At 43.8% G+C, this 144,179-nt stretch overlaps 3 protein-coding genes across 12 annotated transcripts in view; 1 reads left to right on the top strand and 2 right to left on the bottom strand.

The window, feature by feature from the left end:
• Positions 1-30,158: 30,158 nt before the first annotated feature.
• On the bottom strand, positions 30,159-55,756 carry ARL5B (ARF like GTPase 5B). 2 transcript variants are annotated; one of them, XM_075587527.1, is made up of 7 exons: positions 55,221-55,756; positions 54,488-54,874; positions 51,065-51,125; positions 50,751-50,898; positions 37,000-37,083; positions 35,086-35,237; positions 30,159-34,440 (listed from the first exon to the last, which is right to left on the bottom strand). In XM_075587527.1, exons 2-7 carry the CDS (start codon positions 54,858-54,860, stop codon positions 34,392-34,394), a joined length of 867 nt encoding a protein of 288 aa, XP_075443642.1. In that variant the 5' UTR covers positions 54,861-54,874; positions 55,221-55,756; the 3' UTR covers positions 30,159-34,391. The 2 variants fall into 2 exon arrangements, with proteins under 2 accessions (XP_075443642.1, XP_075443643.1); XM_075587528.1 differs by having other exon boundaries at positions 55,270-55,756.
• NSUN6 (NOP2/Sun RNA methyltransferase 6) lies at positions 55,723-100,438 on the top strand. 2 transcript variants are annotated; one of them, XM_075587525.1, is made up of 12 exons: positions 55,723-55,949; positions 65,544-65,654; positions 74,089-74,244; positions 75,208-75,287; positions 76,434-76,543; positions 82,073-82,226; positions 82,999-83,080; positions 85,055-85,174; positions 89,156-89,300; positions 91,583-91,731; positions 95,670-95,795; positions 97,279-100,438. In XM_075587525.1, exons 2-12 carry the CDS (start codon positions 65,580-65,582, stop codon positions 97,480-97,482), a joined length of 1,401 nt encoding a protein of 466 aa, XP_075443640.1. In that variant the 5' UTR covers positions 55,723-55,949; positions 65,544-65,579; the 3' UTR covers positions 97,483-100,438. The 2 variants fall into 2 exon arrangements, with proteins under 2 accessions (XP_075443640.1, XP_075443641.1); XM_075587526.1 differs by lacking the exon at positions 55,723-55,949 and adding an exon at positions 55,957-56,127.
• Positions 100,439-138,523: 38,085 nt separating this feature from the next.
• Positions 138,524-144,179, bottom strand: part of CACNB2 (calcium voltage-gated channel auxiliary subunit beta 2) — a 358,339-nt gene continuing 352,683 nt past the window's right edge. For 7 of the 8 annotated variants that reach the window (XM_075587519.1, XM_075587521.1, XM_075587516.1 and 4 more), the window contains 3 exons: positions 143,169-143,264; positions 141,102-141,287; positions 138,526-140,875 (listed from right to left, as the gene is read on the bottom strand). In XM_075587519.1, the coding sequence (XP_075443634.1) occupies positions 140,390-140,875; positions 141,102-141,287; positions 143,169-143,264 (768 nt within the window). In that variant the 3' untranslated portion in view covers positions 138,526-140,389. Of the gene's footprint in view, positions 140,876-141,101; positions 141,288-143,168; positions 143,265-144,179 lie in introns of all 8 variants that reach the window. The other variant, XM_075587515.1, reaches the window with a different exon arrangement.

Raw genomic sequence — 144,179 nt, 5'->3', positions numbered from 1 at the left:
TGATTTGTGGATCAGGGACCCCCTGCTTCCCGAGTTACAGGCCCATGTGTCTTCAGGTGTGTGACAGGGTAAATAAAAGCCACCAGCTATATGCCTGGCAGACATATGTTTAGTCTGCAGTGCAGCAGTGAATAGGTTAACTTCAGCTGGGAAGCTCAGGCAATTAGTTGGATCCCAGCTGCCTAATCAAGGTGTGTTAAAAATCCTAGGATGTGCACACATGCAGCCTAGCTGGTCAGGAGACAGGAGTGGAATACTGAACTAAATTACTGCTATAAGGTCTGTCTTTTTGTATACTGTCTGAAGCAGGGAAATACCCCGAAACTCTGGAGAGATAACAGCTTGATTTGAGGTCTGTTTTGCAAAGTACATATGTTATGAACTGTTGTGTTTGCCATGCTGAAGAGAAGCTCTTTTGTTTGCCTTGCTGAAGACAAGGAATTTTGTTTTGTCTGCTGAAGAAAAGCTATTTTTGTTTTGTCTGCTGAATATTTTTTAAGGCTAAATAAATAAGCCTTGTCAAGAAACCCGCGTGTGTAGTTGCATGTACGCTGCAACAGGGTGCCAGTGTCGCCGCCATCTTTATAGCGTCCCATACACTACGTCCCCGCTATTAAGATGGCGGCAACACTGGCACCGATGCTACAAACCGGGGCCTGTAACTCGGGAAGCAGGGGGTCCCTGAGCCACAAAAAAATGCGGTTCTGCTCAGGAGACACCCTGCTCCCGCACAATATTATTAAAATACATTAATGCTGCATCATTACCATAGCGGCTATCCGCTAAGGCAATGAAGGGGTTAAGGCATAATAGCATGTTTATTGGGGACAATTGCCCCCAATAAACATTGCAATAAACAACATACACCCCATGTGCCCCCAACAACCCCTATACCCCCAGTACATATATTACATTTTTGGGATGCACAGAAATGATACTATAGGCCGGCGGTGGCCCTCGGGGGTTCCCCGCAGGCCTGCAGTACCAATTGTGTGCCCCCCGCAAAAAATTAAACAACACATAAATACTTTTCAATAAATACACCCCCCCCCTAACACATACAGTATAGTAATGTGCAAAATTACTATTATCCACATATGGATAATAGTGAATTTTCCCATTTAAAATACATAAAGCACAATAAATACAATAAGTACATATAGGACTCACCCATGTCCGGCTGCCATGATGAAGGCCATCCTCATCTTCATTCCCACCAATGCCCCCTGAGATGCTGCAAAACATGAACAAGAATAACAAAAGCCAATGTAATGTCCCCTAACCCCTTTATCACCTTAGCGGTCATTAACCGCTACAGTCATTAAGGGGTTAACCTCCCCCACTAGCCCCCCACCCCGTGAGGCCTAACCACCCTCAACCACTACCCACAGGGAGGCCTACCCCCTGGGGCCAATACCCCCTTCCCCCACCCCCAGTACCCACAATAAAAACAATACACAGCCACACAATAAACATCATTATATTTATTAAATACATAACCCACCCCCTGTGCCCCCCCATAAATACATGATTTATTATTTTACATACAGGTAATACCCCAGGCCCACGGGAGTCCCCGGTGGCCCTGACGGGTGTCCGTAGACCTCACAGTAGCCCAGCACTAGGTTTCAAACAGGGTCTGGAGGCCTACGGGTGGTCCCCGCCAGGCGCTGTGGTCCATCAGGTGGTCTCCGTGGGTCACCGTGGGCCACAATGGGGTCTCCACGGGTAGGCCTGCGGGTTTCTGGGGGGCCCGTGGTCAGACCCACAGGTGTCTGAGGGGCCTGAGGTGGTTCACACGGGGGTCTGGAGGCCCTCGGGTGGTCCCTACGGGTCCGCGGTGCGGTTAATGACTGCTAAGGTGATTAAGGGGTTAGGGGACATTACATTGGCTTTTGCTATTCTTGTTTATGTTTTGCAGCATCGGAGGAGGCCATGTACGGTGATAAAGATGAAGATGAGGATGGCCTTCATCGTGGCAGCTGGACATGGGTGAGTGCTATATGTATTTACAGTATTTATTGTGCTTTATGTATTTTAAATGGGCAAATTCACTATTATCCATACTGCACCGACACACTTTATTCGAGTAAATACCCGGTATGTACCTGGCAGATACCTGGAATGCGCCACTCCTAACCTCTGACAAGCCCCGTTGCATTTGCCTTCCCAGCCTGGGTTCATGCCTGGCTGATGGGCGGCTGATCTGTTAAATGATAATGATTAGGATTTAATAGGCTGCAATGCTTCGCGTGTCTACCAGATGGCATAAATTCATGAATTGTAATGCAGTTTATATATATATACTGTGCAGTATTGCAGCCAGCGGGAATAAAATGCTTCAATCCCTGCTTGGAAAATAACTCAATGTACTCGGGCAGAAAACAGTCACAAACCTCAATACACCCGGGTATACCCGAATTCGTGGGACTAGCCAAGCTCAAATAAAGTGTGTCGCCAGTGTATGTGGATAATAGTAATTTTGCACATTACTATACTGTATGTGTTAGGGGGGGTGTATTTATTGAAAAGTATTTATGTGTTGTTTAATTTTTGGGGGGGGCACACAATTGGTACTGCAGGCCTGCATGGAACACCCGAGGGCCACCGCCGGCCTATAGTATCATTGCTGTTCATATACTGTATGTACTGTATGTTAGGGGGGTATAGGGGTTGTTGGTGTTATATATATATATATATATATATATATATATTTATTGTGGGGCTGTTGTGTGTGTATTTTTTTTATTGTGGGTAGTGGGGGTGGGTGAAGGGACTATTTGGCCCTTGGTGGCTGTTTAGGGCTTGCGGGTGGCTAGCGGGAGGGCTTAACCCCCTCATGACCATAGCGGTATTAACCGCTAAGATAATGAAGGGGTTAAGTCCACCCGCAACCCCCCCGCAAGCCCTAAACATCCACCAAGGGCCAAATAGCCCCTTCACCCACCCCCGCTACCCACAATAAACCTGGCACAGCTGGTTAACCCCTTCGTTGCCTTAGCGGTTAGCCGCTAAGGTAATGAGGTGGGCTGTAAATTTATTTTTCCTGCCTCGGATGTATGCCGGGGGGCTCCGGTGCTGGTATTAATGGTGTCAGCTCCGGAGACCACCGGCATCAATCCCAGGCAGGAAAAAGGCCTGATTTTTTGTAAGTGCCGTTCCGCCTCTCATCCGCAGCCTCTCCCCAGCAACTTGCCAACTTTTTGGAACGAGACGGATTGGCGTGTAAATCTCAATTCTAAAGTGGCAAGTAGCGGCGCAAAGCTACTCACCACTACTAGAATTGAGAGGGGTTCCAAAACATGGCTAGTTGCGGCGCAAAGTGCCTTTTCGCCGCGCCGATGGCGGGAAAAAAAAACCGCCAACAAACCTGGCGTTTTTTTTTGCTTTTTGCCAAGTTTTCGGGGCTTACTGAATCGTGGTATGCATTTTTAGCGCAAAACAGGCGAAAGGTGACTTTGCGCCGTTTACTGCATGAGGCCCATAATATCTATATGAAGAGTTTCATAAAATAGGTTAAAACAGAAAGCCTAAATACTGTACCTTACTACCTATTAGACTCCGCAAGAAGTTGTGAAATTAAAATATGAGAATCCAGGTGCTGTGGACATAAGGTGAATTGTTGTGTTGATACCCCAAATAGAGGGTTTTGATGCCCAAAACTTTGCCTTTGTCACATGGATGGGCCAAACTTTTGTCAGTGTGTCTAAACTTCAACTCATCAATCTCTTGTGACATGTATGGCTGGGAGATGGAATAGGTTTTAACTGAAATGATTCAGAGTATAAAATACCCCATAATGCTCTCCCTGAAACCTCTAGAAGAAAGTTACCTTCACCATTCTTATCTGATTAGAATACATGTGGACACCTATTTTAATCGTTGAGGGAGAAAACACTTATCTGGGATATGCACTTGGGTAATCTGTCATATTTGGTATTTTTACATAAGTCTGACTTCACCAGATTGCAAACCCATATTTCTTGCCCTTGTGAAATGCATCATATTTAAATGTGTTCTTACATTTTGCAAACCTGTGAAGATATGAATAGTGTCCTTTCTGTAACCTCTGGCTCTTGCCAGAGAGGGTCCATAAACTTTTACGATGCCCCTTTAAATATTGGCCGTCAGAGCAGCAATATCTGCTAAATTGCCCCCCCAAGCCCAGCCTCTTTTGAAATCCTAGTTGGCAGAATATGCCTCCCCTTTTCTAAGCCCATCTTGCTTGCTGGCATCTACCGCACTCCTAAAGCCCCTCTACAATCCGTGACTGATATCACCCAGTTTCTTGGCTCCATTTCCTCTCTGAATGAGAAGAGTGAGCTGCTAGTTCTTGGGGATTTTAACTTCAATTGACTTGACCCTAAAAACCACAAAATCCAGACACAAATCAAATCGCTTAACTTATCGCAACTCATTTCCCAACCCACACGGACAAACCTGAAATCGCACGACCATTCCTTGCTTGACTGGATTCTGTCCTCAAATCCCAGCAGAATCCAATCCTCTGGCATCCTTCCTGACATTTTCAGTGACCATACAATAGTGTACTGTGTAAGGAAAATTAAACCGCCCCAATCAAGCCCTAAAGTTCTCCTCACTAGAACATTTAGAAACTTTAACCCACAACAGTTTCTGGATGACCTTACCAACTGCCCTTGGCACAGAATCGATCTAATTCCCGACCCTGATTCTGCGCTCGACTATTTCCAGTCCGAGTTCTTAAAACTCTGTGATACCCATGCTCCACTACGCAGAATAAGGGTACAGGGTGCCCACCTTCCATGGGTTACACCTGACCTTATAGCACTCTACCAGTTCAGGGATGCCTTGTGGAAAAGCTACAAAGTAACTGGCACTACCAAGGATCTCAATCACTGCAGATGCCTGCGGAACATGTGCACAAGGTAAACAAGGCTTGCAAAAGCACAATATTACTCTGACAATCTCCTCCAGAATACATCAAACCCAGCTAACTTCTGGAAGGTTATCAACAACATATTCCAGCCTTCTAACCATCAACAGCCATGTAATATCACTAAGGGGGATATGACTCTGACAAACCCCACCGACATTGCAAATGCATTCAATGATTACTTTGTGGGGTGTGCTACAAACTTATTAGCGAAACGCAACCCAAACCACAAACCTGAATCTAGTCCTGGGAGAACCCATATAGCCCCACCCCCTCCCAACACTGCCCACAATTTTCAATTTGGCCCAGTATCCAAAGAGATTACACAAGCGCTCCTCAAATTAAAACTAAGTAGCCAATGTGGACCTGACCTACTGCAATCTAGGTTCCTAAGACTTGGTGCCCCAGCAATTGCCAAACCAATTGCTTCCATAGTCAACTCTATCCTGTCTGCAGGCCATATCCCTAAGACCTGGAAAACTGACAGAGTTGTCCCAATCTTCAAAAGTGGGGACAAAAACACTGTCTCAAACTACAGGCCAATCTCCCTTCTCCCAATCTTATCCAAAGTCATGGAAAAATGTGTCCACTCCCAATTAAACTATTACTATAACAAGACAAATTTCCCTAGCCAATTCCAATCAGGCTTTTGCCCCAAACACTCCACGGTAACTACCCTGCTAAAAGTTTGCAATGAAATCCAATGTGGAATGGAACGGGGTCAACTCACTGGTGCAATATTCCTAGATTTTGCAAAGGCTTTTGATACTATTGATCATGCTATCCTGCTTAACAAACTCCAGAGCTCTGGAATAGGGAAGCATGCTTTAAACTGGTTTCAGTCCTACCTATCAGGTAGATCCCAACATGTGTCCATCTCGGGCTCTAAATCTAACCCCCTGGATATCACCTGTGGCGTCCCGCAAGGCTCTGTTCTGGGGCCCCTACTCTTCTCAGTGTTCATCAATGATCTTCCCACAGCTTGTAAGGAAGCCTCAATACACATGTATGCAGATGACACAATCCTATATGCACACAGCCATAGCCTCTCTGACCTTCAACACATACTTCAGTCTGACTTTTTGAGACTCGAAAACTGGATTTCCCAAAACAAACTGTTTTTAAACACTGACAAGACTGTGACAATGGTATTTGGGACCAATACTAAAATGTTAAAGCTTCCAGTGACTGAGCTCCAGATCAGAAACAACTCTAACACCACCCTAAATCCTGTCACTAGTTTTAAATACCTGGGCATATGGTTTGACTCCCACTTAACATTCGGAATGCACATTGATACCCTGACATCCAAAACCTATGCCAAACTAGGTGTACTTTACAGGAACAAATCCTCCCTAAGCCTGCTGGTCAGAAAGCGTATTGCACAGCAGATGCTAATGCCAATTATCGACTATGGAGACATAGTATATGGCTCGGCACCCCAAACCCACCTTGGCAAACTTGACACCCTCTACAATTCAATTTGTCGTTTCGTTCTCCAATGCAACTATAACACACATCACTGCGAAATGCTCAAAGAACTAGATTGGTCATCACTCGAGTCTAGGCGCAAAGTTCACCTTTCCTGTCTTGTCTTGTCTTCAAATACTTTCTGGGCACGCTACCCACCTATCTGAACAAGCTCCTCACCCCTACCACACGCAGCACTTATCATCTGAGATCTGACTCCAAAAGACTGTTCATGGTCCCAAGGCTCAACAAAGTATCCGGCCGCTCCTCCTTCTCTTACCGTGCACCCCAAAACTGGAACAACCTACAGGAGACTCTCACATCCACCACCAGTTTAAGTTCTTTCAAAACTAAGGCTGTCTCACATTTTAATCTGGTCTTTAACTGTTACATAAGCCTATAATATACATATTCTCTAACTGTGCATGCAATGTATTGTATATCATGTATACCCTGTTCATTAATGTAACTGTATTTGTAACCATGTATTATTTGTCATAATAACTATGCCCAGGACATACTTGAAAACGAGAGGTAACTCTCAATGTATTACTTCCTGGTAAAACATTTTATAAATAAATAAATAAATCTGTATACTGTCGCTGGCAGCTCACCGTCAACATGGTTCTTTTATTTACCATATTGGTCGAATATAGTGCGACCTAGCACATAATACAACCCCTACAGTTTTGAAGGTGTTATACAGGGAGGAAAAAAGATCTCGAATATACCTCAAGGCTTTTTTTCCCCTTATACTCCTTGCATAGGGGTGTTTTTTTATATTTTTCTGGGGCAATTTTATCACTGTTTTAGCTCTTTTTTCCCTCACCAACACACACTTACCCACACACACACACATTCGATTAATTGGGGGGAATGGGGATGGTGGAACCCTTGCTCTGCACACGTATATGGCAGTAGTAGGTAAGGTGCTGCCCGGGATATATTCATATATATAAACAGTAGGAGAAAAAGAATCCCAGCAGTGAGCCCTCAATGCCTAGTTGTAGTGTATAGATGATTTAATTAAAATGGCTATACACACTACAGGAGAAAGGATGTTTATTTATTTAGAGGGTGATTTATGAGATTATGTGGTCCGTGTCACCACCTCTAGTTAAAGTCAGCATGCATCCGATCCCTGTATAAGTTTATATATTACTTTTTAACTTGTAATTGTCCGTTGCCTGTAGGGTCCGCCGGCGTTGTCTCTTACTAAATTTCCCAGCAGAGACCCCGCTGCATTAGGGAATTCAAACTACGATCCCGCCAATAATGTACAGCATTTCTGAAATGCAAACACTGGCAGTCTGCGACCCATACATGATTCAGACACACCTAAAATAAGTAGTACTCCTGGAAAGGGAAGGAGTACTTCTGGGGGGTTAATCACCTCAGTGAATACTGCTACTAAGTTTCCTGTTGTATATATATAGTGTGTGTATTATATAGTATATGCAAGTGATCCAATGCTAGGTAAAAACCATCTCTAAATCATCATTGAAGCCTTTGCTGTGTGTATTATATAGTATATGCAAGTGATCCAATGCTAGGTAAAAACCATATTTGAATGCTGTTTTCTGTCTACCCCTAATCAAATTAAGTGTTGCCACCTAGGCAGGGAACACCCTGTGTAGAAAACCATTTGTTTGAATGTGCCTCAGATGTGCCAATTAAGCAGACAGAACCACACTGTCAGGTGACTTTTTAGGCCTATATAAACCCAGTCAGAACAGCTAGTCTGCTTGCAGCCCATATCCAAGTGGCCCATTATAAGTGGCATGACTATTGAACAACTGAAGTTTAAAAGGAAGGTCAAAAGAAGTGAGGAAGAAGTGGACACCCCATCTGGCCCTGATTCCTGCATTTGACCTACGCTGGAAAGGAGGATATCATCAATACCAGACTGCATCATTACTGCTGTGATGCTGCCTTTACCATTTATATTTGCTGTGACTTCACTTCTTCTCAAATTATGCACTTCTTTTTACCAGCCTCAGTATGTCTCTAACTCCATTCATATATCTCCATCTCTCCTTCCTTCACCACTTCTCTGTTCACATGAACTCCTTTCTTACCTGCGTCCTCTGACACCACACAGCTATATCCCCTGCACTAAAAAACACCCCTACAAATCATCCTCACACATCCTCTTTCTATCCATGCTTCTCCTTGCTTCTGGGGATATCTTTCCCAATCCTGGTCCCTGTCTTATTCCTACATGCGCTCGTCCTCATCTGCCAACTGCAACCTCTACTCCTGGTGTCAACCCCTCCAATCTCATACCCATCCCCTGCCACCCTCCCTCCTCTCTCCCTTTCTCCTGTGCCCTTTGGAATGCTCGCTCCCTCTCTAACAAGTTCCTCTCTGTGCATGACTTCTTTCTCTCTCACTCCCTGCTTCTCTTTGCTATAACTGAGACCTGGCTCACTCAGTCTGACTCTGCTCTGGAAGCTGCCCTCTCCTACGGTGGCCTTTCCTTCTCCCACACTCCGCGCCCTGATGGCAGGGGTGGAGGCGTGGGGCTCCTGCTCTCCTCTCTCTGCCGTTACCGAACTCTTCCTATTCCTCCCTCTCTTGCTTTTCCCTCCTTTGAGGCTCACACTGTCCAGATTTTCTCTCCTCTCCCTGTTCTTGTGGCGGTCATCTATCGCCCACCTACCTCTACTCATCCCCCTTCTGCCTTTCTCTCTCACTTTGAATCCTGGCTCTCTTTCTTCCTCTCCTCAGACTCCCCTGTTCTTCTCCTTGGGGACTTCAATTGCCACATTGATGACCCCTCTCTCCCTTGGGCTTCCCGCTTTCTTTCTCTAACCTCTTCTTTTGGCCTTCAACAGTGGACTGCAGCCAGCACCCACAAGGATGGCCACTACTTAGACCTGGTTTTCACTAAGAACTTCTCTCTCTCCGATTTCTCCATTTCCCCTTTTCCTCTCTCTGACCATCATCTCATCTCATTTTCTCTATCTCGCTTCTCCCCTTCTCCACCTCCATCTACACCCCGGTTCTGCAGAAACCTGCGCTCTATTCACTTACCTGACTTTGAGTCCACTTTTCGCTCCTCCCTCTCCTCTCTCAGCCAACCTGGTCAGGAACTACAACTCTGTCTTGTCCTCCTCTCTTGATCTACATGCCCCACTTTCTCTCTGCCGCACTCGCCCTTCTAACCCTAGACCCTGGCTAAATTCCCGCACGCGCATGCTGCGTTCCTCCACTCGTTCCTCTGAACGCCTCTGGAGGAAGTCTCACACTCTCGCAGACTTCCTTCACTACAAATTTATGCTATCCTGTTTCAACTCTGCCCTCTCGCAAGCTAAACAAGCCTACTTTTCTGCACTAATCAACATGCACAAGTCTAACCCACGCCGACTGTTCTCTGTCTTTGATACTCTACTCAAACCACCCTCAGCTGCCTCTCCTTCCTCCATCTCCGCTCAGGACTTTGCTGACTATTTTAAGGAAAAGGTGGAATCCATACGTCAGAACATCCCCTCTCTTTCTTCCTCCCATCCTACACCTCTTCCTAACTCTCCTCCTGCCTTCCTTGACTCTTTTTCCACTGTCTCAGAGGAGGATGTGTCGCTGTTGATCGCCACTTCACCCTCTACCACTTGCCCTCTTGACCCCATTACCTCACATCTCCTAAAATCTCTTGCTCCTACTATAATCCCTACGCTCACACACATTTTTAACTCCTACCTCTGCTCTGGAACCTTTCCATCCTCCTTCAAACATGCAACAGTCATACCATTACTCAAAAACAGCAAGCTTGACCCTACCTGTCTTTCTAACTATCGACCTGTCTCCCTCCTGCCTTTTGCCTCTAAACTCCTTGAACGTCTTGTATTCTCTCGCTTGCTCCATTTTCTCAACACCTATTCTCTCCTAGACCCTCTACAATCTGGCTTCCGCACTGCTCACTCCACGGAAACAGCCCTCACTAAAATAACTGACGACCTCCATGCTGCCAAAGACAGAGGTCATTACACTCACCGTGGACCACCCTCTTCTCCTTCACATTCTCCATAATCTTGGTATTCGGAACAAAGCTCTATCCTGGATCTCATCCTACCTCTCCCATCGTACTTTTAGTGTCTCTTCTGCTTACACCTCCTCCTCCTCTATTGATCTCTCTGTGGGGGTACCCCAGGGCTCTGTCCTGGGACCTCTTCTCTTTTCTCTGTACACACTCTCTCTAGGTGACCTAATAACATCTTTTGGGTTTAAATATCACCTCTATGCTGACGACACACAAATATACTTTTCAACACCTGACCTTACACCTGCTATACAGACCCAAGTTTCTGAATGTCTCTCTGCTATATCATCCTGGATGGCCCTCCGTCGCCTTAAACTCAACATGGCTAAAACAGAGCTCCTCATACTTCCTCCCAAACCTGGCCCTACTACCTCCTTCCACATTACTGTTGGAACTACGATCATCCACCCAGTAGCCCAAGCACGCTGCCTAGGGGTCACACTCGACTCCTCTCTCACATTCGCCCCTCACATTCAAAACATTTCTAAAAGTTGTCGCTTTTTCCTCCGCAATATAACAAAGATACGCCCTTTCCTCTGTTGCTCGACTGCTAAAACTCTGACTCAGGCCCTCATTCTCTCCCGTCTTGATTACTGTAACCTCCTGCTGTCCGGCCTTCCTGCCTCTCACCTGTCTCCCCTACAATCTATCCTAAATGCTGCTGCCAGAATCACTCTACTCTTTCCTAGATCTGTCTCAGCGTCTCCCCTCCTGAAATCCCTCTCCTGGCTTCCAATCAAATCCCGCATCTCACACTCCATTCTTCTCCTCACTTTTAAAGCTTTACACTCTTCACCTCCTCCTTACATCTCAGCCCTAATTTCTCGCTATGCACCACCCCGACTCTTGCGTTCTGCTCAAGGATGTCTTCTTTCTACCCCCTTTTTATCTAAAGCCCTCTCCCGCCTTAAACCTTTTTCACTGACTGCCCCACACCTCTGGAATGCCCTTCCCCTCAGTACCTGACTAGCACCCTCTCTATCCACCTTTAAGACCCACCTTAAGACACACTTGCTTAAAGCTGCAGTTCAGTCTTTTTTTTTTTTTTTTTTGTACATTTATTTTTTTACTTCAATAGTTTTATGTGTGCAATCTCTAATTACCTAAAGAACAGTATAGCTGCAGCTCAATTCGTTTTCCATGTATTGATAGGTCGAAATTTGGTGACATATTAAAAGCTCGCATTTGTTTATAATCTGCTTGACTGGCAGTGGAAGCTCATGAATATTCATGAGCATTCCTGCACTGACAAGTGCTAGAGGGAGGGCAGGGCTGACAAAGGGGTGTGCCAGAGCTTGTGACAGGACATGAAGGGGCAGTGCCTTAGCAAATGGCTGTTAAAATAGAATACAAGAAAATGGGTCTTTCAAATTTGTTTTTTTAAAAACAGAAAATGCTAAAAGTATTTTTTCTTACTACAGAACTGATTTATTAAAAAAAACAAACATGCAGGATATTGACTGAACTGCAGCTTTAAAGAAGCATATGAATAGCACTGTGAACATTCTGAACACATGACACATAAAGCTTGGCCCCCTGCAGACGCACTTACCAGAACTCCCTCCTACTGTCTCTGTACGTTCTCCCTACCTACCAATTAGATTGTAAGCTCCTCGAGGCAGGGACTCCTCTTCCTTAATGTTATGTTTGTCTAAAGCACTTATTCCCATGATCTGTTATTTATATTATCTGTTATTTATTCGATTACCACATGTATTACTACTGTGAAGCGCTATGTACATTAATGGCGCTATATAAATAAAGACATACAATACAATACAATACAATACAATATAGACTAAGGATGATATCAATTAACCTAGCTCAACCACAAACCGGGAGGTCAAGCTCAGGGGAGCGCAATCTTTTCTCCCTGCGCCCCCTGCTGGCTCTTCCCCTCTCTTTGCGTGCCCCCCCCCTTACCTTGGCTCTGGCGCAGGTGTGCCGTGGCAACATGACGTCACATGACGTTGCCATGGCGACACGTCTCCAGGAGCAAGGTAAGTGAATTTTAGAGGCCCTCGCCGCTTCCCCGGCACTTCATTTAAGTGCCTTCGGGAAGCGCGCGGGGCCTCTGTAAACCCCGCGCCTCCCGCAGACAATCTCGCGACCCCCAGTTTGTGCACCGCTGGTCTAGCCAACCACAAGTAAAAAGTAACAAGATAAGAACCACACAATTATTCTATCAATTACCTTAACGGTCTAGGAAACAATATGGGTCGTGAAATCACTACTGCAGAGACAGGCAGCACAGCTCCTGACTTTTAAAAGGAGTCAAGTAAGCTAAAACTAGCCAAGCAGCACCAACAAGTATCAGGATATATGATCATTTTTAGTGAAATCTTTGCTTTCTAGAAAATATAAGTACAGTATTTAGCCAATTTCACTGACCTGGACAGTCTAAAGATATAGATGTCAGATTATAGGAAAAAAGTGTGTATCGTGCGCAACCAATAAACCATCCAATAAAATCAATATTGATTGATAACCTACTGTGATAAATAATCACCATATAGTGAATAGCATACCTTGTGAGGTATTAAAAGCAAATGCTGGCGTCTGCTGCTGTTGATATTAGGGTGGCTCAGCACCCCTATACTACAGAGAGAAAAGAAGATAAACAGCGCACAACGCAACAGTGAATTATTTAAAAATAGTGTCAAAACATTTGTAGGTTAATAAATCTGCGTACATCAAAGAATTTAAAACAGGCATTCCATGTACCAAGACACGGGTTACCGCTCGCTGGAACAGAACCCTGTAGGGCGCTCACTCCACCCCTCCGGTGCATGCCATGGTTCCAGAAGCCAGCGACTGCTACACTGAGGGCGTGGATCGAGCGCCCTACAGGGTTCTGTTCCAGCGAGCGGTAACCCGTGTCTTGGTACATGGAATGCCTGTTTTAAATTCTTTGATGTACGCAGATTTATTAACCTACAAATGTTTTGACACTATTTTTACATACTTCACTATTGCGTTATAGATGTCAGATATAGGTCATCATAGAAGACTAAAGAAACTACTGAATTCTATCCTCCAGCACAATATTGTGGGATGGATAAACTGCTGAATACAGCAACCGCAAAACAGTATACATATATTGGCTAGGCTACCTAAACAGTGTCCATAAACAGGGCTCTCCCAGACCCTCTGGACAAAATCAGTGAAATAAGCCAAACAGACCCTGGCAACATTTTAACCTTTCGTCGACTTTACAATTTACTTTATCGTCGTTTAGTTTTAAAAGCCCTACAGTACCAATTTTATTTTTGTACGCTAAATAAATTCAATTTTAATTCAATTATCTATACACTACAACTAGGCATTGAGTGCTCACAACTGGGATTCTTTTTCTCCTACTGTTCACACACACACTTACCCACCCACACACTTACCCAAGCCCACAAAACCTGGAGATCTAGAGAGTAGCAGCTCAGAGCAGGAGTGCTCTGCAGCGCCACCTGCTGCCCAGAAGTGGTTAAGCAGCCAGACTCTTCTCAGCTACAGCTGTTCTCATCTATCTGATCGGCTCAGTAGCATCCTCGTCTGATCTCCTCCGACCTCCGCTCCCCCTCCTACCTGCCCAAACTAATAATCGGGACAGTCCCTGCAAAACCGGGACGTCTGGTCATCGTAGCCCGGCAGCCATCTTGGATATGTTCCCCAGTGTAAATGTAGGCTATGAATACAGTGCGAACACAGGTTTTGGAAGGGCAATTTTGGGGGGAAAAAACTTGCACTATAATCGGGCCAATACGGTATTTGCTCCCACAAACACAGAACAGGTAAATCTTAGATGACTGCACAGGAGACACAGACAAATAGGCATTTTAAAAGGCACATTGACCTCTTGGTTGCTGTATTATAATAGTCACCACCTCCATGACCACTACTCCACAGGTCAGTAGTGAGGTGTACCCTACTTCTCACCAATGCAACAACTTTGCTGTACAGTTTGGGAAGCGGCTTCTTAGAGATATATGAACTGCTTGGGATGGTTCAACATGGCTCCGCACATCCCATAAGCTGTCTCAACCCGAGATACAAGAAAGTTGAACGATAACAAGTCTATAGCAAGCATTTTAGCTACATTACCTTTCAGCACCAGAGCTGGGTCATGGGTGCAGTGGAATTTATTCACCTTTTCAAACTCTTCACAAACTGTGGGCTGCTGCTGTTGCATTGGGTTGCATATCTGGCTGCTTGTACTATTAGGCGCAGTAACACCGACATTGCGTTGTCTGGCTTGCAAACTGCTGCAGCGCAGGCTAGTACTAGCACCCACACCATCCTCAACACCACTGCTATAGATCGTCATCCCTATTACACAAATATAATCTAAATCATCATGAGATAATTGTGACTGTGTTGGTGGTGTATGTGTCTGCAGTATTGACGGTGACCTATTGTCTCCATCTCCATCTCCACCTGTGCCATTACTCTATGTTGTCTTACTGCAGCACCCCTTTTCTTAGGCTGCGTCCATAGTGGAACGCGCTAGCTTCCGTTCTTCCTCATCCTCCCGGCGTCACGCTTCAAATACAATGTAACACCAGGTTTTGCTATGTTATGTTAAATCCCCACGTAAACTATAACAGAGCTCTGTGGATAGGTGTGGTTACAGGGAACACCTCTTATGCATATCATTAGCACAAATGTCTCTTCGTACTGAAAAGAAGCTCAATGGAGCATTAGGCCGCATCCATAGTGGAATGCGCTAGCTTCCGTGCTTCCTTCTCCCGGCGTCGTACTTCAAATACAAACTTGTTTGTGTAGCCTGGAGCTCCCGTGGCTCCTGGAGACCCCCCTCCCCCTGTGTTTCACGGGTGCCGACGGGCCCGACGGCTGCTTCCAAGGGTGGGGGCTGGAGCAGGGAGCAGCGCGGCTTACCCCACATGCGGCCGGTTGCCGTGGACGCGATCGGGCCATTGCTAAGGCCGCGATCGCGTCTCTAAGGTCCCGGCGGCTGGCGGATAGGGCGCCACCATTGCCCCTTAGGTTGTGCATGCGCAGGGGTCGCGCATTCGCAGTACAGCCACCAGAGTCAGGACGGCGTTGCGCGAGGGCTAGATTAGGCAGGGAGATGTTGAGGCAGCCCCATAAAGCTTGCGCAGGCGCAGGAGAGGGAGGAGAAAGCCCGCGAACCCCTAGCCTACCAGGGAAGGCTCTGAGCAGGGACTACGAGTCCCATGAGCCTCTGTATGCCCCATGTGACACCAGGGAGCCAATAGGGCTGAAGATCCACAGGCAGGCAAAGAGATACATTTGGCGGGCTTGGAGCACGCAGGGCAGTGAGAGACCAGAGCAGCCGAGGGAAGGAGGTAGGGTACAGGAGAGAGAGGCTCCCTGTACTAGGCCAGCACCCTCAGGGTCTGAGGTAGCTAATCACCCCAGAGAGAGTGTTGCCAGTGACTGCTCTAGAGAGAGGGACCCTGTCACTCAGGAGTTGCAGTTGTAGCAGGGGAACTGTGAGGGAAGGAAGGGCGCGGGGAGCGAGTGCAGCTCCTGCGGCCCTATAGGTATCCACACCCCAGGTAGGCCCCAAACCCCAACTAGGGTAGTGGGTTAATTGCTGAGGGAGGCCCAAGATAGGGACGCTGCCCTTAGCGTTAGAGTGCTGCTTGTCAGAGTCACGGCGGTCAGTGCTGTGAGGTCTGACAGGCAGGCACCTTGTTGCGCAGCACGTTGGCTGGCAGCATTTAGAGAAGCTGTAAGGGACTTGGATAGTTAGGGGAGCGGGATAGGTCATTAACCCCTGTAGGCCCCGAGGAGTTGCCCAAGCCACTACAGGTTGCTGTACTACAGGGACAGGCCCTAGGTTAGGGTTCCTGTCACGTTAGTACCACTTAGATAGATAGGGACACAGCGGCTGCTGCTGTTCCTGTGGAAGCGGTTGGACCCACGTTGGGGTCCACAGAGACGATTCCAGAGTGGGACCGCCCTGGCGGTCCGCACGTGCCGGAGTTCGGTTGGAGGATCAGATGGATTCATCACACGTCTGACCCTTTGTGAAGATTGCTGACCCGAGCACCGGAGTGCTCGGCAGGTATCTAATACATAAGTGCACCACCGGGCCCTTAGCGTAATTAGTGACTGCGCAGTCACCCATTGACTCTCTGTAGGAGTACGGGACATTGGGTGGGGTTCTTTGGACACTGGGTGGGATCACTTGGTGTTGGGGAATCGTCCTGCGAGACGTCACGGTTAGTGTCTCCTCGTGAGAGGGACACAGGTTATTCATACATGTGAGTAAAGGCATTAGTTATTATACCTTGCTGTCTATGTGATCATTATTGTTTTTCCTGCGAGGAACCACTCCCCCTTATGGTGGGAGCCATCGCAGGTGGAGGCGCTGCATCGTAAGGGAATACCCATAGTATAATTGCCCCAGGTTCCCCGTGGCGGAAGCTCAGCCCTCCTGTGAGCCAACAGGTAACGCACCACACCTGAGTAACAATATATGTTCCTGCACCCACACAGTATAATCTGCGATTGGGGGGGGGAAAACCCGTTACATTTGGAGGCGCTGCTGAGATGAGACCTGGGGTGCCCTGTTCAAATTTTTCCAAATTGTCCCATGCCAATTTTTGTTGTCCACCATGCTTGTGAAGTCCGGACGCGAGGTCCTTGCCTGGGATTTGAGGCAAGATTTTAGCCCCCGTCGTGTGGTGGCCGTAGGTGGCCTTCCCGCACATCTATCAGATATAGAAGTCTGTAAGCATATGCGTAAAATCCCCAGGTGGCCGTACGCATGTGACTTAGCTGCAGAACAAGATCCCACGTCCACCTGGAAAACCATACTTTTTGTGGCAATCCCCTTTAAGGATATATGCCTGGCAGAGGCCCCGTCCGTATTGTTTATGCCTGGGTGCCCCCCTGAGGGCTACCCTTTAGTATACGCTGACCCCGCGCCATGGCAGCTTTCTCCCAGTTGGCAACATGCACGTGGTGCCGCGCTTAAGGCGCAGAATGAGTTTGCAGAAAACAGTCCGGGAATGGCGGGAAAACCTAAGCCCCACCCCCGTCAAGTGAGTGACACAGTGCAGAGCCCGACTTGCTCGCTGATAGAAAGCGCCCCTCCTCTAGAATCCACCAGAGGGAGAGGATGCCTTGAACAGCTATCAGCCATAATTGTTCACCCTATGGGAAGTAACGGATGCAGTATACCACACCCTCCGTGGTATGGCGAGTGGCGACTAAAAGGAATGAATACGATCGCTTTGGTGTGTCCTTGCTTCCAAGATGAATTGGGTATGCCTGCGGGCGCTGAATTGCATCCCCTTAATTTACCAACCGGGGTTGTATCAATAGAAGTGGAAGGGAAGACTTGTCTTAAATGCCCGTGTCCTGACAGTGATTTCCCAGGTTGTGAATGGACCTGGGGACCCCGGTGTACTGACTGCGGGGTACAGTTCCTTCGCCCCGAGTTGCCGCAGTCTACAGAACCATCAGAAGTAGGGGAGAAAGACACTGATGCGGAACCGGATTATCCTTCCTCTGAGGATGAGATGAGGTATGAGGAAGACGAGCTAGACTGTCAGGGGGTACACCCTGGCGTGTATGTGGCCTTGCGCGCGTCCGGAGTAGATGCTCTTCTCTTCCTTTGCCCCTGCCTGCAAGAAGCCCATGCCCAGGGAGCCACCGTGTCTCAGTTACCACTCGACTACAGGACCATCGAGGTGGAAGGAGAAACGGGCACACAGTGTTTTATCCCCACGTGTGGTTGTTCTAGAGAGACATTGACATGGTGGTCCCACTGAGAATGCTGCGGTATGCGGCTATTGAAGCCTATTGTACCCCAGCTTGCTGAACCAGCAGAGGACGAGGAGTCGGTCAGTACAGCTAACCCCTCTACCCCTCTCATAGACATTTTGGAGGGCCCGAGTGCCCTTGTGAACATTCTAGATCCGGTTCCTGAGCAGGACCCACCGAACCCAGATCAGCCAGTTGCGGACGATCCCATCGTAATATCCCCAGCGGACGAGGTTGAAGTTCCACCGGTGGTGATGCGCCTACCGGCGAACCACCCCAGCGGTGATACAGAGGAGACAGAGAGATCACAGGGTAAGGTGTGTATACCCCAACCTTCTTATAGTGAATCCAGTGACCAATCACTCGTGGTGATGCGCCTGCCGGCGGACCACTATAGTGACTCGACGAACACACTGTCTCGGCGGATACAGAGCCTGCTGTGGGCCCGTGGGCCCTACCACGGCCAGTCTGGCCTACAGAGGTACCATCAGTCCTAGAATGGGGACCAGTACCTACCGACAACCAGGGAGAGTTGACTGCCCCAGGGGTGTTGGGGGTGAGCCTCCAGGTGACCGCGGAGCACGATGGCTCCTTAAGTCTGGTCACCCGGGCGAAGGGCTCCCCTCTGCATCGCGTCCTGGCGGAGGTGTCCTCCTTGGAAGATAATTGTCCAGATGAAGAGAAACCCATCGCTAGCCAGTGGAGTGGTAAGGAACTCCCTTGGTCCCCACAAGCTCCGATGGAGGTGGCCGTGAAGAAGGCCAGAGTTGCGGCTTTTGAGCGGAGTATGAGCCCGTGCGCTCCAACCCAAATGGTTCCAGGACTGGGATCCAACGCTCCCGAGTTCCAAGCCAGTGAGTGGACTGTCCCAGAAGTGTTGTGGACAGGTCCCGAGACAGCTGAGGTGGGAACTGACAGCGTTCCCGAGGACCTGTTGGCCACCGGGAATCACCGCAGTGGTAAGGTATCAACCCTTTACCCCCTGCTGGGTGAAACAGAGACATTGTTCATTTCTCGCTTCCCAGTGGAAGCCTCACAAGTCAGTCGGGACAAGGACTGTGTAGAGAAAGATCCAGGGAGACTGGGCTCCTTTAAGCCCACAAAGGAGCGCCCCATTCACCAGGTAGTGGACCGCGGTAAAGGTCCTGGCCTCCTGGTCTACCCCATCCCTGCCGCGGATGACCGGGTAAAGGCCTGCTTCAGAGACATTGTGCTACTCCTTCCACCAGGGGGAGGAAGTAGCGAGGAACCAGTGACTGTTGCCCTCCGGTGTGCTCTTCAGGAAATTTTTCTGGGGGAGGCTCACGGACGCAAAAGTGAGGTACCACCACATGATCAGTTAGGGGCACCCCACAAATGGTCTCAGCTAGCCTCGGGTAGTATTGTGATGTGTTGTATATTCTCTGTACTGCATTTCTATTATGTAATGTTTGTGCATGATTACATCTGCTATCCAAGCGAGGACGTTGGAGTTCCACCAGGGGGAGAGTGTAGCCTGGAGCTCCCGTGGCTCCTGGAGACCCCCCTCCCCATGTGCAGCGCGGTCGCGGGTGCCGACGGGCCCGACGGCTGCTTCCAAGGGTGGGGGCTGGAGCAGGGAGCAGCGCGGCTTACCCCACATGCGGCCGGTTGCCGGGGACGCGATCGGGCCGTTGCTAAGGCCGCGATCGCGTCTCTAAGGTCCCGGCGGCTGGCGGATAGGGCGCCGCCATTGCCCCTTAGGTTGCGCATGGGGTCGCGCATGCGCAGTACAGCCGCCAGAGTCAGGACGGAGTTGTGCGAGGGCTAGATTAGGCAGGGAGATGTTGAGGCAGCCCCATAAAGCTTGCGCAGGTGCAGGAGGAGAAAGCCCGCGAACCCCTAGCCTACCAGGGAAGGCTCTGAGCAGGGACTACGAGTCCCATGAGCCTCTGTATGCCCCATGTGACACCAGGGAGCCAATAGGGCTAAAGATCCACAGGCAGGCAAAGAGATACATTTGGCGGGCTTGGAGCATGCAGGGCAGGTGGAGGCGCTGCATCGTAAGAGAATACCCATAGTATAATTGCCCCAGGTTCCCCGTGGCGGAAGCTCAGCCCTCCTGTGAGCCAACAGGTAACGCACCACACCTGAGTAACAATATATGTTCCTGCACCCACACAGTATAATCTGCGATTGGGGGGGGGAAACCCGTTACATTTGTATTGCGAAGGGCCGCTCTCCCTGTAGCGCTTGTGCACACACTAGCGTGCGCACACACTATGCGCATATGCATTAGCGTCCTAATTTGTTTCAGCGCGAGCTCCTGCACTGTGGACAATGCCTTTCCCTGACTATCTGGTTTGTATCATGTTGGCAGGTAATGTGAAATATTAACGCACAGGCGCCAAGTACAATATAGACACAAAATTCAGAAGAAATTAAAATAGAAAAAATGATCACACACAATATACAAATTTCAAAAATGTTATTTGTAGCTCAAAGATCACAAAACTGCAGCACACCCTAAACCATTAAAGAAGAGGCCTCTGTAATTGTGCATTGTGAATAAAATGTAATCTATCAAATAATTTCTGAACATATGGCGAACAATCTTTCCCTCACTGTTTTATAAGGTAGTCTGGGCAAATATAGGAAACAAAGCAATCAGGCATGATTCTCAAAAGTATCAGCATGTAGGTGCGATACACGCACTGTATATACACGAGTCTGGGTATATGTATATATGTACCTGAGACTTGGGTGTGATATTTCCACCATAATCCCTGACCAGTGTCTGGCGTGGGCTAAAGACAATCACCACTAATGTCATATGTATGGTTTTGTGCTAGTTGGGGATTAGACAAGCTTTCCATATAATAAGAATGTGCCTCATCTTAATAAAGCCGGTGGGGGCAGCGGGGTCACAGAACATCTCCCCTCTCCACTTTACTAATAGTGAGAGTGCAGGGGTGCACCAATGTTAGACTCTGTGAAGGTCACGAAGGTAGAATTACGAAGGTAATTGAATGGCCATACCACAATGCAAAGTGTGAAAAAAAATATATGGCTCATAAATTTTGAAACAGATTTGTGACGTCTGAATTGTATGAAAATTACTAGATTGTAGGGCTTCCAAACAAAACTATTATTATTAAAATATTTTCCAAAAAAATTGTATTCTATTACAAACTTATTCCAACATAAAAACATACAAGAATAACAAAGTGCTTTAAGTGTAACTTTTTGGCTGGAGTATACCACATGTATGTTTTTCTGCCAATATGTATATTATATAGTAGAAAGACTGCCTGTACTTTATGTAAAGGTGCTCGCCACAAATCGGGACCGGACCATGGGGCCAGGTCCAGAGTGCGGTTTCCGTGGTCAGATGTAGCTGGGTCAGGGTTGGAGAAGGCAGGGTAATCCGTAGGCAAGCTGGGGTCAGGGCTGGAGAAGGCAGGGTTCACGATATCCAAGCTGGGGTTCCGCAACAGGAAGACAGGTGCGTAGCGCTTCAGCATAGAAGCTGCCGCGTAGGAAGGGCCTCTGCGTGAGGAGTGGGAGCGGCACATGATGCAGGCCTCTTCAAGGGGAGAATGCAGACCGTCCTAGGAACACTGAAGGTTAGCACTGGGGATCCTCTGCAAGGAGGATATGCAGCAGGATGCAAGAACCAGGAAGCAGGCCTCTGCAAGGAGGATATGCAGCAGGCCACAGGAACCATGAAACAGTCCTCTTCAAGGAGGATATGCAGCAGGCCACTGGAACAAGGCAAGGCTAAGGCAGGAGTGTTTGTGGCAAACACAGTTACATCCAAGTGAATCTTGGTTTATGCTCAGCCATGAGGGAAAGGGCGAGCCCAGCACAAGAAGGGCAGGGAGCCAATCAAATGACAGGGGTGTGAGGGCATTCCTCCAATGACGGAGCACAGAAACAGAGCTGCAGTGATTGCAAGCACAGGTGATACTGATTGCAGAAACAAGGGGGAGTTGTCTAGAAACGGCATAGTTCTATAATGAACAGGTTTCAGCCAAACCCAGGAGCGTATTCCTTACAGTTGTGAAGATCGGTGCTGGTCGAAGGGCAAAGGTTTCAACCAATAGGATTTTGAATTATTGTAATTGTAAAATGTGTTTATATGTATTGCTTGCAGCAGACAATGTTTTAGTTATACTGAGCCTGAAGAGATTTTTTTTATAGACCTTGGTGTCAAACTTTTATTGAATCTGCATGAAATAAATGGACACGTGAAGGGCTAAAAACTCATGCACACTATGATGAACTCTTCCTTTTGCTCTATCAAAATGTCTTAATACTGTAGCTCCTAGTCAGATGTTTTCACATTTAACAAGAGTAAGAACTGTGCCATTGAAATGTGACTTAACAGGATTAGTCTCATGTGTAATAAGATATCTTGAACGTCACTGTAGATGGGCAAGACTCAAGATGTAATCTTTAACCACACTAGAATTTCAAAAGATCTACGAGCTTAACATAAACTGTTCAAATGTGGCCGTCTTTCGCACGGTACACTGAGATTCTAAAAACATCAAGTACGTTATTAGTTCAAATAGAAAAGCATGTGGTTGGACTGCTTTTTCCAACCCTGTTAACATAGAACATGAAAAAATCAAAAAAATGTGTGTGGTGCTCTCAAGACAATACTTGAGCCAATTGAGTGAATAACAGGAAAACAACCCTTGAATGAATATATGTATATAGTGTCTCTAGGAATGTAGCCCGGTAATGACAATCCCACAGACCAGGTAGTAAGGAAATGTCAATGACACCAGCAGGTGACCGGTAGAAGAAACATCCTATGACAAACTATATTGTAATAAGGGCAAAATGGAACGAACTCACTTGGGAATCTTCATCCACCATAAGCAGTAAGTCCAGTTGGGTTCCAGTGTCCAGGGTTGAATGTGCATCCGTAAGTGGTACTCAGAATGTAGAACAGGGAAGAAAAACGAAGCACCAAGTCCAGCTGTAGAATAGCAATAACACCAACAGGGTACCAAAATAAGTTATTTAATAGGATCCAGGCAAAGTAACAAACACACCTACGCGTTTCGGACCTCTACAGTCCTTTATCATAGAACATGGTATGACATTTACAGGTTTACCTCAATCATCAGCAGAAGGCTGAGAGCATATATTTGTGTAAAACTTGAGGCGATACATGAAAGCCTTCATTCAATTCTACCCAATGCAAAAATGTAGCACAGATTTGCACCAGTGTTTTTCTATTTTTTTTTATTCTGTGTAAAATTTCTATGCTCAGGTGCTCCACAAATTGACTCAAACTCGATTCGGGTGCAGAAAAATAAAACAGATGTGTGAATTCTCAAAAAGGATTTTGCTGTATAAGATACATGACCACAACTTGTGCATGCACAGTTGAATTTTTAACTTGGCTTAAAAGTGTAAATCGTTTAACATTTTAAAATGTTTCTGACTGATAATAGTGACTGGTCACCATATCACTATAATAGGTGTAGTTCCACATAACCGGAAAAGAGCAAGCCTAGTACTTCTTCACAAAAACAAAATTAGGGAAGAGGCAGGCAGAGACCAGTGAGTCTGGCATAAATAGTGGGGATTGTAACAGTAGGGGTAAATATGACTGCTTTTAATAAAGGTCAAGCCCTCCATTGCCCCTACATGTCGAGAGAGACAGAGTGTGAGTATCGCTGTATTGTAAGCCTATTTCCAGCACTTCATGGACCTGGGGTTAATGTTATGTTCTGGAGAAATGTTGCAAAGGGGTCTGTGACCTTTCCATGTAACTCATGTTGTTGCATTTCTACCTACCAATCAGGCAGCTGGGTCATATTGAAGACATTTGGCTTCAACTCCTTTTTCATGTAACCATGTTATGCCATGCGTTATAAAAGGTAGTGAGAAGATCCCTAGTTAGCTGGGAGTAGCTGTTAGCTTTAGCTCAGATTGGGGATTTCACCTGGAGTGCCAACTCCAGTGCTGATGCCAGGCCTGGAGTCCTGTTCCAGAGGACGCAGCCAGGAAGAATAGGGGAAATCTCCGTAGGGAGGTCCCTGCACCCAGGTCCATAGGGTAACCCCAGTTGTAAGTGTGTATGTGTTGTTTAACTGTAAATAGTTGTGGATATTTCTTTTTCCAATAAAAAAATTTGATCAACTCTGTGTTTCTGTCTGGCGAATTGATCCCTGGTGTGATAGTCATGGTCTCTCGTGACAGGGATATTCAAGAAAAACAATGCTGAAATAAAGATTGGTTTACTATCAACAGTCCAGCAACTTGCGAAATCCCAAGCACGGTGGATTTACATGTTAAACACACGAAATTGATATTGTTTTCATTAGGTGAAAAGGGGGATAGATCATGGTGGAGCAGCAGATGCAGCTTACCTGCATTTTTGTGGGGCAGTGTCCCGCATAAAAAGGCTAATAAATATGTTAACAAACAAGTGAAAACCCACTACAAGCGCTAACCTACACTTAAAGAAATGTGTATAGATAAGTGGATAAAAATAATTATCAACCATAAAGTGAATTGTGATAGAAAAGCAGCCAAGGGGAACTACAAATAACAGATCATTCCAAATCTGATAAAACAATATACAAAACACAAAATAAGTGTCCCCGGCGCTAATGTGATCAGTCCAAGATACCGTGAGCCAACAAAGACAATCTGAGATACAGGGCTTCTCTTGATGGGTTGATGGACTGGTATTAACAATTTTTCTAGTTTAGAGAACTGAGTATCCAGGCTATCCTTGTCTATATCCATAGGATCATTGGTGTCATTAAAAAAACCTTCTAAATTCTGCACTCTCAGTGCTCTATTAGTGAACAGTGCCATTATGGGGGTGGTCTGCTGCTGTGGGGGTAAAGGAACAAAATTCTAAGCAAACAAACAAGTGAAAACCCACTACAAGCGCTAACCTACACTTAAAGAAATGTGTATAGATAAGGGGATAAAAATAATTATCAACCATAAAGTGAATTGTGATAGAAAATCAGCCAAGGGGAACTACAAATAACAGATCATTCCAAATCTGATAAAACAATATACAAACACAAAATAAGTGTCCCCGGCGCTAATGTGATCAGTCCCGTGAGGAAGTGACACTGAGTCATGAAACGCGTAGGGAGGAGCTTAGTGGTTTGAGCCGATTCAGCATCCGTAGTTCCTGACGCCAGGAGAGCTTCCTGTATCGCTGACGTCACACGATTTGCCGGCAACGGGTGTCGCGTTCATTGAGTCTCTCTGTTGCTGACTGGGTTGCTATCAAGTTGCGGACGGCATCCGTGAGTTTTTTTTACTCACCCCCTTACATTGTAAGTGTGGGATATTTGTGTTTTAACTGTTTTATTAAAGTGGGATACGTATTACACTATTGTGTCCTATTCCCTATTTCCTTACCCATGGGGGTGCTGCATCGGTTACATCTATGACTACCATCGCCAATTGAGGGAAGGATTAACACGCCAGACCACGTGGGGTCCGTGGGATATCGTGTGTAGACGGGAAGCACGTACAGATTCTCTCCCCTGTACTGACAAGTTTATATCTTGTAAGTAGGGTTCTGTAGTTCTAGATAGGGACTTGTGGCTGTTACATACTGCGCAATTGGTGTGCCCTTTGTTTCTGTTATTTCAGAACCAGTGAGGATTTCACCCTAACGACACCCTTTCCCATCTGGAACTTTTATCTACTAGTCCATCAACCCATCCAGAGAAGCCCTGTATCTCAGACTGTCTTTGTTGGCTCACGGTATCTTGGACTGATCACATTAGCGCCGGGGACACTTATTTTGTGTTTGTATACTAATAAATATGTTGCAGCACTTGGGATTGAAATCTAAGGTGTCTGAATAGAGAAGACATTGGTTGAAGGACAGGCACCACTTGTGGTAAATTGAGTACATGCAGATGGAGACATGATCAGTGGAGTACCTCGGGGATCTGTACTATGGAACACCCAAACAGGTCAGGTTTTAAGGATAATCCTGTTGAGCACATGCAGCTCAATCAGTAGCTCGTCATTTTGACTAAACCACCTGTGCTGAAGCAGGGACATCCTTAAAACCTGACCTGTTGGGGGTTCATGAAGACTGGAGTTGGGTTTCACAATTTCAGCGTAAAAGAATTGCTAGAACAAGATGCTCTGAAGCTGGAGGGTGGCAGACGCCAATTCAGCATAGGGAATAAAAAATTGCTTGGGATAGATAAGGATATCTTAAATACGAAATACGTTATGGTGAGTAAAAGTGACAAAAACCCTCACCATATAACAAATAAAATGACCACTTGTGTTGCAAACCTGTCTCAGACATAACACCACTTGTGAGCACATTTATTTGCTGTTGAAAGCAAAAGATCAAATAAGACCAGAGGTTTTACAGCAGATAGGAAATGGGTAGACTAGGTTGGCCAAGTGATTCTATCTGCCGCCAAATTCTGTGTTTCGGTCATTTTCTTTGCAAATGTTGCTAGTGAAATAAAAGAAAATGACACAGAAATCATACTTCTATCAAGAATCCCATTTCAAACTGTTCTTGGTCTGCAAAGCCCTTTTCTGGCACCTCATCTGGGTTGTGAATTTTTAAACTTCTGGTATATGTGTTCTGTCCCAAGTTCACTGTGGAAAGGGAGTAGAAGCAGGACAGCTAACTCACTCCCGGTAGATGCACACAGAGTCCTTCTTTCTTTTGTACTTTTATTGTAAACACAACAAAAAGGGGGGAACAGGGCAGGTGGCAAAAGTAAGGGAGAGGTAAATTACAATGGCTAAACCAAGTGACAGACAAGTTACGACTATCCACAATGGCTGCTGGAACTGAAAGAAGATGCCTAGTCACTTGAGAAAGACCTATTGGTCGAAACATTGTGTGGCACAATAAATTACTTTATTTATAAAACCGTGGAGCGCTGGATCCTTCTTTCCTGAGTATTGCTTTGGAACATACCTGACAGGTACTTCCTAGAACCAGCAGCACCGGTAAACTGTATACTTTATTTATTTATTTTGTGGAGTGCAGCATAAACCCCCTTTACATGGAACTGAAAGAAAGCATGCTAGCCTGCACTAACAGGAAATACAATCAGACTGCGCCAACAACAGGGAAAGGTAGAAACTGTGACGGGAGGGGGTAACCAGGCTATACAATAAAGGTCAAGCCGTTTTGGTTAACCCTGCTCTGTTTATAAGGGTCCAAGAGAGTTAGCTCTTGGACCCAGTAACATTTTACCATTCCAATGTACTGTCTGTAATAAAAGCATTTTTTGTTTTTTTTCCTTTCCAGGCATGCTATCAAGCAGGGATTGCTAGGGTATAAGTATCAGGGGGGAAGAGGGCGTTTGAAGAGGAACCGTTGACAGAATGTACCTAGGAGGTTGGGGTCCGGAGTTATCGGTTCCCCTTTAAATGTATCCGGGAATCATGCCCGATTCTCAGATACATGTAGGCACATTGTCCCGGCAATACCTCCCCTTGAAAACGCAAGTGCGATTCACCACTAGGGTACCCTGCTTCAGCACAGTCCAGAAAGGAGAATGAGGCACAGGGATAAACATGTATTCCTGTAGCTGAGGGAATCCCTAGGTTAAGAGGGGGTACCCCAGCTAGTGCAGAGGTGACCCACAACCAGCATAGGGTGTGTGGATGCCCCAACCTTATAGAAGATCAGGGGGGGGGGGGCTGAGAAAGGAAAGTGTGTGGGGAATAAGGCAGATAGAAATAAAACGACAACATTTTTCCCTTTTCTGTTCCCTGTCTCCCAAGGCTCACAAGTATATTAAAGATACTTTAATATAATATAATATGCTTTTTACATTCAGAAACAATGTCCAAATAGGCTGCCAGAGCTAACCCATAGGCGCCAGTAGGGCTGTGGGACAGCGGAGGTCAAAGCAGCCAGAAGATGCCCAGAGGTGTGAACAGCATTTGGTCAGTGGGGAAAAGAGTCGGAGATCAATGGCAGTCCTGTGGAATGCCACTTGTTCTGCCAGACCTGGTGGAGCCTGCCCAGCAGGTGGCATTGGGATAGCCAGAGACAGAGATGGCAGGCTTACGCATGTCTCTTGGCTATTTCGGATTTCCCACTGACCCAGCTTTTCTAGCCGGCTTGGCTCCGATTGGCTGCTTGGGAAAGTTCCCACGCATTGATTGGCTGCTCGGTTTTGTGAAGAAACTGAAAATACTATAAGAACCTGTGAGCCAATCAGATTCTGAGTCCCCAGTTGTAAGATCGTGGGCGGGCTTTTCAAAGTTGCTTCTGTGTGATTAGCAGAGCAACCGGCTTTGATTTCGAGCCTGAAAAGTCTGCCGGCCAGAGTCCAAGTCCAGCTTTTTGGGACCAAGTTCTCAGAAACTAACGTAGCGTTCGCGACTGGGATTTTATGCCGATTTGGATTCCAGGCTAAGTCCAGGTCAGGGTAAAACTCTCCCATAGAGTTCACAGCACCTAGGAAAGTCTTGTTTTCAACCCCAGTCCCAAAGTAAGTGTGTCTTTTTGTCTGTATTTTGTGTTCCATTATGTGGAAGCGAATTTATGCCGAATAAACTACACTATGGGGTACAATTTTGGGCACCAATCCTAAGAAAAGACATTATGGAACTAGAGAGAGTGCAGAGAAGAGCCACCAAATTAATAAAGGGGATGGACAATCTAACTTATGAGGAGAGGCTAGCTAAATTAGATTTATTTACATTAGAAAAGAGGCGTCTAAGAGGGGATATGATAACTATATACCAATATATTCGGGGACAATACAAGGAGCTTTAAAATGAACTATTCATCCCACGGGTAGTACTAAGGATTCGGGGCCATCCCTTAAGGTTGGAGGAAAGGAAATTTCACCAGCAACAAAGGAAAGGGTTCTTTACAGTAAGGGCAGTTAAAATGTGGAATTCATTACCCATGGAGACTGTGATGGCAGATACAATAGATTTGTTCAAAAAAAAGGTTGGACATCTTTTTAGATGGGAAAGGTATACAGGGATATACCAAATAAGTATACATGGGAAGGATGTTGATCCAGGGATTAATCCGATTGCCAATTCTTGGAGTCAGGAAGGAATTTATTTTTCCCCTTAATGGGGTTTTTTGTTTGCCTTCCTCTGGATCAATAAGTAAGTATAGATATAGGATAAAGTATCTGTTGCCTAAATTTAACATAGGTTGTACTTGATGGACCCATGTCTTTTTTCAACCTCATCTACTATGTAACTATGTAATTTATTTAATTACCTTGTTTTGCACAATGAATGATCCTGGTAAAAAGGTGTAAATAACCTGGTCTCCTGTGACAGGAACATCTTAACTAAGAAATGCAAGGGGGAGTTGCCAGGGCAACAGACTAGAAGCTAAAGGAAAGCTACATTTGTTGCAATCTTACACTGAGGAGTAATGGCTGCCTCAGAACAGGGAAAACAACAGGACAATATGCATCTAGGGTTTCTAGAACTGCACCCCCATGTGCCTTGCCTTTAAATTAAACCTGGTTGTTTGAAAGCAGTGTTCCAAATAATACAACCAATCTTAGAATAGTACAGATATCCACCAGTGAATAACAGAATTGTTTAACTGCTTTGCCATTTAATAAGTGAAAAGGAGAAAACACTATGCATTTCACACAACTTGAGTTCTAATCATAATGTCCTTTAGGCACACATACTGATGTAGTGGAGGAACTCACTAGAATTCCTTGTATCTATGCTAACATTAGGAATGCAACTGTAACATTATTTATTGTCATTCTATTTTCGCCTCCCAGCATATTTATACCCTAAAAAAAAAAAAAAAAAACACCACATCTCTATATGGGGAGAGGGGAAAAATTAGATCCTGGTATCTTTATTTTCTGGTAGCTAAAACATGTATACATTACTGATAAGAACTAATATTCATACAATTGAACCAATAGTTAAATAATGTTCCAAGTCACAAATCAGAAAGGGAAGATAATTCTACAATGACAAGCTTCATCTTGCTTCCATGGCTCATGTGAAATAAGGCTGAAAATAGTGAAAGTGTTCCTTTTTGTACTTTATTTTCTATTAATACTGTATATCAGAACGACATTTTGTTTTCTATTACACAAAACCATAGTAAGACACCGTTTCTTGCTCCGTAAAGCTGCACATTTCTGTGTGCAAGGAGAGACACTTTTTACATACTGTATTAAGTCAATTTGTGCCAAAATCGAAACTTTCAAGCTATATGGAGTTGTAAGTCACAGCCCGCTTTAGAACCAGCTTGCTATATATAACTTGAGAAAATAGTGCAGTGTTTATATTTGGTCATTTTACTATTAGTTATTTTAGCATTTATTTATATTTTCAATAATGGCACTTAATTTTTTAAAAGGAGTGAATCCCAAGCAGACAAGTCTTGTTCACCTTCTGCATCACGATCTGACCTAAAAAGGTCACAGCACGCAATCACTTCAAAAAGGTATTATACTGTATGGTATAAAAGATCATCTCAATGACTGCAGGAACTCTTCTGTGCACTAACCTGGTTTCAACTGTATTTTGCATTAAATCTCAGTTTATAATTTGAACAGGAGTGAATGTGACATTTTTATTACATGGAGGCGGCAAAACTGTAGCTAGCGTTCGAGGAATGGGAGCATACAGTACATACTATTAGAAGTGCAAATTATCCCGTTTGGATTGGCAGCAATGATTAAGATTTGAAACACAAACTTCTACATTAAATTGGCATATCTATAACCCATCAACTTGGTTTGAAGTTAATACAATATGGCTAATGTGTGAAGTTTAGATAACAACTGGTAGAACTAAAACCATTTTGAATAATGGGGAAAGTGCAAAGCCTTAAATCATATCTGTCACAAATACTCTTACATGAGCTCAATTGTGTATAATACTATGGTCACAAATAATTTAAATGTAAAAGAAAAATTATGGTTTGCATAACAAACAATTCCAAATTAAATTAACTTGTGGCACAAAAATGACATTATGTGCGCATAATGTTTTTTCTAACTAATGCAAGTTAATAATAACTTCCCATTACCAGTATAGCTTTTGTCTCGCTCGTTGAATTAAGCCACATCACAGGGAGATTTCTCTAGGCCAGGGGTGGTCAACTCCAGTCTTCAAGGGCCACTAACAGGTCAGGTATTAGGGATATCCCTGCTTCAGCATATCTGGCTCAGTCATTCTGACAGCTGTGTTGAAACAGGGATAGCCTTAAAACCTGACCTTTTGGTGGCCCTTGAGGACTGGAGTTGGCCACTCCTGCTCAAGGCAGACTATGGTTTCTTTGCTACACCAGCACTCTACGTGGTTTCTAAGGCTTGTTATATAGTAGGCGCTGGTGTGCGCGCCCGGCGTTGCACGTGGCGTGCGCGTTTAGTTGTTAGGGTGCAAGCGGTGATATATCGTGGTTAGGGGGCGTGACTGACATCACAGCGTTTGGCCGTGCTGTGATTGGTTTGTGGCACGGCAGCAGCGCGAAAATACAATTTTATTGTAATTTCCCTGGTCTGCCGCGCCACCACTCACGGTCGTGTGCGCGTCCCTAGTATAGAAACGTCTGGCTAACACAGCCAATTCAAACTGACGCGCGCACGCACTATATTACAGGCCTAATCTTTCTATGGCATTCAACTACATTATTTTATCTGCCTCCAAAAGAGTAACAGATACGGCACCTATCAATGTAATTATCTTAAGACTTGCATCTCCTTTATTTGTCTGAAACAAAATGTAAAACAAAAAGTAGTAACTTTTACAATTCAACAATACAGTATATCATGGAGAAAAAAAAAGACATTTGTTATTAACATAAATGGCCAACATAAAAAATAAGGCATATTACATTTAGCATAAATGGCTTACAAGACTTGTTCATGGAAGTCATGAAAAACCCAATTAAAATAATGCTGGTTATTTGATGAGTAAAACGGTATGGATTAAAAAACAAACTCCTTAAGAGTCAATATCAAGAAGGAATAACCTTCAACATATTTCAAGTTATTTTATCATATATTTTGCAAAGCACCTTTTTTCAAATATGATGTACTGATTATATTCTTTTTTTTCCCTACTAAAACATCCTAATATGGCTTTACCGCTGGCCAAAATCATAAGATGTACTCATTAGCTCTAAATTGTTGCTACAGGTTTTTGCTGGTGAGAATTTTTATGAAAACTCAAGTGTTATACGTTTAGCTTATTCAACTCGTCATTAGCATATGGAACATACAAAAGTTCCAAATTCCGTTGTATATCATGTAGTGAAATGTGTTCACATTACCTGATCATACATTTATATATATATATTCATTTATTATGGTGACAACTTCTATTCAATAAAGTCCGAAGCGGCAATTCAGGTCATCATCGTTCAAGGTAAAGGTCACTGAGTTTTCAGCTGCTAAAATCCCTAGCAGGCGCTACGAAGATATATTGAATTGTCCCGTTAATTTCGTAAATGTTAAACTGATCAAGTAATACATTTTATTTTTTTTAACCGGATTTATATTTGTTTCCTTATGCTCATGACATTTAATGGCTGCCATGTGTTTCTTACCTCTATAAAGTGTGTGTGAAATGTAAAATGATTGAATACTTTTACATATTTTAATGAAAACACATATAACACATTGAAGTAAAGCCCATACTTACTACACAGTGCCAAGTCTTAAATCATGTCGGAGATCAGTACTAAGGCTCTGAAGCCCTTCATAAAAATGGCCCTAAATCTTCGACTTGACCAGTTATATTTAACACATTTGTGGTTTTCGGCATTTCAAAGGATTTTTTCCCTGTAAGTTACCAAGCTGAAAGGCATTTATATAATTAAAATTATCTTGATTTCGATTTTAAAAAAATAAAAAATTCCCTCCATGCTTCCGAAGACCTCTAACAAATTTCCCTGGACCATTCTATGGCCAGATCCACAAAAGGGTGCCAAAGCTTTACTACACCTTTACTCTAATGCAAATGAATGGGAGTAAAGAAGTGCTAAAACTTAGCACCCTTTGTGGATCTGGGCCTAAGTAGGAAAGCCTAGTTAAGACACATGTGTTACACTGAAACTTTCATATATGAGGTTGCTGGTTTACAGAGAACATTTGCTTTATTTGACAAAATGGTGTATTGTCTGGAGTTTTTACCAAGAAATAAAATCTGTAAAAAAACAAAAAAAATGTAAAAAGCAAAACCCTTCCATCTGGCTTGAAAGGAGTCAAGCTGAACCATGGAGAATGAAGGAAGACACTGATATTGTACAGCTTTAACATTAAAAAAAAAAACTGTATGACGCTGTGGATGAATATTAATCTGTACTAAAGGCTAAAATGTTTCATACCCAGCATCCCAAACACTTAAAAAAGCCCGGAGACAACTAAAACATGAATAAACCCTGTTTGCATTACATATATACCTAGTGTCCCCATGCTGATAAAATCTAAATTGTACATACAACAAAACACAAATTATTGACCTGTGTCCCCCCCATGAAGAAAGCACATCCTTGCACAATGTTAGACTTGGGGGGAATAATATTTAAAAAAAATTAAAGTATAAAGTTTCAGTTTCATTAAGATCACCACACCAAATATCATGTGGCTTGTTCGCGGCAAGAATTTAAATTGCACTTCCAGGAATAGAAACCTCAAGTTTAAAAATAGGACGCTATACCATCATCCCTGTTACTGCCTTGTAAAAAAAAAAGCTACATGCAGAATTCTTTGAAAGCATCAAGTACAGTAGTAAAACTATGGAGTGTTTCAAAGATTTCCTTTTCCTTCTGTACAATGACATGCTTCATAATATTTTAAAATAATGTAAAAAAAGTTCAACTGTTCAAAAGAAAACATTTGGTTTTGCGTGTGGATGCTCAGTATCTTGCCCTCTCTCTCTGCGGAACCCATGGGACACAGCACAAACAAAAATTGACCTATTAAGTAAAGTAGGTTGAAAGCTCAGGTGAAATACGATCAATGTTAGGTAAGACTACATGTGTGTCAGAGTCTAAAATAATGGTGGTGTATGTATTATTTAGATGCTCTGGCTGTAAGGATGCAATCGAAGAAATACACTTGATGAGGTTATTTGCGGTAAATTCAAAAATATTACAAAGTTATTTTCCAGTAAAGCTACACTTGATTCAAGTGTGGCTTAGAGAGAGGTTGTTTTGTTATACATCAAGCACGGTGATGCTTTAATGTAAGGTACTTGAAATATTGTTCAAGTTCACAGAATAAATAGAAGTCCTTTGTGTGGAAAAGGTTATCTCACTCCAGTTCGGGAAGTCATCCACTCGAGGCCTTGGCATAATCTGAAACGGGAAATAGGTTGGCATCATTCCTTATCTAAAAAAGTAGAACTGTGAAAATGAGTAAAACGTAAAAATAGCATATTTCAGGTTACATTTCAGTTACAAAACTAAGATGTTCTATGCAATATGTAACCATTAAAAAGAAAAGTTCAAAAACCTGCAAAATTATACAAAAACCCCAATAGTTTAACAGCCAGGAAATACAGTTACCACTGTATTTAAGTAGGAAAGTGTTCTCCTTAACCGGATCCCACCCTGTCCATGTCAGAGAACCAGTACAGATTAGGGGAGGGGAGAGACGAGGCTCTGGCTGTGCAAACTCTTGTTGAATACGCAGCGGCATTAGGAAAGGCGGAGAAGCCAGATGAAAGCGAGCCCAGGTCTTTGCTCACCATCTTTATTCTCAAGTCATTTTTTAGTTACGTTTCTACTTAAGGGTGTAAGATTTTAGCACAGAAAGCAAACTTTAGATGCAACGTTGAACATGTCACGGCCACCAGTTCACTTTATGTATTAAATGGGCAAACCCTTCTAAATCCAGAATGGGAGGTCACAAACATAAGAGACACACACGTTATCTGAGATGAACTAGAAATGTACATAAAATAGAGCGACATATATACACACACAAAACTTTATACATACCCTTCTCCTGTCAGAGCACAACAGGACTGGATATGCCATGGATGATCTTTTATGGAGCTAAGGGTGAGGTATTTAGAAATATCAGCTGCTGTCATACACCCCTTCATGTCTTGCTTGTTTGCAAAGATGAGAACTGCTGCCTTCCGCAAGTCCTAAAAAGAGTTTGAGAAAAGTGCTGTATTTAATCACTATCCAACCATACACATAAAAAACAAACAAAATGTTCACAGCTTAAAAAAAAAAGAAAAACAAAAAAAGTTGTGGCCTGTATTCATACAATGTATTGAAGTTGCAATAAATGTAATGAGCTCCATGGTGATCTGCTCTTCAATTTATATTAATATATACACAAATGTAAGCTTAAAAGCATAATATCAATCACATAATTACGTAAAATTGTAGAATTTCAGTGAGGGCTTTTATAAAGTAGTTTTAAATAAAAAAAAAACACAAGGGCAGCTATAGCCTTTCAAGAAATTAGTGTATACCAATATTAAATCAATGTCTCCATTAAAAAAAAAAAAAAAAAAAAGAGAGAGAGAATATCACATTCAAGTATGATTCAAGGATGAAAAGGGAAAACTGGAATATGTATGGAAAAAATATGCAATAGAATAAAAAATATGGCCAGTTAAGTGTGACTGCAGTCTACAAGTTATTCCTCTATTACTGTACATTAAAGGGTTATACTGAAATATAAGCTCAGACCTTTTCTAGCGCTTTCACATGTGATATGTAACAGATGAGACCATTTAACAGCAAATAGGCTGAACTGCCGCTTTAAATAGTTGTTCCAATATCAGCACTTTCAGGTTTCCTTCAGCTTAGCCACCATGATAAACCTACTGTACGACATGGTCCGTACCAAAGAAGTTAATAATCTCCATCATAATGTAATGCAACATTTTTAGTTGCTTACCCAGTTCTCTTACCCTGCACTATTTACATTAATGGTGAAATAAAGGTCAAATACAACTACCATTGTTTGTTTGTAACCGGTTATGTGATCTCACATATTAATACTTATTTTTTGTGCGACTGCAAACTCCCTTTATGTTACTGCCCTAAATTGATGTCTTATTCTGCCGACAGAAATTTCTTTGTGTACCATTTAAATTACAGTAATTTTACATTTCCAGTGCTTGTTATTTCAGTGCCACAAAAGCCTCTTGTAATGCTGTAAAGTTAAATTATAGTGTATAGTTACTTGGGTCATTTTAAAAAGAACCATTGAAGGTGGTTTCTATTAAACATCTTTAGTACGCAATAAGCACAAGGCTTTCTCTGCATCCAAGGTTTTAAGAGGGATAAACAAGCTATTTGCAGAGAAATAAAAAGAACCTTTAATACCTCATACTGATCTTTGCTAATCTACAAAACATCTTATGCGCATACGTTGATTGTTTTTGTGGCAAAGATAAAAGTATGTATCTTCGTATCACTGCTGTATTGACAGCAAAGCAAACCCACTGGCTAAGATTTAATTACATCGATTATCAAGGTACTTTAAACATGAGTTTTGCATACCAGTCAGTTTTTTTCAAGGTAGCATCTGCCACCACATGGAGACATCAATGTCTAGACATGCTTTCTTACATCTCACAGTAAGCAAGATGTAAGGGCATCTTTAGTGTTCTTCTCCTGCCTCTCCAGCAATCAGGCCATCAGCAATGTATGAAAAGCTTTTCCAGCTCTCAGGTGGCAATTGGAGACATCATGCCTTAAAAGAGCCGTCTTATCTGGTGCTAAGATCAAATAATCATTCTCTAGGTTATCAAGGTCAGAAGAAACTAACTTGTGTGTGGTTAAATAGATTACTTTTAAAACAGATGACTCGACATGATCCAGCAGTATAGAAATGAGCTGTTCATTAAAGTGGATATGAAAAACCTATATGCCGCCGCCAGTACCAACCTCATGAGCGAGCATTCTGCAGAGTTCTTCTTTTGTGATAGATAGTCTCTCTCTGTCCGTGCTATCTACAACCAGGATAATAAACTGAGGAGACACAAGCAAGTTTAATGTTCAAATGATGCATTTAGACAATTCTACATTAATTTGTTCAAGGGCATATGGATATCAAAGTCATAAGCGAATGGAACATGTAAAAAGAAACCTTAAAATGTCCTGCTTGCAGAACACCAACACCACCTCAGTTAAGAAATAACTAATTAAAAAGTGTTTAGTTACAGGCCTGCACAACTCCAGTCCTCGAGGGCCGCAAACAGGCCAGGAATTCAGGATATCCCTACTTCAGCACAGCTGAGTATGACTAAACCACTAACTGAGCCAGCTGTACTGAAGTAGGGATATCTTGAAATCCTGGCCTGTTTGCGGCCCTCGAGGACTGGAGTTGTGCAGGCCTTGTTTAGTGCATAATCCAGAGCGAGTTTAGAGTCATGGTGTAATTTTACTATACATTTTCTTAACCTAAAAACAGATAATTTGTACTCTATTTGTATGTAATCTACATCTAAATAAATGCTACTTGACAAGAAAAGGGGGGGGGGGGTGGGATTTTATAATTCACCAGAATCAGACCATATGAAGAACCAAATGTTGCCCTTTGTTATGGAGCATGCAAAGCAAAAACATGGCTTTTCATCAGGTGAGCGATCATGTATCCTACGTACATTCTTAAATCTTGTTGATCTACGAAACATCATGTTCTTTGACACACACACACACACCTTATTGCAAATAGCGAAGACCATTTGATATTTTGTTTTTAAATCTCTATCTTGTACAGCTTAAGCATTTTGATCGTGTGCATCACATAGAACATTTTATTAGTTAGCATCTGCCACTGTAGATGTACTATGTAGCCAGGTCTCCTTGGGCTACTAATTCTCTGGCCCCTCTAGCACAGTAAGTCCCAGTAAAAATTGGGCAATGTTGGGGGCCAATGTTGCAGAGCCTGGCTATGCTGGTGTGTGTGTTACCTAATAAAAACGAGTGCGGTGGCGCAGCCATGACGTGAAGGGGCGGACCGCCCCACAGCGCAGCACTGCAGTCGCCCCTCAGCCCCATGGCGCACACACAGGCACCCTCACACAGGCACCCTCACACTCACACAGGCACACAAATACACACGGGGGGGGTGAATCGGAGGGGGATCAGAGCAGGAGGGGAATCGGAGGGGGATCAGAGCAGGAGGGGAATCGGAAGGGGGATAGGAGCAGAGGGGGAAATCGGAGCAGGGGGGTTGAGCGGAGCAGTGGGGAGAATCGGAAGGAGGGGTCGGATTGGCTGCCTTGTGTGTCACGGCACTCGTCGAAACCACAAGCTCCTTGTAGCTCCGGCTGGCTGACGCGTCACAGCACACAGTCAGCCACACCGGAAGGAGCCAGCGGGGACATCTAGACCGGAAGCAGACAGCTGGTGGACCGCGGCCGCGCGCGCTGCCGGTCGCAGCGGGACCAAAGCCTTAGTTCTGTGGTGCCCTCCCTATGAGGACGCAGTAGTAAGTCTCTCCTGGATAGGAGTGGGTTGAGGCCTTGCCCTGTTAGGGGGTAAGGTATGCTGAGGAGGGGTGCTCAGGGCCCCAAGCCCGGAGAACTGCCTTCAGGGACTGTAACATCTATGATGTACCCAATAAACTCCAGTTATACCCTCTTTGGTGTGATGTTTGGAGTGTGAGACCATAAGAAGAGTTGCCCATGAGGTTCATCCTGGCTGCATCAGGATCTTCCTGGGCTGGAGGCGCTGCGCTGACCGAAGAACAATTTCTGAGAGCCTGTCCTGATGCCTCCCTATACCACTGTGGAGATCTCAGGCCTTCTGTTCTACCTGAGCAAGTGTAGTTTTGATGAGCGCATACAAAAGAGAGTGAAACGTACAGTCTATACAAGTGACTACTTGCAATGTGATGGAAAGTAGGGGATACTAGGACACTGTGTGTACTCACACGGGCATGTACGAGTACATCCCAGATGTCAACATCCAGTGACTGAAAGAACCTGTGTTTAAAGACAACGCTGAGGGATTTTACTCACACATGCCTGTGTGATTACACAGTGTCCCCTACTTTCCATCACATTGCAAGTAGTCACTTGTATACACTGTACGTTTCTCTTTTGTATGCGCTCATCAAAACTACACTTGCACTCTTACCAAGGATCAGGGGACAATCCTTCTGATTAAGCAGCAGCAGTATCGGGGCCAGTATCATTTGTCTTATCTCCTATTATTTACTATCCTTAATTGAGCCCTATCCTATTTAAGGGATTATACCACATCCAGCTATTCTGAGGGAGCGCCATTGTTGCCCTTTCTTGCACTTCTGTTCTACCTAACAGGTATGCACCAGCACTAGAAGACACCGGTAGCTATATGATCTCACTTAGCCCGCGCTTACAGTGCCAGCGACGCGACCGATGACGTCCCCCGTCACCATTGCCACTAGCAAAAGTTATAATTTAACTTTCAGCAACATCACTGGCGACAGGGTCATTGATTGGTTTACAGACAGTCACATGTGGCAAGTCTGTCAAAAAAAAAAAAAAATCAAATTTACCCCGCTTCCAAATTTTGTTGCTCCGTCGCGCTTACTATAATTGTACCGTTTTGCAGTGATGTTGCAGGCACTGTAAGCGCAGCCTTAGGGTGGGGGGAAAAGGTGCTACATACGTATATCTTTATTTATATTGTGCCCATAGCTGTACTTAGAGCTTTACAAGAGAAACTATACAGTACAGGGAATTATTTTACTATAAGTCCAAAAACAAGGACAATAGGAAAGGAAAGAGCTTACAATCCAAGTGGTATGATGGGAAACTAACAGACAGCAGGTGAGAGGATAAGTGCAGTGGATTGCAGCCATTGGTAGGAGTGACAGTGGGTGGGGAATAGTAGCCATGAGTCTGGAAAACAAAATTAACCAACAGCATAGAAGAGACAGAAAGTAATTTCTACTAATATTAAATTCTGACACCTGAATATTTTAAATTAGTTTATAAGCATGGAAAACAGACTTGGAAGAAGTTTACTCTCTTTTGCGTCAAGTCGCTGTATGTTTAACATGAAGTTTGCATTGTCATAGAATCGCTCACTTACAGATAGAGGTGACCCATGGGCTTTGCATTTTTGTGTACTTTCACTTTAGGGGCTGACACTATAAAAAGACAAAATGGCAAATGTATCAATTTATGCCATTTGGGTGCCAACATTTAATCTCTGATCTTTCAACTTTTAAAAAGTTTGATCGTAACTGCAGCGAAGCCAGGTTTGCACATCTCTACTAGAGGGAACAAATGTGTTCTACTGCTACTTTGCAAAAAGTGCCATGAATCTGTTCTGTACTATGCACTTTGCGGTCACCCTCTAAAAATAAGGTTTCTAAGAAATTGCAGGTTAGGCACACCTCATATAATATATAATATTGGTAAGTTTTGTGGATGCACGTTTGGGTATAGTTAATAAACAAGTATAACACCCAGCTCAGCAACCGTGCGTGATGTTCATGGCGGAGTTGAGCAGGACAAAGAAATACAGCACCAGGCAGGTAAGTTCCAAAACATGTGTATTACACGTTTGGATTTCCTTAGGGTCTTAATGAAAATCTGCATGTTTCTACTTTCACATTTCTGTTTCACATTTTTAGAACAAATTTTTTTTTTTTTTTTTTTTTCAACTTTATTTTTATTGGTTTTTAGTGCATACAATCAATAGGTTACATGACGATGGTAATTATTCCAAGTATACACGTCCCTTGCGAGGACAAACTACATATGACGGACGTACGTTGGGGAGACCCACAGGACAAGACCTTGACAGACAAACCACAAATTATGGGAAAGTAGGGTGGGAGGGGAGGGGAAGGGGGGGGAGGGGACGGCGTAGACGAAACCCAGACTACTTGTCGAGCCGACGACCTGCGCCGGTTCTATTGTCAGCTCGCTCTAGAACTCCTCGTTTGGATCTCTGCGCTCTAACTGCTTTCTCCACTCAACCTTGTTCTGAATGGGGTAGAACCATCGCCCTGGGGGCGCCCTACTGTCCTTCCGTCCTGTGTAGCTCCCTGTCCATCATCCAAGGAGAACCCATTTCCGTCTATCAAAGCCATATGGTGGCCTCACTCATTCCCTGAATATCGGTCTGTGCCAACCACAATGACCAAACTTTTTCGAATTTATCGGCCGAGTCGTTAACTAAGCTCGTTAACTTCTCCATTCGGCAAATGAAGCAAATTCTGTTCCTAATTTTGTCTATAGAGGGAATCGCGTTCTGATTCCACAGTGCTGCGGTCTCGCACCGCATAGCGGTAGCAAAGTGTGCGATCAGCTTGTTGCCCGACCGAGAAACCTCGTTTGTAGGTTTACCTAATAGAAACAGCCACGGGTCCAGCCGGATTTTGAGCCCTAAAAAGATCCTCTGTAGCCAATCTCGGATCTGGGTCCAGATCGGCACTATTTTCGGGCAAGACCACAGCATGTGTACCAGATCTCCTAGTTCCCCGCACCGCCTGGGGCAGAGCGGGGACGATCCCTGTTTGAATTTGGCCAGTCTAACTGGTGTGAGGTACCACCGAAGTAATACCTTATACGAGTTCTCCTTCAATGTTGTACAGATGGAGCTAGTGGCCGCGGCTTTGAATACCTCGGCCCAGTCCTCGTCCTCTAAAATACCCTGGAGATCCTCTTCCCATTGCGTCATGAACCGGGGTTTAACTGTCCTGTCTCCGTCCGTATTCACCACCTCTCTGTATAGGGCAGAGATCAGTCCCCGTGTGCTTGTCCCTCTCGCACAGAGCTTCTCAAAATTCGTTAGCGGTGGTCTCACCGGGTGTGCGTTGTAGTATGCCCTGACCTGGAGGTATTTCATAAAATCCGTGTTAGGAATGTCTGTTTCTGACTGTAATTCTGCGAATGATTTGATCTTACCTTTAACCTCCAGGTCCTTCAGCCGTCTAACCCCCGCTCTACCCCAGCGCCGGAAGCCCCTGTCTGTCAGCCCCGGAGCAAAGTCTGGATTGCCATGTAAAGGTGCCATCAGAGTATGTTTGGAGGTTAACGAGCTGTTAACTTTGGCGGCCTCCCAGACCGAGAGTGAGTTGAGCACAGAGGTCAATGGAATGAGAACCTCCTTCACCCGTTTCCTCGGGTACCAGATCAGGTCCGTGAGTTCCAGCGGGGTGCACACCTCCCTCTCCAGTGCCACCCACCGCCGCAACTCAGGGTCCCCGTGCCATTGTGTAATTTGGCACAATTGTGCCGCTTTGTAGTAGGAAATAACACTCGGCACCGCTAGGCCACCAGCTTCCTTACCCTTCTGCATCGTCTTTACTCTAATCCGTGGTTTTCTACCGTTCCAAATAAATTGAGATATAGATTTTTGGAGCCCTGTAATATCCGCTCTTACCACGGGAATTGGGAGAGTTTGAAACAAGTATAGAATGCGGGGAAGGACGTTCATCTTGACGCTATAGATCCTCCCTAGCCAGGAAACACCATATGCCTTCCAGTCCTGCAGCTCTTTCTTTAGAGTCCTCAGCAGTTTGGGATAGTTAGCCGAATATAAGGAGCTTGTCTGTTTTGTGATCTGCACTCCTAGGTATTTCATGGAGGAAGGGCACCATCTGAACCCAAAATTGAGTTCTACTAGCTTCTCCATCTCTCTCGGCATGTTGAGGCTTAGGGCCTCTGATTTGGACTGATTTATTTTGAAGCCTGAGATCTGGGCGAACCGCTCTAGAAGCTCAAACAGGTTAGGTAGTGAGACGAGCGGTTTAGACAGGGTTAGGATGATGTCATCTGCATACAAAGCCACTTTATGCTCCTGGGAGTGGATTTGTATCCCAGAGATATCGGCGTTGTTCCGAATTTGCGCTGCTAGCGGCTCGATGCATAGGGCGAAGAGCAGGGGCGAAAGCGGGCACCCCTGTCTCGTGCCGCTTTTAATCGGGAAAAGATCAGACGGGTATCCTTGGTGGACCACCCTAGCTGTTGGGGCCCTGTACAAAGCCTTGACTGCCTGTTGGAATATGTCTCCGAACCCAAATGCTCCAAGCGTGGACTCCAGATATGGCCAGTCAATCCTGTCAAAAGCTTTTTCCGCATCTAGGCTTAGGGCCACACTTCGGATCCCCTTGGCTCCTATAAATTCTATGATATCAATGATCCTTCTGGTGTTATCGGCCGCTTGTCTATTTCTAATGAAGCCAACTTGATCCGGGTGAATAAGCCTCGGCAGGATGACATTTAATCTGTTGGCCAGCAATTTAGAGTAGATTTTAACATCTGTATTTATTAATGATATCGGCCTATAACTCTGGCAACTATTGGGATCTTTGTCCTCTTTATGGATTACTGAGATTGACGCCTGGAGCATCTGTCCCGGAAAGGGCTCTCCTGCTAGCACTCCATTGAATAACTGGAGCATATGCGGGGCCAAAACTCCGATAAATTTTTTGTAGTACAGGTTGGAGAACCCGTCCGGGCCCGGGGCTTTTGACGCTTTTAAGTTTTTTACTACCGCCTCTAATTCCTCCCTCGTAAAGTCGCTCTGTAGTGCCTCACTCTCTGCCCTGGTTAATTGTGGTAGGGCCGCGTCTGCCAGGAATTTCCGTAGCTTACTACTTGTTCTGGCATTGTGAACTAAATTTTTTTTTTTTTTTTTTTTTAAATAAACATTTATATTTTGAAAGCAGTAGCTGAATTCCAAGGCTCAAATATAAATAAATAAAAAAGTAAATGTGTGTACACATACACACAATACCTTTTTTGATATGCAGATGTGTATACTTTACAGATTTATTCTATGATATTTCCTCTTTTTAGATACAAGAGACTATTCTAAATATCAAAAAGGTGTATTTTTTTTATATTGTTGTATACATACTAATGGAAGCATGTTTGTACATATGACAATGTCTCATCGGGATTTTTAATATTTGGGCTATATACACGAAAAAAAGATGTGCATCTATATCTAGGTATATTGATGCATTGTTCATTTGGTAGACCTTAAAATACATTTTTCAAATAGTTTTTACAGAAGAGAGAAAATGTAACCAACATGCTGTAATTTTCTTTTCCTGAAACCATGGCAGTGGGCACTGTAGGGTTAAGCCCATCTCCAGCTCTGTAGGACAGGAAATTGAATTCTTGCAGGTAGTCCATAAAAGGCCCCTCCCACTACCTGCAGATAGTCTTTGGATTCTCCCATAGCTGAAAAATACAATAGGCATACATAGGGAGTGTAACTGTGTGTCCACTGATATGGTTCCAGGAAAAGAAAATGACGATAACTTGGTTAAATTTTCTCTTTTCCTGTTCACCATGGCAGTGGGCATCATAGGGACATACCGAAGCCATACTATTTAGGGAGGGAAAGAAAAAACAACAATGCCAATATCATTTAACACCTTTATTCCATCAAACACAGTAGTGCTTATCGGTCAAAGCTTGCGTCTGCGGAAGCCTGAATGTCCAGTCTATAATATTTCATAAACATGTTAAACGATGCCCACACGGCTGCCTTGCAGATTTGTGCAAGTGATGACTGTGCCTTAAATGCCCACGAAGTGGCTATGTCTCTTGTTGAATGTGCCTTTAAGGTTAAAGGCGGATTTTGTATTTTGCGTTCGTATGGCTCTCTTATACACGATACAATCCATTAAGATATTGTTGCTTTCGACGTCGTTTGCCCAGTCCTTGAAAGATAAACAGTCTATCCGACTTTCTAATGTCTTGTACCCGACTGATATAGGTTTTCAAGCACCTCACCACGTCGAGATTTATACAATATTTCTTCCTTATTTCCTGGTTTGGGGCAAAAATGAGGGAATTACAATTTCTTGATTGATATGAAATCGAGATATCACCTTTGGTAAAAATGGTACACTGGTCGCATCACTGCTTTATCCTGGTGGATGACCAGGAACGGTTCTTCATGAGAGGGGTTGGAACTCTCACTCTCCTTGTTGATGTAATGGCTATAAAGAATGTAATTTTCCATGGCACCAACTTCAAATATATTTGCTCTATATGTTCAAAAGGGTGCCTTCTGAGGGCATCCAGTACCAGTGATAGATCCCATGCTGGAACTCTATTCCTGATTTTCGGTCTTAACTTTTTGACTTGTAGAAAAACGAATAATGAGTATTTCAGCTGCTAGATTTATTTATTTATTGCTTCCCTAGCAGTGCTGACAATGCAGAAACGTGCACTTTTAATGAACTGAGGCTGAATCCTATTTCAAAACCCTCTTGCAGAAACTCTACCACGGTTACGGTAGTTGGTGGAAAAAAAAAAAAAAAACACTTGTTTTTGTTTTACACACCAGTCCCTGAAACATAGCCAAATTCTGGATGTATTTATTATTATCTATTATTGTTATCTTTCCAATGTTATATGGAGTGCCTGGTGTTTAACACGTGTATATATCCTTATGGATACATATATTTAGTTATGTGATAATCTCCCCCTGGTTACATGCATAAACATCTCTGATGGTTTATTTCCTGGTCCATGTTACATGGATCTTTTATTGTCTTCTTGTTTTTTTGTTTAATAAAGTTTTTCTATTCAATGTATGTTATTTCAGCCAACTTCATTGCCCTACACGGATGACGCTTCGCTGACGCGACTCACTTCCGGGTCGCGCAGTGATGACGTCACTACGGGCCGATTTTGGAGCGAAATTTCGGTATTAAAAGTATGTCTGTATTAGTGTTCCCGTTTGGGATGGGAAGGGAGCGATCAGGTCAGGAACACATCATGTGAATAAAAAACATAAAAACAATAATTGTGCAGTATGTTAGTGCAGTGAAGACTGGATGCAAATCTTGGCTCTTAAAGATTTCCTACTTACAGCAAAGCTAAAAATATAGCGCAGTGGTCTGACTCAGTCAGGAAGTGTGGAGATGATAGACAATTCTCTTGTTATATAGTGGCCCAGATAGATTCTCATATAAAGCAACTGGTTCAGCAGTGTTGGTACTCCAATCCCAATGCAGTTCATGCAATGAAAAGGCAAAAACAGCCCAATGGTCTAGGTTGCAAAACAAATGGTTTATCTCTGGTAAAGAAATAGGAGATGTACTCACAATAAGTACAAATGAATTGTACACATATTGGTTTCTTTCGGCAAAACAATGTTCATTCAGGCAGTAGAACTTATCAGGATCCTCCTGTATCCCCAGCCTCGCCGCCGGCGGTGGCGTCTGACGTCACTTCCGACTCGCGGGTGACCGCATCCGGTGGAACTGGATGGCGACGCGCTGGGAGAGGGTCTGTATTGGAACTCTGGCGTCCGGCGTCTTCTTCTATAAGCAGCTGCAGCAACTATGTCGGCTCTACGCGTTAATCTTTATGCTCCTGAGGAAGCTGTATGTTCAACAGCGAAACGCGTAGAGCTGACATAGTTGCTGCAGCTGCTTATAGAAGAAGACGCCGGACGCCAGAGTTCCAATACAGACCCTCTCCCAGCGCGTCGCCATCCAGTTCCACCGGATGCGGTCACCCGCGAGTCGGAAGTGACGTCAGACGCCACCGCCGGCGGCGAGGCTGGGGATACAAGAGGATCCTGATAAGTTCTACTGCCTGAATGAACATTGTTTTGCCGAAAGAAACCAATATGTGTACAATTCATTTGTACTTATTGTGAGTACATCTCCTATTTCTTTACCAGAGATAAACCATTTGTTTTGCAACCTAGACCATTGGGCTGTTTTTGCCTTTTCATTGCATGAACTGCATTGGGATTGGAGTACCAACACTGCTGAACCAGTTGCTTTATATGAGAATCTATCTGGGCCACTATATAACAAGAGAATTGTCTATCATCTCCACACTTCCTGACTGAGTCAGACCACTGCGCTATATTTTTAGCTTTGCTGTAAGTAGGAAATCTTTAAGAGCCAAGATTTGCATCCAGTCTTCACTGCACTAACATACTGCACAATTATTGTTTTTATGTTTTTTATTCACATGATGTGTTCCTGACCTGATCGCTCCCTTCCCATCCCAAACCAAGACTGTTTCTGTAGGAAATCTCTGCATATTTCCTGGAAAGGTTGAGAAGTATCTTTTTGGGTAACATCTCATGGTTTATTTTGTTTAAACAATTGTTTTGATATTTATGGAATTTGTGGCGCCTATTCAAATCATTTGAGTACACTGTATTAGTGTTCCCTACACCTTGAGAAAGTCCTGCGGGATGAAACGGGTTGGTGCGTTTTCCTACTCCATTGCCCTGCTGATTTAATAAATCAAGATTTGATTTTCACTTGGAGTTGCCCATACTTATTTCCTTCATCCTGGGTGTGGGTAGCTGTGCTCCTCTACTTCTATACATGCAAATACGGTAGTTGAACTGATAATGTGTTTCGTCAATCATGCCAGTGTAGTCACATTAACATGGACACTCCTATAGTGACTACATCATATGAAGTAGAGCAAAGAAATTCTACTTCATCACAAAGAATGAAGCATGCAGTGGAAATATTATAGCTTAATGAAACAAATTCCATGGATTCCTCATAACAATAAGGCTGCTAGGTCAGCATCAGACTTGCAAGCCAGGAGAAAGCCACAGCACTGTCATGATCTAGTGGCTGAAACCCAAGGAGCCATCATGCTTTTTTTTTTTTTGAGACTGCAAAAAAAAAAAAAAAAAAGAGAGAAGGAATTGATGGTGGTTTCCAGAGCTCACAAATCCCTCTTGGTGACCTCGAGGAGATAACGATCAGTGGTACAGCAGCAATCCCACCTGGGTTGTTGTTGTTTTTCTCTTTAAACCTTACCTGAACTAGAGGGTCTTCCGATGCTGTTTTGAAACACAACATAAACCACAAATAAGGGAGGGGGGGGGGGTTATAAACATGGTCACCAAACAAGAGCAGAGCCCAGTGGCCATTGCGTTTCTTCCTTGCTCGCTGGACCTTCACTGTCCATGGGTTTGCTGCTGCGGAGCCAGGGGGTCTGCGAATGCCAAGGGACCATAAAGGAATTACGGGGTACACACCAGTTTAGGAAGGAAAGCTTCAAGCCGTTTAAAAATTTTTTTATTGTGCTTTAGTTTGACTGTCATTTTCACGTTGAATCTTCAATTACTTGTCTGAAAATATCTCCACGTAGAGATCTATCCTCAGATTAAACAGCGGTAAGTCTTGCAACACAAACTACTGTGGCATCGACACTGAAAGAATATTTTTAGAAAACCCACGTGAAGCAGAACATCTCTCTGGGCTCCCATTAATACATCTACATCAATATATCTCAAAAAGTTCAGATTCTTTTAAAAAAAGCAAATTCTTTTTAAAGCAGGTATCAAGAGGTCCTGCAAGCATGGTCCCCAGGTGTTGATATTAGCTTCCTTTAATGGATATCAATTCTGTCCTCCACTATACTCTACGTGAACTTCGTTACTGGTTTTTCACTGAAAAGCAGGTTGCAAACCAAAAGCCATTTGGTTGCGATACAGAAAGTGTAAAAACTCCTCCGCTGTACCAAAAAATGAAATTAAAAAAAAATATATAAAAATGTTTTGTTCTGTGGCTCTGTAGATATCGTCTAACATTTTGTATACAGGTCATCTGGCAGTGTCCATTACTTTTGCAACAGAAAGGTAAGCGTATGTCAATTGTAAACTTTGTGCTAGAGGTGTCTGTTTTGCTACTATGGCAACCAATAACATTGTCCTATAGACAAAGGAACCAGATGATGAGCTGCTAGAAGTGATCAGCTTGAATGGCTGAATGCCATTCATTATCTGTTAGTGTTTTCACGTCACCTGATGACAATTGGAAATGTCAATAAACGCATTTCAAATGACTGCAAGACATGCAATGCTACAGTTTAAAGCAGCAAGCAATGCTTTTTTTTTATCCTTTCCTGGAAGCAGGGGGTCTTGGGAAATGAATCCCATTAATTCAGCTCTGGGGAACTCCGTAGTAGGTGCCGATAGCCACTCTGCTCAGTTACCAGAGTTCATGTTATGGCGACGTTCCAAAGCTCCTGCGGGCCAATAGGAAGCCATCATCAGGTTCGGCTTCCTATCTTCCCGTGTGACGCGGAAGCTTTAAACTTTAAAGCTCAGCCAGAGTGGCTAGCAGCACCTACTACGAAGATAAGTATCTCCGGAAGCAGGGTGTCCCCGGAGCTGAAATTAATGTGGTTCAGCCCCAGAGACCCCCTGCTTCAATCCCGGGTGGGAAGAAAAGAAAAAAAAAGTGCTTGGATTTCTCTTTTAAATATACGAAAAATAAAAAAGTGCAGGTATTTGTAATCATGGGGGGAAAAAAAACCCTTCCCCCAAAATGCAATTATGCATTAAGCGATACAACAATGGCTATATATGTTGAAGCTTGTTACTGGACACCTTTAGAACAACAAAAATCATAGCCCTATGTTTGAAAAATATATTTAGTACTTATGTTATATTTAATGCCGCAAGTAGGGAGCTTAATCAACCATGCAAACAGTGCTGCCAGATGCTTCCCTGTTGACCAAGAAGAACTATGTATGCTACCACCCCAAGGTCACCTGTGTGTGCTTCATATCAGCTCCTGAACAAGAGTATGTGTGTGTGTGTATGTGTATGTGTATGTGTATGTGTGTGTGTGTGTGTGTGTGTGTGTGTGTGTGTATGTGTGTGTGTGTGTGTGTGTGTGTGTGTGTGTGTGTGTGTGTGTGTGTGTGTGTGTGTGTGTGTGTGTGTGTGTGTGTGTGTGTGTGTGTGTGTGTGTGTGTGTGTGTGTGTGTGTGTGTATGTGTATGTGTATGTGTATGTGTATGTGTATGTGTATGTGTATGTGTATATGTATATATATATATATATATATATATATATATATATATATATATATATATATATATATGTGTGTGTGATGGCACCACTCCAAATGTCACCTGCGTTTGCTTCTCATCAACTATGACCTTAGGGAGGAGGATTTAAAAAAAAATATATCTCTTCAAAAATAAGAATATTTGAAGGTAAATAGAAGGTAGTGCTCATTGCTTTAAGCAGCTTTCAATGTGTGTGGTATAGGAGTGAATCATGGAAAAACAAACAGAAACTAGCAAGCACACAAATGATCAACTGAAGGGGGGGGGAAGAAAAAACACTACAAGATAAGATATATATGCAACTAGCTGATATACCTGGCGTTGCCCGGGATTTAATTTTCCCGCTCCCCCTCTGTCTCCGCTCCCCTTACCCGTTCACAGCTCCATCACCCCCCCATTCCCAGCTCCGCCCCCCCCCCTTAAGCTCCATTCCCCCCCTTCACAGTACCACACATCACTGCCTCCCCTGCACCTCACATCACTCACACCCCACCCCCCCGCACCCCACATCACTCTCCCCCCTCTGCAGCTCTCATGACTCTCCCCCCCTGCAGCCCTCATATCACTCTCTCCCGTCCCCGGCACTCCCCCCCTCCCCCCCCGGTCCTCGTCCTCGTCTCCCCCGGCACTCATTGCCCCTCCCCGCCCTCGTTCCCCTCCCCCCCCAGCGGTCCCCGCTGAGGGGAGATAGTAAGGGGCCCGCGGGGTGGTGAGGAGAAGCGTCCAGGCGCTTGTTAACAAACGCAGGGATTCACTACCTTCCTGCATTAACTACCATTGAGTTGAACTGCAGCAAACGCAGGATCGTGGAGGTAATACAGTTTAGTAAATACTCCTATATTCCTACGGTAGTTTGTAAAGGATGAAGGTGCATACCTCTGTGTTGGAATAGTAGGTGTTCCATGATGATCGCAATGATTCTTGTCCTCCAATGTCCCACATCAGGAAATGAGTATTCTTAACAACTATTTCTTCTACATTGCTTCCTATTGTTGGAGATGTATGGACTACTTCATTCATTAAACTGTTAAATAAAAATATAAAGTCAGTAAAATGTAAGCTATTTATCTTTGGGGGAAGAAGTACAGGACAAAAAAAAACTCCTTTTATAACAGTAAGAATGATGTGACCAACATCTGGGCTGTGAGAGGAATACCAGCCAGGGGAAAAACAAACAAACAAATACTTACAACTGATAAAGTAGGGTGGTTTTTCCTGCGTTGTCGAGTCCCACTATGATCACCTTGTGCTCTGAAAATAAGTAAAATACCACACGTTCTCATAATGAAGTCAAAGCTATTTGTTTCAGATAATTATCATAGTTATGCAATGGGAGAGGCCCCAGCACTAAACAGTGAACATTTTACTAAACCTGTGCCCAGCATATCCCGATAACAGCACAGACTGATAAAGTTATTCAACAATTAACACAGCACCTACCCCATTTTTGGTGAAATCTGTAACAAAGACAAACTAACACAATGTTTACCACCTACAACAAAATTGAAACCATTGCATACTAGAGTCTATTTTCCCAGGCTAAAAAAAAATGGCAAATGCAGGTTAGCCACTTTGGATGTGTAGTTTAGTAGCTGATCAGCATATCAGGAGTGACCATGCACTGAAGGAGATAACGTCTGAACACCTGGGACACAGCGAATGCGAAATATTAAAAAAGTCTTTCCGGTTGCCAACAGATATTATATTGTATGTGGTCAAGTACTTACTATGAAATACTTGCTCATGCAACTTTAGTTTTTATATTACACTAAAAAATGTAATCTGTAAATTATTGGCCATTAATACCTTGTACGGGCCCTATAAATACTGACATTTTGTGACAATCTCATGAAATATTTTCTTTTATTTCTGAAGCATGTCACGGCATGCTATTTCAATGCAGCGTCAGCACAGAAGCCCTTATTAAAAAGAACACACATCAGCACTTAAAGTACTAGTGTAAAAACACCACAAAATGTACATTAAGGCATTTTTTTCTTCTGCGGCGAGTAGATCCTGAACCCTACACCGGGGTAACCTAGCTTTGGGACAACCACTATTTAAGAATCGTTTTGTTTTTGTAAAAAAAAAAAAAAAAAGGGACATTGCGGCTTTATTATGGGTTGCATAGTTCATTCAGAACATACAGTCCCACTAAGCAGTTATATGCTATAAAAGACACCTTCAATTGCCATAAGGTGTGATGGTATACCAGAGCTTTTAGTACATATGACCAATCATCCATACAGCCTTCAGGGGTTAAAGACTAATATATGACAATACAGTACTGCAGCAATTCAAAGCTGCACTCATCAGAGCTTACTAATACAAGTTTGATATAGGACAAAGCATAATAAAAAGTTTCAGAGTTTGATCATCAAAATCTAAAAAGAAAATATATATGTGGAAAGCAAGCATATTAACCACGGGTTTGTATGAAAGGAAAGACATTAAAAAAAATGTCTTTTTTTTGTGTGAGTGCTACGTAACCGTCAGAGGGCAGGACTTGCAAATATATCCCCTGGGACAGCATCACACGATGCCGTCAACAGAAGAGAATTATTTACAACAACTATACGTTAACATTGGTAATTTCCTCAATGGCTGTGAAGAACCATTATAGTGTGACTCACATCAAGAAACAATGTATCACAGTAACCATGGCAGTTATTTTTTATTGTACGGTGCGCATGTATCCGAGAGGCTGAATACTAGTGACCAGCAATGATAAAGAGCTCTGGTTTATACCGAAGGCTGATGATAGAAGGAACACAGGGCACAACGGATTTAGAATATCCAAACTCATTTATTGATCCGTTGTGCCCCTGTGTTCCTTCTATCATCTACCCAGGACTGATTACAGGCTTTCGTACAAGCACTGGAGCACCGGTAACTGTATCATTTTTTGTTTATTTTGAGGTGTGCAGCATTTCTCTTATTTGTCTGGACTACTATACCAAAGGCTGCCAGTTAAATCATTTATTGGATGGTAAAAGGTGTATTCTAGCAGCTGACACACAAGTTGCATCCCCCCTCAAGTAATCTTGACCCCTGTAAGCAAAGCGGTCAGAGGGGTGTCTGTACTAAACAACGTCTGCTCTTAACACTTATGGGGGTTATGTGAGGCCAACTGGTCAGGTGTTTACTGAAGAACCCCCTGGAAAGTGACCAACAAAAAAAAAATAATTGATGCGAGCATATGACAAGGCCACAAGAAGCACGAAAGAACAGGGTTAGTGACGGGCAAACACCTACCCTCCAAAAACCAGGGCAAGATTATGTGACAAGGGAGAAGACAGGATGAATTGTTACGAAGGCTAAAATTAAATACACATAAAAGTATAAATGTAACTGGCAAGAATAAGTATAACGGATAAAAGTAAAGCGGATGCTGCATATTGTAATCACGCATACCGCGAAGGAGCAGAAAGCATAATACAGTGGTATTGCTGCCATGTTAAGAGTGAATTTGCTTGCCAGCTGACAAATCATAGCGGTACCAGGGAGAGTTCAACGTAAGGTCATTCAAGGCAAAGAGATTTCATTAAATGCTTGTTTTGTTTGCTTTTCAATACTTGCATAATAAACAAAAATGCCATACACAATACTTTTCCCAGTCTTATGTCTATAACACAGGGCTGGACAACTCCAGTCCTCAAGGGCCACCAACAGGTCAGATTTTCAAGATATCCCTGCTTCAGCACAGGTGGCTCAATCAGAGGCTCAGTCAACGACTGAAGCAGGGATATCCTGAAAACCTGACCTGTTCGTGGCCCTTGAGGACAGGAGTTGCCCACCCCTGCCATAAAGCATTGTAATGTCATTATCATACAACATGATGGCTATCCGTTACAGACAGAACAGAATATGTGCCTCCCATTTAGGTTTATTTCAGTGCACGCACACAAATTAAAAACTATTAAAAAAAATGTTTTCACAAATAGCTACCATTGCTAATTGTGCTGAGGGTGCAGAATACTGAGCTGAGTATTTTGAATCCACCATATCCCCCATACAAACATCATCAGTTGTACAGGGAAGGTCAGTGTGACTTACATGACCTAAATGAATGCGTTTTTAGGGTGACAATGTGACAGGTGTGACTTAGTCTGTAGCCTTGCAGGGGAATAAAGCTGGTAGTGCACAGCAAGCACATCCCCGTCGGAGTCAACTAGAGAAGTATGGCATGCAGGGGAGCAATTGCGGCAATGGATGGGAGTGAATGCAATCCCGAGGTAGATGCAGCCCCCTTTGGTGGCAGGGAGAAGCTGCCTGGGAGTGAAGGGGCATGATGCTATTGTACTGGATAGGAGGTGTGCAGTTAAAGTAGATACTGGGTGAAAGGAGACAGGAATAGGCTGCACATCTCATATTGGATAAGAGATCAAAAGGTTACAGCCACCCTGATAGAGAGGAGAGTATAACCAACATAGAGGAGGGGTGGCAAAGCCAGTCTGGCCCTGAGGATGATACATTCCTCGGGAAAACAGTAAAAGGGGGGCATCTGAAAGTGAGGGTTTGGCGGGTAAGGGACAAACACTGGCAGCTTTATGGGCTGCCCATGCAGCAGCGCCGTGGAGGAGCTTGCGCTGCCTTTGTTCCTCAGCACTTGCCTTGGTTGCAGAAGAAGTTCCACAGCTTGGCAAAGATGAGGCCCATGTCCGCGGGCGGACACGTTGCACTTGCGGGAAGCGTCCGTTTCTCGTTCCCCAGCCACTGGGTGAGGCTCCGTCTGCTCTCCGGGTCAGGTCTCCATCCAGGCGCGCGGAGCCTCGGGGGACTGTTTGCAGAGAGCCGCAACAGCAGAACAGCTGGATCCACCACAGCGATCTGGCTGCGCGCGCAACTGGCGGGTGGGCGGAGTTTGCATACGCATCTTACGTCTGGAACGTTACCCCGGCGAGTGCCCTTACGTGCCTGTGACGCGGAAAGCCATGTCATTGTCTGCCCCTCTTCACAATCTTGAGTTGAAAAGTCACATAACATGTTTGCGCTGACTCCTATGTATGATAAAGAGGCAACATTTGAAAGTATCAATGGTCTATGTTGACAAACGAAAGAAGTGTGACAAAGGTTTACAAATACTATGTTGGCTTTCTAAATGCAACACTTGCCAGGATTTCCCTTATAATTGATCTACTTTGGTCTTACATGCGGCTGCACTTGTAAATAGAAACCTGTACAAAGCAAGTGTCAGTGTTAAAAAAAACACGATGCAATGTTTAATAAAATAAATATATATATAGATATATATATAGTTTGCTGTGGAGGATTGCTGTCACTTTTTTCCCCCACCATAACTGTTTTTGGATACAAGCTAAAGTATCAACAATTGGAAATACATACTTTATATCAACTTTTTTGTTATTTGGTTTAATTCTGTGTTCACCATTACTTTGCGTTTCTCTCCAGAGATGTTGCTAATACTTCCATCCGCAGGTGGACATTAATTGCCCTATTATATGACATTGACGTCGTGTGTTGTCTGATGTTTCACATATTCTCGCTGCCAGGGTTCAAGGACGCAAATGAGTGAACCATTGAGGGTTCTTCACCAACATAATGTAAGCGAGTGACGCATTTCTCAGTAAGCGGGACATTACTCCGACTTCTATGAACAACCTAGGGACGCTGACGTAATGACACGCCATTAAACAGGCGCTGCTCGGCGGCCATGTTTCATTTGGGTAAAACCGCCTTTATCTGCGGCGTGGACAGAAATCCGTTTTCTGTGGTGAGAGTGTGGAGGCTACGTGTGTAACACGTCAGTATTGTAAACATGAGCGGACACTTAAATACCATTCCCACCGTGCCCACCCACTCCCTCATCAGCTTTAACGTCCAGGAGCTGTGGATATTGAGGGAACTGTGCGTTTGGGTTCCCCAGGTAGTGGAGGTAATTCGGCATGTTGCCCAAATCAAATATGGCTACCAAGTGTTTGAGTGACGTGTTGGTCCCCCTCGCGTTAGCTAAGTGAGTCTGGCACGTGATTTGATGACACGTCCTTCGGGAGGTGGGGTCTCTTGCTGAAGATCTGGTCGCTGCCGTGACGAGTTTTGTGCCTCCATACTCAGGTACTAACAGGATGCACAGGGGGTGGGTGCAGCGCGAGCCGGGGCTGTGCAGCGCAGGTCACAGGCTCAGTGAGTTGTACGGCAGGCGGGTGCCTCAAGAATCCCTGCTGCAAAACTGCTGTCAACAATGAAAAGCCAATGGGATGCTACGCTTTAGCTACATCTAGTTCCGGATTTGGTAGCTGTCAGATTTATATTTAGTAGTTATCCTTATCTTCATTCTTTTCAACATTGTGTTGTAATTTACTTTAACTGTTAGGTCCATGCATCCAAGTGATAAAGATGGTCTATTGACAAGTCTTGGTTTCTATACACAGTTTCCTTGCATCATACTGACCAATTTGAGGGAGACCCTCTGATTTTCAGCTAAAAAAATCAATCGTTTTTCTGCTTTCTTTCTGAAAATAATAATTTTTCATGCAAGTCAAGGTGGCTATGTATTTTGTTATCCCAAATCTCACTGAAAGCGACTTTCAAATATTGCCCAGTATGCTTTATGTGAGATTTGCCTGGCAATTAAGGGGATCCCCGTCCATTCGACTTGACCGTTGGCTTTGTCCGTTCTTCATTGACTAAATAAAACATGTCTTGCCAAAACGATGCCCTTTCTTGTAAAAAATACCTCCACTCATAGGAAGAAACTATCACCATTATTTTATGGAGACTATTAAAAACCTTTTGTCCCATTTTTGTGCATCTCTGCTCATGTTTTGTCTGTGACTAATTGGTTAATCCAAAGAAAATGAGCCATGTTAAGTAAAAAGAAGAAAGGAAAAAAAATACCAAGACCCCAAAACGACTTGATAAAGGGCAATTTTTAGCCTGAAACATCTAGTCTCGTACAGTAGGGCAGGTAGGGCATTTTTTAAAGATCTTTCTAGGCCCTAGGCACTCTTGCATTCGTAGGCCCCACGTCATACCACACGCACAGTGCAGACGCGTGATCTAGTGCGTATTTTGATCTACCCGTTTATATGACGTATATGCAGTACAGATATATTCTAATTTTCTTACAAGATTGCTAGACGCTACCTTAAATAGAATTTAAAGTGTTAAACTACACAAGTTATTGATAACCGGAAATACAGTGCACATTTATACAAGTGTTACTCTATGTTAACCGCTGACATCATTAAGTATTGTTAAATTATAACGAACGCATAATTCCAATATTCACTCATAACTGCCCTATGCATAAAAGTGATATACCTACCACTTAGTTTAATTTTAGTATTGTTTGCATCATATTTTTGTATTTTAAGCAAACTTTATTTCTCTATATAGTTCTATAATGTAATTTTAAGATAGCTTTTATCTTTATTTTTGGGCCGGTAAATATTTTTTTCTGATCGCAATGTTTTTCATAGGCCCCAGGCACTGTGCCTAAAATGGATAAAATGGCCCTGAGCCGTGGTGGCTAACTCCAGTCTTCCAAGCCTCATACCCATCCATACCCTCCAACCTCATACCCATCCCCTGCCACCCTCCCTCCTCTCACCCTTTCTCCTGTGCCCTTTGGAATGATCGCTCCCTCTCTAACAAGTTCCTCTCTGTGCATGACTTCTTTCTCTCTCACTCCCTGCTTCTCTTTGCTATAACTGAGACCTGGCTCACTCAGTCTGACTCTGCTCTGGCAGCTGCCCTCTCTTATGGTGGCCTTTCCTTCTCCCACACTCCGCGCCCTGATGGCAGGGGTGGAGGTGTGGGACTCCTGCTCTCCTCTCTCTGCCGTTACCGAACTCTTCCTATTCCCCCCTCTCTTGAGGTTCACACTGTCCAGATCTTCTCTCCTCTCCCTGTTCATGTGGCGGTCATCTATCGCCCACCTACCTCTACTCACCCCCCTTCTGCCTTTCTCTCTCACTTTGAATCCTGGCTCTCTTTCTTCCTCTCCTCAGACTCCCCTGTTCTTCTCCTTGGGGACATCAATTGCCACATTGATGACCCCTCTCTCCCCTGGGCTTCCCACTTTCTTTCTCTAACCTCTTCTTTTGGCCTTCAACAGTGGACTGCAGCCAGCACCCACAAGGATGGCCACTACTTAGACCTGGTTTTCACTAAAAACTTCTCTCTCTCTGATTTCTCCATTTCCCCTTTTCCTCTCTCTGACCATCACCTCATCTCATTCTCTCTATATTACTTCTCCCCTTCTCCACCTCCATCTACCCCCCGGTTCTGCAGAAACCTGCGCTCTATTCACTTACCTGACTTTGAGTCCACGTTACACTCCTCCCTCTCCTCTCTAAGCTCTGCTACAGACCCTGACAAACTGATCAGAACTACAACTCTGCCTTGTCCTCCTCTCTTGATCTACATGCCCCGCTTTCTCTCTGCCGCACTCGCCCTTTTAACCCTAGACCCTGGTTAAATTCTCATACGCGCATGCTGCGTTCCTCCACTCGTTCCTCTGAACGCCTCTGGAGGAAATCTCATACTCTCGCAGACTTCCTTCACTACAAATTTATGCTATCCTGTTTCAACTCTGCCCTCTCGCAAGCTAAACAAGCCTACTTTTCTTCACTAATCAACATGCACAAGTCTAACCCACGCCGACTGTTCTCTGTCTTTGATACTCTACTCAAACCACCCTCAGCTGCCTCTCCTTCCTCCATCTCCGCTCAGGACTTTGCTGACTATTTTAAGGAAAAGGTGGAATCCATACGTCAGAACATCCCCTCTGTTTCTTCCTCCCATCCTACACCTCTTCCTAACTCTCCTCCTGCCTTCCTTGACTCTTTTTCCACTGTCTCAGAGGAGGATGTGTCGCTGTTGATCGCCTCTTCTCCCTCTACCACTTGCCCTCTTGACCCCATTCCCTACCATCTCCTAAAACCTCTTGCTCCTACTATAATCCCTACGCTCACGCACATTTTTAACTCCTCCCTCTGCTCTGGAACCTTTCCATCCTCCTTCAAACATGCAACAGTCATACCATTACTCAAAAACAGCAAGCTTGACCCTACCTGTCTTTCTAACTATCGGCCTGTCTCCCTCCTGCCTTTTGCCTCTAAACTCCTTGAACGTCTTGTATTCGCTCGCTTGCTCCATTTTCTCAACATATATGTAATTAAAGCCAGCCCTCTCGTATGACTAGGCTAATACGGGTTAAACCATACTAACCGCAGTAGAGAAATCACTCTCTGGCACCATATAGGAGCTGTACTTACGGGTATTGAGGATTACTATAGTGAATTATATTATATTACCTTATAACCACGGAGTATCCTCTAATTGCGTGTATCTAACTGCATGACATTGGTTCAATATATTGAACCATAATACACAGCACTGTTTTTGTTGGGAGAACCTGAGGGCCCATTACACAAACGGAGTATAGCAGAGATATATGTACAATTTCTGCCTTGATATATATGCACCATCTGTATATTATGACATCAGCTTTGGTATATATCTACATGGCTGCATTCTCTGTTTGATGTACTATCTGTCCCACATTACACCAGTATATGCTCCTTGCATTAACCCTGTAGTACACACTTGGTCTATGCTTCACCTCCGAGTGGTCATGCTGTGATTGAAACATGTGTACACACCTACAATATCCATTGGTTGTGGTCAAGAGACCGTATATATAGCTGTGATTCAGAAAGTATTGTTTTACATATTGATTGATTTAGATATTGTTTTACATATGGTAATATACCGATTGATTTATGACAAAACACTATCACCACTCTACATAATAGGGATTTTTAATAATGTATATGTGTTTTTAATATCTATGTAGATTTAATAAAATTTTATTATTTTTTGATTTCCCCTGTGAATCTGGGCACTACTCAGACATACAGTATCTAACTGTTGGACCAATTAAGTCCATTAAATATGACACTACACACATGACAAGAGATTGCTACCTAGAAGGGTTTCTTTCTTGATCAAACTCTTTGATCACCACCGATACTATTCCATTTTCAACAACACCTATTCTCTCCTAGACCCTCTACAATCTGGCTTCCGCACTGCTCACTCCACGGAAACAGCCCTCACTAAAATAACTGACGACCTCCATGCTGCCAAAGACAGAGGTCATTACACTCTGCTCATATTACTCGACCTCTCTGCAGCATTTGACACCGTGGACCACCCTCTTCTCCTTCACATTCTCCATACTCTTGGTATTCGAAAAAAAGCTCTATCCTGGATCTCATCCTACCTCTCCCATCGTACTTTCAGTGTCTCTTCTGCTAATACCTCCTCTATTGATCTCTCTGTGGGGGTACCCCAGGGCTCTGTCCTGGGACCTCTTCTCTTTTCTCTGTATACACTCTCTAGGTGACCTAATAACATCTTTTGGGTTTAATTATCACCTCTATGCTGACGACACAAAAATATATTTCTCAACACCCGACCTTACACCTGCTGTACAAACCAAAGTTTCTGAATGTCTCTCTGCTATATCATCCTGGATGGCCCTCCGCCGCTTTAAACTCAACATGGCTAAAACAGAGCTCCTCATACTTCCTCCCAAACCTGGCCCTACTACCTCCTTCCACATTACTGTTGGAACTACGATCATTCACCCAGTAGCCCAAGCACGCTGCCTTGGGGTCACACTCGACTCCTCTCTCACATTCAAAACATTTCTAAAACCTGTCGCTTTTTTCTCCGCAATATAACAAAGATACGCCCTTTCCTCTGTTGCTCGACTGCTAAAACTCTGACTCAGGCCCTCATTCTCTCCCGTCTTGATTACTGTAACCTCCTGCTGTCCGGCCTTCCTGCCTCTCACCTGTCTCCCCTACAATCTATCCTTAACGCTGCCGCCAGAATCACTCTACTCTTTCCTAGATCTGTCTCAGCATCTCCCCTCCTGAAATCCCTCTCCTGGCTTCCGATCAAATCCCGCATCTCACACTCCATTCTTCTCCTCACTTTTAAAGCTTTACACTCTTCTGCCCCTCCTTACATCTCAGCCCTAATTTCTCGTTATGCACCATCCAGACTCTTGCGTTCTTCTCAAGGATGTCTTCTTTCTACCCCCTTTGTATCTAAAGCCCTCTCCCGCCTTAAACATTTTTCATTGACTGCCCCTCACCTCTGGAATGCCCTTCCCCTCAGTACCCGACTAGCACCATCTCTATCCACCTTTAAGACCCACCTTAAGACACACTTGCTTAAAGAAGCATATGAATAGCACTGTGAATATTCTGAACACATGGCACATAAAGCTTGGCCCCCTGCAGATGCACTTACCAGAACTCCCTCCTACTGTCTCTGTACGTTCTCCCTACCTACCAATTAGACTGTAAGCTCCTCGGAGCAGGGACTCCTCTTCCTTAATGTCTAAAGCACTTATTCCCATGATCTGTTATTTATATTATCTGTTATTTATTGGATTACCACATGTATTACTGCTGTGAAGCGCTATGTACATTAATGGCGCTATATAAATAAAGACATACAATACAATACAATACAAGGGCCACCAACAGGTCAGGTTTTCAGGATTTCCCTACTTCAGTCATTGTATTGTATGTCTTTATTTATATAGCGCCATTAATGTACATAGCGCTTAACAGTAGTAATACATGTGGTAATCAAATAAATAACAGATAATATAAATAACAGATCATGGGAATAAGTGCTTTAGACATTAAAGTAACATTAAGGAAGAGGAGTCCCTGCCCCGAGGAGCTTACAGTCTAATTGGTAGGTAGGGAGAACGTACAGAGACAGTAGGAGGGAGTTCTGGTAAGTGCGTCTGCAGGGGGCCAAGCTATATGTATCATGTGTTCAGAATATCTACATATGCTTCTTTAAGCAAGTGTGTCTTAAGGTGGGTCTTAAAGGTGGATAGAGAGGGTGCTAGTCGGGTACTGAGGGGAAGGGCATTCCAGAGGTGTGGGGCAGTCAGTGAAAAAGGTTTAAGGCGGGAGAGGGCTTTAGATACAAAGGGGGTAGAAAGAAGACATCCTTGAGCAGAACGCAAGAGTCGGGATGGTGCATTGCGAGAAATTAGGGCTGAGATGTAAGGAGGGGCAGAAGAGTGTAAAGCTTTAAAAGTGAGGAGAAGAATGGAGTGTGAGATGCGGGATTTGATCGGAAGCCAGGAGACGGATTTCATGAGGGGAGATGCTGAGACAGATCTAGGAAAGAGTAGAGTGATTCTGGCAGCAGACTGAGCCACTGATTGTGCCACCTGTGCTAAAGCAGTGAGATCCTGAAAACCTGACCTGTTGGTGGCCCTTGAGGACTGGAGCTGGCCACTCCTCCACCAGGGTGTCTGCACGTTATTGGTAAGGTCATTGTTGTAATGTCACTTTCTTCTACACATTGTACATGCATACCCCGCATTAACGTACGCAATGGGACCGGAGCATGTATGTAAAGCGAAAATGTACTTAAAGTGAAGCACTACCGTTTCCCCACTTATCGATGCATGTACTGTACTGCAATCGTCATATACGTGCACAACTGATGTAAATGACGCATGTGTAACAGGCTCTATAGTCTCCCCGCTTGCGCACAGCTTCGGTACAGGTAGGGAGCCGGTATTGCTGTTCAGGATGTGCTGACTGGCGCATGCATGAGCTGCTGTTTGCCTATTGAGAGATATGTACTTACTCGCGAGTATACTTAAAGTGAGTGTCCTTAAACCGGGGTATGCCTGTATATAACTTTGTGTGATCGTTTGATGCGTTTTTTTAACAGTGATTCTATTACAATGTGTATTAGAATCAATGTACCTTTTTGAACATCCTTTTTGGTGTCTTGGTATTTCTTTTTGACTTAGCATTGCTCATTTTCTTTAATTGACCATATACTAATGATAGTTTTGAGCTATACTATTTTCAAGACCAATTGTCATTCCATATATATTCTAAGGCTGCGTCCAGGCGCTGACCCGTGCTGAGGCGCGCTGACGCTTCTCGGTGAGCTCCTGCAGCCGCAATGAGAGCGGCTTTAGCAGGGGCTCGCGCACGCTTCCGCAAGCGTGCGGAAGCCTGTGTCTTTGAAAAATTTTAGATTTTCGTGCTCATGGGAGCGCAGGGCCGGTCACGTGAGCGGTTCGCCCAATGAGGGCAAACCAGCTCCGTGACGTCACAGGCCCTCACCTCCTCCCACCCCCCAACCGACACGCCCCCGGACGGCGCGCGGTCCAAGGCCAGGGAAAGCACCCGCTTTCCCTCAGCCTCCGCACGGCTGCAGTCTTATGGATGCAGCCTAATGTAATTGGGAACTTAGTGATGTTATATTTTATTTGTTGAATTAGTTGACTGAGTAATATCGCAAGTATGACCACATAAAATAGTAGCAGGTAAATAGATATGAATGTAGTCTTCCTCAAATGTGTTGGTCCTAGTGTATATGGCATTGTAAACCATGTGATGATGTATAATTCTACATGCTTAACCTAAGCTGGCAATCGTTTGGTGCTCCTGTTTTAATTTGTTAAAATCCTTAAGGTGTTACTAACATAATGGCTGTTTCGGTTAGTGTAACACAGCAGTTACAATGTATCCTTACATTGGCAACAAATTATCCCAAACAGGAAAGGGTTGCAAAGATCTTGCACTGCCTGGAAGGTATAAGTTGGAAAAATATCTAACCTATATTATGTCCTGGAACAGGATTGTTTATTTTCTGTGTACTTTATCTGCTCTCGGGCTGCCAGCTCTCCCCAGGGAAAGTTGCATGTTTTCCCTGTTCCAAGCAACCAGTGCTGCTGTGTAAATTGCAACATAATTGTTACAATATCACTTTTTCCACTTGTCGGTTGCCCTGGCAACCTCCCAATGCTCATAGTCGAGATTAGTTTATCCCTCTCCCCCTGCCCTTCTATGTACAGCTCAACTCCATTATAGCGCGGTCCTCGGGGGCCACCCGATCTGACCGCGCTAAAAAAAAAAATTCAATGGCCGCCGCCCGCCCAATAGGGGGGAGGAGAGAGGTGGAGTGAGGCGCCGGCAGCCCTACATGGCCCCTAGCAGCCACTGTAGTTCTCCCAGCATTCCCTGCACTCCCCTCAGCAGCTCCGCACCAGCCAACCATCCTCCAGCCTCGCACCGATCCCCACCTATTCCCCCCCCCAGCCTTGCGCCAATCCCCGCGCCGAACCCCCAGCCTCGCGCCGATCCCCCAGCCTTGCACCGTGCAGTGGGCTGGTGCTGTGTGTGCTGTGAGTGTGTGCTGTGAGTGTGTGCAGTGTGCTGGTGCTGTGATTGTGTGCAGTGGGCTGGTGCTGTGTGTGCTGTGAGTGTATGCAGTGTGCGTGTGCTGTGAGTGTGTGCAGTGTGTGCTGGTGCTGTGAGTGTATGCAGTGTGCAGTGAGTGTATGCAGTGTGCTGTCCATGCTCAACCTGCCTTATAGCGGATCGCGCTATAACGGGTTGAGCTGTATATTGTTATGCCCCTTGGCTTGTTCCTGTCTGGAAAGGAAAGTGTGCTCTCTCTTAACACCAGCAGCCAAAGTGAGTAGACACATCTTCCACTGCTCCCTTAGAAAGGGATTCCTTTTTACCTTCCCCTGATAAAAAAGCCACTTCAAATATGATACTTCTCCTCGCGAGACATTTCCTACCACAAACTATATGCAAGTACTTTTATATTTCTGTTAACCCCACTCAATAAAGTTGAAGAAAATATGACTTTGTGTGCTTTCAAAAGGGGATGAGTTAAGATACATGGATCTTCTCACATGCTACAAGCGAGCCTGGATCCAGAATATATTGTAATAACTATAATTTAATTATAATTGTGCTCCTCTGTGCTGCTCAACGAAAACAGTTTATAGAAACTGTGTGCGTACATAGAAGTGGAATAATCAAGCGCAATAGAGTAAAAACAATAACATAAATAAACCAAAATCAAGTGCAGTGGTGGAAAGTGAATGAAGCACTCACATAAGTATTGAAGATAAAAGTCTCTGCAAACTCCTCTCTTGAAAAATTGTATAGAGAAGACATAGCATAATACAGTTTAATTGAACATTAAAACAAAAGCTGCACCGCTCTTGATCACCCGAATCGTCCAGCCAACTTGTCCTTGGATGTATACTCCACTCTGGCAGCCTTGATCCTCCGATCCTCGTGGCTGTCGGCGTCGGCACTTCCGCGTTTGCCCGCGCTGCAGTACGGCGGCTCGCTGGAGTCAAAAGGCTTAGTTGCTGACTACGAGATCCTCAGAGGGTCAGAAAACCCTACACTTTTCAACTTTTGCTTGTTCCGGCTTCCTCAGGGGTTGTAAATCACTGGCCCTCCATAGTTTTTATTTATAGGCGCAAAAGTCCAATGATATAAAAAGTCCAATTACGGAAAGAGCACCAAAATGTCCCTGCGCTCTGCTTGGAAGGTGGGCTAAAACCTACTATAGAAATTAAAGGATGCTTTAAAACTCATTAAAAAATGGCATTATGAGTTTAATAATAATAACAAATACAGTATTATATAATACAGCAGAACTGAATTATTTAAAAAAAAACAAAAAAACCTAACATTTCACTTTTTGTTGCTTTAAACATATTCCTTGATAACCTAAATTAGTAGTTGCCTGGCTGTGTTAATGCAGTGACAAAGAAAATACCTATGCAGCAATGCAAATAATTTGTTCCTTTTGTATGCTTTGTTTCAGTTGCCTTCTACAAGATTACAGCATCCCTAGAGTGAAATGTCATTTTTCCCTAAAATCGTATTAAGAAGTGAAGTAGAACAATATGTCAGGAATGTTTATAACAATAAAGAGGTGAGTTTTATCAGGGTGCTAAAAACTGTTTGATGTTGATAGTACACAATTTGCTGAAGCAAATAATTATAATGCTTGTTCTGTTTTTGCACTTATGCTGTATTTTAAAGCAGCAGTCTGCACTACTCAAAAAAAAACTTGTATATATATTCAGAATAAACGAGTACTTCAGTATTAGGTGATACTTTTTTATTTGGACTAACAATTTATATCATAGGACAAGCTTTTCAGAGTTCTCTCTTCCTCAGGTCGGCAATACCGATTAACAAAGGAATCTATGGCTAAAACAGTGTTTGGGGCAGGAAAAAAACAGATGTAGTTAAGGTAGGCTGAGAAAGTGTCTGAAGATGTGGAAGGGTAATAAAACGGTGACCAGGGACAGCATGGAGGGGGAAGGTGATTCTGTGGGGGGGAGGAAATGTGTGGATAAGAACATTGGCTGAGAGGCAGGCAGGATAATTACAAACAATTGTGATAGAGTGTGAGAAACCCCATATCCGCATTAAGTCTTCTTGTTTTGGTGTCAAAGAGTTTTATCATTCTGAGTTCAAACTACAGCAAAACGGAAATTGTATTTCTGGATACTGTGGATTTCAAACAAAACAGCAGACTCTGTACTCTGATTCAAAACAAAGGGACAGACAAGAATACACGTCTGGGCGCAAACTGCCATCATCCCTTACTGCTGAAGAAGGGACTCCCTTACTCCCAGATGTACTCCCTTACTCTTCAGGTGTATCTGATCCGACAAGACCGTAGCGAGTTAATTTCAGATTACCTCTGTCACAACATAGCCTATTTGCCACAGTGCGCATGCGTACTCTGGTCACCATGGTTACCAAAGACGCTTTGCTGAGCCAGCTGATGTTGCTCATATCATTTTAAAATGGAGTTGGACTCGTGTCCACATGATACAGGAATACCCGGCAGAACTTTTTCAAAATGGCCACTAATTACTTGTGCAGATCACCTGAACTTTCATGTGCTCTCTTGATTGGTTTATTGTTTGGTGTTTTCTTGCACTTGGGTGCTGGTATTTAAGTTACTCACCGTCACTGTTTCATTGTACCCTCCCTGAAGAAGATCCCCCTGTGTGAATCGAAATGTCGGGTCTGTGTGTCATATCAAATATATCTTTTATTTGATTACTTACCGAGTGCTGTCTCCTTCTTGCCATCTTCATTGCTGGTAACTTTATATATATTAATATTCCATGATCTCCCCGCCTCTGGGGATACCTCGATTCCCAAGATACTGGCACCGGCAGGATCAGGTTTCTTCAAGTGGTGAATAAAAAGTTGCAGTCAACATTCAGAAAAAGAAGAAGCCAGCACATCTTGAACACAATGCTTTTAGTGTCCCAGTGATCCGACGTTTCGGCTGTGCAATACAGCCTTTTACAAGGTGAGGGCTCATCTCGACTGAATAAAAAGTTGCAACATCATCACTAAAACGATGTTGCAAATTTCTATTAGTGACCCCATACCATATTTCTAGTTTGACAAAAAAAAATTGAAATATTTTGAGATCAGGGAGTTTCTCACAGGTCAGGGATCACAGACCCGCTCCACAAGTTTCTCAGGATCAGGAAAGTAAAACAAAATCCCTGTATACACTTAGTTCAAAATAACTCAGGTATTACTGATTTTGTCCTGCATTCATTACCATGTTAAATACACCATTAATATGTAGGTTATAGGATCTTTAAGTGAAATGTTAGTGTGCAGCTTAATGTACACACGTTATGCAGAGTGAACATACACTATGCTCATATTACTCGACCTCTCCGCAGCATTTGACACTGTGGACCACCCTCTTCTCCTTCACATTCTCCATACTCTTGGTATTCGGAACAAAGCTCTATCCTGGATCTCCTCTTACCGGTCCCATCGTACTTTCAGTGTCTCTTCTGCTAACACCACCACCTCCTCCTCTATTGATCTCTCTGTGGGGGTACCCCAGGGCTCTGTCCGGGGACCTCTTCTCTTTTCTCTGTACACACTCTCTCTAGGTGACCTAATCACATCTCTTGGGTTTAAATATCACCTCTACGCTGACGACACACAAATTTACTTTTCAACACCCGACCTTACACCTGCTGTAGAAACCAAAGTTTCTGAATGTCTCTCTGCTATATCATCCTGGATGTCCGCCTTAAACTCAACATGGCAAAAACAGAACTCCTCATACTTCCTCCCAAATCTGGCCCTACTACCTCCTTCCACATTACTGTTGGAAGTACGATCATTCACCAAGTAGCCCAAGCACGCTGCTTAGGGGTCACACTGGACTCCTCTCTCACATTCTCCTCTCACATTCAAAAAGTTTCTAAAACCTGTCGCTTTTTCCTCCGCAATATCACTAAGATATGCCCGTTCCTCTGTTGCTCGACTGCTAAAACTCTGACTCAGGCCCTCATTCTCTCCCGTCTTGATGTCCTGCTGTCCGGCCTTCCTGCCTCTCACCTGTCTCCCCTACATTCTATCCTAAACGCTGCTGCCAGAATCGCTCTGCTCTTTCCTTAATCTGTCTCCGTGTCTCACCTCCTGAAATCCCTCTCCTGGCTTCCGATCAAGTCCCGCATCTCACACTAAATTCTCCTTCTCACTTTTAAAGCTTTACACTCTTCTGCCCCGCCTTACATCTCAGTCTTAATTTCCCGTTATGCACCATCCCGACTCTTGCGTTCTTCTCAAGGATGTCTTCTTTCTACCCCCTTTGTATCTAAAGCCCTGTCCCACCTTAAACCTTTTTCACTGACTGGCCCGCAACTCTGGAATGCCCTTCCCCTCAATACCTGACTAGCACCCACTCTATCCACCTTTAAGACACACTTGATTAAACAAGCATATGAATAGCACTGTGGATAATACTGGACACATGATATAAAGCTTAGCCCCCTGCAGACGCACTTACCAGAACTCCCTCCTACTGTGTCTGTACGTTCTCCCTACCTACAAATTAGACTGTAAGCTCCTCGGAACAGGGACTCCTCTTCCTTAATGTTACTTTTATGTCTGAAGCACTTATTCCCATGATCTGTTATTTATATTATCTGTTATTTATTTGATTACCACGTGTATTACTACTGTGAAGCGCTATGTACATTAATGACGCTATATAAATAAAGACATACAATAGCCTAATAAAGATGTCATTTATTTGTTTCATGAATTATACAGTATATCTAAAGCCCTTTCCCACCTTAACCCTTTCTCACTCTGCCCCACACCTCTGGAATTCCCTCCCCCCCAAATATCCATCCAGCACCCTCTCTATCCACTTTTAAGACCGATTTTTAAAATACACCTCCTTAACGAAGCATATGGGCAGCTCTGTGGCTGATACTATACACTTCATAAATCGACCTTGCAGACTCACTTACCAGGACACCTTCCAACTGTCTCTGTTCTTCCTACTTACCAATTAGATTGTAAGCTCTTCGGGGTAGTGACTCCTTTTCCTAATGTTACTTTTATGTCTGAAGCGCTTTTCCCATTATGTGTGTAGCCGTGCCCCCTATTACCTCTTGGGTGGGGGGGAGGCGGCTGTAGGCTGGATCGGAGCTCCGCACTGTCGGAGTGCAGTGCGATGGCCATCTTATTTCTTGCGCATGCGCAATACGTGTCGCACATGCGCAGAAGCTAGTGAGTGCGGTGGCCATCTTAGGCAGAGCAAGGGACTACATGTCCCATAGTGCTTAGGGAGGTAGGCACCACATGGGATTAGTCAGCCAATAGGGCTCGAGCTGGAGGAGGAAGGCAGAGAGAGGTTTAGCGCGAATGGTGACCGTGCGCCAGTCGGAAGGAGGAGGGCAACAGAGAAGGTAGTCTCCAGGGAGCAGTGCTTCCCTGGACTAGGCCTAGACTTGCCCCATAGGCCCCAGCTAGGCCCTGAATCACCCCAGCTCAGTGTTGTAGGGAAGACCCAAGATAGGCACGCTTCCCTATTATTACTTAGTGTGTTCCTGCACTGGTGACCAGGCAGCCACGTGTGCCTTGCGGCCTGGGACCAGGCCCCTAGAGATATTGTGGAAGACCCTCCAGCTGGAGCTCTCACTTCACAAGGCGGATCGGACACGAAAGCAGTGAGGGGATTCTTGGAGGCCCCACGTCGTGGGACCTCACTGACCCTTTTGAGCCGACGGCAACACCTGGGTACAGAAGTGCCCAGGCAGGTATCCTAAGTGCACCAAAGGCTCATAACACTTGAGGGTTGCGCTACCTCACACTTTGGGTGGGATTTTTCTGCGGACTCCGAGTGTTTAGGTGCCTAGAGCACACTCAGTACTTTTGGGGGGGAACCACGCCGGGTGTTGGGCATTGTGTGTGGGGATATTGTTTTGTGGGTGTGCTTATTATAATAGTGTTAGTAAAGAAGTTATATTATACCCAGTTGTGACGGTGAAGGGGTTAACCAGGCTTTATAATAAAGGTCAAGCCCACTTGGTTAACCCTGGCCCATGTGTTAGGGTCTTAGAGTGTCAGCTCTGGGACCCAGATGTCAAGAATGTGTCTTACTGCAACTGTATACTAATTTTGCGACAATAAAGAATGATGTGATTTTTTTCCTTTACTGGGATGCTGGGATCGGGAGATTTCTAGGCTGTAAGTTTCAGGGTGGGTTTGTCGGAGAAAGTCTTTACAGAACGTGTCTATGTAGCGGGGTTCCGGAGTTATGGGATACCCTAAAAGTTATATCCGGAGCTTGAGTGATATCTTCGGATTCAGTTAAGCACCTTACTCCGCCAAACTCGGACTCTGAAAACGTTCTTACGACTCACCGCCAGGATCCCTGTTGCAGCATCTTACAGACATAGTAAATGGGTATGAAAAGGTTAAAAATTGTCTGCAGGTATACATGGAGTTCTTAGGTTAGCAGGGGCTCCCCAGTATAGCAGAGGTACCCACATACATGACCAGGTATCCTGAACCTAGTTTAGGGGTTATGGGGCTGCTCCTGCTAGGTTATAAAGTTGAGCAGGTTTTAAAGTGTCTAAAAGTTTTTTAAGTATTTTTCTTATGTGTGCCAGGAATGAGGCTAGTGAATGTAGGGAATATACACTCACTCCATCCCTGACACCAGGATAGGGACTCATAATTTTTAGCACACAGAAAACAGGACACAATATATTTTATTAAATGGGTATAGTTTAATGTGTATATACATTGATTGATAACCTGTATATGAACTGAGGGCTTTCTAAGTCATGGATTCCGGAAAATCCAGCTGGAGACCAAGCTTGGTGCCTCTGTGTCTGTCCGGAGTCCTTACTTGAAAGGCTCAGGGATGCCAAGGTGTTAGAACAGGAGGGGCACTGCAGTTATACTTGAGTACCCATGTCCTGGCCTAACACAAGGCTATCCGATGACCATTTGCCAAAATCCAGACTCTGTGGAGCCTGAGCAGAGGGTGGGCTCAGTATGCAAAGAGGCAGAGGGGCCAGGTTAGCCCATGCCCCCTTGATACTTGAGAAATGGTGCCCGCCCTGCTTTACAATACCGGCAAATCGGTGATTGGCTGGCAGGAGAATTCCCACGCTCTGATAGGCTGTTCGGGTTAGTGAATGAAAGCCTGAAAGCTTTAGAGAGCCTGCAGCCAATGGTGTGCACAGATTCCAAGCGCAAAAGGAACAGCGGCAAATTCAAAGATGCTCAGAACTGAATAGACGCGAGCCGGCTTCAAAGATTTTCAAGGCAGAAAAGTTTCTAAGTCCAGCTTTTTAGAACGTAGCGGTCGCAGCAGGCATTGCATGCCAGAAACAGTTCCAGGACTTTTGGGAGTAACTACCAGTCATTGGAAAGTGCTCTAAAAAGGTGATCTTAAGGCATTTGGTTCCGGAAACAGATTTATTCGTTAGCCCCATTCCCAGTAAGTGTGTTACTCTTGAATTGTGTAACTTTGTGTGTCTGTCTTATACGAGAAATATATTACCATTTATTTTACCGTCTTGTTTTGCTCAATCAGATGATCCCGGTTATAAAAAGGTGTTGTAGAACCTGGTCTCCAGTGACACCAGTGTATAGTGTTTATTGAGTCCTATGTGGAATAATCCTGCACTGCTGGGATCCCCCTAGGTGGAGGTGCTGCACCGAACAGAGAGAGAGAGAGATTACCCCAGGCTCCCAGAAGCGGATTTTTAGGCCTTCTGTACGCCAACAGGCATACCGGCAGGCGTAGTTCCCTTAGTCATAGGAAAAGGGGGCTACATGTGTTATTTGTTATTTATATGCTTGTCACATCTATTACTGCTTTTGAAGCGCTATGTACATTAATGGCGTTACATAAAAATAACGCTATACATACATACAGTCTTTTGTGCAAAACCTGCACAATATTTTTGTGTACACGAATTCCAAGTGTACTCCAATTCAAAGGTCCTGTAATCCCAAAACTTATTCACTCTTGCATTGCTGTCTCCTAGCCACCTCTCCATAATTATGTAAGATACGTTCATGAGGATTCAGCAAAAAAAGTTATTAAAAATAAATAAAAACTAGATTCCACAGTGGTAACTTATTGACGTTCTATCCACTACTTTGTTTTGAAACGAGCCACTTCTTCTATTATAGAACATGTACATACATACAGACCCCATTTTAAAAAATGCAGTAAATGTAAAATGGAAGGTTTTGAAGTATTTTTGTTTTACTCAGCTCCGCCTTTTTTCTGTATCAACGATGGCTCACATGTTTGATGCCAGAATATATAAACCTCTTTTAACCATTCTTTATATTTTTGGTGTGTATGTAAAATAAAGTTTAAAGAAAAAAATAAACTTGTTGGATTTGCTAAAATATGCATTCAAGGCATTGTCCTACAGTACATCGTCCAGGTAAATAAGTTGATTGTTTTGGGGTTGTCTACACCACTTTGTGGACCAAACACTTTATGATCCTGTTATTGTCATTATTTTTGTATATACTTATTATTTATTTTCTGTTCCTTCACTCTATCTGAACATTCACAGTCGGCCATAACATTTTATTGTTTGTATCTTAATATTTTTCTCAGCTCTTTCATCCAGCTCTCTTTCTCTCCAAGCTTTAATTAACATTCTTTTCTCCTTTCTCTCCACTACTTCCCCGCTGTTTTTGGCCCTCCAACCCCATCTGTACATTTTTCTCACAATCAGCTTTGTTTACTAAAATGTTAAAGCTGTGTTACTTGCACTATTGTTGTTCAGTAAAGGCAAAGATCCGGCATATGCAGACATATTCACTAAAGGATGTTAAGCTTTAGCCCATTTAACTCCCAATCATAGCACCTTTTAGTGAATGTGGGCCCAAGCTGCTTAATATGTACTATCTCATATCCTCTATATCTCTGAAAATGTAAAGCCGTCTCGTTTGCCATCTTCTGAACATGCTCTTGATTCTCTCCTTACTATTGCATTTTCCTAGTGTAAATGTTACTTACTAGGAGCAAAGAGGAGAAGTTGACGGGGATCTAGAGCAGCGGTGGCCAACTCCAGTCCTCAACAGTTACTAACAGGTCAGGTTTTCAGGACAGCCTTGCTTCAGCACAGGTGAGTCAGTCGAAGACTGAGCCACTGATTGAGCCCCCGCTACGGAAGCAGGGATTTCCTGAAACCCTGACCTGTTTGGTGACCTTTGAGGACTAAAGTTGGCCACCCCTGCTCTAGAGGGTCAACATCAGCGTTTTGTTTTGTTTTTTAGTATTATGAGTGGAAGCACAGTTTTGTATAAATGTGCATAATCCTTTTCCAGGGAGACTTTGTATACTTTTTGTTAATGTTATCCATGATGCTGATAAAGTTCTTCTCATTTCAACCAACATTTATAAAACTGATAATAGATAATGTAGGTAGAATATATGCACACATAAAACTGCACCAGATTTATCATTGTTTTCAGTGGGAATCCTTTTGTTTGACATATAAGGGGCTATTTTTTTCTATCAGTTCTGCCCTAGGTTTGTAGCCTGTGAGAATATTACATACCTCCCACACCCCCCCTTCCTCCAAAGTTTAGTATACCACATAAAATAATATGAAATCACAGCTGCATTCATTCAGAACCCCTTCAGTCTACATCTGCGTCGCCCCAAAGGCGCACAGCTTGCTGATGTTTGTTGGTGTTAAAATTGCTGTATTTCAATCTGAATCCAACCCTTTTATCCCCTGCACCCAATTTTCCAAATCTAACTGTCCATGAAATGTCTGTGAGTTGACTGTGTAACCTCTGTTCTTTTAATGTAACCATTTATTGTTATAACTCTATGCCCAGGACATACTTCAAAACAAGAGGTAACTCTCAATGTATTACTTCCTGGTAAAACATTTTTATAAATAACGTATGTAGTCATGTTGTAAACAGCCTGTGATACATTGTATTTGTCAACATTTTGCATGTAGCATTTCCCCAATTAAAATACTGAATTGTGTACATTGTGCAATCTTGTTATTTTTCAGCTAGTGACAATATTAGGTGACGTTGAAGCTGAAAGAAGGTTTGAGAGTTTGCGGTGTCATCTGGCCCATCCGCCTTCTTTCACAACTGTTCGAGTTAACACGCTTTTCACCTCGGTAGAAACCGTGAAACAGCTTCTGAATGAAGAAATACTCAAGGTTTGCAACTTTATACATTTTATGCTACTCTTATTTTATATCCTAACAAAAAGTGTAATATAGCAGGTTTGCTCTGCTTCATTCACATTCTACTTGCTGTTCTTAATTTTTTCTCTGGCGTAGTTTATTTTTGCCTTTATTCTTCATTTAAGAGTTGCATATTACTTGCAACCTCACATTATATGATTGAGCACACCCGTGGTGCAGGTCCTTGCGCAGCTACGGAGGGAGCCCATCCATGTGGTGATTGCGGAAGTTGGGCCCGACTCAGGTGGGGTCTAACTTCTGTGTTAGGACCACCTGGGAGGGCTCTCGTTAGCTGGTAAAGCCAGCACCATAGGTAGGACCCAGGTAGCTGGTGTGGAGAGAGGGGGACTATATTTTGCCCATCCCTTGTTTAATCACTAATATGTAGTCATAGCCGCAAATTATACAGTATAAGCTTCAGCACTTGAACTTTAAAAAAAAATGTACTAATGAAAATGTATACAGTCGGCGACGTCTTAGACCCCAGCAGGACCATTCTCGGGAGAATGCATGGTACGTATTTTCTTTATTAAATGAGCTTACTTTTAATCTCACTATCATTTCTGGATTTGAATATGTTCTGTAACACGTAATTCATATTATTTTAATAAATATTTCTCACATGACACCCATGTTTCATTTTCATGATATTAGCAATTGAAGATTTATGGTAGAGATTTATTGAAAAGCTCCTTAAAGTATTGTAAGGGTTAAAACAGTTTTTGAGTATTTTGTTTTCTGCCTACATTTAACAGGTAAAAGCTGTTTTGCAATACAACTGTGATTTTATATGGTCTGTGCACAGGCTTTAATGCAATTAGCCAGTGTGCTTTTACATACATTTCCGTTCATTTTTTTTGTTCTCTCTTTTATTGCTTTCTAAAAATAAGGATGTGTAGTAAGTATTGAAATTCGTGTCTTTTTCTATTTTAACAGCAATTCAATGGTGTCCGAGTCCCAATTTTGCAGCATCCTAAACTTCACGACCTTTTATTGATTCCAGTTATTGGGCCGAGGTTTGTAACATTTTATCTGGTGGTGTGTGTGTGTGTGTGTGTGTGTGCAGCCACAAAAATGTTTCTGTGATCTTCTCTTACCACAATTCGTAGTCTGCTGAGCATTACACTACGATAGTGCCAACCGGGGCACTTTTACATGGCAACTCCCATTGATGTCAGTTGCTGTGCAATAATAGTGCCTTGATTGACACTATCACAGTTTAATGAATAACTCCCTATGTCCCTAGATGCTTTGTTATACACAGTCATCTGCTATTTTATGCATTACAGTTATTTCATCAATTAAAGTTGCTCCTGAGTGTCTTATTACGTTAATACATTTAAAGCTAGGTATGCAGTTTTGTTTTTGGGCACTAAGAAGTTTCATAGCAAAGTGTGGGGCTTTCTTAAAGTGTAATGCACTGTTTACTCTGAAAATAATTGGTAAATGACATGGCTAACCTCCCTGGTTGGTTTAATTTATCTACATGTACTTTATACGTTCTGAAGGATCTGGAGCATGATTGTCTAATGGAAACAAATCTATAACACAATATTAGAACACGTGTTTTCAATATCTAACCTGACACTTGGACGAGCTAGAAAATATGATGTGAATTCTGGGGCATATTGAAAAAACATATATATGAAATATACATCAGTGAGTTGCTGTTAACTTTTTATTGGGTCATTGTGGATTAGTGATGTCATTACTTACAGAGGAAGGAAAAGGGACTGCAGCATGTTGTTTGGAAATAGCTGAAACCTATTGTTCTATTGTTGTAGGAGAATGAAACACATGGAAACGGAAGTGAGGCGGCTGAGATCTGTACCAATATAAAATAGTAGAACCCGTGGGATTAGTGAGACATTTCAGTACATCATTGTCTGGTGCAGCCTCAATTAACTTTCATGTCAAAATGAATATGGCATCTTTCTGTCACTTGGGACAAACTTATTCATTTTTAATGTAATTGTTTAATATTGTGTAAGTCGTGAAGTATACTTAAAAACTGCCTAGCATTTTGAAGTGGATTTTAAAAATGATGTAATTTTTCTTTAACTCCTACTGTGCTTGACTTCCCTTCAGTCTGCTGTCCATTGCAACACTTAAGGACTTTTTGTTGTTTGACAAATGTGTGCTTCTGTTCCTTGGGTGGCTAGGAGGACACTAGAGCAACATTCCTCACAAGTCATCGTTGGAGCCCAGTGTGGAAATGCTGTTCTGAGGGGAGCTCATGTCTATTCTGCTGGAATTGTATCTGCCTCAAAATGTAAGTGGTGAACGCCTTGCAGAGCCGATGCTTAAAAGGCTGGTGCCAGTATGTAAACATCTAAACAATGTAATTATCTTCCTTGGACAAACATGATACTTTTTAAAGCAAATATTTCTTCACTAACACTAGCGTAATTGGAAATTACATTTTAGTACTGAGCCTGTCCTGAGAGAATTTCTTGTGTTCTATAGTGTACAGTATGTGAGCTGTACTCGGCTATTCGCGTTCCATCTCACTCCACCCCTTTGGATAGCATTTTTGGACCACTATTGGCATATAATTCTTATCTTTGAGATTCACACACTTTATTCATTTTAGAGTTCATACTCTACAACTATATTATTTTGTTTAAAATCCCTAGAGTAGATTTAGATTCCTTTAGAGTAGAACTATGAAAAGAACAAAGAAATGGGAAGCGCAAATAAATGGGAAAAAGGCAAACAAGCCACTTTATAATTGTAAAAAACACACAATAAATATTGTTACACCAATAATAATGTTAAAAGTCCCTGCAGATTAATGTCCAGGTTGTATGCAATGCATATGTGTAGAACAATCAGGGCCCCTGTGTGTCAAAACAGACTCGGGCCAAAGTTATAATGCAGAAGTATGGTTCCAAATGAAAAGTGGGAGCCTCAGAGGGTGTAACGTCCACAAGTTATGCAGACAATTAATGGGACAAGAGTGGTGAAGGGCCGTCAGCGAGCCCCTGTATACTCTGCTCACCCAAGCTTCAGGCCGTTTAGTAGGGATGGCTCTTGATCCTCTTCTTCCAAAATCTCACAAGCTCCACGCTTCTTCAAGGCTCGGACACGGAGCGGAACAACTCCCAGCCTGCCGGGTTTCCGGGTATGACGTCACGGCCGGACGTGACGCACCAACCCTTCCCGGCTTGCAGCAGGAACCGCTCGGTAGTTCTCCAGGCAACGAGCAGGCCCACACGTGGCTGATACAGCGTCAATTCCTCGGGTACTCCACACACAACAGGAGCACTGCAGCAGACAACCGGACAGCAGGACAGCACGAAAATAGAAGCGTCAGACCCCTTATGCTCCTCCTGCTTTATTTCTCTATATCCCAGCAAGGACTTTGGTCCCTTGCATTGGAAGCTGCACATTTATTTGGGTCTTTGGCATCACATGCCGTTTTGTATATATTATTTACATCATAGTTAGAGCCAGACCCTGTAGGTTCCTGAATGGTTCATGTCACACTACTATTTATTGTTTTAAAGTGTTTTTATGTGTAAGGTTTAATTTATATACCCCTTCAATTGCACTTTCAATTTATTTTTCAGTTAGTTGAGTGTTTCACGGACCAATTGATAGGCGCACGTATTTTCCTTTCTTTTTGTTAGCACTATGAAAACCCTTTCTTAGATAAACATAGTGAGCTGAGACGTGGGAGGGGTTTGATTTCCTTTGGTATCTCACTTTTGTCTGGTTACACTGTGTGTTTTGCACATGCTGTACAGCCAGTCTCCCCTCCTCTTACCATTTTTGGCTCCAATAAAGAAAGAGTGGTGTGTGTGTGTGTGTGTGTGTGTGTGTGTGTGTGTGTGTGTGTGTGTGTGTGTGTGTGTGTGTGTGTGTGTGTGTGTGTGTGTGTATATGTTCAAATAAAGGGGGGAAAAGGGGAAGGTAGGGAAAAACCTCGCATCTACTTTTACAATATTAATGCCACCATAAGCCAATAAATAACTTTACAAAAGTAAGGATTGGCGGTGCTCACGGGTTGTAAATAGTATGAGTAAAAAGAGAAAAAAGTAACCCGTATGGGAGCACTCAGGTATGCAGAATAACATATAGCATTTTATTAATTGACACAGTGCAAAAAAAGAGAGATAATAAACAGTACATGATTAAAAACACTTAATAAAGGCTAGGACCCCTGTCACGGGTACTACCCATAAAAACATCTCAAACCAGTGGCCACTCCAAGTCTAAGTCTCTGGACGAAACGCGTCGGAGTGGGGGTGCTAGGCAGGACCCCTGACAGATGTTCACGTAACTATGCTACCCAGCATTGGTGCAATCAATTTTTGGACTGTGACACTCTATTTTTACATCATAGATACTGACAATACACACAAGGTTATTAGGTGTTCATTATAAGGGTATTTTCCATACATGCTATTTACACACTACATTGTTCTAAACATCCAGTGACTTCATCCCATCATGTCACCTTTTTCCTTCAAGTGATTAATTTGTGCTGTTGGTATTGGTTTACATATTTGTATGCTCAAGCAGATTTATGATGGTTTGAGATTGTCAGCTATATTTTGACTAGTCACTTTATTGGTGCTTAGTACGTATTATCTTTAGCATTGTATAGGTGCCTGTGAACCCATTAACCTGTTGTGATTTATTTGGTCAATCAATGTGTCTCTTGAGTCACTATCCATTTTCATGTTGAGGGTTGACATTATTGAGTCATTCCCTAGCTTTGCCCACATGTTTTTATGGGTAGTACCCGTGACAGGGGTCCTAGCCTTTATTAAGTGTTTTTAATCATGTACTGTTTATTATCTCTCTTTTTTTGCACTGTGTCAATTAATAAAATGCTATATGTTATTCTGCATACCTGAGTGCTCCCATACGGGTTACTTTTTTCTCTTTTTACTCGTATATATATATATATATATATTTTTTTTTCAAAAACGAATAGACGATACCGTTCTGTGGCTAACGAAATGCTTTTATTTGTGCCAGCTTTCGAGATACGCTGATATCTTCTTCTGGCGGTATTACAATGGATAAAACAATGAAGGGTTTACTTAAAAACAGTGCATCTTGGAATGTATCTGTGACTAGAGCCTATCCCTCCACCCCTGTGCAATATGCAATTTATGACTTAAGGTCTTAAATGGTCCATGAATGTTAGTGATATAAGAGTGTGTGTATTTAAATATACATTTAGAAAGCGTCCACAATGTATACAGCGCTTTACAAAAGGTGTGTGTTGAGTGGGAGTGTATACCAATGGTGTGGGTAGGTGTAGAAATGTAAGAGGGTGTTGCATTACTATTAGTGTGTGTAGATAATATGTGGTCCCTATTGGTATGTAGGGATGGAATTACATTGTGTATTTGTAAGAGAGCTGTGTGCGCATTCATATAGCGCAGTATGTATAGACATAGCCTTTGGCACTCATGGGAAGGGAGTTCTCTTGTGTCGGTGTGACTCATAAAACTGTGGTCTCGGTTTAGGCCACCGCCAAGTGTCCCGAACAGTTGCATAAATTTGTATTCATGCAACCGTCTCTCTGTCAGTGTTCTAAGATTACCTTTGAGTATGGCCACATTCAGATCGTTCATCTTATGGCCAGAGTCAGAGAAATGTGCGCCGCAGGACTGTCTCTTGTTCCGTGTGTGATGCTGTGGCGATGCATATTCATTCTCTTGTTTAGCTCCTGTCCCGTCTCACCTATGTAGTAGCTGCCCCCTGGGCATTTCATGCACATGATGAGATGCACGACATTGCTGGAGGAACAGTTGAACCTTCCTCTGATTTTGTACTTCATATTCCTGTGTGGTATTTGTATTGTGCCCACTGTGTGGAGCATTGAGCAGGTTTTGCATCTTGCGTCCTGGCATGGTCTTGTCCCACATTCAGTTGTACTGTTGAATACTTTACTCCCCACCACAATTTTCTTGTGATTATGAGGTTGTCTGTATGATAATAAGGGTGTTTCAGGGAAGACCTGTTGTAGTTCCCTGGCGATCTTGCATAGGGCTTCTAGGTTTGGGTTATATCTGACCACCAAAGGGTACCCTGTCGCTTATCTCTTTCTGTATTCAAGGAGATCACTTCTTGGTATTCTGGTGGCTTTGTGGATTTGATGGTCTACAATTCTGTGTTTATAGCCACGATTTATAAAATCCGATATCAAGGCTGTAATCCGCTGGCCTCTGTCTGCTGTGTCAGAGCATATCCGGTTGTATCATACTGTATGACTTGACTGTAGATGGTTGCATGCTTAGTGGGTGTTGGGTGGAAGCTGTTATCCCTCAAATAGCTGGCTCTGTCTGTAGGTTTGCGGTATACAGAAGTTTGTAGTTGGTTGTTCTTTATAGTAATGGTGGTGTCTAGGAAATATATTTCGACCGGAGAATTGGTGAGTTTGAGGTTGATGGTCAGGTGGAACGCATTGAAGTTCTCATGGAACTGTATGAGGTCCTATTCACAAGTGGTCCAAATCAGGAGGATGTCATCGATGTACCGAAGGTGTGTAAGGGGTTTCAAGTGACAGGTGGAAAGAAACTCACTTTCCAGTTTTGTGCGGAACAGATTGGCATACTGTGGCGCCATCCGAGTGCACATAGCAGTCCCGGTTGTCTGGAGGTATGTGTCATTTCCAAAGGAGAAGTAGTTATGGGTCAGACTAAATTCGATGCATTCAGTTACTGTCTCTGTGAGTGGCTCCTGCGGTCCCAGAAAGTATCTGCATTTTGAAATCCCATCTTTGTGGGGGATGTTTGTGTAATGTGATTCTACATCCATGGTTGCTAGTAGTGTTCCTATTTGGAGGGGACCCATGGCATTAAGTTTGTTTAGCAGGTCTGTGGTGTCCTGGATATAGCTGGGTGTGTTCCTGACAAGTGGTTTTAGAATGCCTTCCATCCAGCCAGAAATATTCTCAGTCAGTGTCCAGATCCAGAGATAATAGGGCACCCAGGGTTACCCTCTTTGTAAATTTTAGGGAGCATGTAGAATGTGCAAGGTTTTGGGTTAGCTGGTATAAGGTCCAGAATTTGTTCTCTTGTGTGGATCGGGAGTGTTTTAATGATCCTGTTGAGTTCTCTCATGCATTTTTTTTGTTGGATCCTCCTGCAGTTTGGTGTAATGCTTTGCATCAGAGAGTTGTCTGTGGTGTTCATTATGACCACCGCTCCTCCCTTATCTGCAGGTTTGATTGTTATGTTGTGGTTAACCTTTAGCAATTCTATGGCTCTCCTATCGATCAGTGTCAGATTATACGTTCTCCTTCTGCATTGTTGGCAAAATCTTGGTCGTGTCTGTCATGGAAGAACTCCTTAAGACGCAGTCTTCTGAAGAACTCTTCCAGGTCACTGCACAGCTCAATTTTGTCCATGTGCTTGGTAGGGAAGAATGTGAGACCCTTTGATAATACCGAGGACTCTGCTTGATGTGGTGTGTAGTTTGAGATGTTAACAGTGCAGTCCTGCTGTTGGATATATACACAAACACGTTTATTGACAAATACTTCCCTATTTAGAGGGCCCTAAGAAATTGTAATTTATAATTAATTTTCAAATAATAAAAGGAGACGACTGCTATTTGCATGGTCAGATTTGTTTAGGGAAGCCAATAAGACTGTTAAGTTTTTTAAAAGTCATACATGCATTCTAATATTAAGAGGGACTTCATCTTTAAAAGGCAATATTAATGATATTTGATCATCTAGAACACCTCACACAACTTCACCATATTTATTACAACACAGACTTGAGACGCTTGCATTAAATACTGATGTTAAACAAATGTTGTATTTTCTCTTTAGGGATGAAGGCTGGAGATGAAGTATCGGTGTACTCAGACATTGAAGGGAAATGCAAAAGAGGAGCCAAAGAGTTTCTTGAAACAAAAGTTTTTTTAGGGAATGGAATTTCCGAGTTGAGTCGGAGTGAAATCTTCTGTTCCAGCCACCCAGTGAAGTAGGTTTTAGTAAAAGCTTCAGAAATTGCAATATTGTGTTACAAATCAGGTCACTGAGAAATAGGAGGCACTCCTATTGACTAAATGTCCTTAAAAAAGAGTGTTGGGAAAGTTCGCCAAGCTTACGATTGCATTTTTATTCAACTATTTTGGGGGCCTTTATGTGCATCACAAATGACCCCAACAATAACAGGTCATCTGAGTTTTTTGTTTTCTCTATATTTTGTTGTATAAAATGTGTTTTTTTCTTTTAAATTGTTACCCTTTTTAGATGTAATTTAGATGAATTCTTGGTAGAGAGGGCCCATAAAAACAGCAGATTCCTGCTTGGGAATGGGAAGGAAGATCTCCTAAAGTTTGGCACCAGTTAGTAAATCTTGACTCAGGCTTCAAAAACAGCGTTTCAAATAAAATGTGAAATGACAGGGACAGAGAAAGCCAAGCTTCTCACACGGCTGCTCTTCCTTTCCATTCCTCTCACAGATGCATATTTTCCTATGTAGTTGTAACATCGCTGGTCTTTGCATTAACTTTTCGTACGACTGCTCAGAACTTAGCTGACGTGAACCAAGTTCTGAGCACCGCCCCTGCAAGAGTGTTCTGCCCTATAGCGTCTAATCTATTATAGTACGTGGATACTCTGCTGTAGGGCATTTGCCTTTTTTCCATGAGGTTTATTGACCATCTTAAACATGGAAAATACACAATAACCAGGCTTATGCTTGGGTAAAAACCTTTCCTCTTGAATGAACCTTTTGTTCTGTTTTGTAGAGGAAAAGGGATCAGAATGACAGAACCTGTATACCTAAGCCCATCATTTGACAATGTGCTTTCCGGTTATATCTTTTTGCAGGTAAATATCTCTTGTTATATATATGTATGTATGTGCGTCAGCGCTATACAAGAAAAACGTGTGTGTATACATACATACATTATACAGTGATTTGCAGAAGTATTCACCCCCTACCAATAATGTCACATGTATTACAAATAATGTATGCATAGTTTTTCAAACAAACTTTTTATACAAAGCTTTATTGGTTAAACTGAACACTATGGTATGACGAGGAGGTTAAACCTCAGCAAAGGAAATGTAGAAACTGGCATTTAATGGTTGCATAAGTATTCAGCTCCTTCAGTCAGCAGGGACGCCGACAGGGGGGACTGGTGTCCCGGGCCCAGTGTCGGCGGGGGGGCCTGGCCGGCACTGCAAGTTGGGCCCAACCTCTGGCCAGGCCTGGCTGCCGGTTCTCTCATGGCCGGGCCTCAGCTGCAGGCCTCTTCCTTCTCTATGCCACGCTGAGCTTCCAACGCCTGCACGCGACGGGCCTCTCAGACATCTGTGCGCCGGTAGTAAGCTTGGCCCATCTTCCAGCGCACATCAGCAGAGGGAGGCTTGGCGCATGCGCCAGCGTTGGAAGCACGTGGGACAGAGCAAGGAAGAGGCCTGCAGCTAAAGGAGAACCAGGGCCCGGCCGCAGGTCGGGCCCAACTTGCAGCGCCGGCCGGGCCCCCCGCAGACACGGGGCCCGGCCTGACCATCCACAAGGTAAGTCTGTTTTTTTTAAGTATTGGGGGGGGGGGGGTGGGTTTTATATGCATTGGGGCTTTTTTTTTATATGTATTGGGTTTTTTTTTTATATATGCATTGTGGTCTTTTTTTACATGCATTGAGATCTTTTTTTATATGCATTGGGGCTTTTTTTTACACATTTATTGGGGGGTTTTTGTGGTCTTTTTTTACATGCATTGAGATCTTTTTTTATATGCATTGGGGCTTTTTTTACATATTTATTGGGGGTTTTTTGTGGTCTTTTTTTACATGCATTGAGATATTTTTTTTTTATATGCATTGGTGTCTTTTTTCATGTGTATTGGGTGGTGGGTTTTTTTTGTATGTATTTGGGGGGGTTGTATATATTTGGGGAGGTGAGGGGGGTCGTATATATTTGGGGGGTGGGGATATTTTGTATGTATTTGGGGGTGGGAAGTCTTTTGCATTGGGGGGTGGGTTTTTTTGGTATATAATTTGGGGGGGAGGGAATGAGTGAGGAGGGGGATTGAGTGAGTAGGGTAATTGACGGAGGGGGGTAGAAGCACCTTTTGAAGCAATTACTGCTATGATTGTTTTTGGATAGGTCCCAACGAGATTTGCACAGTATGGTGGTAACATTCTTGCACTTTCTTCACTCGAATATTGATCCAGTTCTGATAAATATGTTGGGGGATCGTGGATGGACTGAAATCTTCAAGTCTTGCCATAAAGGTTTGATTGGATTCAAGTCAGGACTTTGACTTGGCTACTCAAGGACATTTATTCTCTTGGAGACCGATCCAAAAAGACTCATAGCAGTAATTCGTGCAAACGGTGCTTCTGCCAAGTACTGACTTAAGGGGCTCAATACTTATGCAAGAAGTACATTTCGCTTTTCTACTTTTTCTTTTCTGACATTTAACCTCCTCATATAAGTGTTCAGTTTAACTACTACAGCTTTGTATATAAAAAACAGTTTGTTTGAAAAACTGTGGATATATTATTTGTAATTCAACATGTGACATTATTGGTAGGGGGTGAATACTTCTGCAAACGTGTGTGTGTGTGTGTGTGTGTGTGTGTGTGTGTGTGTGTGTGTGTGTGTGTGTGTGTGTGTGTGTGTGTGTGTGTGTGTGTGTATTGCAACCACAGTACCTTCCCCACATGTCCATCTCTTACAAACCCAAAGACTTGCCTATTTGTTCTGAATGCAATGTTCTGAAACTAGTTTGCTTGAATACCTTCAAATTAAAGTCTTCTTTTTGATACATTGTCTCTCTGCACCTTTTATAGAATTTGCCGTCTGCTGTTGCGAGTCATGTTTTGAATCCTCAGCCAGGGGAGCGGGTTTTAGATATGTGTGCAGCTCCTGGTGGGAAAACGACACACATTGCTACACTCATGAATGACCAGGTAAGAAGGCGATGATTAGAACGTACAAATATTGATCATTGTTTTATTGGGTCACCTTTTTGGAACACTTTAGATATTGAGACATAATTGTCGCAGTCTCCAAGTTACAGCACTTACTCCCTCACCTACTGTCTCTGTAAGTTTCCCATTAAACCTCTTAGATTGTAAGCTCTTCGGGGCAGGGATTTCCCATCCTATTGTCTGATTTTGCTGCACTTATTGTATAATTATAATTCCCATTACTGTATTCTTTATGAAGCGCTGAGTACACTTTTGGCACTAGATAAATAAAGACATACATACATACATACATACATATAATAGAATAATATTCTTTAACCCTTTATACTGTTAACTCCGTTCCAATGCCATCTTGGACTTTAGTACATACAGTATGATATAGCTAGAGAGAGATATAGATAATATTATAGTAGGACCTGATGGCAAAACTAAAAGGAAAAAACAAAATAGCGTAGATAGTTTGAGGAAAGCCAATTAAATTCTGGTTTTGCAAACCGAACTCACACAGCATCCACTTGAGTCATCAGGTGGTAGACAACAATCAGGGTAGGAGTGGATATGCGTGTAGAAAGTATGAAAAGACTCCGTCGATGGTAACGGAATCTCCTAGAATAAGGCGTAGGATGTAGTGTAATACTGTCGTAAAAAAATATATATTGCACATAACAGGAGTAAAAACGCCTGCTACATTGGTAACTCCTCACTCATCCATCCTATTGACAAATCACAAGCTGACTCGCATGAAGACAAAATTGGGAGCATAAGCCCTGATACATTGACTTTCCTTTTTTTTTTTTTCAGTTGAGACTAGAAGATATTAAAAAAAATAAATGTAGCTTACTGGTAGTTTTATTTATTGCAGAAAGTATGAAATATGAAAACTCGACAGCAGTGTTGGCATTGGGGGGGGGGGGGGAAATACACGACCTCAGCTTTGAGAAATGTGCTTATCTGTAGTTGTAATGCTGTGGAAATTGCACTTAGCCCTGAAGTAATCCCTGACTGTAGTAATATATATATATATATATTTTATATAGTGAAGATTAAATACTATACATGATGCTCTACTTTTCTAACACAGAGCAGTGATTTTCAACAGGGGTGGGTTCCCCGGACAATCTTAAAGGGTTCCCTGTAATTTTCAGGTCATTTGAAAATTGTACCTAATAATAAAGATGCATTTACAATGCATCTGATTTCACACCCCATTAGAGATGGTTGGAGTTGTCACGAGAGACCAGGACAAATACACCAGGGATTAGTACAATAGACAGAACTGCAGAGTTGAAAAAGTTTCCAGAAACTTGCAGTAAATAAAACACACAAACGCACCCAACTGGGGGAACATCCTGAAGTTCTAGGTGCGGGGATCTCCGTCCGGAAGCTTACCCCGATACGCGTTCCTAACTTGCGCCGCTGTCTACGGTAGTATGGGCAGCATTGCCTTGCTATCCACTAGCTAGCAGTTTTAAATTCCCCGCCGTTGCTTCACTCCAAACAGCTCCGGCCAACACTACACACACAGACCGCAGCTCCACTGGATGCTCCAGACCCTTGCACTGGGTCTATTCAGTTCCCCACTGCTGACTCCCTGTCAGCTCTTCCTTTAAAGGGGCTCTGCCAGTCCCCTGTCAGCACACAGCCTTCACAAAGAATATCAAGTCCAGAATGACTCTGTTGAGGCTAGGCGAGAAAGAGTATGTATACCCCTGTCCCAGTCATGGAGATGCCAGCTAGTCTGAGTAAGAAAATATTCCTGGTCTCTGCACACGGCCCTAGACCCGTTTGATTAGATTACTGGGGTTGAAGGTGGGCCAGGAAGCCCAAAAGGGTATGCACCAATTAGCTTATTCCTATCCTTAACATAGTTCACAGGATACAGGCAGGCACAGGACAATGCCCATACAATCCCCTTTCACAGACAAACAATACAGATACAGACCCAGGGTTTACAGCTTTCTTGCAGGGCAAGTCCACTCAGCAGGTGGTCGACCTCTCCCTGGTTCCTCAACAATGGGCCTAATCCCATCGCAGTGTCCAGGCCTACAATTCCAAACTGGTGTGATTACAGCTCCTTTTGCAAGAGAGCGTTAACCCCATACTGGTCCCCAATCTTGAACAGAGTTGTACATCACTGTTTTACATTCTTTAAGAGGAACATATATGGGAGTGTACAGTAAACTGTACATATATGGAACATATATGGGAGTGGTACAGTAAACTGTACATATATAAATAACTACATTATATCATTGACAGGTAGGGGTAAGGCGGGCTTAACCTTTATTTAAAAGCAGCCAAATCTACCCCTACCATCATAGGAGTCTGATCTCAGATGTGCTATTAGTGAGGATCGGGGTTCCGCAGAATATCACAAGGGTTCTTTATCCAAGAAAACATTGGAAGCCACTACAGTAGATCTTGAAGTCCTTACAATGTTGGTGTTTTGAGGTACAGGGAGACATACTGTAGTGCTTCTCCATAGGTAACTGTGTTCCTCCCTCCTCTTCATAAGCAGTGCCCTTCATATTGCGTCACTTCTCCATAGTTGAGGGTCTGTGTTTTGAACCCTTACAAAAGCTTTCAAATGTTTATTATGTTATACATTGAATAAATACTTGCATGCATATAGCGATCCCAAGTATTTCTGTGAATGTACCACACTGTGTTGAAGGGGGTGCGATTATTTTTTTTCCCCACCTCTACAATGAGCTGGCAATTTATGATTTTGTTTAAAATTTAATATATTGTATATTTTTGTTTGCAAACTCCAATGTCTAACAATAGGCTTTCTTCACTCTGCTTTCGTCTTGTAGCTCTGAGAACCAGAGTTACAAAATGGAGCAAAGGCAAAATACCCCTTAGGCACAGTTCTTTGCATAAAGAAGTGGTAGAAACTGTCCTGTAAGTTTGCATGTGAAAATATCAGTTAGACAAAACTGGATATCACGATTTCCTAGGAACCCTTAACTAACTGCATTCTTTTTTTGGCTGAATAACCTCTTGCTTATTATTACTGACCTAAAACATTATTATTATTATTTTTTAATACTTAACTATGATGCCCCATAAGTTTATAAGAGTGAATAAGGAAGAAGTCATTATGACACGCCAAGTTTCGCTTGGGCATAGGCAGATGAACCAAACTTCTCACACATTCCAGCACACAATACAGGCATACCCCGCATTAACGTACGCAATGGGACCGGAGCATGTATATAAAGCGAATATGTACTTAAAGTGAAGCAATACCTTTTTTCCACTTATCGATGCATGTACTGTACTTCAATCGTCATACACATGCATAACTGATGTAAATAACGCATGTGTAACAGGCTCTATAATCTCCCCGCTTGCGCACAGCTTCGGTACAGGTAGGGAGCTGGTATTGCTGTTCAGGACGTGCTGACAGGCGCATGCGTGAGCTGCCGTTTGCCTATTGGGCGATATGTATTTACTCGCGAGTGTACTTAAAGTGAGTGTCCTTAAACCGGGGTATGCCTGTAGTTAAATATCTGCTGAACCAGAGATACTACTAAGATTCTTTCTCCAGAGATTCCCTCAGTTCAAATGCGTGTGATATGCGAGCTGATATCTCCCTGTTTTTTTTTCTGTCCAGATCTTTTTAAGCGGTTTAAGAATGCCCTTTTTTTTTTTACATTGGTAAAAAAATTAATTTAAAACAATATATAGCGATACTTCTCAGTGGGCAACACTACTTGGTTTATAATTATTGCAATATTTTCAGGTTCTAATGTATTTTTGTAATAGATTATTGGCTTCATGATCTATTATATAATAAATAGTTATAGTTTTATTCTAATCACAATGACCAGCGCTAAATCTTCACACCACAAGTTATTTGATAAATGTCCCGCATAACTAAATTTTCAAATGTGCATTTTTACCCAGTTTATGTTTAATTAATTTTAAGACCAACAAACAATATTTATTTTCCAGGGAGAAGTCATAGCCATGGATAAAATAGCCAACAAAGTGGAAAAAATTAAGTGCAATGCTTCTGTGCTAAAGCTTAGCTGCATAAAGGCGTTCTGCTTCAATAGCACCAAGGCAGTGGCCGATGATAAAACTACACATGGTCAAGGTAAAAAAAAAGCCACATTTGTTCACGTGATACAGATTATTAGTAGCACCTGTTATCTTTTACCATTAGCTGCTCCAAGTTCCACAACTAGTGACAATATTTCAATTATTTTCTGTTTTAGATGCAGCATTTCCTCTGTAATTGCAGTACTCCTTTGTGCTGACGCGAACTGATCGCTTACTTTTCTATGGTTCCCCTTTCAATCTTTTATCTGGCAAATTTACAATCCTTGTATCTAACAGCCTAAACCTGTCACTTAGCTGGAATAAAAACAAAGTAATAGGAATACACACCTTCTGAATTACACGTGTAGGATGTACTTGGAATATAGCTACATTTACAGATGCAGTAGTGGCATCGATCTTCTACTTATCTACTACATTTACAGATGCAGACGCTGTTTTTTCGAACCTTTCTCTAAATGGATTTCGAGATTTGACCGAGATTCTCTCAAAATTTGCTGCGGCAGACTAATGGCCCATCAGATTAATACAGCAGGGGTCCCTGCTGTGTGAGTCCTACTGGGGTCTGCCTGTCTGTAAGAGACGCACAGTAAGAGGGCAGAATCAGTCACTCTAACTGCGCGCCTCTCACAGGCGATTGCGGGGGTTTTATTTAATTTATTCCATTACAGTAATGTAGCAGGGGGTATCCGGAGCTGAACCGCATTGATTGCAGGTCCAGGGACCCCCTACTTCCCGAGATACAGGCCCCGTTATTGGGTGCCTGTATCCCCGCCATGTAAAAATCCTGTGGGTCACGTAACCGGGGGATCTAAAGAAAGCAGAGGGATGCCGGCACCCCATAACCGGACCTGTATCTCGGGAAGTAGCGGGTCCCCGAGGCTGAAATAAACTTTGTTCATCTCAGGAGACCCCCTGCTCCCGCACACTAGTATCAAACACCACCCCCCACCTCCCCCACCCCTCACCCCCCAATAAAAAATCATTACCTTAGCGGATATCTGCTAAGGTAATGAAGCTGCTTACATTTTATTTTTATTCATAGTGTGCGGGAGCATGGGGTCTCCTGAGCTGAACAAAGTTGATTTCAGCCTTGGGGACCCCCTACTTCTCCAGATACAGGCCCCGGTACGGGGTGCCGGTATCCCTCTGCTTTGTTTAGATCCCACATGGAATTTAACATGGCGGGGATACGGGCACCCCGTACCGGGGCCTGTATCTTGGGAAGTAGGGGGTCCCTGACGCTAAAATCAACTTTGTTCAGCTCCGGAGACGCCCTGCTACATTACTGTAATGTTGAAAATGAAAATCCCCGCGATTGCCTGTGAGAGGCGCGCAGTTAGAGTGACTGATTCAGCCTCTTACTGCGCGTCTCTTAGGCTGCGGCCAGGGTGAGCACCATGACGTCAGGCGCTGGGCATTTCATGGCCAGCCAGTTGCGTGCTTGAGGGGGTGTGTCAGGGGACGCGGCCTGCACGTCACGGAGCTGGTTCGCCTTCATTGGGCGAACCGCTCACGTGACGCATCAGCGAGCAGCCAAATCAAATTTGGTTGTCCCGCCAACCAGGTAAGTGCCGTGCAGACGCTTGCTCACGCTGGCCACACACATTGCATCAATGTGTTTCATCGCGGCCAGCGTGAGTGCGCCCGCCCAGCGGCACCCTGGCCGAGGCAGGCAGACCCCGGTAGGATTAACACAGCAGGGACCCCTGCTGTGTTAATCCGATGGGCCATTATGTATGCAGCGGACGATCTCGCACCCTCCACACGGCGTAACGCAGGATTTAACCAGGTAAATGTTCGAATGCATCTGTAACTGCAAAAGCTTAAGTTTACTTTTGTTCACCCCCTGCTGTAATGAATTAAATTGCACCAGTACTCAGATGAGGTCCTGCTAAACCTGCTTGGTTACATTTTCTTTGTGCTGCATGTATTTGATGAATGTTATGACAGAATATGCAAAGCAAACACAGTGCTGATCTTGAGAGGAAAACGAGTGCCCTTCCCAACTGATGTCATTGTTTATCTATTGTTCTATGGCTTCTATTGTCCAGTAGGTGGTATCATAATTAAAACTCTTACGGTTTGACTCCGAACTGCAGACCTGATTCATTGCTGAGATTCTAGTGGTGTCTAACCGTTTTGTCCTGACAGCTCTGTTTTATAGATCCCATAAAGTTGAATTCAATATTTATTTATTTTTTACTAGTGTTCATGTATATTAACTACTAACTCTGTGGGGTAATATTACTGAAAAGAGAATTTATGCTTTAATTCTGAAAATACACACTATGTAACTGGACGATTGTCTCTTTGCAGGTGGGCCTCCATTCTTGCCCGAGTCTTTTAACCGCGTTCTTTTAGACGCCCCTTGCAGTGGAATGGGACAGAGGCCAAATATGGTTTGCGCTTTATCCTTCAAAGAGGTGACATCTTACAAACCTCTACAGCGCAAACTCATTAGTGTGGTAAGTGCACTTTTGATATTTTACCTGGGTATTTCAGAGTAAAACTGTTGATCAGTGATTTCTCACAAATGTTCTAAGTATTGGGCAAAGCAGGTACATTTCTGTGATATGGGTATAAGACTATAATGTTGTTCTCTCAGATTAGGGTTGCCAGGTGGCTTGTCCAAAAATACTGGACACCCACGCCCCCTGCCCCCCCGAACACACACAAAAAATACCCCCACACTCCCCAAATACATTTTAAAAATACCCCACGCCCCCCAAATACATTTTAAAAATACCCCACGCCCCCGAATACATTTAAAAATACCCCCACCTCCCCCCAAATAAATTTAAAAATACCCCCACCTCCCCCTAAATACATTTAAAAAATACCCCCACCGCCCCCAAATACATTTAAAATATACTCCCACCTCCACAATACATATCAAATATACCCCCACCTCCAAAATACATATAAAAATACACCCCCACCGCCACAATACATATCAAATATACCCCTACCTCCACAATACATATCAAATATACCCCTACCTCCACAATACATATCAAATATACCCCTACCTCCACAATACATATCAAATATACCCCCACCTCCACAATACATATCAAATATACCCCTACCTCCACAATACATATCAAATATACCCCTACCTCCACAATACATATCAAATATACCCCTACCTCCACAATACATATAAAAATATGAAGACACTCCCCCCGTGGGAGGCAGGAACGGCGCGCAGCCCAAAATGAAACCGCAGCAGGCAATGGTGATGAAGCACACGATTTATTCAAACATCAGGGTAAAAAAGTCTGGCAGATCCTCTTACGCGTTTCAGCCCGTGGGGCCTTTTTCAAGGGGGCTTTTTCCACGGGCTGAAACGCGTAAGAGGATCCGCCAGACTCTTTTACCCTGATGTTTGAATAAATCGTGTGCTTCATCACCATTGCCTGCTGCGGTTTCTTTTTGGGCTGCGCGCCGTTCCTGCCTCCCACGGGGGGAGTGTCTTCATGCTGCAGATCTTCACTGGCTGCGCGCCGGACGGCTGCTGTTCCTGTCATTCCAGGACATAGAGGGATACATCTGATGCGAGCAGAGCCAACTTTGCAACCGGTTCTCAGATTGCCGGTGCTGCTGTTTATTCTTACTACTGGCCTCCCATCTATTTTCAGAACCGTGAGTCTACAATTACAATTTCACTGGTGCTCTAAGGAGAGCTATTTGTTTATTGCTAAGACTGTGTTAATCGGTTGTTTTGGGATCTGGTCAGCATTACATTTACCTATTATCAGGATGCAGCTGTCTTCTATAGACTCTTGGAAGCGCCTGGATAGTTAACCTCTTGGTTACCTGGTTTCATATACATATAAAAATACATCCCCACCTCCACAATACATATCAAATATACCCCCGCCTCCACAATACATATCAAATATACCCCCGCCTCCACAATACATATCAAATATACCCCTACCGCCACAATACATTTAAAATATACCCCATCATCATGATCTCATCTCCCCAGGCTGGCTCCCATCACCATCTCATCCCCCCTACCCCATTATCATCTTATTCCCCTCATCATCATCTTCTCCTCACCCTGGCCCCCCATCCCTCTCACCCTGTCCCCCCATCCTCTCACCACCTCACCCCATCCTGTCACCATCTCACCCTGGCCCCCCCATCCTGTCACCATCTCACCCTGGCCCCACATCCTCTCACCCAGGCCCCCCCATCCTCTCACCCTGGCTCCCCCATCCCCCAATCTGTGTCCCTACCTTAATGCCAGGAAGGATACACTTCTCTGAGCTGCCGGGGTGTGGGCTCCGCCCCCACTGTCCTCTGATTGGCTCTCCGCTCCTCCAATCAGGGACAGGCTGCACAGACTCACGAGTGCTCCTGCCCGCCCCCGCCTGCAGTCTTAGCACTGCCTGCCACACCTGCCCTCGCGCTTGCGCTGCCCTCTCCGCACAAATGGTAATACCGGACACATATGTGTCCGGTATTACCTCCGATTTTATACCGGACAGACAACGGAATTACCGGCCTGTCCGGGTGAAAACCGGACACCTGGCAACCCTATCTCAGATGGAACAAGCTACTGTACAAGATCATAGTTATGTAAAAAAGGCTTATTTCATATTATCTTTGTTTTCTAATTGTATTTGGATTCTGGTCAGGGTTTTAAATTCAAATGCTGATGGTTTACGGACAGTCTAATTTTCTGTTCGTGTCATGCTTTTTTGTGTATCAAGAAGAAGATACTGCTACATATTTGGCATATGCTGTAGAACGCTTCACCAGGCTGGGTTGCCCTTATTGGCTGGACCGCTCACGTGACGCGTCCATTGCGCGAAAAAACAAAAATGTTTGTCGGCTCAAAATTCTGCCGTGCGGTCGCTCTAAATCGCTCGCGCGCCCTTTGGCTGCTGCTATAGAGCTGCTGCTCGCACTATGGACGCGGCCTAAGGGAGTGATTTCATGCTTTAAAGTTTGTACCCTACTTATTGGCTAGGGAATGTTGATAGATGGATAAGGGGAGCGAGCGCAGGATCATGAAAAAGATAAAATATTCATATAGTGCAATATTGCAATAATCAAAAAAGTCTTGAAGATCAGTAATATTTATGTAAGTGGTCAGTACCACTACTCACACGGCCCAGATAATGTGTAGACACATAAAGGTTTCTTTAAATGAATGGTCCTCGTCTATCACAGTCGCTGGATGCCTTGGAACTGGCGTTTATAGGGGGAGCATCTACCCATTAGTAGAACCGGAACAGAGATCCCTTCTTGGGATGTGGTGCCTTCCCCTCGCGTGGATTTCACTACATAGAGAGAATATACGTGTAAAAAAAGATGTATTTGCATGAAAGTAATGTACAGCCCTCTGTACTCACATATACATAAAATCAGAGGCCTGGATCGGAGCATAGCAGCAGCCTGGCTGGCGTGTCGCCTGGTTCCCTCAGATCGTGGGATTCTTCCTTTCTGCGCTCTTTGCGGAGTGCTGATTGGCCCTGGGACTCCGTCAGCATCCTACGGTGGCTGTGGTGGCTCCAAAAATGTCACCGTGTTTCTAAGAAACACTTATTTCACTCCGATCCAGGCCGCTGATGTTATGTATATGTGAGTACAGAGGGCTGTACATTACTTTCATGCAAATACATCTTTTTTTACACGTATATTCTCTCTGTGTACTGAAATCCACGCGAGGGGAAGGCACCATATCCCAAGAAGGGATCTCTGTTCCGGTTCTACTAATGGGTAGATGCTCCCCCTATAAACGCCAGTTCCAAGGCATCCAGCGACTGTGATAGACGAGGACCATTCATTTAAAGAAACCTTTATGTGTCTACACATTATCTGGGCCATGTGAGTAGTGGTACTGACCACTTACATAAATATTACTGATCTTCAAGACTTTTTTGATTATTGCAATATTGCACTATATGCATATTTTATCTTTTTCATGATCCTGCGCTCGCTCCCCTTATCCATCTATCAACATTCCCTAATGATTGAAGGAGGATCCTCACATCGGTCAAGCAGCGTATCATAAATGAATTTATTATTTATTCCACTAATTTAGATATCGCTACATTTATTTATTTATTCACTATCTTTCACCAATTATTCACTTCAATATTTGATATATTACAAGAGAGCGCTTCTTTTTTCTTCTTTATTGGCCAGGGAGTATATATAGTATATCATAATCCAGAGAGGATGTTCTTCATGGGAGAATCATAGGAAAATATGAAAGCTCAAAAAGCAAGTTGAAAGGTTATAATATTTATTTATAACATAGCCGAAATATTGTCTATAAACAGTCCCCCCCCCCCAACCCCCTGAAAAACATTACTTAAGATATATGAACTGCAAACTTGCTTATGGTTACAAATGCTCAAAGAAGTAATTTTATTTTCTTCAGGCTGTAAAATTACTAAAACCTGGAGGAGTGCTAGTGTACAGTACATGCACTATAACATTGTCTGAGAATGAAGAACAGGTAGCTTGGGCACTGCAAACATTTCCATGTCTTCAGCTTCAATCACAGGTAAAAAAGCAAGAGCAATGTATTTTCTGTATTTTGCTCCACTTTTATCATATTTTTTTTAATCAGTTCTGAAGAAGGAATTCATATTATTGTGTGCTGCCGCAATCTATTGCTAAATGTTCTAAAACAAGCTGTTATTTATACAGCAAATAAAAATACCATTTGTGAGCATATTCACGTCTCAGACAGGTCTGCAACCCTGCTTTTCACCATTTTCTTAGCATACAGTGCTTCCTCTGTATCCATGGATTCTGGGAACTAATTTTTACTTCATGTCCATTTTAACATGGACCTCTTTAAGCATGTGTCTGCTGTATTGCAGACCTGTCAGAGACATGTGAATGTGCTCACAAGTGATATTTGTATTTGCTGTACACTGTACTTTGGAGGTTTTTTTACCCACCATAACTTGTATAATGTGTTATTTATAAGATGTTCTACATTGTGTTACCGCTCTTTTTCAAGTGTCCTGGGCACAGAGTTATGGTTACATTAAATGAACAGAGCTTATACATTCAATTTACAGATATTTCATGGACAGTTGGAGATAATATGATTATGGGCATATGTAACAGTCACAGACAAGATTAAAATGAGAGACAGCTGATGTCTTGAAATTACTTCTACTAGAGATGGTTTTGAGAGTCCCTGGTAGGTTGTTCCAGTCATTAGGTGCACAGTAAGAGGAGGAGCGACCGGATTCCTTGATCCTTGGTACCGTGAACAGTCTTTTGGAGTCAGATCTCAGATGATAAGTGCTGCATGTGATAGGGGTGAGGAGCTTGTTCAGATAGGCGGGTAGCTTGCCCAGAAAGTATTTGAAGGCAAGACAGGAAAAATGTACTTTGCATCTGGACTCGAGGGATAGAAAATCCAGTTCTTGGAGTATTTTGCAGTGATGTGTGTTGTAATTAGATTGTAGTACAAAGCAACATATTGACTTGTAGAGGTGTCCGGTTCGTTAAGGTGAGTTTGGGGTGCTCTATCATATATTATGTCCCCATAGTCTATAATTGGCATTAGCATTGTGTGATACGCTTTCTGACCAGTGGGTGTTTGTAGGTGTCAAGTTTGTAAACACTATTCAGAAGCTGCTAGGAGTGAGCACCAGTAGGACTTTTCCTGAAAGCCTTGATTCTAGATTAGTCAAAACATGGTCTTCTACCGAAATAACTTTTAGTTTCCCTGACTGTGTCCTCCAAGTATTAATGTTTTAATTGCTGCAATGATGTTATAATAACACTCTCTCACGAGACTGCATCTTATTTCACATATTGTTGAGATATTGAAACAAATGTGGTTATATATAAATCTAATGGCTAAGGTACCCCTGAAATAAGTATACTAGTGGTATTGTAAATGAAAACCAGAATGTATTTCACCTTAGTTAAAGATCACCACTCTTCCCAGTACCAAAATGCAAAGTGTTATTCATTCTGTACCATGCTATCATTCATTAATCTTGTTTTCCTATCGCACATAGGAGCCTCATATTGGAGGTGAAGGTATGATGGGTGCCGCATTGTCCTCTGACCACTTGAAGCTACTGCAGAGGTTTGACCCATCCTTGGCTGAGTTACGTGATGTTGATCTAAATAATTTGACTTCAAGTGTTGAAGACATGATCGTTTTAGCAAATAAGGACACTATTGGTTTTTTTATTGCCAGATTTATCAAAAAAGGATAGCAGCAGTGGTTTTTAAACATTTTAATGTGAGTGAAAATCTGCTTTCAGAATGAAGGAGGACTGGAGTTGCCCACCCCTGCTATAGAAGCAGACAGGGAAGAAAAATAAAGTGCAACAAATCACTAATTATGATCGCAACAGGCCATATGATTAGATAAAGCAGAAAACATTCCTGATCTGTCCCTGCAGCTCAGGTTCACTCTGTCACCCAGAGAGAGAGACACATTTCCAGGACAAATAACCTAGAGCGCTGGGAAGAAGAAAAAAAAACAAGCAAACGGATTCTAGTGAAATCATCTGTGGAGGAAAGAGGATAGGACCCCCTCCAATGAAGGAACTCACAAAATTGAAGTCCTTTTGCGCAGAACACTGTGATGGGACAGGTAATCAGATGGGTGTAGACGTCTTGATGGTATGTTCAGACTGCCACGAAAATAGCAGATGCATTTTCATCTGTCTTTTTAATATTATGCTTGATTTTAAAATAATTTAGATGTTTTATGCATGTCGCCATATACTTTATCACTCGTGCATGTTAACTGTGGTGTTCAACTCCCTCTGCCCTTCAATTAGTGGATACTGTCACTTTAAAGCTCAATTACGAATAGAGGGTATATAATAGGGATAGGAAGAAGCAGCTCATCATTCGAAGCCTTAGCGAAACGCATAGGGTTAACGCGTGAGTTGGAGAGACTAAACAGTTGAGTATCGTGTTGCACAGACTATCTTGAGGTCTGTACTGTGGACTTGGCTAACATCTGACGAGAGGCAAAAACTACGACGTGGTGCGGAAGCATTTTGTTCCGTGCAAGTTGTGCACGAAGAAGCATAACATATGGACAAGCACTGGTATCAAAAGAGCCGTGGCATTCATCTCTCAGACTCTCTCTCCACCGCGCTTTGACTTCTCTGTTTGTGAGTGTAATGGGTAATTTTAATGTTGTCGTTTTTTTTTTGTTTTTTTTAATTAAATGTGGATTCACGCTATGTATTGCTCACGAGACACTTTCCTACATATTGGGCTATTTTCGTGGCAGTCTCAACATACCATCAAGACAACTACCGTCTACACCCATCTGATTACCAGTCCCAGTATCATACCAGTGTTCTGTGCAAAAATACTTCAATCTGTGCATTCCTTCATTGAAGGGGGTCTTATCCTCTTTCCCCCATAGATTTCACTATCATCTATTTTCTTGTTTTTTTTCTTCCCAGCGCTCTAGGTTCTTTTTCATAGAAGAAGACAGTCTGCCAGCTGTTCAAATCATAATCAGCAACTTCAGCCACAGATTAACGTCATTCATTCTGGAAGGCTACATATTATACCCTGCATTTTCTGTGTACATTAGTAATAAAGTAATGCTTCAGCATTGGTTAAGACTATTCTTTCATTCTTCAACTCTTCGTTCTCAACATATACATTCAGTTGGAATTGCTACTAAAAAATGCTGTCTTATCTCTTCATGGGAAAAGAGATTTGGCCCCATTCTTATTGTCTGAGTAAATGGAGCTTTAGCATAGTACGTTACAATATACAATGAACACTCCCAGTTGCTTTCTAGACATTTTTGTTGTCTTTTTCCTAACATTGTTGAGTGTAAGGGATAGTTGTTTTTTTTCTCCAGAGGGCCCAGCCCAACATCTTATTAACATGTCTTTTTTCTAAAGCATTAGTTCCGAAGTTCCCATGTCCTGGTAACAGTTTGGGTTTTAAGGATATAATTGCACGATCACAGGTGCCTCAATCATTTTGACTAAACCATGGATGTCCTCAAACCCTGGCCTACTAGGGGTCCGTAAAACGGCACCTAGAAACAAACCAGCACCCCCCAAAAGTCAACACATTTTCTAAGGTTTGGACCAGCTTTACTAATCACATTTAATTAGGTCCAGATTTACTTAGCAGAGTGTTTGCCGGTTACAGTTTTGGTTACCAGTGTTATTGTTTTTTTTTTTAATTAATTTTCACCGAGTTACCTTCATATTCACTAAGCTAATTGTGTGCAGAAATAACTCCTGGAAAAAAAAACAGTTAGATTATGGTTTACACATCTGATATGTGTCCTTATTAAACAAATATCCAAATATTTTAGAAAGCTCCACTTGTACTCTTCCCCTTTTGATATTAGTAATATTGTTATTTTTCTGATAACTACTGAAAGCAGCACTTGCAATTATGGAGGTTTATTTATTTATTTTTTTAATCTGGCGTGGTTTTTTTCTGTATGCAAATACAAAGTAGCAGCCTGACCGGATTGGTGTTTAAAATACTCAAATTGCTATATTTATTTATTATTTCACATATTCAATGTGTAGAGAATAAAACACAACATTTCAGGGGGATAAACCTCCCTTCATCAGGTACATAAAACCTTGTGACCTAAAGTGTTCTTTATATACACAGGTACCCAACCCATATACCAGGTCATGAACTCGGAAGTGATCATATATTATTTGCATATCAAAGCAATACAATCATTTGTGTCCACAACAAACCGGTATGAAATTAATAATACCCCAATGTCACTACACTTCTAAACAAAAATACAACACTAACTGCAACATGTTAATTTACATGCTAACTAATTGTATCATAAAGCAGATGGACATAATTCTATTTTCACGTGTATTTCTAAAGTTAATACAAACTAGTTCTAAGTGAAAAACATGTTGTATGATCTTTCTATACAGTATGCTGACTAAGGCCTTCACATAGGGTACAACAAGAAGAGAACATATTCCTGTAGTTGCATTGCCTAAAGATACAATGGTTCTAGAAAGAGGGAAAATCCATACATGTAAAAAGCATGTATATTCAATCTCCTCATTAAGACTTTTAGAATACAATGTTTCTACCCAATATGTTTCTCTGTTTAGTAACACATTGGTTATGTTGCCTCCTCTTGCAGGCAATTTTACTTGCTCCAGGATTTGCCATTTCATCTGTGAGGCATTGTGCTTCTATGAATAAAAATGTGTTCCCACATATGTGTCTCGGATTTGTGTATTATTTGGGTCGTAGTTGCTGATATTTTGATTTTATGTTTAGAAAGTCTTATTTTTATGGGCTGTGAGATTTGCACAATATACCCAAATGCTCAAAGACATTTCAGTATATCTATCATAGATTTGCCATCACGTGTAGTAAAACTTCTACATGGTATTTGTACTTTTTGTATAATGGATGTGTGATACCATTCCAATTATCAGATAAGAAAACCCTAAAACTCATGTAGCCAGGTCCCCCTTGTCATATCTGACCCTCCCCTCCTTCCTCAGCGCATAGCCGCCACGCGCGAGGGAGTGAGAGGGCAGGTGTGCGAGCAGCGCATTATCTTAGAGTTGCGGCCGGTTGCCAGGGACGCGAGCGGGCCGGTTGCCGGGGACGCGAGCGGGCCGGTTGCCGGGGACGCGAGCGGGCCGGTTGCTGCGTCGCTAGGGTCCCGGCGGCTCGGGAAGAGGGGGCGACGCCATGAGTAGTGCTGATGCGCAGGAGCCAGCTAGCGCGGGAGGCCCCCAAACAGCTCTCGCATGCGCAGTGCAGGACTGTCAGCCCCCAGGGTGCATAGGGGCAGAGCCACATGACCCCAGGGAGCCAATAGGGCTGGAGAATGACTCTGCAGAAGTAAGCAGATACATTGTTGGGTTAGGGACTACGCAGTTAGTCAGAGCCAGGAGCAGCTAGGGGAAGGAGGTAGGGTGCAGAAGTCAGTGACTTCCTGCACTAGGCCAGCAGTCCCCTAGGCCCCAGATAGCCCTGAGTCACAGTAGCTGAGTTTTGTAGGGACAGGCCCTAGGTTAGGGATCCTGCCCCATTAGCTATTTGTTAGTTAGGGACACAGCGGACGCTGCGTTCCTGCTGAGAGACTTGGGCTCAAGTCTCTGTCATTAAAGAGAGCTGGACTATCTTCAGGGTGGGATCGCCCCTGACGGATCACCCCGCGGGTGGATCCGGGATATCGTGTAGGATCCTTTTCGAAGCAGTGGCAGATCCGAGCACTGGAGTGCTCGGCAGGTACTCTAACTCTACAAGTGCACCAACAATCCTATTAGCTTAAATAGTGACTGCGCATATTCTCTAAATAGAGCGGGACATTGTGTGAGGTTACTGGACACGGGGTGGGATCACCCGGTGGCGGGTTAGAGTAAGTGTTGGCGTTCGCAGTGGCGCAAGATAGTGATAGCATCCTGCGAGACGCAGTAGTTAGTGTCTCCTCTAGAGAGGGACACCTGTTATTCTATATGGTTCTTGTGTTCTTAAGTAAAGTCTATGGTTATACTATATGCTGTTGTGTGATATATATACATATTGTCCTGCGAGGATCACTCCCCCTCTGGTGGGAGCCATCGCAGGTGGAGGCGCTGCACCGAGTACGAGGTTACTCTTATTACTACTATAATTGCCCCAGGTTCCCCGTGGTGGAAGCTCAGCCCTCCTGTGAGCCAACAGGTAACGCACCACACCTGGTAACATTGTATGTTCTCCGCACCCACACTATATCTGCGATTGGGTGGGGTGGAATACCCGTTACATTTGGAGGCGCTGCTGAGAGTCAGACTGGGATGCCCTATTCAAACCAGTATCCTAAAAGATCAGCACCATGGTGATTCCCTCACGTCAAGAGGTCCATGCGTGGGTCATCTCCGTCCTGGAGCCCCCTAGTTACGTCGTGGCTGTAGGGAACGTTCCAGCATTAGTAGCAGAGACTGACATCCGGGACTCGCTGAGGGAGCTCATAGGGTCAAATAAAGTATGGTACCGGGGCAGGGTGTTCGACACTAATTTTTATTGGAGCGCCCTACTATTCACTGTGGGGCGGGACATATGCCAAGAGACGGTTCCGAACACTCTAATAGCCCCCGAGGACCCGCCAGAAGGCTACCCCCTTATATACTCGGACTTGCCAGTAATACGGGAAATGTTTTCACCAAGGGCCCCTCCTCAGGCTTCAGATGAACCGTCCACCAGTACTTGGACCCCTCTTGCACCAGTGTCAAGTACCCCAAACCAGGTTGACCGTCCCCAACCCAAAGTCTCCTTTACCCCAAGCGCCCTCACGAGAGCCACTAGTTGGGCTGACAGTCCGTCCTCTCCACCAGACACCGCAACCCGCGAGGCGAACTCCCGGCCTATCAGAGAGAGGGTAACGAACGAAGGTTCCATAATGGGGGTGACGCTACCCCAATTCGTAGAAGCCATCACCATGGCCTCCCAGTCTCAAGGCTACCGGAAACTCAAGGCTTTCTCGGGAGTACTTCCAATACCCCACGGGGAGGAAGGGATAGACCTCTGGAGGGAGAACGCATTAAAAGTCGTAGAGGAATGGTCGTGCACTAACACAGTAAAACGGCAGCGTATCATGGAATGTCTCAGGCCTCCCGCTTCTACCATTGTAACCATCCACAGGGACCAACACCCAGAGTTGACGGCGTTGGAAATGGTGGCGTTCCTGTTGGAAGCGTACGGACTAGCAGAAGATGAAGGATTGATCTGGACGAAGTACTTCAATCTTTATCAGAAGGAGGGAGAGGACTTGTCGGCCTTTATTCACCGCCTGCAGCTGGTCTTGGGAATCCTACTCAATCGTAAGCTGATTCCTGCCTCTGGGATGGATGAAGCGCTCCATAAGCAGTTCCTGTGGGGATCAAGCCCCACTCACCCCATAGCCAATATGCTCCGCAGAAAAATAATGGACGGGGTCCCTCTACGTTCACCGAGTTGCTGCGCCATGTGAAAATGCAGGAGGCACATGTTATGCTACACTCTACCGCAAAACCTAAGAGCCCCTCCGTCTCAAAGGGAAAGGGCTCTATGGAAAAGAAGGAAGAGTCTGCTGCCTCGTCCAAGGGGTACAAGCCAAGACCCACCGACAGACCATCTTCCCCGTCCAAGGTTCGTCCGGAACGACACGATGTGTGCTATAACTGCGGTAAGAAGGGCCACTTCACCAGTAACTGTCCAGAGAGAGAAGGCCATCCGGAGGAACACCCTCCCGATAGAGGGAAATCAGCCCGGTCAATGGTCTGCAGTGTACCCGTGGCAGAGTCTGACCCAGAACTCCCTCATTTTGGAACCGAAGATGCCCCTTCTGACTCCAGCCCCAGTGATGACGCCTCACCCAAGAGAGCTTACAGTCAAGTAGGCCCCACGGCCATCATGCCCGTTGTACTGGAAGGGATCTACGCATCGGCCCTACTGGACACGGGGTCACAAGTGACAATAATATACCGCAAGTTCTATGACCAGCACCTCCAACGCTGCCCCCTGAGGCCGGCCGAACATATGAAGGTTAGGGGGTTAAGTAATGAAGACTACCCCATCGATGGGATTGTAAGGGTTCAACTGGAAATACTCCAACTGCAAGAAACATCCCATGCATGTAGCGGCGATGGTATGCCTGGAACCCCAAGACCAATGCAAGTATCCGATCATCTTGGGAACCAATACTGATATAGTACAAGCTGTAATCAGAGCGTAACTGAAAGAGATTAACGAGTTGCCGCTAGCCAATTCGCTTCTAGATCCCGTCTTACGAGAAGAGTGCCACCGGGTGTATGCCTTGGAGCGTCATGGGGATCTCTACAATCGTCAACGCGGACTGACGACCAGGACTGACGCACCAGGGGGGGTGCGAAGAATGGCCGTCTGGTGCTGTTACCCTGAACGAGAGGAGGGCGATCAGCTCTTCTCTCTGGAGAGTACCCCCGAGGAAGAAGTTCAGAGAGGGTATAGGGTACTACCTGAAGTGAGGGAATGGTCGACTAAGATCCCTCTACGAACCCACGTGTATGTGCAGAACCTCTCCCCCTTCCCGATTGAATTTGATGACGGACAGAATATGGGTTGCATATATCCGGTCAGCCCGGTGGAACAAACGCCCCAGGTGAATGCGGCAACGGTGAGTGAGCGGCTAGTCGATCTGGACTTCAACTTCGGCGAGTCGACATTGCCCCCTGAGTGGAAAGAACGGCTGAGAACCCAGTTGAATAAACGATGGACTGTGTTCTCCACGAGTGAGATGGATGTGGGGTGCAGTCGCAGCGCCCAACATACTGTACCATTCAACTGAGTGATGCCACCCCGTTCCTGGAACGCTCTTGTCGCATTGCCCCGCGGGATGTGGATGATGTGAGGAACGTCATACAGGAAATGGGGACCGCTGGGATTTTGACAGAGTCTCGGGGCCCCTACGCATCACCCATAGTGGTGGTGAGGAAAAAGAACGGATCTGTACGACTGTGTGTCGACTATCGAACCCTGAACAATCGTACGATACCGGACCAGTACAACCTTCCTTGCATTGAAGAGATCCTGAATGCTCTGAACGGAAGCCAATGGTTCAGCGTGCTCGATCTGCGGTCCGAGTACTATCAGGTACCTATGAATGCAGAGGATCAGGAGAAAACAGCCTTCGTCTGTCCCCTGGGGTTCTACCAATTTACCCGTATGCGCCAAGGTATATGTGGGGCCCCGGCTAAATTCCAGCGGCTGATGGAGAAGGCTATCTGGGACATGAACCCGCTGGAGTGTCTTGCATACCTGGACGACATAATTGTCTTCGGAAGAACTCTGGAGGAGTATGAAGAAAGTCTGCTTAAAGTGATAGACCGTCTTGGGAAGGAAGGGTTGAAATTGTCCCTAGACAAGTGCAGGTTTTGTCACACCTCGTGACCTATGTGGGGCACATCGTGTCTGCTCAAGGGATCGCCACCGACCCAGCCAAAGTAGAAGCGGTCGTGAACTGGCCACGTCCCGAGAATGTCACAGAACTACGATCCTTCCTGGGGTTCTGCGGGTATTACCGTCGCTTCGTGGAAGGGTACTCTAGTAGAGCTAAACCCCTGAATAATCTGTTGAAGATATACCCTGACGATACCGGAAGGAAGGCTGTATCGGCCCGCCAACCATTTGGGGATAAATGGACGCCTGAGTGTGAATAGGCCTTCCTGCGATTGAAGAAATGCCTGACCGAAGCGCCGGTGCTTGCGCATGTGGATCCCGAACAACCATACGTTCTGCACGTGGATGCCAGTCTCAATGGACTGGGCGCCGTTTTGCACCAGAAGCACCCTGAAGGGCTTCGGCCTGTAGCCTACATCAGCCGCAGTCTGACACCCAGTGAACAGAAATACCCTGTCCACAAGTTAGAATTTCTGGCTCTCAAATGGGCCATCACAGAAAAACTCCACGACTACCTATGTTTGAGGTAAGGACGGATAACAATCCCCTCACGTACATCAATACCTCGGCCAAATTGGATGCAGCCGGACACCGATGGCTGGCCGCTCTGAACAATTACCGCTTCTCCCTGAAGTATAAGCCGGGACCCTTGAATGTCGGGGCTGACGCCCTCTCCCGACGGCCAGGGCTAAGTGCTACTCAAGATGATGAGGAATGGGAAGAACTCCCAGGACCCGGGGTGCGAGCTATGTGTAGCACTGCCGCCATTGTCAACGATCAAGTGGCCTTCTCAGAATTAAGGGTTGCAGATTCTTTGGGATGCCAGTCGCAGGCTGTCCCAGCCGCCTACTGTGATCCAAAGGGGATGAACATCACGCATGACAAAGTGCTACGGTGGAAAGATCTGGTAGACTACCAAATACGAGATCCTGTCGTTAGTATCATTAGGCAAGCCGTCGAAAGGAAGAACCCAGCCCTTCTTAAGCGTGCCCCCAACGACTTGGTGGCCTTGCTCATGCAGGAAGTGGATAAATTCGAAATAGACAACTGTTTACTCTATCGGGTGGTACAATACCACAACCACCCGGATAGGCGACAACTAGTCCTTCCTACGAACTTGCAATACATGGTGTTGAAGTCCCTACATGATGAGCATGGACATCTCGGTATAGAGAAGACCTTTGGGTTAGTCAGAGACCGCTTTTTCTGGCCCAAAATGCGAGAGGCCATAGAACGCCACTGTCGCCGTTGTACTAGGTGTATCCAGCGCAAGACCCTGCCCACTAGAGCAGCTCCTATGGGCCATCTGAAAAGTTCTGGCCCCATGGACCTTGTGTGTATGGACTTTCTGTGCATTGAGCCTGATAGCCGAGGAATATCCAACGTGCTGGTCATCACGGACCATTACACCCGGTATGCTCAGGCCTTCCCCACTAAAGACCAGAACGCTATCACAGTGGCGAAAATATTATGGGAGAAGTACTTCGTTCACTACGGTCTTCCAAACCGCCTCCACTCAGACCAAGGTCGGGATTTTGAGAGTAATCTGATCCGAGAATTGCTCAAAATGCTGAACATTGCTAAATCACGAACAACCCCATACCATCCTGAGGGAGACGCGTTGCCAGAACGGTTTAATAGAACTCTACTGGACATGCTCGGAACTCTACAGGGTGCCCAGAAGACTGAATGGAGTCGACATGTAGAGGCCTTAGTTCACGCATACAACTGTACCAGACACGAGTCCACTGGATTCTCTCCATACTTCCTCATGTTCGGACGAGAGGCGAGACTACCAGTAGATGTACGTCTTCGTGTAACAACGGATGGGATACACAATGCTATCCATTTCAAATATGTGCAACGACTCAAAGACAGCTTGCAACAGGCATACCAACAGGCTGAGAAATCCACAGCTAAACTGAACGCTAGCAATAAATGGCGATACGACCATAAGGTCAAATATCGGGAACTTCGTCCTGGAGACGCTGTGCTGCTTCACAATTTGGGAGTCCCGGGAAAACATAAATTGGCTGACCGATGGAGAGACGGTGTATATGAAATAGAATCTCAAATGCCTGGCCTCCCGGTCTACCGCATCAAAGACACCGATGGCCGGGTAAAGGTATGGCACCGAAATCCAGCAAAATAGAGAAAGTGCAGCGCACCACGATCCAAAGAAGAAGCAGGTCTGGCAAAAATCTATCTTTATTAGAAAGTCATAAAAACAAGGGATGGCACTGAAATCACCTTCTCCCCATTCCACAAGTGGGAGATGAGAATACAGAAATACTGGCCACACCGCTCAACGGTGAGTCCGATTCCTCAGAGATTGGACAAGAGACTGTACCTGATCATACCCATCTTGAGACTCTGGAAGATCCCATGGAAGGACCCTCTCAAAGGGATTCTCCCAATGGAGGGGCATCTCCCGGAGGAGCTACGGGTAAAGGGCCCCGTAGGCCAACGCCTACTAAGGTGGCACCAACAGGCCTGCCTTTGGATCCACAGAGCCCGTGCTTTGTGCCAAACAGAGACTATCCCGAGACATTTCTCCCCTCAAGGGAAGAGGCTGAGCCTCAGGACTATACTTATTACTCCCCAGAGGGAGTTGCAGAAGAACAGCTCCACAGGAGCCAAAGAGTCAGGTACCCTCCAACTCGGGTAACCTATGATCAAATTGGGGCACCCCATTATGAGGCTCAGCAGTGGTCTCGCAGCAGAATGCAGTCCGTCATTGTGATGTTCACTGAAATGTGCAATCTGATATAGGAATGATAAATTAAGATCGCATTGATTGTTGCATTTTATTATATAATGCTGTTGTACATTTTCATTATATAACTTTTGTTTATAGTTTTGAAGTTATATGTTCCAAGCGAGGATATTGGGATTTTTCACCAGGGGGAGGATGTAGCCAGGTCCCCCTTGTCATATCTGACCCCCCCTCCTTCCTCAGTGCATAGCCGCCGCGCGCGAGGGAGTGAGAGGGCAGGTGCGCGAGCAGCGCATTACCTTAGAGTTGCGGCCGGTTGCCGGGGACGCGAGCGGGCCGGGTGATGGGGACGCGAGTGGGCCGTTGCTAAGGCCACGGTCGCGTCGCTAGGGTCCCGGCGGCTCGGGAAGCAGGGCGCCGCCATGAGTAGAGCAGCTACGCATGCGCAGGAGCCAGCTAGCGCGGGAGGCCCCCAAACAGCTCGCGCATGCGCAGTGCAGGACTGTCAGCCCCCAGTGTGCATAGGGGCAGAGCCATATGACCCCAGGGAGCCAATAGGGCTGAAGAATGACTCTGCAGAAGTAAGCAGATACATTGTTGGGTTAGGGACTACGCAGTTAGTCAGAGCCAGGAGCAGCTAGGGGAAGGAGGTAGGGTGCAGAAGTCAGTGACTTCCTGCACTAGGCCAGCAGTCCCCTAGGCCCCAGATAGCCCTGAGTCACAGTAGCTGAGTTTTGTAGGGACAGGCCCTAGGTTAGGGATCCTGCCCCATTAGCTATTTGTTAGTTAGGGACACAGTGGACACTGCGTTCCTGCTGAGAGACTTGGGCTCAAGTCTCTGTCATTAAAGAGAGCTGGACTATCTTCAGGGTGGGATCGCCCTTGACGGATCACCACGCGGGTGGATCCGGGATATCGTGTAGGAGCTCGTCTGATCCTTTTCGAAGCAGTGGCAGATCCGAGCACTGGAGTGCTCGGCAGGTACTCTAACTCTACAAGTGCACCAACAATCCTATTAGCTTAAATAGTGACTGCGCAGTCACACATATCCTTTCTCTAAATAGAGCGGGACATTGTGTGAGGTTACTGGACACGGGGTGGGATCACCCGGTGGCGGGTTAGAGTAAGTGTTGGCGTTCGCAGTGGCGCAAGATAGTGATAGCGTCCTGCGAGATGCAGTAGTTAGTGTCTCCTCTAGAGAGGGACGCCTGTTATTCTATATGGTTCATGTGTTCTTAAGTAAAGTCTATGGTTATACTATATGCTGTTGTGTGATATATATACATATTGTCCTGCGAGGATCACTCCCCCTCTGGTGGGAGCCATCGCAGGTGGAGGCGCTGCACCGAGTATGAGGTTACTCTTATTACTACTATAATTGCCCCAGATTGCCCCAGGTTCCCCAGCTCAGCCCTCCTGTGAGCCAACAGGTAACGCACCACACCTGGTAACATTGTATGTTCTCCGCACCCATACTATATCTGCGATTGGGTGGGGTGGAATACCCGTTACACTCAGTTTTTGAGTACACCTCAATGTGGAACTTTCCCTTTTCATGCCTGCCCTAACCAACCATTTAACAATATTTTTACTCCTTTTATATGATGAGGGCCAGTCTTTGAAAACTTTACCATAGATAGGGTTTATTTTAAAACAGTGTGTTTTATGTTCCTTATGTTTTGCAATTGTATCATACAGTGGTAGAAAAAAAGCTTGGAACCCCAATGATAATTACAGAAATTCTATAGTTTTTCCATGTTAACCTTCTTGAATGAAAACCATTTTTTTCTTAAATAGGAAAGAAACAAAAGCAGAAAAAGCGCACTGAGTATTGTATTGTATGTCTTTATTTATATAGCGCCATTAATGTACATAGCGCTTCACAGTAGTAGTACACGTGACAATCATATAAATAACAAATAATATAAATAGCGGGTCATGGGAATAAGTGCTTCAGACATAAACGTAACATTTAGGATGAGGAGTCCCTGCTCCGAGGAGCTTACAATCTAATTGAGTATTTAAAACCAGAGACATAACATAAAACACAGACAAAGCTCAGTGCACATCCAGAAAAACTTATATACGGTACAGTGCCTAAATATACATGTATAAATAACTAATAAATAAAATGGTCTTTTAGTTTGGCATCTCCCACTCTCAGGGGAACTTGCTTGCTTACAGTGTGATTGTGACAAATCTATTACAAAGTGCTTTTCCTGGTAATGTACAGGTTAATAAAAGCTTCAATCAGACTTAGAACTTTTGCAACTAATATTGACAGATTTATTATAAATCATTCTTCCTGGCAATGCACAGGTTATTAAGAATCTATATTAGTGTAGGGACCCTTGAAACGTGGTCTGCCTTGCAGTTGGCTCAAGGGCTTACAACAATTTGGCCAAAATGTTAAACTAAAAGACCATTTTATTTATTAGTTATAATATATAACTTATATGCTTATATATATGTTGTGGGTATTTTGGGGGTTCAATATGAACTTGTAGGTGTTCTGTAGGTAATCTAATTGAGTAACCAGAAATATAAATGTATATGGATTAAAAAAAAGTCCCTCTGTGGACTACTATGGTAACAATACACAAAATAGTCATACATATTGTTCACCATTTTGAAGGCTTCCCAAAATGTAGGCTGTTGTTGTTGCATCCGGGTGCATATCTGGCTGCTTGTGCTACTATTGTCAAAGCCAGGTGCATTATTTCCGACTTGCACACTGCTAGCACTTTGAGCACCCATATCATCATCACTGCTATTCATCATCCCTAATACACCGTAATCATAAAAATCATTGTGGGCCAATTGTGACTGTGTCATGACCCTTGAACCCTCAACTTCCGCTATTCCGCTTCTCACCTACCCAAATACAAACAGATCCCTTAGTTGGGTGCAAATGGCCCAAACCTTTTATTAATCATATCCTAATATTCCTGGGCCTGGTCAGAAAGTTGCCCACCAGCTGAACCATGATTCTATGTCCACTGCGGTGATATGACCGAGTTACACCCTTAGGCCCGCCGCACTTGGCCCTGACCGTAGGGCAACTCCTGTTGGAAGCCTCACACATTTCCCCAATACACCACCTGGAAAGAAATGACCTGTCCACAATGCCAAGGCTATTTGACCTCTCAAACGTGCCTCACCACCGCCAAACGCAAGACATCTTGCAACCCAATTCTGAAGATATCCAAAACTACCTTGTTGAGGTGAAATCCATGCCCCAATAACACTGTCAATTTCCTTTCTAAATCCTTGTCCCCTAGTGATCTAACAAATTCTGCCACCCCTCTATTGTGTTTCATCCTGCATCTATCCACAGCCTTCCTGTCCTGAGCCCCCCTTCAACCAACCTAGGCACAGTCTCGGACCACACCAGCAATCCCGTCGGAAATGCTACCATTAACTGGACCACATCCCAACGCATTGCATTCATTAACCCCTTTGACTTTATTAGGCCCCGTTTGTTTCCAATCCCCCCACACACACACATTTAGAATGGTCATAACTGGGGCCTGGCTCCTACTCATGGAGCATTGGGAGTGTTTTGCCCCAATCTAAGCCCCACTTCCTTAACCACCATATAATGATTTCTTCCCCATGCTAACCTATACCACTGGATACCCCCTCCCATTTGTTTGGCTTACATCTGCCTAGCCAACCAGACACCGCCAATTCGCCACTGGCTCCGCTGTTCCATGTGCCTCAACTGATTGTTGTATCGCATCAAAACAGACTTCCAGGCCAGCCACTCTGAGGGTTCTCCACCTGTTGCCTACTGGTGCCTCCTCTACCCAAGGCAATCTGGGGCCTCTCCACCTGGGGCATGCCAAGGCCTCTCTGCCTGGTGCATGCCACAGCTCCTCAGCCCAAGGCATGCTGGGGCCCTCCTGTGCCTGCGGCATGCTGGACCTCTTCACCTGAGGTATGTTGGTAACAAACAGCAACACTCCTCAACTTCTCCAATGCGGAGGCCATTTAACACCTCACATTTGCCTCTCCACCATCAACAGCACTGCAGCTTCTTATTCTTCTCGACCCACTTGACATACTGAATAAGCCTCTACAAACACCTATGTCGTATACGTCAATGACTCTTACTACCAAACCTACACTGACGAGAACACCGGTAGTGCACCGACTCCGGCACACCCCAAGCCCATAGCTGTGCCTTTACATGTTGTTATCAGTTACACGCATAAAAAGTAGAAATAATTGTAGTGTCATCAATTGTACCTTAATCTGGTGCTGATATAATAAGTAATCCCCACATCCAGAAATCCTTCATTAAACTGAATAAAAGAAGGGGCATTCCCAGGACATTCTGAGACCAGCAACCAGCTTGCATTTTTCAAGAAATTGCCTCAATTTGCTTAAAGCTTCAACATTTTAAAGCACGGCCCTTAATTTATGAGCAGTGTCCTAACCTGCTTCGGTAACTTTAAGTGTACAACATTGTAACCACCTGTCAAGTTGAAGTGTATTGTAGCAGCAGAGAAAGGCTGATTAGATAGCAGCTGCATTCTGAGCAGTAATCAGTCTTGTCTCTCACTTATCCTCTTATCTGAAAATCACAAGAGTGCTCCTAAAATATGCCCAATTTTCCTCTATAAATGCCTTCAGTTTTTCCCAACTGCATTGGAGGAATTTTCATGTATGAATAATGCTGCCAGCCAGAACATGCAATGACCACAAGTGCCCCACTGCATGCAATCTGAAACTATTGTTACCGCCAGATTATCTGGGGCCCAGGACTAAAGCTTCGCCCGTCTCCTCCCCCCTCCCTGTGTCGGTGGCTTTGCAAGCCCTCCCCTTTAACACATGTATTTCTCTCCCCCCTCTGTCTCTCACGCTTCCTCCCTATTCCTCGCTCACTCTCCCCCTCTCTCTCTTACACTTCCCTCTCCCGCTATCACTCAATTACCCCCTCTCACTCAATCCCCCTTTTCCTCATGCTCATTTCCCGCCCCCCCCTCCCTTGGGTACACAAACAATTCCCCCTGAATACCATACAATTCCCCCTCCCACACCGCCCACACAACCCCCTCCCCAATACACACACAATACCCCCTCCCAATGCAAAACTGCACCCCCAAATACAGACACCACTACCCCCCCCAGATACAGACACACTACACCCCCCCAGATAAACACCACTACTACCCCCGCCCCCAGATACAAATCCCACAATTCAATTAACACCACCCCACAAATACAATTCTCCCCCCCCACACACAAATACAATTACCCCCTCACACAAATACAATTACTCCCACACACACAATTGCCCCGCTACACAAATACAATTACCCCCAACAAATACACTTACCACCACCCGCCAAAAATACTTACCACCCCTCCGAATACACTTACCATGCCTCCAAATACACTTATCACTTACCTCTGGTTGATGCCATCGGGCCCAAGCTCTCTCCAGCTGCTGCTGCTGCCTCGTCCCACGCCGAGCCTTTCTCTCCCGCCGGTGCACGACGGAAGCAGAGTCTCACTTCTGGGTGAAACCAGATTGGAGAGAGCAGATGGCGTGGGAAGGGGAAGCAGCACCTGAGGAGAGCTGGGAGTTGTGCCCTGGCCTACAGCTCTCCATAGCTGCTGTCTCAGACCACGCTGTCCTCTCTCTCCAACCGGTGCAACCAGAAGTCAGGGTCAGGGTCTGGCGCGCACCGGTAGGAGAGAGGCCTGGCGTTGGACAAGGCAGCAGCAGCTGGAGAGAGCCGGGAGCTGGTGCCTGGTGGTGGCAACCAGAGGCCCGGAAGCTGGATGCACAAAGGCCAGGCCCAACTTCTAGCACCAGCCGGCCAGGCCTCCCGTAGCTACTTGTTCCGGCTCTCCCCCCTGTCAACGGCCCTGGGTACCGCTCACAACCTCAAATCAGATTGCGTGTTCTGATCTATGTTACTAGTTGATTTCAAGTGCTGGTTGTATTAAGTGTGCAGTTAGAACCAGAAGGGAATGGACGTGCTGTGTATACTAGTGTATATTACCAGGGGTGGCTAAGTTTGGGGAGTGTAAAGTGGGTTAATTTGTTTTCATGGTGTGTGGTATTTGAAAGCCTGTAACTTTTTTTTCTCCTGTTTGATTGAGCCAGCTGTGGTTGTGGTTAGTTGATTGCTAACCTAACACACCTGGTGGTGGGTGTGTCCCTATTTAAAAAGAATTTCTAACGAATCCTGAGCTTGCATGTTCTGATCTATGTGATTGGATGATTTAAAGCGCTGATTGTATTAAGTGTGCAGTTAGAACCAGAAGGAGTTTGAACAAGGAAGAGGTTAAACAAGGTATAGTGTATTGAAGTACAGTTTATTGTTGGTACTTATAACTTCATAGTTGAAATAATGAGCAGGATTGAGAATGCCACTCAATGTCCATCTTTCCATATGTATGTACACTTGGAGCAGCTGTTCCAAGGAGCATAACGCTGTGAGAAGTGTGAGCAGGGGGTCTCTTTAGAGTCAGAGATTGCTTATCTGAAGAGGTAACTTGCATTAGTGAGGGTCATTGACAATCTTGAAAGGAGTTTAGTGCTCACTGAGCAGGCCCTTGCTGGGACTAGTAGTGCAGATGGTGGCGCTGTGAGTAAGGAGCAGGTAGGTAGCTGGGTAACAGTTAGAAGGGGAAGCAAGGGCAAGAGGAAAAGATAGACCAGTTCTGAACTGACCCATCCCAATAGATTTGTCATATTGAGTGAAGATATTGGGAGTGTCAGGGCAGAAATGGCTAGGCTGGGGGAGACTGATTCCTCTAGCAGCCAGGGGAATAGTCCCTCCAGCACAGAGGGGACTCAGGATGCTCAGATACCAAGAAAGATTGTGGTGACAATGACCGCATGAACCAAACAGCTTTTTGTCTCCCGGGTGCTCGGGTTCGGCACATTGCGGATCGGGTAGACAGATTTTTGGGAGCGGCTGGAACTGACTGGGCGGCCTTGGAAAATGTTGGCCCAAAACAAAGCTAGAGTAAAATGGAGGGTCTTAATGAATGATTTTATGGATCTAGGCCAAAAGCTTAAAGCAAGGACCTCCAAGGTAGTATTTTCTGAAATACTACCAGTATACTACCAGAATGCGCTACCCCAGGTAGACAGTCGGAGATTAAGGAGGTTAATGCATGGCTAATAAAATGGTGTAGGAAGGAGGGCTTTGGGTTTTTAGAGCACTGGGACTCCTTTTCTGAGAGGTGTAATCTTTATGCTAGGGACGGATTGCACCTCAATGAAGAGGGATCTTCTGAGCTAGGGGGAGAATGTTAAAAAGGTTGGAGGAGATTTTAAACTAGGATGGAGGGGGGAGGGGAAAGAGACAGATAAACTAAATAGAATAGATGAGGAAATAGCAATGGGTTATGGAGGTAGAATGGGGCAAGTTTGAGTTTGGCAAGCAGCGAGACACCATAGTAAATACAGATAATACTAGAAAACTTCTAAAGACTAAACTCAATTGGCACAGAAAGGAAAGAGCAGATAAGAAAATAGTACTGGCTGAAAAAAATCCTTGGGTAATAAGTATAAAATAAACAAGTCATAACCAATGTGGCTAAATAAATAGGTTGGGGAGGAAATGGAAAAGAAGAAGCAGGCGTTTAGATATTAGAAGTCAGAAGGGACTTTGGCATCGTATCAGAATTACATTATAAGGAATGTAACAAAAATTGCAAAAGGGCAATCAAATTAGCAAAAATGGATACTGAAAAAAAGGATTGCAATAGAAAGTAAGATCAACCCTAAAAAGTTATTTCAGTTCCTTAATAACAAAAAAATGAGAAAAGAAAATATAGGACCCTTTCAGTGTGAGATGGCAGGTAGATTATTGGAGATAAGGAAAAAGCAGAGGTATTAAACAAATTCTTTGCCTCTGTGTTTACCAGGGAAGAATTTCAATAGTAGTGCCGCAGGAGGAAGCCACAACCTCTATATTAACAAACAATTGGTTAATTGAAGAAGAATTTCATGGGCGGCTTGATAAAATTAAAGTAAATAAGGCACCTGGCCCTAATGGCATACGAGTTCTTATGGAGGTAAGTTCAGTAATAGCCAAACCATTACATCTATTATTCAAGGACTCAATTTCTACAGGCTCAGTACCACAAGATTGGCGTAAAGGAGATGTAGTGCCTATATTTCAAAAAGGGAGCTTGATCACAACCAGGGAATTACAGACCTGTAAGCCTGTCTTCAATAGGCGGGAAGCTACTTTAATACAGGATAATATTCAGGAATACCTCATGGAAAACAAAATTATTAGTAATAGTCAGCATGGATTTATGAAGGATAAATCATGCCAAACTAACCTTATTTGTTTCTTTGAGGAGGTAAGTAGGAATTTAGACCAGGGTAATGCAGTTGATGTGGTCTACTTAGATTTTGCAAAGGCTTTGGATACGGTTCCACACAAGAGGTTAGTGAACAAAATAAAGCAAATTGGACTCAGTAAAAATATATGCACCTGGATTGAAAACTGGTTAAAGGATAGACAACAGAGGGTTGTCATAAATGGAACTTTTTCATGTTGGGCTAAAGTCGTGAGTGGAGTACCTCAAGGATCGGTACTGGAACCCCTGCTTTTTAACTTGTTTATAAATTACCTTGAGGTCGACATAGAGAGCAAAGTCTCCATCTTTGCTGATGACACTAAATTGTGGTAGTAGAATCAGAGCAGGATGTAATTTCTCTCCAGAAGGACTTGGGGAGACTGGAAACTTGGGCAGGTAAATGGCAGATGAAGTTTAATACAAATAAATGTAAGGTTATGCATTTGAGAAGCAAGAATAAAAAGAAGCTGTGTGTGCTGTGCACGCGCATAGTAAGTGAAACTTCTTTGACTTTTGTCACAGAAATTGTGTTTGTGATGTTTTAATTAAAAATAAAAATACAATTTCATTGACAAAACGCAAATAAATTTGGACTCTGAAGGTGCGTGCTCGGCACACATCCCCTGTATTAGCTATTTGCACTAGGTGTTAATTCCTCGTGTGTGTGACTGTGTGACTGTGTGTGTGCGCGTGTGACTGTGTGTGTGTGCGTGTGACTCTGTGTGTGTGCGCGTGTGACTGTGTGTGCGCGTGTGACTGTGTGTGTGCGTGTGACTGTGTGTGTGTGCGTGTGACTGTGTGTGTGCGTGTGACTCTGTGTGTGTGCATGTGTGACTCTGTGTGCATGCATGTGTGATGTATGCGCACCCCCCCTGCACCTCGCATATGCCCCTGCACCTCACATATCCCCCTGCACCTCACATCACCTGCACCTCACATCACCCACATCACCCCCCTACACCACACGTCACCCCCCTGCACCTCACGTCACCCCATGCACCTCACGTCACCCCCCTGCACCTCACGTCACCCCCCTGCACCTCACGTCACCCCCCTGCACCTCACATCACCCACCCCCCTGCACCTCACATCACCCCCCTGCACCTCACATTACCCCCCTACACCTCACATCACCCCCCAGCACCTCACATCACCCCCCAGCACCTCACATCACCCCCCTTCACTCCCTCACATCACCCCCCTCACATCACCCCCCTTCACCCCCTCACATCACCCCCCTTCACCTCCTCACCTCCCCTCACCCCCCCTCACCTCCTGCACCTCCGATCACCCCCTGCACCTCCGATCACCCCCCTGCACCTCACATCACCCCCTGCACCTCACATCACCCCCCTGCACCTCACATCACCCCCTGCACCTCACATCACCCCCCTGCACCTCACATCACCCCCTGCACCTCATATCACCCCCCTGCACCTCACATCACCCCCCTGCACCTCACATCACCCGCCTGCACCTCACATCACCCCCCTGCACCTCACATCACCCCCCTGCACCTCACATCACCCCCCCTGCACCTCACAGCACCCCCCTGCACCTCACATTACCCCCCGGCACCTCCTCACCTCACATCACCCCCCGGCACCTCACATCACCCCTTCACCTCCTCACATCACCCCCCTTCACATCACCCCCCTTCACCTCCTCACATCACCCCCTTCACCCCCTCACATCACCCCCTTCCGCCTCCTCACATCACCCCCCTTCACCTCACCTCCCCTCACCCCCTACACCTCCGATCACCCCCTGCACCTCCGATCACCCCCTGCACCTCCGATCACCCCCTGCACCTCCGATCACAGCGGCAGAGCAGACAGGACTGCGTGCTGTCTATAGCTCCTTCAGTGTGGTAGGAGGAGGGATGGACAAATGTTGTGTTGCCCTGCAGTGCTGGGGATCAGGGCAGGGAGGACGGCGAGGAGACCCATATGTGACTGTAGCTGGGAGTTCCCATTCGGGTTAGGAAAGGGGGGGGCTGTCCCGGTCGGGCGGTTTCTGCTGTCCTGGGCAGCAGACGGGGCACGGGCAGCAGACGGGGCACGGGCAGCAGACGGGGCAGCAGACGGGGAACGGCAGCACAGATGTCAACAGCCGCGGCAGCGGGCGGGGAACGGCGCCGCTGCCAACCGCTTCTGCGCATGCGTGGCTTTCCTCTGCGTCCCCATGACTACTGCGCATGCGCGGCATGGCAGCGGATATGCGGGGGGAATGGCTATTGCCGCCTCCGCCGCATATGTCATCGGCCATGTGGGGGGAGCAGCGGCCGTTAGGAGCGGCGCCGGCGGCTATCGCCGCCGCCGCTGCATCTGATTTTTTGAGCGGGTGTGATGTCAGTGTTGGGGTTGGGCTGAGCCAGAACACAGCCCAGCCTCAACTGCCAGCACTGACGTCACATCCGTTTCATTTCTGTCTCCACAATCCATTTTTGCCCCAGTTCGAATGAGGTGCCACTAAGGAAGTTTCACTTCAACAAGTGACTTACAAATTAAATGGGGATAAATTAGGGGAATCCTTGATGGAGAAGGATTTAGGAGTGCTTGTAGACAGCATGCTTAGCAATAGTGCCCAAAGTCATGCAGTAGATGCAAAGGCAAACAAGATCTTATCTTGCATTAAACGGGCAATGGATGGAAGGGAAGTAAACATAATTATGCACCATTTGGGCACCACTCCTTAGAAAAGACATTATGGAACTAGAGAGAGTGCAGAGAAGAGCCACCAAATTAATAAAGGGGATGGACAATCTAATTTATGAGGAGAGGCTAGCTAAATTAGATTTATTTACATTAGAAAAGAGGCGTCTAAGAGGGGATATGATAACTATATACAAATATATTCGGGGACAGTACAAGGAGCTTTCAAAAGAACTTCATCCCAAGGGCAGTACAAAGGACTCGGGGCCATCCCTTAAGATTGGAGGAAAGGAGATTTCACCAGCAACAAAGGAAAGGGTTATTTACAGTAAGAGCAGTTAAAATGTGGAATTCATTACACATGGAGACTGTGAAGGCAGATACAATAGATTTGTTAAAAAAAAGGTTTAACATCTTTTTAGAAAGGAAAGGTATACAAGCATACAGTATACCAAATAAGTAAACATGGGAAGAATGTTGATCCAGGGAGTAATCTGATTGCCAATTCTTGGAGTCAGGAAATAATTTATTTTTCACGTTATGAAATATCATTGGATGATATGTCACTGGGGTTTTTATTTGCCTTCCTCTGGATCAATATACTGTAGTACGGATATAGGATAAAGTATCTGTCGCCTAAATGTAGCATAGGTTTAACTTGATGGACGTACAGATGCAGCGGACGTTATTCAAACATTTCACACGTTGTATACCTCGGAATACCGATGTTATGGCGCGTGATTTCTTCCAACCTTTCCGCCTTAAGAGGCGAGTGCAGAAAATGGCATTTTAGTGTTCTGTTTTTTAAACACCTGAAATTGACACAGTAGCACAGTACTGTACACATTACAATTCATTCATTTCATTGCACCCAAAGAAACAGAATCCATGAAATTCAAAGAAAGCAACCGCGATAAACACGTGTTCCTGGGGTGATTGGCCGCACACGAAAACGGCTCTGTGATTTGTTCGAATAACGGCCGGTGCATCTGTATGTTTGTTTTCAACCTTATCTACTATGTAACTATGTAAATCAGCCTTTACCATATATCTAGAGACAAAACAGAGTAGGGGGAGCGAGGGATAAGTAAAAGTACAGATGGAACAGATATGGACGAGCAGTATACCTCAGTTTGTATACCACAGTTAAAACCCAATGGGGGGGATATTAATAACAATAAATATCAATAAGTAGTCACACGGCCCAGTGTGAGTAAAGGTGCAGGGCAGATGTCTTTAGGGTAAACACCTATGTCCCCCGTCAGGGGTATTTCCAGGTGTGCTGCGCACACTCCTGCTGGCAGGCAGGAAGTTCAATGCGGGTCTTTTTCTTAATTCTCCCGTTCTGGGTTCCTTCCCCTCCCCGTTTCAGTAAGGGGCGTGGGTGAGGCAAAATGATATAGAGCAGCGTTTCCCATATGGTGGGTCGCGACCCGGCACCGGGCCACGGCACCAAAATTGCCGGGTCGCAGCGAGGCTGGCCGCGCGGTGTCCCCCCTGCTCAATTTTAAAAAAATGGCGGCGATTCCCCCCGCGGTCCCGCGCACTTGCTACGTGGGACGGAGGAGGAAGTACCAGCTCCTCTGCGGCCCGCACGTTACGTGGGACGGAGGGGGAAGTACAAGCTTCTACTGTGGCCCGTAATTCACTGTTTGTGTCTGTGTGCATATAGGGGAGAGCGAGTGTGTGTGTGTGTGTATCTGTATCAGTGTGTGTGTATCAGTGTGTGTGTGTATCAGTGTGTGTGTGTGTGTGTAGCAATGTCTCTGTGTGGCTGCGTGTGTGTCAGTGGCTGCGTGTGTGTGTCAGTGGCTGCGTGTGTGTGTCAGTGGCTGCGTGTGTGTGTATCAGAGGCTGTGTGTATGTATCAGTGTGTGTGTCAGTGGCTGCGTGTGTCAGTGGCTGCGTGTCTGTCAGTGGCTGTGTGTGTGTGTATCAGTGGCTGTGTGTGTCTGTGTGTGTATCAGTGGCTGTGTGTGTGTGTGTGTGTGTGTGTATCAGTGGCTTTGTGTGTCTCTGTGCAGGCCCTATAGGCCAGTATAGGCGATAAAATTTTTAGTGGGTCACGAAGGAGAAGTTCAAAAATAACCGGGTCACGGAAAAAAAAGTTTGGGAAACCCTGATATAGAGGGATCAATATTGCTTTTAAAAAACATCAAAGTTTATTATACATAAAATGGGATCCGCAAAAATGCACTCACATAGTTTAAACAATTTTCTGGTGCGCTCCCGTGGCTGTGGTTGGCAGTGGTCCCGGCCGCTCTCTACTCCGCGTCCTGAGTCGGAATAGATGGCTGTTCCTGGCGCGGCTGTGACTACAAACTGACTCCTTCAGCTACGGAAGCCCCAAAGTTCCAAACTTGATCACCGAATTAGAGCAACGCGTTTCGCCGATTGGACGGCTTCCTCAGGCTCATTCAATGACGTACAGAGGGTCAGATGAGCTTATATAGACCCTCAGTTTGCTAATTAATTAACTAGCATAATGTGTTTGTTGCCAGTGCTTGTAATCAGTGCATTTAGTCTATACACAAGTGTTAAACTCCCTGTTGTACTCAATAATACATTGCAATTATAACAATAAAATTACTATACTCATTTTTGATCTTATGCATTTTATTAGCAGGTGTATTTGCTATTCTAGAGTGCTTTGTATTTGTAATAGATTCAAACATGGCGCTATCACCTGGTGGCAGTCTTTAACACCTAACATATGTATTCACGATGTGCAATATTTTTGTTTCCATACTGGGCTCTAAAAACAAATGTTCTTAGACCAATCGTGGCAGTGATATATAGTAAAACAATCAACTTGCTGATATTATTTTTGGACTTATGCACCCTTTTTGAGTGTGTGTCTTAGCTATGCTAAGATAACTTTAGGGTCTAGATTGATGATAAGTAACTTTTGGTATCTGAATGGTTAATAAGTATAGTTGTGGTGCTGACACCTATCTAGCACTCCATAACGTATAGCATATTTCGGCTTAGTATGAGGGCATTTTGCTTGATATACAATGGGTTAAAAATAAATCGCTCTAAAAACATAGTTTACACACTGAAGTATAAAAACAACTAATTTCAGGTTAAACGTTACCAAGCCATTTAATAAAACAATCAAATTTCTGATAATCAATTTGGTCTTACGCATTCCATTGTTAGTGGGGATTTTAGTTATACTAGGGAAACCTTAGGGTCTAGGTTGGTAGTGGGTTAAAAAGTGGTAATAACATCTAAATGACAGGTTATATCAACTGACATCCTTAGTCACTTGGTTTATACACTGAAATTTAAAAACACTGTGGTTTAAAAAACATTGAAGTTTAAATAACAACAATTTTCATTCAAATCGCTATAAAACATACTTATCTATAGTAACAACACCATAGTGGTATTTAAGGCAATAGTCAAGATACACTTGCTGTCACTCTCTGTGTGTCTAGCTGATAATTGTGGTTCCTTTAGAGGTACTCTTGTTAATAAAAATGACCAGGAATTACATGCAACATGGTAAAGCAGAGTAGGATCTCAATACAAATAAGGAGAAAATGTAGAGGGGGATTAAGTTGGGGAGAAGAAGGGGGGGGGGGAGAGGGAGGGGGGGTTGGAGAGACAGGAAAGAAGGGATAAACAAGTATTAATGATTTGCCCAATCGAATTTTATACAGAGTTTAAGTAGGGCTCTAATAGTTCTAAACAAGCTCATAAAAATGCAGGGATGTCTAGATCTGCATTCAGGCCGTGTGGTGCTAGAGTCTTGAGTTGGTAAATCCAGAATGTATCTCTCTGTCTTAAACGCCTGACTCTATCACCACCACGCCAATTCTCAGCTACCAGTTCTATTCCACTATAATGTAGGCCCGATGGGTCCCCCCCATGGGCCAAACTGAAGTGGACTGGTACGCTGTGGGTTGTAAGGCCTCTCCTGATGTTGCCTATGTGTTCCAGTATGCGGACCCTAAGACTTCTTGTGGTCCGGCCCACATACTGGAGTCCACACGGGCATTCGAGCAGATACACCACGAAGGAAGTCCTACAATTTATAAAATGTTTGGTTTTAAAAACCTCCTTCGTGACTTTGGAACTAAAATTCGATGTTTCTTTCTCCGCATGTTTGCACGCTTTGCAATCAAAGCATTTAAAAAAACCTACGGGTTTCGGTAGCCGACATTCTGTCTGAATTTGTTCCTCCTTTCTGAATGTGCTGGGCACTAGTTGGTTCTTAATGTTATTGGCTCTCTTGAAAATGACTCTAGGTGTCTCCGGTAAGTATTCTCCTAAGACTATGTCTTTGCGTAAAACATGCCAGTGTCTTTTAAGAATCTTTTTAATGTTCTCGGCTTCATTGTTGTACCTGGTGACAAATGGCACTACAAAGTCCATATTGTCTTTCTTTTGTTTAGGTACCAGCAGTTGATCATCACTAAGTTGTGAAGCTCTGGTTAGAGCGTTTTCAATAATCTCTGGCCTGTAGTGTCTCTCCTCAAACTTGGTTTTCAGAATACTGGCCTGCTCTTTAAATACCTCCATGTCGGAGCAATTCCGTCTAATGCGTCGGAATTGCCCATAGGGTATATTATTAAGCCATTTCTGATGATGACAACTGCTGTTTAGGAGAAAATTACTAGCATCAACTTCCTTGAAATAAGTTTTTGTTTTGATGTGGTTATCCTCTATATATATTGTTAAATCAAGGAAGTTGATGCTATCAGGACTCCTCTCAGATGTAAAGACAAGGTTGACCTGGTTGTTATTTATGTGGTTCAAGAAGAGGTCTAGGTCTTCATCGTTTCCCTCCCAGATGATGAGCACATCGTCAATATATCTCTTCCACAGGACCAGGTTTGCTCCAAAAGGGTTGCCGGCCCAAATGTTCTTATCCTCCCACTATGACATAAAAATATTGGCATAGCTCGGAGCAAATCTGGTCCCCATTGCGGTGCCGCATTTCTGTAAAAACATGTGCCCATCGAACCAGAACAGATTGTGTGTTAAGATGAATCTTATTCCATCTGTTAAGAATCTTTTCTGGTCTTGGGGGATTGTGTGGTCATTTTCAAGTGCAGATGCTACCGCTGCACATCCATCTGTGTGCCTTATTGAGGTATACAGAGATGTGACATCGCAGGTTACTAGCCTATAATTATCCTTCCACTGAACTGAGGACAAAACATTCAGAACCTGAAGTGTATCTCTTAGGTATGATTTCGCACTCGTGGCATATTTTTGCAGATAAAGGTCGACGTATTCTGAAAAGTTCTGCGTGAGGGACCCTATGCCCGAGATGATTGGTCTCCCGGGTGGGTTCTGTCTGTTTTTATGAATCTTGGGCAAGAAATAAAAAACCGGTCTGATTGGATCGGTTTTAAGTAAGTAATCAAACTCCTTCTCGCCCAAGATTCCTAAGTCCTTGGCTGCACGCAGCATAGATGCCAATTCTTCTTTGTAGATGGTCAAGGGGTCATGGACCAGTTTCTCGTATGTGGTTACATCGCTAAGGATGCGCTGTGATTCTGTGTAGTAGTAACTAGTGTCCATTACGACTACTCCCCCTCCCTTATCCGCAGGTTTTATTGTGACACTTGTGTCATCGGTCAGGGTTTTTAATGCCTGTCTCTCCTCACGGGTCATATTGCCCCGTAGTCTTGTTTCCTTTTTGGCCAGTTGTTCGAAGTCATCCATAATTAATTTATTGAAGACCTCTAAGTACTGGCCTTTACAGTGACTTGGGTAAAAGCTCGATTTGTTTTTTAGATTCGTATGTATAAAATTGTCTTGGTCAGGTTGGCTGTCTAGATTAGTAACAGTTGTTGATATTGCTTGGCCTCTGACCGGATCTAAATTGCTTTTACTCAGAAAAAATCTTTTCACAGTTAGCTGGCGTAAATACTTATGTGCGTCAATAAAAAGGTCGAAACCACTCGGGCCTCTGGAGGGCGCGAAGTTCAAACCTTTGGCCAAGACTTTTGTCTGAGTAGCGTCCAAAGTCTTCGAGCTCAGGTTAAATACACTGCTTAATGGGCTGGTCTTTTCCCTAACTTTCCTTCTTCCCCTTTTCCCTCTCTTTCTCTTTTCTTTCCCCTCCCCTCTGATGTCCCTGGTACCCCGGGGTCGTCCAGACACGAGAACCTGTTCTGTATTTCTACAGGTGTCTGGGGGGCCTGTTCTAAAAAAAGAGACTCCTGTTTTGGTTCTATCAGTTCTTTCCCAAATAGGGCTTCTATGTGTGCAGTGTTCATCTCTTCTCTCTCTTGGCTCTCTTCTCCCCCTATGATCTTCAAATCTTTCCCTAGATCTTTCCTCCCTCGATCTTCTAGGTGATCTTTCCCTCCAGGGGGAGCGTTCCCGTCTAGGGGAGCGCTCTCGTCTGGGTGAATATTCTCGTCTGCCCCGCCAGGCCTCCCTAGGGTGCCTATGCTCCCTACTTTGGTGTGGTTGGTCGTAACCTTGTCTATAGTAATAATCTGTGTGTCTCCTCTCTGGCTCCCTTCTGTGGTCCCTCTCAGGTCGTGTGTAATCTCCCCTTTTGTGGCTTATGTTGGAATGTAGGGTTTTGTTATTTTGATAATGGGTTTTTGGTGCTACCGTATCCAACTCTTTCCCCATCTCCTTAGCTTCAAGATTCTTAGGGGCTACAGTACTCTTGTTACTGATTGGGCTTTTCCTAGTTAGATGGACTAATGTTGGCTTATCCCTCCCTGCCATTGAGCTGCTTCTGTCTCTTTTCTTTTGTTCCCTAGTTACAGACTTGTCCCATTTCCTTTGCTTCCCTTCTCGATAATCCTCCTCGTCCCTTACAAATTTCTTATTTTTATTGATGAGTATGTTTCTCTCTAGGGTGTCCAACTCTTCAGATAATTTTTTGTTTAATGTGTTAAAAGATGGGCAGCTCATTAGAGGTTCTAGTGTAGATTTTATCGCATCAATTTCTGCGTCTAGATTTTTTAGTGTGATGTTATGGTGAGATATTAATAAATTCATCAAGTCAATGCTGCATGTGTCAAGGATTTTCTCCCACATGCATGCATGCTCAATCTCCGTTAGTTCAAATGAGGATGGTTTATTCACCCTAAGGCCTCTCGGAATTCTTGAGACCCTGAGGTATTCCTCTAAATAGGAACGGTCTAGCAAAATACGTAGTTCTTTTTTCATAAATTTGTCTAGTTTTTCAAATTCTGATTTGATTATGTCTGCAGTATTGATTTCTTCTTTGATACTCAATTTACTCTCCATATCATTGCACCTGAGTGCCCTTTTTTCAAATACGCTCTGTGCAATGATAATGGGTTCAGGATTTGTGAGGGAGGTTGAATCCTCAACCACCTCCATCTCAGCCATACTGAAATCTGGGACTAAAAAGGTTTGCAGCCACCGGTGAGGATTATGTTAGGGGATGGACAGTGTGGAGGAACCAGGCGCTTACCTTTAGTATCAGAATTTCAGAGAAGCGATGTAACCAATAATTATGGTTAATTCCTATTGATGTGTAGTATTTATTGAGATCCCTTCTGCTACTACCCCTGGTAAAGGGATGATCCAAAGCCCTTTGGAGACGTAGAGACAAAACAGAGTAGGGGGAGCGAGGGATAAGTAAAAGTACAGATGGAACAGATATGGACGAGCAGTATACCTCAGTTTGTATACCACAGTTAAAACCCAATGGGGGGGGGGGGGGGTGGGGGGTTGGGATGGTGAACAAATAATCAAAAGACGTAAGCTGTATAGTAAATGCTTACACGGCCTTGTGCAAACACAATCCCAAGTTGGTATCTTTGTAGTAGATGGTACCCCTTCTGCAATGAAGTGCAGGGGGGGATATTAATAACAATAAATATCAATAAGTACTCACACGGCCCAGTGTGAGTAAAGGTGCAGGGCAGATGTCTTTAGGGTAAACACCTATGTCCCCCGTCAGGGGTATTTCCAGGGGTGCTGCGCACACTCCTACTGGCAGGCAGGAAGTTCAATGCAGGTCTTTTTCTTAATTCTCCCGTTCTGGGTTCCTTCCCCTCCCCGTTTCAGTAAGGGGCGTGGGTGAGGCAAAATGATATAGAGGGATCAATATTGCTTTTAAAAAACATCAAAGTTTATTATACATAAAATGGGATCCGCAAAAATGCACTCACATAGTTTAAACAATTTTCTGGTGCGCTCCCGTGGCTGTGGTTGGCAGTGGTCCCGGCCGCTCTCTACTCCGCGTCCGGAGTCGGAATAGATGGCTGTTCCTGGCGCGGCTGTGACTACAAACTGACTCCTTCAGCTACGGAAGCCCCAAAGTTCCAAACTTTGTTTACCATATATCTACCTGCATTTTATAATTAAGAGGCATTCTAAGGACATTGTGGCATCAGCATTCAGCTTGTCATTTTCAAGAAGTTGCCTTAATTCTCGTTAAGCTTCAACCCACTCCCTTTCAATAAATATAAATAAATATTTATGTGAAACACTTTCTCTCACACTCTCTCCCATACACTCCCTCTCCCCCTCTCCCTTCTATACATACACACTCCCCTCTTACACAAACACTTACACACACACTCCCCCTAACACACACACTCTCTCCCTCTCTCTTTCACTCACACACACACTTACTCTCCCGCTCTCACTTACACACACATACACACACACTCACATTAAGAGAGCTAACACACACACACAGAGGAATGATAGCAGTGACCGGGCGACAGCTTCTGGGCTCCGGAGCCGCCGGGTCACTGCTATGTGGGTTGCTGGCATGCCGCCGGGCCTAGCACAGCTGGGAGAGTTGTCCCAGCTCCCCCTCCTGGTCGGCTGCAGAATCCCTGGGGGATGTTCGCTGAACCCCGGTTTAAAATCACTGACAAACTGAATAAAGGAAGATGCTTTCTAAATACACTGCCTGCTTTACCCCTTCTCATAACTTTTTGACATAAGCAACATGCAGCATCATTGTTCAAAATGAGAAAATATCAGGCCAGAAAAAAACAGCTGTTGGGTTGGAAACAGTAGTACGTTCTTGGGGAAATCTACAGAAACTGGAGATGTTGTGGTTATGATCGTAGTCGTGGACGTGGTGGGTCACATGGACCACTGGTCACTGATGACATGCTGTAGGACTGGCATTGACTGTATACCAAAGGGTGTTGATGATAAGGAGTGTCGATTCTAATTGATGTATGTGGTGCTGTTGTTTTGTTATGTTTAAATATTGAATACGTAGGTGTGCTTGCATTGTTTTCTTCAAAAAGCAAATGGGACCCTGATTATATTCGGCAACCAAAGTTTGTAAATTATCTTTTAAAATGTAATTTAAAAGAATATGAATTTTAAGTTAGTAAAATATTGTTATTTGGTTATTGCTACTGGGAAACTGCCTTATTTCTCTTTGTTTCTATCTCTCATATTTTGTCACTCTCTGTGCTTCCTTTGTTACTTTCTGTATCTCCCAGGGTCCCTTCTGTCACTTTTAATCCCCCTTTTAATTCCCTTAGGCCCCCCCCCCTGGAAAGGATCAGCTCTCCAAGTTAGGAAATACTGTACTAAGAATAGCAGAATTTTGTTTTTTTAGCCCAGTATGAGAAAACATATGAAATGTCCAGTTCATAAATTGAAAATATCTTGCATTCTGATAAGAAAATATTTTTTTCCTCAATTAATATCCAGGCTTCCATTTAACATTAATATAGTTGTCTTTAGGTTCAGTATGCTTAAAAGCTATGTATTATGCATATTAAAAGTATATTGACATAAAAAAGTTTAAGTAAAATTATATTACTGCCTGTCTAAAATAATACAAGACAAAAAAGTAATGCATGAGAATAGAATGTAATAGAAAACAACTATTCAAGGGCATAATATCCATAAAAAAATGACGCGACAAGAGGTTATGAAGTCCTTGACAGATTAATTGACTGTCGATGGGAAACATAAAAAGACAGACAAAAATTGCATTAGTGAAATGAGATTATGGCATTTATATACAAAAGTTCCCAGCACACAATTTAAAGGAGAATCAGACAAAGGTCAAATGAAAATAAAGAATATATTGAATGTACATAAGTAGATGCAACATGGAATTGCCCTTAGAAAAGGCATGGAGAGTACATCTCATCAAGCAGAACTACACAATATCAAAATATAAAGGGGGAGGAGGAGTGGAGGGGAAAAAAGGGGATGAAAATACAAATGGAAAAAAGGGGAGGGAGAGGGAAAAACTATGTACAGTACAACAATTGTAAAAGATAAGGTGATATATATGTAGCCATGTATCCTCTTGGCTACTACCGGTAATCTGCCCTGCCTAACACATAAGCCCTGGTACCAGTGCAAGCAGTTGTAGGGTTAATCCAGGTTTTCCCCTGCAGTAAGCAGGTCCTGTGAGTGACAAGGGGGGAGGGTGGGCTTAGGGTCTGTGTTCTGATAAGGGGCTCAGACCTCGGACCCTCCCCCATCTTCCTTCCCCTTCCTCAGGGGAGTAGGACAACTACCCCTTATGCCACCAGGGCATAAGGGAAGAGGTGAGGCTAGATCGTTAGATCCTCGAGCCTTGGGGGTTGACTCCAGGGACTAGGAAAGGAGTATACCGTTGTATGCTTTATTCTGTTGTTAATAGAATAAAAGAGTTGTTCCAGTTGTATATACCCATGCCTGAGAGTGCAGTTATTCAGGGGGAGTACCAGAGAGCTTTCCTGCAGGGACTGCACCCAGTATCGTTGACTCCTGATGAAACTACACTGTTTAGTGAAATGCGTAGAGTCGCTGTGAGTGACGTCATCAGCCATTGCCCGGAAGTATACCGTCTGTTTCCCCGTGAGAAGAGCTGTGTCTCCTAGCGTGTCCACCGCATGTACTGCGCAGATTCCATTATTGGATGCTGAGAGAGGCACCGAGAGTGTGCCACGCATAGGACACAGAGGTTCCCCGTTCCGGCCGTCCTACTGGTGTGCCAGCTGATCTTGACGGCTCCTGCGGTCCAGAACGTGAGGTCCAAGACGGAGGAGACTGGAGCTGGTGATATCACTCGTTTTTTATGTGCCCATTTGATTTTATGACACTGTAAGTGTTAATTTTATTGCGTGTATAAAAGATATTATTGTGTTACGCTATGGAAGCCTCTCTTTCCTGTCCATAACCCTGATTGCCGAGGTTGCCGCGTATGCTGTTCACATTGCACCAGTTATCCAGCTGTGCGGTTCATCTACCTTTACAGAGTCAAGCAATTGCCACTGATCTCTGACATGACTGATTATATTTGACACCATGTGAGTCTCCATTCACTTGATACAACCACATCATATTGTTTGAATTAACTTTATTTGCACTATGTGTGCTTTTCTATTTTTTGCATATTGATACTGTTTTTCCAAGGCGTGCTACAATAGAAGTGGAGGTTGCAGATCGTCCACTAAAGGGTTTTTTGAGCTGCAATTTTTTGTTCACTATTCACTTATTTGTATTTGTATTCACTTTATATTTATTCACAGCTATTGCCTTTATCACTGCGCCACCCATTTTGCAAGCATTGCATATTTCTGTCATTATCTGTGAGCATGACCACATTTGGTCCAACAACCCATTTGGTGTGAATCTGATCTCTGGCGTTGATGCACAGATGACGTGTTATTCATATAGAGGGACACCACACAGGAACTAGAGACATTCATAAATTATATTAACACCAATGCAATAAATTTGAGATTCACTTACAAAAGTGACAAAAAAATCCATAGATTTTCTGGATTTGGTTATCTTTGTGGAGGACAATGAGACCAGGACGTACTATAAACTAGTGTATGCGAATAATTATCTTTTGGCGACAAGTCACCAGTTGCATTAAAAACATTCCACAGGGACAGTTTTTATGCCTCAAAAGAAAATTGCTCTCAAAATTATGTGTTTCAAGACCAAGTTGAAGAATTAAAAAAGGAAATTTCTAAATAGGAATGATAAAAAACAAGATTTTGCAATAGCGATGCAGAAAGTTGAAATGATTAATAGAGACGAGCTAGTTAAATACAATAAGGTGAAGAAAGATAGAACTAATTAGAAAACTTCAGTTTCATTCATCACAGAGAAAAAATTGGACAAAAGTCCCAAAAAAGTCAGAGCTACAAAACATCCATGGTTTTAGAGAAAAAAATTTTGAAAGAATACTTGAAAAACATAATGAAAAAGTAAATATATAGTAATGTAATAGAATGAATAAAATCCTTCTGTTGGTGGCAAGGAAATAATGTCGCTTTGAAAAATAAGTAAATGAGTAAGCAAATCTGTAATGCGTCCAAAGGCAGGGATGGAAGTCCTCTGTGAACATATAACAGAGGATGTAACTGAACTAAACAAAATGTGACCTGATGTGGAACCAACAAGCCCTGGGTAAATAGCCAGTATCCCCATGTTAGCAATCTGTTTATTATATTAAAATGTATGAATGAGAACTTAAATCAAGACAATTGAATGAGAAAGTTGTAAGGTTTAGAATTCAAATGTAGCCAAAAGAGATTAACGACAGTTAAGGTTTAATGCACAACAGATGTTGGAGGTTGGCTTAGAGATCGCATTTCAGGCCTAGTCTAACATGGAGTAAGGTTCTTTGTTACGAACCATGAGGAGAAAAGGGGTGGAGTTAGTGATCAATAAATACAGTTGTATCTTGATCAGCTCTCTTTTCAAGAAACATCTAAGCTGCTATGTGAGACACAAAAGTTTCTCTTTGTTCTATCATTACCATCTGAAAGAAAGAAGACATGTTATCATCATTGATTGAACTCACATCTGTAAGTAATGCTATAAGAATAAACTATAACGTTGTCTACTGAACAACAATCTTCTGAAGTATTGGAATCTTTATGAACAAGGAATAAGAAGGACAATTATTCTAACACCCCATAACACCGCTCTGGGCCACTTAATAAGCCTTTTTAGGAGACCATATTTTCAGAGATTGATATTAAACCATATTTAAAGTCTAGTACACGAGGGATCAAAATCGCTGTACTCACAAATAATCCTTGCACCGGAGGAGATCGAAGCCGTGTGTCCAGCAGAACAAGAGAGAGAAAAAAGTGGAGCACTGCTGAATAAAAAAGCTGGAAATGTATCAAAAAAAATAAAAGTTATTTATTTAACACGTGGTAAGACAATGGAGAAGACAAATCTCGAACACGTTTCGCCCCTGTGAATAGCGCATTGTCAAAGATAAAGAATGGCTCATTGACAAAGTGGCCTTGGCACAAATCTCAAGAAGGGAGACTTACTGGCAGTGCCGCAGACAGATTTTCCCGGGGCCCAGGACTAGAGTTACGCCCGCCCCTCCCCATTTCACACCTCACAAGCCCCTCTATTTCCCCCCTCCTCTTCTCATGTATTTTTCTCTCCTCCATCTCACTCCCTCTTCCCCACTCACCCCCTCTCATTCTTCCCCCCCACCTCACATGTATTTCTCTGCACTGCTTCTCTTACTCCACTTATCCTCACTCCCCCCTCTCACTCACCCCTACCATCTGTCAATTACCCCAGTCTCACTCAATCCCCCCTCACAAAATACATACCAAAAAATCCCACCCCCCTAAATACATATAACCCTACCCCCAATACATTATAAAAATACAACCACCCCCACACCCCAATACATAATAAAAATACACCAACACATTAAAAATACACCCCACTCCCCCAATACATATACAAAATACACCAACCCCCAATACATATAAAAATACACCCCCCAATACATATAAAAAAAATATACCCACTCCCCCAAAACATATACAATGCACCCACCCCCCAAATACATATAAAAAAGACCCCCATCCCCAAATACATATAAAAATACACCCCCAAATACATATAATAAATACTCCCACCCCCCAATACATATAAAAATACACCTCAACCAATACATATAAAGATACACCCCAAAGATACATATAAAAATATATCCCCACCCCCCAATACATATAAAAATTACCCACACCCCCAAATACGTTTAAAAAATACCCATCCCCTATACATATAAAAATACACCCCAACCAATACATATAAAAATACACCCACCCCCCAATTCATATTTAAAAAAAATACACCCACCCCCCCATACATATAAAAATACCCCCAAAATACATATAAAAAATATCCCCAACCCCACAATACGTATAAAAAATCCCCCCCACACTCCCCCAATACATATAAAAAATAATCCCACGCCCCCAATACATATAAAAAACAGACTTACCTTGTGGATGGTAAGGCGGGGGGCCGGGCCGGCCGGTGCTGCAAGTTGGGCCTGACCTCTGGCCAGGCCCATCTGCTGGTCCTCTCACGACCAGGCCCCGGCTCTCGCTCAGTTGCAGGCCTCTTCCTCACTCTGTCCCATGCCGAGTTTCCAACGCTGGCGAGCACGCCGGGCCTCCTTCTTATGCCGACGCACGTCGGAAGCTGGGCCAAGCTTAATTCTGGCACGCCAATGTCAGAGAGGCCCTTTGCGCACCCGCATTGGAAGCTCGGCGTGGGACAGAGTGAGGAAGAGGCCTGCAGCTGAGGAAGAGGCCTGCAGCTGAGGGAGAGCCGGGGCCCGGACGCGAGAAGACCGGCAGTCGGGACCAACTTGCAGTGACGGCTAGCCAGGACCCTATTGGCACAAGGCCCAGGACACATGTTCCGGCTGCCCCCCCCCTCCCCCGGTTTTCGAGCCCTGCCTACTGGATATACCAGTTAAAGACACTATCACAGCAAGGTCTCGATTTGGATTTGGTCTGGGCTGTTTCCTTCACGATTATTTCCAATACCTTTTATCGCTAATTGCTATTCCCCCTCTGTGCCCATTAATGTTATTAAATCCCATTTATTTGAACCAAATACATTTAATAAATGTACCTGTTTTTTCAGGTTGTATTGGCTTCTATTTACTTCATTTAGTTTAGTTTCTATCTATGCAGTAGGAGACATTACACATATCTTGGGGCATACAGGATTACTAGAGACTGGGGTCATCATCCATTAGATCTCTTCTGTCATTTGCAATTTTTTTTTATTCTGATATATTTTTTTTTTAATGTTTGTTCTTATAAATGTTAATTTTATTATTATTTGTGTATTCTGCTCTTTTAATAGTGACATTTATATTGCTGTAATCTGAGGTGTGCACCATTGTGCTCAATGCATTATGCCACAGATGCACTACATTTGTAGGATTATGGACTGAATATCTATGTGGCAACCAAGGGGTTAAAATTGTACTGACATGGGCCGATATAAAACGGAGCATACTGTAGATCTTGTCTAAATTCATACCCCTGACAAAGTAACCTTAGTTGTGAAACGCGTAGGGTTAATCTGAATCGTAACTGGGACCGGAGCACACAGGGATGACAGCCTGACAATCAGCTGGCTGCCATGATGTCATCATTGTGCAAGGCGTGTTCTGGACACGACGGAGGCAACTAACATCTTACCAGCATCCAAAAGCACGATGGACACCAGCACACCCACACCGGAATTCCTGTTGACCACAGGACCTGATCACTGATCAAGAGAGCCTCAGATTAGCCTCTTGAGTACCTTTGAACAGCATACCTTATCTAGAGTGAGTGTCTTTGATACCACTTTTGCTCACTAGCATCCTTGGTGTTTTCACATTGTACTATACACCTTTTTCTTTGTCTGTTTTCTCCCACATTTCATCACGAACAACTCTTCCTGAGGAACTGCACCAAAGAGAACTATGCTGCGAACAGCATCACATTATGCTTTAACATGTATCTTCAAAGCTCAATAACATTGTCATGTTTTCGTCCGGAAAGGGCAAGTGAGATGCAAAAGAGGAGTTCGCCATAATGAGGCCAATCCACAAAGGTTCTTTAAAGTTAACACAGATTTAACAAGATATTGGTTAAGTCATAGTTAAATGAAGACCTCTGTGTATCCTGTCCAATGTTTGAGTTTATGTCTGGATTACTTACATCCACGGTGAAGTGTCCCAGTGTGATAAAAATGCTTACATTTCACCATTTAAAGTATTAATCACAATTCACATTTGTTACATTTCATAAGGAGGAGAAAATGGTAATTTACAATATGGAGTCACAAATCAGCAAGACCTATCTGGTGCCTTGTCTACAGACTCAATTGCCATCAAATGCATGGAAAGGTAGCACATTTTGTGGGATAATTGTACTAATCCAGTTGAATATTTTCTAGTCTGATAGCCTCGTCCAACTTCAATACCAGGTCTAAGCATTTTAGCAGTTTAACAGTTTATTTTTATTCACAGCCCCTTAGGAAGCTTTACACTTTTTTTTTTCCTTTTACTTGACATTAAACTGGTTTTGTCTCAAAATGTTAAATACTGGCTATTGCATATTAGAGGCAATTCAGATAACTGGAACTCTCCACCTCTAACACTTGCAGGGTGAAGGAAGGGGATTCCCACTCCATCCTTTATCTTCCTTTATAGCAGACATTTCTTACCTCCCCTCTCTCTCGATGTGTGGCCATCATCTATTTTTTTACAACCTTCCTCTTCCACCACTTTTATTTCACTTACCTATAGCTGTCGCTCTTCTCCCAGACTTTGTTACACTATTGCTTGATGACTTGAGCTATCATGTGTATGATCCCTTTGATTCCTCGGCATCACATTTTGTCTTACTTTGAACCACACCAATGGATCTTGTTCTCCACCCACAAGGATAGTCCATTTCTTGACCAGGTATTTAATAAATACTTAATACTCTGACTTATCTATCTCTCCCTCTTCCCACTCTCTAACACCTATCTTATGCAACTCAATACTTTTTGCTGTCACTTACCATTTCAACCTCTCTTTCTCTTCTATCTCTTTCCCACCTGTCTTCAAACATATCATAATAACACAATTTATAAAAAAACAAAACTAAATGTTGCAATGAGAGAGGGATTAAGAATAACAATTTTATAAGAACTAATGGGTTTCAATGTTTTTGTAAAGATGCTAATGCCTTACTTTGCACAAGGCTGAAAGAAACCAATACAAAATGCATAAGGTATTGAACTGAAAGATTTTTAAATTGACTTGTGGCTTCCGGTTTTTAATTTTGTAGAGCGTGAGAGAGTGAACGAGAGGAGCAGGTTGGTACCGAAGGCTCAAGACTTAGGCTTAGTCTTGAAGTAGAGGCACTCTACACCTCCATAATACACACCGCCGGAACATGGACATACAGATATATAGGCTTAGTGCCCCCTTGAGCCTCTTAATTCTGTTTGTTAGTGTTCGTTCATGTCAGGGCCGTAGCTATAGTCCAGGCAAAACCCAGGGGCCCATGCTCCTGGGGGGCCCGCTCTTCCCCCTCGTCAGCGGCCCATCTGTCTTTCTTCAGATAGAGACAGGCTTGGGCGGTAGGAGGAGAGCGGAGGATGCCGGCTGCAGAGTGCAGAGCTGATCACAGAACAGCTGTAGCCAGTAAGAGGGAGCAGGATAGTAGGGCTGTCTGGCTGCTTAATCACTTCCAGGCAGCAGGTGGCGCTGCAGAGGTATCCATAGCTGCTCCTCTCTACATCTCCCGGTCCCATGTGTCTGTGTGTGTTGGTGTGAGTCTGTGTTGGTAAGTGTGTGTGTGTCTCGGTGTGTGTGTGTGTGTGTGTTTATAAGTGTGTTGGTGTGTGTTTTTGTAATGCATATGTGTGTTTCATGCAATATGTGCATATATATATGTTGTATATTTAGTGGGGGGGTTTAAATGTTGATTGTAAATGTTTATCTGTATATGGTGTGTGTGTTACACTAATGTTGCATGTTTGGTATGTGTTTATATGGTGTAGTATTTGTGTGCAGACAGCTTTCCTAGGGCCCAAGACTAATGTTTCCACCGGGGCCCCCCACCCACGTGTCGGCGGCTTTGCGAGAACCCACCCCTTCTCCCTCTCACCCTCCCCCTGTCACCCTTTTCTTCCCCCCTGCTCTCTTACACCCCCCATCTCCCACCCCCATGTATTTCTCTCCCCTCACTCAATTATCTCCCTCCCCAATAGCACACACAATGAGACACACATGAGTCCCACACACAGTGACACACAAACAATGACAGTGACACACACACAGTGAGACACATACACACACACACACACAATGACACACAGTGACAAACACAAAGTGACACAGTGGCGCGCACACACTCACACAGTGACAAACACACACAAACAAACACAGTGACAGTGACACACAGCCACACACACATAGTGACACACACTATGATGCACACAGTGACAGCCACACACAGTAACACACACAGTGACTGACACACATCCACACAGCCACACACACACAGTGACACACACTATGATGCACACAGTGACAGCCACACACAGTAACACACACAGTGACTGACACACATCCACACAGCCACACACACACAGTGACACACAATAAGCCCCCCTCCCTAAACACACACACAAAAATAAACCTTCTTCCCCACCTAGGGTGGATAAGGTGCCTGGCAGGGTGGTATAAGGGGGGCCTGGGGCATGTGGGCTTACCTTGGGTCCTGGATGGGCCTGCTGGAGCAGCATGGCCAGCACAAGGCAGAGACCAGCAGGCCCATGGAGGCCTGGGGATGGAGGGACAGATGGGTGGTGTAGAGGGAAGGGAAGGGTCCTGCAGGAGAGGAGGGAAGGGGGGGACAGATGGGAGGTGCGTGGGAAGGGTCCTGCAGGAGATTTGGGAGTGGGGCGGCAGCCAGGAAAGGGGAGGGCCCAGCTGGCCTGCACAGAGTGAAAACTGTAGTGTTGCCGACAGGGAGGCCGGACCCCATGACTGGGCGGGCCCGGTGACTGTTTGTGTGTATATATGGGAGGAGAGAGAGAATGGGGGGGAGGGAGGAGAGAGAGGATGGGGGGGAGGAGAGAGAGGATGGGGGGGAGGGAGGAGAGAGGATGGGGGAGGGAGGAGAGAGAGGATGGGGGGAGGGAGAGAGAGGATGGGGGGAGGAGAGAGAGGATGGGGGGAGGGAGGAGAGAGGATGGGGGAGGGAGGAGAGAGAGGATGGGGGAGGGAGGAGAGAGAGGATGGGGGGAGCGAGAGAGAGGATGGGGGGAGGGAGGAGAGAGGATGGGTAAGGGAGGAGAGAGAGGATGGGTATGGGAGGAGAGAGGATGGGGAGAGGGAGAGATGATGAGGGGTACAGAAGATGATGATGGGGAGGGAGAGAGATGATGACGAGGAGGTATGGGGGAGATGAGGAGGGATGATGAGATAGAGGATGGGGGACGGAGAAAAAATTGCAGTCAGTATTAATATTAATGGGGTCCTGAAATATTTTGTTTGCCCGGGGGCCCGCGAATGTTAGCCACGCCACTGGTTCATGTCCATGTTCGAGTGGTCATTTATGTTTTACCAATTTACGTTTTATAATATATTCACTTTCTTGATCCACTTTTTTAATGAGTGCATGCAAGTAGGGATCTTGTTCTCTATGTTTACGCTTCAATATTTATCCCTTCATGCACCTTTACTTTATGTATTAGGCTGACGCAAGAGCTTCCCTCCCTACCCCTTATTCATTGCTTGATGGAAAACATAAATAAACTGCCATAAGCAATAAGTGTATTTAAAACCCATTCATAGCCAATGAAGCCAAGTATTGTAAGTATATGTCTGAGTGACATAACAATAACATTTCAGTAAGAAATAAATAAAAACACCAAAAGGTATTAGAACATAGTTCTTCTTGTTGTAGTAGATTTCTACATGTTAAGAACAACATGTAAGTTACAGCCACCATTTGTATAGCATAATAAATAAATAAATCCATTTAACAGTCCAACAGGTTTACGTAACCTACAACCCATTATCTACAAAGGCCGTTATGAATTATATACAAATGCTTACAAATCTGATCTGGAAAATAAAGATACTTTCCACAAATATGCATATACAGTATTCAACAGCTTATATTTCAATATATTTTTTTCTTTGAAAAAACCTCTTACCAAAGTGGGTGCTGAAAACCAGAAATGGAATTTGAACCTCGAGTAGTGGGGTATTTATTAAAATTCTGCTGGCCAATGATAATAATACGCTGGTGTGATGGTAAATGTAATCTACTGATCTCCGTTAACCCCGTGTGTGCAGCATGGTATAGGAGCTACTGACCTACTGTAAAAGTAATGCTGTGGTGCTGCATAACGTAGCAGTTACATCACAGGAGAGGGTGGTCTCTTTAACAGCATTTCCCAAAATATTGGAAGGTTATAGAGCGATATCTTTAATGCTCCGGTGGCTTATACCTTTATCTATTTATGGCAGCATGTGTGGGTGTCGCAGCGGGAGGGGAAGTGGAGCTGACATTGAGGTTGTTTCTCAGGTTCAGGGTAGTTTGGCGAGAGCTATCCCTTTCCTAAAGTTTAAATGAGAGGTCCCCTCTTTCAACCTTTTAATCTCACAATTTGTGTGGGGTGATGTTTGTTTTATCAAGTCAACTTTAATGGACTTTGGAGTGTTTCTTTTTGTCTAGGTAGACATGAAACCCTATACTCATGCTCTTCCTGTAATTTTTTGTTCTACTTCTAATTATTATAAACATTTGCGACCAATCAAAATGACTTGCTGCACGAAAGTGATGAAACTATTGGAAAATATTGTCAACGTTCTCTTAAAATGGTCGCTATTTTGCCATCTGCACGACTACCTTGAGCTTATCAATTAGCCCCCTTTTATTTCAACAGTGGTTCTGCAAGTAAATAAATTACACATATTAGCTTGTACTAAAAATTATTAGCTATCTATTGGTGCATATACGTAACCTTATTGCTCCTAGAGTGGTCATCAGACCCTTCCAGGAGCAACGTTGCTAATGCATTTATTCATATATTAAGTTATCATGATAATTCATAATTCATTTAAAAGTCTCGTCAATGTAACGTTGCCAGTCTAATTCCAGTCACCGGTGATTCAAAATGTTCATCTATGAAATGATGTCAATATGTACAACTGTGGTCAAACATGTTTTTTTAAGGAAAGATCATATTAACTGGGTTTACTTGAAATCAACATTCAAACGATGTGATTGCGGTATAGAAAATAGAAATAAATATGTTCAGTTTTGTAAGTCTTTTCAAAAGTTTGATATCGCATTTGCGTTCATAAAGGTAGGAGAAAATGTGGAATACAACTGGAAGCAAACTAGCTAAATCACCACATTTATGCTCTGAAACTGGCCTGCTGAATGAATTGAGATTATGAAATAGTATCACTTGCTTTATAGCAGCAGCAGCAACACCTTGATGGCAACAAACATCATTCAAATATTAGCCAGAGAAACAGCGAAAAAGGCCCTGTCTGGTAACAGATTTGCAGTTGTACCATGCCAACTTAAAATTAAAATACTAACAAAAAAGAATATGTGTAGTCTATTTCTTGCTATTGCTTTGGAAGCAACAGAAATCCAAAAGCAGATTACAGACGGGTGCTATATGTTTTGCAACATAGAACCCAACAATTTGGAAAGGGGTGTTTTACAAGAATTAAAAAGAAATCACAACTGAAAGGTGTCAAAGAAGCAAAAGTTACTGGCGGATGTAAACATCCCTGTTCCATTCTGCTGTTTCATGACGTTTCTTGGAAACCTCTCCATCCTTTTCACATCGGTCCCTTGATTTATGACGACTGCGCTGTTTGTTGCATTCATTGTGGTCCTGTTCTCGGTTTTGTTCATTTGACCGATATCGAGTTTCCTTGTGTCTATGGTCACCACCTACATGCGACTCGTCCCTATGATTATGATCCCTGTGGGAATCTTGAGGGTCATCATGCTCAGGTGGATAATCCTCCTTTGGCTCTAAGTAAGTGGAGTCTCTATTGTCTTGTGTTTCAGAGTCAAATGTGTCCTGCCTGGATAGACCTCTGCTTACTCCACTTCGATGGTTGTGATGCTGTGCAGAGGTGGAAGATCGATGGTGGGACTTTTTTGTGGGTTCAGCACATGTATCTTCTTCAACTGAGCCAGTTCGTTCAGGTGCTGTATGCTCATTTTTCTGGTCTCCTTGGGAACTCTGAATAGGGACAAAGCAAAACATAAAACATAGCTCTCTACTTATTAAAGGGACTAGAAACGTCTAAAACAAGCTAACAAAATCCTACCAGGATAGATTTTTTTTTAAGTTACACCTGAGTATGAGTGCTTAATTTTAACTTGCAAATTCTTTCTGTTTTGCCAAGTTTAAAACCAAAATGTCTCAGCATAAATTGTATGGATGTAACAAATATTAAAAATAATACCTGTACATTAGAGGCTGAAGAGGGTGCGATGGGAAGAGTTGCTGTTGCAAGTGTGCGAGATAGAAGTGCATTAGGGGGATTGCTACTGGGAGGATGTGTTGCCTTCCAGTAAGCTTCCAAGTAGTCAGCCAAATGCTCACATGCATCTTCAAGCTGGTTTTCATCAAGGATAACATCAAACATTTCCTATGAAGAACAATAATGTAGTTATAGAAACACAATCAAAGGATATGTAAATAAGCAGTGCTTTCTCATTCACATCATTATAGCCAGTGACTAGTGACTTTTAGACATCATCATTTTTACCTGAAAGAGTAATAACCAAATGTTTGGTAGGTGCTCATTCAGTGCCAAGGGTGATTGTCAAAAGTATACATGTTCACAATTTTGCAATAACATTTTTAAACAATGCTGTTTTGTGATAAATATACACCATTTTATGCAGAACAACCTGACATTTCCTTAGTGTTGGGCCATTTGGAAATGTAGTCATTTTGGAAGCTAGCATTATAATGTAAAAATATAGGATGCTGTTCAAACTTTGCAGTTACACATTATATGACAACCCAAATATTGTCTTTGGGAATCATATAATGTGTATATGTAAACCATGTAATGTGTATATGTATATGTAAACCAACACTTTGTCTTTTCCTAAATAATATATCTTTCAATACAATTCTTTTTTGTTTAATTATTATTTTCAAAAGACAAAATGGAAGTAGGCCTTGAAGTTGCATTAGACAATGATTTTCTTGTGTAGCAGGACTAAACCTAGACTAAATTTTTAAAGCTTCCAGTGACTGAGCTCCAGATCAGAACCAACGCCAACACCACCCTAACTCCTGTCACTAGTTTTAAATACTTGGGCATATGGTTTGACTCCCACTTAACATTCGGGATGCACATTGATACCCTGACATCCAAGACCTATGCCAAACTAGGTGTACTTTACAGGAACAAATCCTACCCAAGTCTGCTGGTCAGAAAGCGTATCGCACAGCAGATGCTAATGCCAATTATCGACTATGGAGACATAGTATATGGCTAAGCACCCCAAACACACCTTAGCCAACTTGACACTCTCTACAATTCAAAATGCCGTTTTGTTCTCCAATGCAACTACAACACACATCACTGCGAAATGCTCAAAGAACTAGATTGGTCATCACTCGAGGCACAAAGTTCACCTTTCCTGTCTTGCCTTCAAATACTTTCTGGATAAGCTACCCATCTATCTGAACAAGCTCCTCACCCCTACCACATGCAGCACTTATCACCTGAGATCTGACTCCAAAAGACTGTTCATGGTCCCAAGGTTCAGCAAAGTATCCGACCGCTCCTCCTTCTCTTACCGTGCACCCCAAAACTGGAACAACCTACCGGAGATTCTCACATCCACCACCAGTTTAAGTTCTTTCACAACTAAGGCTGTCTCACATTTTAATCTGTTCTGTAACTGTTACATACGCGTACAACATATATTACCTCTTACTGTGCATGCAATGTCTTGTATATAGTATATACCCTGTTCATTTATGTAACTATTTGTAACCATGTATTATATGTCTTAAATCTATGCCCAGGACATACTTGAAAACGAGAGGTAACGCTCAATGTATTAATTCCTGGTAAAACATCTGATAAATAAATACATAAACAATGAGGCATCCCTTACAAAGGATATTTTCTGAAATTAGATGGGCCACTCTGGAATATTAATAGTGAATTTTGTTTCTTGTTTGCAAGAAATATGGTATTTTTTAGGCATTCACAAATGACGTTCGTTAAATGTACAACAGGCAATAGAAAACTAACCTGGATGCATTTTTCAAAAGCTTGATGTTTATTTGACAATAACAAGATTATATGTTATAGCACCTGCAGATCTTCATTCTAATGACACAGTTTCACCTTCTCACAGTTTCACCTTCTCACTAACGTATAAATCCAGCAAAATATGACTGCAGTGTGCTGCTCGCTCCTTTGGGAATATGGGGTGTTAAAAACACACGTAAAGCAATCTTCACATTTAACACATGTACTGTATTCACTGTAAATACTTACTGGAGGGCACTGAGCTAGTTTGTCAGCTGCTACCATTTGGACATTAAGATGTTTAGCCTGAGATTTCCCTCTTGACTTTATTAGCCTCTGTAAAACCTGCAAACAAACATAAAACAGTATTTGCAAAGCAAGAATAGAAACCAAGAATTGAATTTGTGTGGTTGAAACACATGGTTGATTTGTTTTATGAAGGATTTTCTGCCTTTCTAAGCATAAATAGTGTACAAATATTTCTAAAATCTGGGGGAAATGGCTGTTTCTCCCCAATGTTTAAAACATTCTGACACAGTAGCGTTACTTTATTTTTTTTGAAGGCTCTTTGAAAACGGGTCTTATCGATTAGCACCACTTAGTAAATATAAGCCTAAAAGTTTTTAAATTGGCATACATACTTTTTTTTAGCCAAACCTAATTTACAATTGTCACATTTCCATTCTTCACGTCATAACTTCCCTTCCTGCCAGAATGGTTTTCGAATAGACGTAGAAGACAAAGTCTGAAGTTGCTCTGAAACTTAACTATTCGAACTACTATAAAACAGATTTAGTGAACTTTTGGTTAAAAAAAAAAAACTACTATATTGATTGCGCGTGGGTATAAATATGTCATTATTGTTTGTAAAACATGCTCTTGTTCTGCTCCTCAACAATAGGTTTTCAATGAATGAAAATGGCAAATGGCTAACGCCTTCTGGTGGTTACAAACATAATATACTGTACCAAACCACTCCATGAACCACAGAAATAAATACTCCCATTAAATCAAGCAGTCTCTTGGCCGCTAAGCAAACTGACCACATTTTAGGCAATTTCCTCTTTCTGCTGATCAGAGTAGAAATAATATTCTGCTAAATTCATCTTCCACCTCTCTGATATTTGCTAAAGAAAGAATGCGTGTAGGTTCCAGATTCAGGTCCTGCTATTGTCTGCAACTAGTTGGCTCCACAATTCATTTTCATGGAGCAGAGACCAGAGAGGTGGAAGCTGTAAAGGATGATACAATTAAGGAGGC

This window comes from Ascaphus truei, chromosome 2 (genome assembly GCF_040206685.1).
Source record: "Ascaphus truei isolate aAscTru1 chromosome 2, aAscTru1.hap1, whole genome shotgun sequence".
Lineage (NCBI taxonomy): Eukaryota > Metazoa > Chordata > Amphibia > Anura > Ascaphidae > Ascaphus > Ascaphus truei.
The sequence above is the reverse complement of the archived record's forward strand: the minus strand, read 5'-3'. Positions and strand labels throughout refer to the sequence as shown.

Excerpts from the sequence above, each read along its gene's own strand:
- NSUN6 (XM_075587525.1), top strand. The coding sequence starts at position 65,580 with ATGTCATTTTTCCCTAAAATCGTATTAAGAAGTGAAGTAGAACAATAT. Across the intron at positions 65,655-74,088 it reads ATGTTTATAACAATAAAGAG|CTAGTGACAATATTAGGTGA; the intron begins GTGAGTTTTATC and ends GTTATTTTTCAG. Across the intron at positions 74,245-75,207 it reads TGAATGAAGAAATACTCAAG|CAATTCAATGGTGTCCGAGT; the intron begins GTTTGCAACTTT and ends CTATTTTAACAG.
- ARL5B (XM_075587527.1), bottom strand. The coding sequence starts at position 54,860 with ATGTTATGTGACTTTTCAACTCAAGATTGTGAAGAGGGGCAGACAATG. Across the intron at positions 35,238-36,999 it reads GCAGAATGCTCGCTCATGAG|GACTTGCGGAAGGCAGCAGT; the intron begins GTTGGTACTGGC and ends AACTCTTTTTAG. Across the intron at positions 34,441-35,085 it reads TGTGCTCTGACAGGAGAAGG|ATTATGCCAAGGCCTCGAGT; the intron begins GTATGTATAAAG and ends TTCCCGTTTCAG.